This window comes from Somniosus microcephalus, chromosome 25 (assembly GCF_052327205.1).
Source record: "Somniosus microcephalus isolate GS21.2 chromosome 25, FLI_Smic_1.0, whole genome shotgun sequence".
Lineage (NCBI taxonomy): Eukaryota > Metazoa > Chordata > Chondrichthyes > Squaliformes > Somniosidae > Somniosus > Somniosus microcephalus.
In genome coordinates, this window is record NC_141011.1 from 51,187,005 (window position 1) to 51,331,183 (window position 144,179).

Consider the following 144,179-nt stretch of genomic DNA (forward strand, 5'->3'; position numbering starts at 1 on the left):
GGCCGGAACGGCTCTTGGCGGTTGGTGTCGGGAGCGGGGCGGTCGGACGCGTCGGGCTCTTAGGCGGTCTGCCCCGTGGTGGGGGTTAGCCCACTTGAACGGGTTCGTCGGGCTCTAGGTGCGCCAGCTTGAGCCGGTCGACTGACACCTTGTCAGCTCTGCCGCCCACTTCGAGGAGGAAGAACTTGTTCCCCGTCTGGAGTACCTTGTAGGGTCCGTCGTATGGGGGCCGTAGAGGTCCTCGGTGGGCGTCATGGCGCACAAAAATAAATTTGGCCATGTGCAGGCTAGGTGGTACGCAGGTTGCTGGTTCGCCGTGCCGGCCGGTGGGTACCAGAGCGAACTGTTGTGCTCGGTTGGCGAAAGCGCGGCGTTGCTGGTCAGCCGACCAGAGGGGTCGTGGCGGTGGGCAGGAACTCTCCGGGTACGCGCAGCGGCTGGCCGTACACGAGTTCCGCCGCCGAGGCTTGCAGGTCTTCCTTGACCGCGGAGCGTAGGCCGAGTAGCACCCACGGGAGGCGGCCGATCCAAGCCTCGTCCTCGAGGCTGGCACGGAGGGACGCCTTCATGGACCTGTGGAATCGCTCGCACAGTCCGTTGGCTTGGGGGTGGTAAGCCGTGGTGCGGTGAACGGCCACCCCGAGGTTTTGGGCGATGGCGGCTCACAGATCAGAGGTGAACTGCGGGCCTCTATCCGACGTCATGTCGGAGGGGACGCCGAACCGAGCGACCCAGGTACCGATGAACGCCCTCGCGATGTCGGCGGTGGTGGTGGACGTCAGTGGAATGGCCTCGGGCCAGCGGGTGGTACGGTCCACGATTGTCAGCAGGTGCGTGTGACCTTGTGATGGCGGCAGGGGGCCGACGAGGTTGATGTGGGCGTGGTCGAACCTTCTTTCTGGCACGGTGAACTCCTCGAGTGGGGCTTTGACGTGTTGGTGGATTTTGGCACGCTGGCAAGCTATGCAGGATCTGGCCCAGACGCGCACATCTTTGCGCAGGCCGCACCAGACAAATCGGTTGGCCACCAGTCTAATGGACGCGCGGGTGCCGGGGTGTGAGAGGCCGTGGACGATGTCGAACACCCGTTTTCGCCAGGACGCCGGGACTACGGGGCGGGGTTGCGCCAAGGAGGTGTCGCATTTGACTGTGATGGCGGACGGGCCGCAGGCGATGTCGGTCAGTCGCAGCCCTGGGAGGGTTGTGGGCGCGGAGAGCAGATCGGGGTCGGTGCGTTGCTCCGCTGCCAGTTGAGCATAGTCCACTGCCAGGTGGGCGCCGTGGACGGCGGGGCGGGATAGGCAGTCGGCCACCACGTTGTCTTGACCGGAGACGTGCCGGGTGTCCGTGGTGAATTCGGACACCGCGGTGAGCTGGCGTTGTTGCCTGGCTGACCACGGGTCCGCAGATTTCGCCATCGCGAATGTCAGGGGTTTGTGGTCGACAAACGCGGTGAAGGGGCGGCCCTCCAGAAGAAATCTAAAATGGCGGACTGCCAGGTACAGTGCGAGGAGCTCGCGGTCAAAGGCGCTGTATTTGGCCTCCGGGGGGTGCAGTTGGCGGCTGAAAAAGGCCAGCGGTTGCCAGGCACCGTCGACCCAATGTTCGTACACGGCGCCGACCACGTGGTCGGAGGCGTCCGTGGTGAGGGCCACCCTGGCGTTGGGCTGTGGGTGAGCGAGCATGGTGGCGTCGGCGAGCGCCTTTTTGGTCGAGTCAAAAGCGGTCAACATGTCCGCCGACCACTCGATCGCCATTCTGTCTTTCTTACCCTGGAGGGCTTCGTATAGGGGCCGCATGAGGGAGGCCACTCCGGGAATGAAGCGGTTGTAAAAGTTGATCATCCCCAAGAACTCCTGGAGGCCTTTGATGGTGGTAGGCCGGGGGAACTGCTGGACGGCTTGCACCTTGGCGGGCAGGGGAATGGCTCCGTCCTGCGTGATGTGGTGGCCGAGGAATTCGATCCTGCTGAGGCCGAATTGGCACTTGGCTGGGCTGATGATGAGCCCGTGCTCACTGAGCCGCTGGAACAGGGTGCGGAGGTGCTCGATGTGTTCCTGCTTGGAGGAACTAGCTACCAGGATGTCATCCAGGTAGACAAAGAGGAACTTCAGGTCCCGGAGGACCGAGTCCATGAGCCGCTGGAAGGCCTGGGCCGTGTTTTTGAGGCCGAAGGGCATTCGGAGGAACTCGAATAGCCCAAAAGGGGTGATTATGGCCGTCTTGGGAACGTCTGTGGGGTGGACTGGCACCTGATGGTAACCGCGCACCAGGTCGACTTTGGAGAAGACTGAGCAGCCGGCCAGTCTAGCCGAGAAGTCTTGAATGTGCGGTATGGGGTACCGATCCGGCGTGGTGGCATTGTTTAGGCGCCGGTAGTCCCTGCAGGGGCGCCATCCCCCGTCGGGTTTGGTGACGATGTGGAGTGGAGAGGCCCAGGGGCTGTTGGAGCGGCGGATGATGCCGAGCTGTTCCATTGTGGCAAACTCGGCCCGCGCGATCTCCAGCTTGGCCGGGTCCAGCCTGCGGGCGTGGGCATACACTGGTGGGCCTGTGGTGGGGATGAAGTGTTCTACCCCGTGCTTAGCAACCTTCGCGGAGAAGGTCGGGTTGGTGAGGGCTGGGAACTCAGCCAGGAGTGCTGAGTAGTCGTCCGTTGAGCGGGCGCGGCACTGCCACGCCATTTCGGGAGGTTGAGGGGGGGCCATGGCGCCCGGGACAGGTGACATGGTGTTCATGTCCACGAGGCGGCGCCGAGGCATGTTGACCAACAGGCTGTGGGCGCACAGGAAATCCGCACCGAGGAGCGGGGAGAGCATCTTGGCGGTGATAAACTCCCAGTGATAGCGGCGGCCTGCGAGGTCGATGGTGATGGTGCGAGTGCCGTACGTCCGGATGTCGGTGCCGTTGGCGGCAGCCAGCGCAGGGCCGCGGCCGCCTCGCTGGATCTCGAGGGCAGACGCGGGGATGATGCTGCGCTGCGCGCCCGTGTCGCATAGGAAACGACGTCCGGAGGCGCTGTCCGTAACGTACAGCAGCGCGCCTGCTTGCCCCACGGCCATCATGTAGGCCGGTGTGGGGGCGGTTGGAAACGTGCAGGGATGGCTGCAGCGGCGTGCCCGTGCGCCGAACCGGGTATGGAAGTAGCAGTAGCCCTGGGTCGGAGGGCTTGGGGGACGTGGGGGCCTGGGGGGTCTCGTGGCCGAGCTGTGTGGCCGCGCGATAGAGGGCGGAGCGCGCGCCGACGCTGCGGAGGCCAGGTCGGGGGTGACGGCGTGGTTGGAGCTGGCGGACAGGAGTTTATCGGCTTTGTCGGCCAGGGCCTCGAGGTCCGTGAGGCTGGACGCCATGATTGCCGGGCGGATGCTGGGAGGTAGTTGGCGGATAAAGAGCGTGCGGAAGAGGGAGCCGGGCGGTTTCTTGTCGGTCAGAGCAAGCATGTGTGAGAGCAAGTCTGACGGCGTGGAGTCACCGAGGCCCGGGAGGTCGAGGAGGTGGCAGTTGCGCACGAATTGGGAGGCTGTGAATTTTTTAATGAGTGCGGCCTTGAGATGTGCGTACTTGCCTTCCTCCGGAGGGTTTTGTAGTGTTGTCCAGACTTTCGTGATTGTGGAGCTGCCCAGGGAGGCGAGGAGGTAGTCGTACATCGTTGCGTCGGCGGTGATGCCGCGGAGTCGGAATTGCGATTCGGCTTGAAGGAACCAGGCGGTGGCCAGGTTCTCCCAGAACTCCGGCAGCTTCACAGAAACTGCATTTGTGTCAGCCATGGTTACGCTTAGGAGTTGTCCTGAGCATCGGGGTCACCAATGTAGGAGTCTACGTACTCCTAGCAAAAAATACTGAACTCGGAGAGGTTCAACAGAAAAGGTTTAATTGTTGAGGCTGCATGCTGAACACAAAATGGAGTCAGAGACTACACAAAGTACAACTCTCTTTCATCAGTGCACAGCTTCCACTGCTCCTCCCCCGCTCTAGGCTTAACTATGTTGCAGATCGAGTTTCTTAAAGGTGTGATCCTTCTTAAAGGCATGACGCCTGATTTATAGTCTACGGACCGGAAAGCGGATTGTGTCCGTTCTGTGATCGGTACGCCACAATATATTGCATTCCAGTAGCCTGCAAAAGGGAATTGGATAAAGACTTGAAGAAGAAAAACTTGCAGAGATGTGGGGAAGAGCAGGGGGAGTGTGACCTACTGGATTGCTCTTCGAAAGAGTTGACGCAGACTCGATGGGTCGAGTGGCCTCCTTCTGTGCTGTACTATTCCATGATTCTATATGAGTATAAACTGCACTGATTTTAGCCATTAGTTTATGCAATTTTTATCATTTCTTGCCAGGAACGCTACTGTGAAAACCCAGTCAGCAAACAAGTTTATAAAAAGGTTTCTAGGCCATAAAGTGTAAAAGATGCCAAGTGCAATTCCTATTGATTTGGGGCTGTATTTGTTCAATGAAGATATCAGCAAACTGCACAGCTTAGACATCAGTCACAGGGTCCGAATAAAATTATTCAATAAGAATATTTCACTGTGAGAATCGATTATCTTTCTGTATTCTTATTGAGGAGTGATTGAGATACCTGGACGTTCGGTGTGGATCTAGTCCAGGGTATAAAATTGACTTGACAATTCCTGTTTTGTGATTTCTGTGGACCTATTACAGAAATATTATGTGGAAGGTCATTGTACCAAAGAATCACTTGGATGTGAAAATCTGATGGCCACAAAGGTTCAGTAAAGTAATATGTGTTCTTCGGTTTGTTCCGGTGCCACTCAAGAATTATTCTCTTTTTCCCAGGAGAAATACGGCAATATAGCCAATCCCAGACAATCCGTTCTGCTGGTTTTCTAACTAACCTAAATGCTGTTCGACCTGTAGGAGGAGGTGTGAGCAAGGATCTATCCAACAGCAACATTGTGAGGTGATCTACTTCTCCTAGTACATCAAATGCTAATTTTGCAATTTAGTGTTGGGAAGAAAGACTGTTGGGCTTTGCACAGGGAAAGAACAATTGACTCTCAACCCGATACTTTCTACACCCTGAATCCCGCTTTTCAAACACAGTAAATCAACAACAACAACTTGTGTTTATATAGCACCTTTAATGTGGCAAAAACGTCCCAAGGCGCGTCACAGGAGCGATTATCAAATAAAATTTGACACCGAGCCACGTAAAGAGTTATTAGGACAGATGACCAAAAGCTTGGTCAAAGAGGTAGGTTTAAGGCACGTCTTAAAAGAGGAAAGAGACATTTAGGGAGGGAATTCCAGAGCTTAGTGCCCAGGCAGCTGAAGGCACGGCCGCCAATGGTGGAGCGATTAAAATCAGGGATGCTCAAGAGGGCAGAATTAGAGGAGCGCAGGTATCTCGGAGGGTTGTGGGGTGGGAGGAGATTCTTCTTAGGCAGTCCCTTGGAACCGAGGATGACTTGTTTCCACATTAAAAATTAGTTCTCAGGTGACTGATGAGACCAACGTGGGACCTACAGTCACTGTCACAGGTGGGGCATACGGTGGTTGAAGGGGCGGGTGGGTGGGGTGCTTGGGTTGACATGTGCTGTTTGCGCTTGGCTTCTGCTTGCTCCCGGCGAAGAGACTCGAGGTGTTCGGCGCCTTCCCGGATGCTTCTCACCCACTTTGTGCGGTCTTGGGCCAGGGATTCCTAGGTGTCGGTGGGGATGTTGCACTTTTTCAAGGAGGCTTTGTGGATGTCCTTGAAGTGTTTCCTCTGCCCACCTGGGGCTCTCTTGCTGTGTCGGAGCTCCGAGTAGAGCGCTTGTTTTGGGAGTCTCGTATTGGGCATGCGGACGATGTGACCCATCCATCGGAGCTGATCGAGCGTGGTCAAAGCTTCGATGCTGGGGATGTTGGTCTGAGCGAGAACACTGATGTTGGTGCGCCTATCCTGCCAATGGATTTGCAGGATCTTGCAGAGGCAGCGTTGGTGGTACCTCTCCAGTGCTTTGAGGTGCCTGCTGTACATGGTCCATGTCTCTGAGACGTACAGCAGGGCGGGTATCACTGCTGCTCTGTAGACCATGAGCTTAGTGCCGTGTTTGAGGTCCTGGTCTTCAAACACTCTCTTCCTCAGGCGATCGAAGGCTGCACTGGGACACTGAAGGCAGTGTTGGTTTATGTTGTCCAAGGACTTGTCGTGGATTTTGATAATCGGGGAGCAGTACTGTGTGGCGGGGGCAGGTTGGTAGAGGACCTTTGTCTTACAGATATTTAGTGTAAGGCCCATGCTCTCGAATGCTTCGGTGAAGGTGTTGACGATGGTTTGGAGTTCGACCTCCGAGTGAGCGCAGACGCATCATCTGCATACTGTAATTCGACGACAGAGGATGGGACGACCTTGGATCTGGACTGAAGGCGACGGAGGTTGAACAATTTCCCGCTTGTTCTGTAAATTAGCTTCACTCCAGCAGGGAGCTTGCTGAGGGTGAGATGGAGCATTGCAGCAAGGAAGATCGAGAAGAGCGATGGTGCGATGACATCCTTGCTTGACCCCGTTCCGTACGTGAATTGGGTCTGTGGTGGAACCATTGGTCAGGATCATGGCTTGCATGTCGTCGTGAAGCAGGTGGAGGATGGTGACAAACTTTTGAGGGCAGCCGAATTTGAGGAGGACACTCCATAATCCCTCATGGTTGACAGTGTCAAAGGCCTTTGTGAGGTCAAAGAAGGCCATGTACAGCGGTTGGTGCTGTTCCCTGCATTTTTCTTGTAATTGACGTGCGGTGAAGATTACAGAGATAGGGAGGGAACGAGGCCATAGAGGGATTTGAAAACAAGGATGAGAATTTTAAAATCGAGGCATTGCTTAACCGGGAGCCAATGTAGGCCAGCGATCACAGGGGTGATGGGTGAATGGGACTTGGTGCGAGTTAGGACACGGGCAGCCGAGCTTTGGATGATCTCAAGTTTACGTAGGGTAGAACATGGGAGGCCAGCCAGGAGTGCGTTGGAACAGTCAAGCCTAGAAATAACAAAGGCATAATACATAGGCTGTAAAGTTGTAATACTTGTGGTAAACCATGTTCACTATCGTATCACTGTTAGTAGTTAGCACTGTTCACCACTGTTCGTTATAACTGTATCACTGACCACTATTGTATCACGGTACGAGGTCGCCTCTTGCCACACTGCTATACCTGGGATGACCACAGCCGACTCCGCCTTGGCTCCACCCACCAGGCCAGGTATAAAGGTGAGCGACTGGCTGGTATTCCTCCTGCTTGGATCGGATCACCCACGAGAGTGGGCTCTGTTATTCAGTCAATAAAAACCTTTAGTCACCTTCGTAACTCTTCGCCTTTTATTGGAGGAATTGATAGGTATATCAATTTTATTGACTAAATTTAATGATGTCCGACAACGAGTCACAACCGGCGGAGGAGCCACCAGCGCAGCTCCCAGGAGCACAGCCACACCAGCCAGCTTGGCTGCGAGCCCTCAGACCGCCGTACCTGGACCTGAACCCACGAGCAGCAAACTCAGCCGCAGACTTTAAACACTGGCTGGTCTGCTTCGAATCATACCTGAGAGAATCCAGCGTCCCTCAGGCATCCAAACTAAGTGTCCTGCAGGCACAACTGAGCCCGAGAGTATACACTCTCATCGAGGACATGACTACCTACGAGACCGCCATCAACCTGCTGAAACAGAAGTACCGGACCCCGGTAAACTACATGTACGCTAGGCACCTCCTAAGATCACGGCCGCAACAGCCAGGAGAATCAGTAGCCGAATTCTCACAGGCGCTATATGCACTCGCCAGGAACTGTGAGTTTAAATCGGTGTCGGCAGCCGAAAATACTGAAGATAATATCCGCGACGCATTCCTGAAAGGCCTACGGTCCGAGTACTCACGGCAAAGACTGCTGGAAGCTAAAGACCTCAGCATGGAAAAAGCTGAAGCCCTCGCTATCTCCCTGGAAGTGGCCCACCAAGATCAGGAAGCATTCACCAGGTACTGCTCGCGACCCTGGGACTCGGGCCCGACCCCTACCACAGCACCCTTCCCAGCGCCGCCCCCGGGACCTACCTCTGCGTCGGCGTCCCGGACCCGACCGGCCCCGCCACCCCCGGCACCGGCCCCGACATCGGGCATCCACGATCGGGCCGCCGGCTGTTTTTTTTGTGGCCAGGAGAAGCACCCGAGGTCGCGCTGCCCAGCCAAGAACTCCATATGTAAAACCTGCCTGAAGAAAGGCCACTTCTCCAAGGCCTGCAGGAGCGGATCCTCAGAGGCCAGCAGTGCCGCATGCGAACTATGGGGGCGGCCATCTTCGTTTAGGGCAACTGAGGCCAGCATCCCCACACATGAGTCATGGGGGCAGCCATCTTTGTTTAGGGCAACTGAGGCCAGCATCCCCACACATGAGTCATGGGGGCGGCCATCTTTGATTAAGGCAACCGACCCCAATTGTGCCTCATGTGAGCTACGGGGGCAGCCACCTTCTCCGTCATTTTGCCCTACCTCGTGGGAGACGCCATTTTACTCACCACGCCCGACCGCCTCGCCCGCAGATGACAACGACTCGCTCAGCTACACACTAGCTTCCGTCACCCTGGACCAAGCCCGCCCGCACCATCTGTCCAAGTCAATGATGGACATCAAAGTGAACGGCCACGCCACGACCTGCCTGTTCGACAGCGGAAGCACGGAGAGCTTCATCCACCCAGACACGGTGAGCCACTACTCCCTCTCTGTCCTACCAACGCGCAGCCGAATCTCGATGGCATCGAGGTCCCACGCCACGGACATCAGCGGCTACTGTGTCGTGACCCTGTCGGTTAAGGGCACGGAGTATAAAAACTTTAAACTCCTCGTCCTCCCCCATCTCTGCGCTGCCGTCCTACTAGGGCTGGACTTCCAATCCCACCTCCAAAGCGTAACCCTAGCATACGGTGGACCCCTCCCCCCACTCACAGTCAACAACCAGCAAACGTTAAACCGCCCACCGCGTAACACCTGCAGCCTCTCCACCCTCAAGGTCCCGCCACCCTCTCTGTTTGCTAACCTTACCCCTGACTGCAAACCCGTCGCTACCAAGAGCAGGCGGTATAGCGCCGGGGACAGAGCCTTCATTAGCTCTGAGGTGCGGCGCCTCCTGAAAGAGGGCATTATCGAGGGGAGCAGCAACCCCTGGCGTGCCCAGGTCGTAGTCGTAAAGACCGGCGATAAAAACCGCCTGGTCATCGACTACAGCCAGACCATAAACAGATATACCCAGCTGGACGCATACCCCCTCCCCCGCATATCTGACATGGTCAATCAGATTGCACAGTATAAAGTATTCTCGACCATCGACCTGAAGTCGGCCTACCACCAACTCCCTATCCACCCTGAGGACCGCCAGTATACCGCCTTCGAGGCGAATGGGCGCCTATACCACTTCCTTAGGGTCCCCTTCGGTGTCACTAATGGGGTCTCGGTCTTCCAAAGGGAGATGGACCAGATGGTTGACCAGAACGAACTGCAGGCTACATTCCCCTACCTAGATAACGTCACTATCTGCGGCCGCGACCGGCAGGAACATGACGCGAATCTGGAGAAATTCCTCCGTACGGCCCAACGGCTGAACCTCACCTACAATAAGGAGAAATGCGTGTTTAACACCACGCGCCTTGCCATCCTCGGCTGCGTAGTGGAGAACGGAATCATCGGCCCCGACCCAGAAAGAATGCGCCCCCTCATGGAGCTACCCCTCCCCCACTGCCCTAAAGCACTTAGGAGAACCCTGGGGCTTTTCGCCTACTATGCCCAATGGGTACCCAATTACGCGGACAAAGCCAGACCCCTCCTGAAAGCCACTTCCTTCCCCCTCACGGAGGAGGCGTGCGCGGCCTTCTCCCTCATTAAGGGAGACATAGCCAAGGCCACGATGCACGCAGTGGACGAGTCCATCCCCTTCCAGGTGGAGAGCGACGCATCCGACTTCGCCTTAGCCGCCACCCTAAACCAGGAGGGGAGGCCAGTGGCCTTCTTCTCAAGGACCCTACAGGGCCCCGAGATCCGACATTCGTCGGTCGAGAAAGAGGCCCAGGCGATCGTGGAGGCAGTACGGCGCTGGAGGCACTACCTGGCAGGCAAACGATTTACCCTCCTCACCGACCAGCGTTCGGTGGCTTTCATGTTTAATAACAAGCTGAAGGGCAAAATCAAGAATGACAAGATTTTGAGATGGAGAATCGAGCTCTCCACCTACGATTATGAGATCTTGTACCGGCCAGGCAAGCTGAACGAATCCCCTGATGCCCTTTCACGAACGACATGCGCCAGCGCGCATATCGATAGGCTTCAGACCCTCCACGACCAGCTCTGCCACCCCGGAGTCACCAGACTCTACCATTTCATTAAGGCCCGCAACCTGACCTACTCCATCGAGGAGGTCAGGACCATGACCAGGAACTGCCAGACCTGTGCGGAGTGCAAACCGCACTTCTATAGGCCGGACCGAGCAAGCCTGATCAAGGCCACCCGCCCCTTCGAGCGCCTGAGCATCGACTTTAAGGGGCCCCTCCCGTCCTCTGACCGTAATGTGTACTTCCTCAACATCGTTGATGAGTACTCCCGTTTCCCCTTTGCCTTCCCCTGCCCCGACATGACCAGTAGCACGGTCATTAAGTGCCTGAATGCCCTCTTCGCCTTGTTCGGGTTCCCGAACTATATACACAGCGACCGGGGCTCCTCCTTCATGAGCGAGGAACTCCGGCAATTCCTCCTAGAGAGAGGTATTGCAGCAAGCAGGACCACCAGCTACAACCCCAGAGGTAACGGTCAGGTGGAAAGAGAGAACGCGACGGTATGGAAGGCCGTCCTCTTAGCCTTAAAGTCTAAGGGCCTCCCAACCTCCCGCTGGCAAGAAGTCCTCCCGACAGCGCTGCACTCCATCCGGTCATTACTTTGCACGGCCACTAACACCACCCCCCATGAACGAATGTTCGTTTTCCCCAGGAAGTCGACTACGGGAACCACTCTACCAACTTGGCTGACCGCCCCGGGGCCGGTCTGGCTGCGGAAACACGTGAGGGCCCATAAAACGGACCCCCTGGTCGAGAGGGTGAACCTCCTGCACGCCAACCCCCAGTACGCCTACGTGGCGTACCCAGACGGGCGGGAGGACACTGTCTCCCTACGAGACCTCGCACCCTCAGCCGATCCGGAAACACCGCCACCACCCCCCCCAACCTCAGCCCAGGTAGACGGCATGCCGGAACCCCACGAGCCCTCGCCGACCACGCAAACACCAGCATCAACACCGGATAAGGCACCAGCACCGGATAAGGCAACACCACCGCTGCGGCGATCGGAGAGGCTTACGAAGCCTCCGGACAGACTGACCTACCAGAATTGGTAGTACACTTCACCCCGCCGGACTTAATTCTAAACAAGGGGTGAATGTGGTAAACCACGTTCACTATCGTATCACTGTTAGTAGTTAGCACTGTTCACCACTGTTCGTTATAACTGTATCACTGACCACTATTGTATCACGGTACGAGGTCGCCTCTTGCCACACTGCTATACCTGGGATGACCACTGCCGACTCCGCCTTGGCTCCACCCACCAGGCCAGGTATAAAGGTGAGCGACTGGCTGGTATTCCTCCTGCTTGGATCGGATCACCCACGAGAGTGGGCTCTGTTATTTAGTCAATAAAAACCTTTAGTCACCTTCGTAACTCTTCGCCTTTTATTGGAGGAATTGATAGGTATATCAATACTGTAGTCCATCAGTGCTTGAGGAGTGACACCATGGGAACAACAGTCAAGGAAATTACCAGTATTGTTACAGCCCCAAGTGATATCATGTTCTCAACACATGCGCCAACTTGTTCTTGCTACTGGTACACGTAGAATTTGTTTGATTCTATTTTTAGCATTGTGTGGGTTGAGACTTTTTATGTGCCGAGGTATGTCAGCCTTCTCTGCTCCAAGGAAAACAACCCCAGCCTGTCCAGTCTCTCTTCATAGCTGAAACGCTCCAGTCCAGGTAACATCCTGGTGAATCTCCTTTGCACCCTCTCCAATGCAATCACATCCCTCCTATAGTGTGGCAACCAGAACTGCACACAGTATTCCAGCTGTGGCCTAACTAACGTTTTGTACAGCTCCATCATAACCTCCCTGCTCTTATATTCTATGCCTCGGCTAATGAAGGCAAGTATCCCATATGCCTTCTTAACCACCTTATTTACCTGTCCTGCTGCCTTCAGGGATCTATGTACATGCACACCAAGGTCCCTCTGATCCTCTGTCCTTCCTCGGGTCCTACCATTCATTGTGTATTCCCTTGCCTTGTTAGTCCTCCCAAAATACATCACCTCACACTTTTCAGGGTTAAATTGCATTTGCCACTGTTCTGCCCATCTGACCATCCCGTCTATATCATCCTGTAGCCTGAGGCTTCCCTCCTCGCTATTTACCACTCCACCAATTTTCGAGTCATCTGCGAACTTACTGATCATACCACCTACATTCATATCTAAATCATTAATGTACAGGAATCCTGCCCCAACCGCGGTTTTGCCATACACGGATTTCAAGTGTACACGGTTTCCTCTCTGCGAAAAATTTTGCCTGACTGCGGCAGTGAATTTTGCGTCTATGTGGTTTTTAATTTTCAAGTTTCACGGGTCACGCTTCCAAACACGAGACTCCATTCATCCGTGCCGCTCTTTTGAGCATATTTACTACCACTCGTGGAAATACTGTGTGTGTGTGAACGTCGTCTCGTTGCTACCCATTTTGCCTTTAATTACAGTATTGTTCTGTTTAGCCCTTAATCATGGCCCCTAAACGTGATCTCAGTGGTAAAGGTGAATCAATAGTGAAAAGGGCAAGGAATGTACTAACCTTAGATAGGAAATTAGATGTCGTTAATAGACTTGCCCGTGGTGAAAGTACAGCGTCGGTTGGACAACTAATGGGGGTTAACGAGTCCACCATTAGAACCATAAAAAAAAGTGAGCTGTCGATAAGGGCTAGTATTGCGGGCGGCTCTTCGAAAAGTGCTAAAGTGTCGTTTATGCCACGGGACCATAAGCTTGAAAAAATGGAGACGGCACTTCATATCTGGTTGGAAGACCAGAAGCAGAAACAAGCTAATGTTAATTCCGCATGGGTACGTAAGAAGGCCCTTAGTATCTACAAGCATCTTACTGTGGCTGCCGGGGAAAGTGTAGATGACAAAGTTTCAAGCGAGTAAGGGCTGGTTGGAAAATTCTAAGAAGTGGTTCGCCTTGACTAATGTGGTAAACCACTGTATTGTATATTGCCACCTCTGGGTGGCGCTGTGTATGGAGGCATGCCTCAGCTGACTCCACCCACCACTGTGTGGGTTTCGTTCAGACTTGTTCAGTCACTCACGAAGAAGCATGGTCTCTTCTTAGCTAATAAAAGCCTTATTCATCTCTTCTTTCGACTCGTCATCTCTTCTTCGACTCATCACCTTTTATGAAGTAATTGATAAGCGTATCAATTTTATTAGCTAAAAGTTAAATGGCGACACCTGAGGAGCAACAACAGCAACGGATACAGCAGACATTGCTGAGAGCCCTCAGACCACCACGCCTGGACCTCGACCCTCAAGAGGTGGGTGCATCAGCCAAGTTTGAACACTGGCTGAGCTGCTTTGAATCCTTCCTCGCAATCTCACAGGTTACAGAGGAGGATCACAAACTGAAAATTTTGACCGCCCAGGTGAGCCATCAAGTATATATGCTAATCCGGGACTCTAATACGTACGTGGCGGCCCTCGAGCTACTAAAAGGGCAATATACGCGCCCAGTGAACACAATTTACGCCCGACACCTCTTGGGATCCCGCAGGCAGCAACCGGGAGAATCGGTAGGGGCATTTGCACGGGCGCTACTGGCACTCTGCAGAGACTGCGATTGTAAAGCGGTAACGGCTGTGGAGCACGCGCAGGGACTCGCCTGTGATGCCTTCGTCAGGGGCCTCCAGTCAGACCACACCCGGCAGAGACTGCTAGAAAGCAAGGAACCCGACCTGAAGACGGCCATTGCCCTTGCGCTCTCGTTAGAGGAGGCCCACCGAAACCTCGAGGCATACCCCCGTAACGGCGCCGAGACATGGCAATCGAAACCGTGGGACACGGGACCGCCGCCCCCGGCACCAACCGCTGCAGCGACCCAACCGAGACAGCAGCCTCCGGTAAGAACTGCTTCGATGCCCAGTAACCAGGCCCAAAAATGCTATTTCTGTGGCCAGTTAAAACATCCCAGAGCGCACTGCCCAGCTAAGACAGCTACCTGCTCGGGCTGCGGGAAGAAAGGCCATTACGCTAACGCCTGCAAGGGGAAGCCAGCCAGCAGCGCAGCGTGCGGGCCGTGGGAGCAGCCACCTTATCCGCCATTTTGTGTACCCCCGGCCGCATGGCATCCGCCGCCATCGTATCCAACGCACTCAACCGCCATTTCGTCACCGGAACCGACCACCGTCTCGGCGGATGACTATAGTGACTCACTAAGCCACATACTGGCCTCCGTGACGCTGGATCAAGCCCTCCCTCACCATCTATCCAGCTCCATGATGGATATCGCGGTAAACGGCCGCGCCACCAGTTGCCTGATCGACAGCGGGAGCACAGAGAGTTTCGTCCACCCCGACACGGTACGTAGCCACTCCCTCACGATTCTGCCAACGCACCATCGCATTTCTATGGCGTCCAAGTCCCAGTCAATGGACATCAGCGGCTACTGTGTGGTGACCCTGTCAGTAGGGGGCACTGAATATAAAAAATTTAAACTGCTAGTCCTGCCCCGTCTTTGCGCTGCCGTCCTGCTAGGGTTGGATTTTCAGTGCCACCTTAAGAGTGTCACACTAGCATACGGTGGACCCCTCCCCCCACTCACAGTCTGCAACCAACAACTTTTAAATCGCCCGCTGCAAACCACCTGCAGCCTTTCCACATTAAAAGTCCCCCCCCCTCCCCTGTTCGCTAACCTCACCCGCGACTGTAAACCCATCGCTACCAAAAGCAGGCGGTACAGTGCCGGGGACAGAGCTTTTATCAGCTCTGAGGTGGAGCGGCTATTGAAGGAGGGCATTATCGAAGGTAGCACTAGCCCCTGGCGAGCCCAGGTTGTAGTCGTTAAAACCACTGCAAAACGCCGCATGGTAATCGACTACAGCCAAACCATAAACCGGTACACCCAGCTGGACGCGTACCCCCTCCCTCGCATATCTGATATGGTCAATCAGATTGCGCAATACAAAGTATTCTCCACCATCGACCTTAAGTCAGCGTACCACCAGCTGCCCATCCGCCATGAGGACCGCCAGTATACTGCCTTCGAGGCAAACGGCCGCCTCTACCACTTCCTTAGGGTCCCCTTCGGCGTCACCAACGGGGTTTCGGTCTTCCAAAGGGAGATGGACCGAATGGTTGACCAGAACGCGCTGCGGGCAACCTTCCCCTATTTGGATAACGTCACCATCTGCGGCCACGACCAGCAGGACCACGACGTTAATCTAGCAAATTTCCTCCGTACGGCCCAACGGCTGAACCTAACGTACAATAAGGAAAAATGTATGTTTCACACCAAGCGCCTGGCCATCCTCGGCTGCGTGGTGGAGAACGGAGTCATCGGGCCCGACCCCGACAGAATGCGCCCCCTAATGGAGCTACCCCATCCCCACTGCCAAAAAGCACTGAAGAGATGCCTGGGGTTTTTCTCCTACTACGCCCAGTGGGTGCCCCTCTATGCAGACAAAGCCAGGCCCCTCATCAAAGCCACCTCCTTCCCCCTGACACCAGAGGCGTGTGCAGCCTTCACTCTTATCAAGAACGATATCGCGAAGGCCGCAATGCACGCGGTGGATGAGTCCATCCCCTTCCAAGTGGAGAGCGATGCCTCCGACTTCGCCCTAGCCGCGACCCTTAACCAGGCGGGCAGACCCGTGGCCTTTTTCTCAAGGACCCTCCAGGGCCCCGAGACGAGACACTCCTCCGTCGAAAAGGAGGCCCAGGCTATTGTAGAAGCGGTGCGTCACTGGAGGCATTACCTGGCCGGGAAACTATTTACCCTGCTCACTGACCAGCGTTCAGTAGCTTTTATGTTTAATAATAAGCAGAGGGCTAAAATCAAGAACGACAAGATCTTGAGGTGGAGAATCGAACTCTCCACCTACAATTATGATATCTTGTATCGGCCAGGGAAACTCAATGAGCCCCCAGATGCCCTATCACGTGGTACATGCGCCAACGCGCAGAGTGATAGGCTGCAGTCCCTCCACAATGACCTCTGCCACCCGGGGGTCACCAGGTTTTTCCATTTTATCAAATCCCGTAACCTGCCCTACTCCATCGAGGAGGTCAGGACCATGACCAAGAGCTGCCAAATCTGCGCCGAGTGCAAACCGCACTTCTATAGGCCGGACAGAGCAAGCCTGATCAAGGCCACCCGCCCCTTCGAACGCCTGAGCGTCGATTTTAAAGGGCCCCTCCCCTCCGCTGACCGCAATGTGTACTTCCTCAACATAGTTGATGAGTACTCCCGTTTCCCCTTTGCCATCCCTTGCCCAGACATGACCAGTACCACGGTCATCAAGTGTCTGAATGACATCTTCGCTCTGTTCGGGTTCCCCAGCTATATACATAGCGACAGGGGCTCATCGTTCATGAGCGACGAACTTCGGCAGTACCTGCTAACAAGAGGTATCGCCACGAGCAGGACCACCAGTTACAACCCCCGGGGGAACGGCCAGGTGGAAAGGGAGAACGCGACGGTTTGGAAGGCAGTCCTCTTAGCACTAAAATCTAAGGGCCTTCCGACCTCCCGCTGGCAGGAGGTCCTCCCTGCAGCGCTCCACTCCATTCGGTCACTGCTTTGTACTGCCACTAATGCGACCCCTCATGATAAAATGTTCGTTTTCCCCCGGAAGTCTACATCGGGAACCTCGCTACCGGCATGGTTGACTTCTCCTGGGCCCGTCCTACTGCGGAGGCACGTGAGGACGCATAAAACGGACCCCCTGGTCGAGCAGGTGCACCTCCTACACGCCAACCCCCAGTATGCCTGGGTGACATACCCAGACGGGCGGGAGGACACGGTCTCCATACGAGATCTCGCACCCTCGGGTACCCCTGAATTACCACCGTTATCCCCCTTACCACCGTTATCCCCCTTACCACTGTTATCCCCCACCACCCCTCCCAACCCAACCCCTGCAGACGGCATGCCAAAGCCCCAGGAATCTTCGCCAACCACCCAGACACCAGACCCGACGTCGGATGCTGCAACACCACCGCCGCCACCACGACGATCAGGACGTCAGACAAGGCCTCCTGATAGACTTAACTTGTAGTACCCTTCACCCCGCCGGACTTCACATTAAACAAGGGGTGAATGTGGTAAACCACTGTATTGTATATTGCCACCTCTGGGTGGCGCTGTGTATGGAGGCATGCCTCAGCTGACTCCACCCACCACTGTGTGGGTTTCGTTCAGACTTGTTCAGTCACTCACGAAGAAGCATGGTCTCTTCTTAGCTAATAAAAGCCTTATTCATCTCTTCTTTCGACTCGTCATCTCTTCTTCGACTCATCACCTTTTATGAAGTAATTGATAAGCGTATCAACTAACCTCAAGGTTGTGGGGGAATCGGCCTCAGCCGATCACGAGGCCGCTGCCAAGTTCCCGGAGGAGCTGAAGAAGTTGATCGCCGAGAAGGGTTACCTGCCGGAGCAGGTATTTAATGTGGATGAGACTGGTCTCTTCTGGAAGCGGATGCCTTCCCAAACTTTCATTGTGAAGGCTGGGAAGCATGCTTCGGGATTCAAGGTGGCCAAGGATATGGTGACCCTTCTCCTTTGTGCTAACGCCGAGGGAGACTGTTTAGTGAAGCCGATGCTGCTCTACCACTCTCTGAATCCCCGCGCTCTGAAGGGCAAAAACAAAAACTATCTCCCTGTCTTTTGGCGTTCTAACCGCAAGGCGTGGGTTACTGCTGCAGTCTTCATGGACTGGTTTCATAACTGTTTTGTGCATGACGTGGAGCGGTACCTTGCGAGAGAAAATCTGGCCTTCAAGGTCCTACTCATCCTCGACAATGCCCCCGACTACCCGCCGGCACTCCAATTCACCCTCCCTAATATTGAAGTCATCTTCCTGCCTCCCAACACGACTTCACTCCTTCAACCCATGGACCAAGGTGTGATAGCCACCTTCAAGGTATGCTACATACGACGCAGCTTTGACCGCATGATGGAGGCTATGGAGGATGATGCAACACTGATGGTGAAAACTTGTTGGAAGGATTACACCATCGCTGACTGCATCACCAACATAAAAGAATCGATGGATGAACTGAAGAAGACGACACTCAACGCCTGCTGGGGTAAACTTTGGAGGGAGGCAGTGAAAGACTTCCGAGGCTTCCCTACAGTTGACGATGAAGTTGATCGCATTGTGAAGGTTGCGTGATGTTTGGGAGGCGAGGGGCTGGCCGACATAGAGCCTGATGACGTCGAGGAGCTCCTTGAGTCGCACGGTGAGGAGTTGACGGAGGACGACCTTGATGAGCTGATGCAGCATTCTAGTGAGGACGAGGGCGAGGAGACGGTGGAGAGGTCGAAGATGACAAGTGCCAACCTTAGCAAGGCAATGCTCCTTGCCAATAATCTCTCGGACCTCTTTATGGGAGATTGACCCATTCTTGGAGCGTAGTTTAAAATTCAAGCGAGGTTTGGAGGATTTAATGAGACCATACAAGCAGGTCCAGAAAGATATTCAGAAAAAAATGAGTCAACCATCCATCGCAGAATTATTTAAGAAACCGCCCAGTTGATGACCCAGTTGCATCAACCAGCCACGATGTCGCTTCTCCGCATTCACCCCCCTCGATTGTTGATCTTTTTTCTTGTGTTATTTAAAATAAAGCAACTTACTTAGGCTCTGACGAGTGTAAATACGGCCGCGTTCCCCCTAACCCCATTTTTCCCATAAGGTCTTATATTTGCCAACCGCGGTTTTACCAACCACGGGGGTTTTCAGGGACGTATCCCCCGCGGTTGGGGAGGGATTGCTGTACACTGCAAACAGCAAGGGACCCAGCACCGATGCCTGCAGTACACCACTGGACACAGGCTTCCAGTCACAAAAACAACCTTCGACCATCACCCTCTGCCTCCTGCCACTAAGCCAATTTTGGATCCAATGTGCCAAATTGCCCTGGATCCCATGGGCTCTTACCTTCTTGACCAGTCTCCCATGCAGGACTTTGTCAAAAGCCTTACTGAAGTCCATGTAGACTACATCAACCGCACTACCCTGAGCCACACACCTAGTCACCCACTGTGGGGTTTCTGTGATTCTGTGAATATTGGGGAAGTTGAAATCCCCTACTATTATTACCCTATTATTTCCACACTTCTCTGAGATTTGCCTACATATCTTTTCCTCTATCTCCCCCTGACTGGGGGCCTATAGTACACTCCCAGCAAAGTGCTTGCCCCCTTTTTGTTTTTAAGTTCTACCCACATGGCCTCATTAGAGGAACCAGCTAAGATATCATCCCTCCTTACTGCAGTAATTGACTCCTTGATTAATATTGCAACACCCCCTCCTCTTTTACACTCCCTCTGTCTCGCCTGAAGATTCTATACTCCGGAATATTGAACTGCCAGTCCTGCCCCTCCCTCAACCATGCCTCTGTGATAGCAACAATATCATACTCCCTTGTGTTCATCAACACCTTCAATTCATCTGCCTTACTCGTAAGACTCCTTGCATTAAAATAAATGCCATCCAGCCTTGCCATACTCCCTTGTGCCGTTACATATTTGCTCTGCCTTCCAGACTGACTTGTTTTTTCCTCTATATTTGGCTGTGCATCACCCCTTACTATAGCTCCACTCCGTATCCCATCCCCCTGCCAAGTTAGTTTAAACCCCCCCTCCCCCCCCAACAGCACTAGCAAACCTCCCCACAAGGATGTTGGTCCCGTTCCGGTTCAGGTGCACCCCGTCCAACTTGTACAGGTCCCACTGTCCCCAGAAACAGACCCAGTGATCCAGGAAACTAAAGTCCTCCCTCCTGCACCAACTCTTTAGCCACACATTCATCTGCTCTATCCTCCTATTCTTATACTCACTATCACGTGGCACCGGGAGTAATCCAGAGATTACAACCTTTGAGGTCCTGCTTTTTAATCTGCTACCTAGCTCCCTAAATTCTTGTTGCAGGACCTCATCCCTCTTTCTACCTATGTCGTTGGTACCAATGTGAACCACGACCTCTGACTGTTTGCCCTCCCCCTTCAGAATTCCCTGCAGCCGTTCAGTGACATCCTTGACCCTGGCACCAGGGAGGCAACATACCATCCTGGAGTCACGTCTGCGGCCGCAGAAATGCCTGTCTGCACACCTCACTATTGAATCTCCTACCACTATTGCCCTTCCACCCTTACTCCTCCCCCCTTGTGCAGCAGAGCCACCCACAGTGCCGTGAACTTGGCTCTGGCTGCACTCCCCAGAGGAACCGTTACTTTTGCCAACACAGAAAAACGGTTATTGAGTGAGATGCACTCTGGGGCTCTCCTGACTACCTGCCTGCCCCCCCTTCTTCTGACTGGTGGTCACCCATTCCCTCTCTGACTGCACTTTCTTAAGCTGCGGGGTGACCATGTCTGAAAATGTGCTATCCACGTAACTCAGCCTTGCAGATACACCGCAGTGCCTCCAGCCGACACTAGAGCTCCGAAAACCGTATTTCAAGTTGGCCAAACCGTTGGCACTTACTGCACACGTGGTCATCCTGACTGCAAGAAGCATCTAGGAATTCCCACATGCTGCAGGCTGTGCAACGCACGGGACTGAGGTCCCCCTGCCATACAGCTGCCGTCTGGAAAAAATAAGGGCAGAGGTTACGGTCTGACATTGTTGCACTCGATGTTGAGTCCAGAAGGCTGTAAAGTGCCTAATCAAAAAATGAGGTGCTGTTCCTGCTACATGTGAAAATAGTTAAGTTGCACTGACATTAAGTGGTTTGAAATATTCAGCTACTTGGGCTAAATAGAAGTTTGTCCATGCGTTTCATTTTGAAAGTGTTTCTTCCAGTAAAGCCTTTGTGGAATTAAGACAACGCCCAGCTAATACAGTTGCATTCCAGGCAGGGCAAGCATTGACAGGTTGGCTCAGTTTACTGAACGTCTTTCCAAGAATTTTGCTGCAAAGTCAAATGGGGTGAAAACACACTGTATGATATCGTAATAAATGCATTACATGTTTGTATGAAATTCCTTTGTCTGATTTTTAAAAAACTCATTCATGGGATGTGGGCATCGCTGGCAAGGTCGGCATTTATTGCCCATCCCCAGTTGCCCTCGAGAAGGTGGTGGTGAGCCGCCTTCTTGAACCGCTGCAGTCCATGTGGCGAAGGTACTCCCACAGCGCTGTTAGGGAGGGAGTTCCAGGATTTTGACCCAGCGATGATGAAGAAACGGCCGATATATTTCCAAATCAGGATGGTGTGTGACTTGGAGGGGAACTTGGAGGTGGAGGTGTTCCCATGCGCCTGCTGCCCTTGTCCTTCTAGGTGGTAGAGGTCGCAAGTTTGGAAGGTGATGTTGAAGAAGCCTTGCTGCAGTGCATCTTGTAGATGGTACAAACTGCAGCCACAGTGCACCAGCGGTGGAGGGAGTGAATGTTTAAGCAGGTGGATGGGGTGCCAATCATGCGGGCTGCTTTGTTCTGGATGGTGTCGAGCTTCTTGAGTGTTGTTGGAGCTGCACTCACCCAGGCAAGTGGATCACACTCCTGACTTGTGCCTTGTAGATGGTGGAAAGGCTTTGGGAGTCAGGAGGTGAGTCACTCGACCTGCTGTTGTAAACACAGTATTTATGTGGCTGGTCCACTCAAATTTCTGGTCAATGGTGACCCCCAGGATGTTGATGGTGGGGTATTCGGCAATGGTAAGCCGTTGAATGTCAAGGGGAGGTGGCTAGACTCTCTCTTGTTGGACATAGTCATTGCTTGGCACTTGTGTGGCACGAATGGTACTTGCCACTTATCAGCCCAAGCCTGAATGTTGTCCAGGTCTTGCTGCATGCGGGCACGGACTGCTTTATTATCTGTGGAGCTGCAAATGGAACTGAACATTGCAATCATCAGCGAACATCCCCACTTCTGACCTTATGATGGAGCGAAGGTCATTGATGAAGCAGCTGGGCCTAGGACACTAAATAAGTATTTATTTTACTGCCAGCCATGGCTCAGTTGGTAGCACTCTTGCCTCTAAGTCAGAAGGTTGTGGGCACAGGTCCCACTCCAGAGAAATTGAGCATGAAAATCTAGGCTGACACTCCAGTGCAGTACTGAGGGAGTGCTGCACTGTTGGAGGTGCCATCTTTCGGATGAGACTTTAAACCGAGGCCCTGTTTGCTCTCTCAGGTGGATGTAAAAGATCCCGTGGCACTATTTTGAAGAAGAGCAGATTGTGCTTGTGTAATGCAAGGTGTTTCTGACTAAAATTTACACAGCTGAAAATGCTGGGAACAAAGCAAACAACAAGATTAACTAGTAGATTACATCACACTCAGACAGTGGTGCAGGCTGCCTCCTCCTGTACTCCAGTACTTTCCCTTTTTGGGACACTAGTGTAGATCTTGCAATCCGAGGAAAAATTTGGGCTTGAGGACATACTGCAAAAGGCGTAAGATGTAGCTATAATGTGCTGGGCTGCTGCATGCCCCAGCAGATTTGGGGAGGTGAGGCATCATTAATCCTTCACCTGTTCTGTATGTATGAAGGAAATTGTTGAAAAAAGAGGGGGATTCCTACAACCAAGAATTCGGGCGGCTAACCTTTTTTGCACACGCTTATAATGAAGAGTTTATTCCTTCCTCGCTACCCCCCGGGATGTGGATGAGTTATCCTTTCTTTTTTTGCTCACAGTATCATCTGTGGCTCAGTGGGTAGCACCTTTGCCTCCGAGTCAGAAGGTTGTATCTGGAATACTGCGTACAGTTTTGGTTTCCATATTTAAGAAAAGATATACTTGCTCTCGAGGCAGTTCAGAGAAGGTTCACTCGGTTGATTCCGGAGATGAGGGGGTTGACTTATGAGGAAAGGTTGAGTAGGTTGGGCCTCTACTCATTGGAATTCAGAAGAATGAGAGGCGATCTTATCGAAACATATAAGATTGTGAGGGGGCTTGATCGGGTGGATGCGGTGAGGCTGTTTCCACTGATGGGTGAGACTAGAACTAGGGGGCATAATCTTAGAATAAGGGGCTGCCCTTTCAAAACTGAGATGAGGAGAAACTTCTTCACTCAGAGGGTGGTAAATCTATGGAATTTGCTACCTCAGAGAGCTGTGGAAGCTGCGACATTAAATAAATTTAAAACGGAGATAGACAGTTTCCTAGCTGATAAGGGAATAAGGGGTTACGGGGAGAGGGCAGGGAAGTGGACGTGAGTCTAAGTTCGGATCAGCCGTGATCCTATTGAATGGCGGAGCAGGCCCGAGGGGCCGTATGGCCTACTCCTGCTCCTACTTCTTATGTTCTTATGTTGTGGGTTCAAATCCCACTCCATGGAACTTGAGCACAAAAATCAATGCAGTGCTGAGGGACTGCTGCAATGTCGGAGGTGCTGTCTTTCGGATGAGACGTTAAACCGGGGTCTGTCTGCTCTCTCAGGTGGATGTAAAAGATCCCATGGCCACTATTTTGAACAAGAGCAGGGGAGTTCTCCCCAGTGTCCTGGCCAATATTTATCCCTCAATCAACATTTTAAAAATTATCTAGTCATCACACTCCTTGCGAAAAGCGCAGCACCCCAAACCTCCTGCTGCGTCCCTCCTCCGGGGACTCCGGCGAACGACAGCCTTGCTCCCCGTCTTAGCACAGTTCTGCGCCAATCGGAGCGCGGCTTTTTTTGGGAGCCTGCGATTGGCCGTGCGTGCCCGCCGCGGGCTGATTGGCCGGCGCGCTGGGTGCACGCGGCCGGCGATTGGCTGTTGCTGGCGAGTCTGCGCGGCGTCACCTGATCGATCCAAAATGGCGCCGGTGTTGTTTTGATGAATAAGAGACTTTGTGTCAAAGGCAGGTTTCTGGAAAGAGAACAGGCTGAAGAAAGGGGGGGTATTTTTCTTTTATTTCCCCCTCCCCGACGAGCAGCAACCTTTACCTATGTTCAGTGAAAGAGTTTGAGAAAAACTATGCACTTTTGCTGAAAAAGTAAGATTTTTTTTAAAAAAAGGAAAAATATACTGAAAGAATGGAAGAACTTAGTGCTGATGAGGTGAGGAAAGCCCTTGTTTTTTCAGTAATGTCCTGTTTCTCATCTGTTCAGCGTGTTGATTATTTTATTCGTACTTTATATTTGATTTAAGTATTAAAAAAACTGCCCTATTGTTGAAGCCACCAGTATCATTGAAGTCGACATCTCTAGGCCATTATTGCCTATTTTGTGATTTAAGGGTTTACGAAGATCTCTTTTTCAGTTTTTGCTTTACAGATTTCTTTTAAGTAATTTGTATAATGGCTTGCTTGTAAACAGGGAAACTGCAAAAATAAGTGCCGATTAAAAGTGGCTAAAATGCGGTTTTTGAATGTAAATAACTGATTTCTGTTTCTCTGTTGCATTTGTGTAGTTTCTTTTAGAAAAATCCAGTTCTAAGATGCACCCTTCCTGAAACCTGCATTTTGTACACTCTCCAAACAAATGTATTAATTTCTTGCAGTTTTTTAAAAAACTAATTGTACTTTTGCCTTTTTAGCCTGAAGCTGTAGGCCTCTACATTTTTTTTAGGGAGGGGAAGGAGAAAAATGGGATTTAGATCTTGGGAATGGATCATATGTGCAAATATATATAAACCATCGTCTGAATTTGATGAGAGAGACTATGAAGATAATTATATCATAAGTGAATAGCACATATTATTGGATAATTTTTCCAGTTGATTATTCTATTTTCAGAAAACTAGTTACCTTTAGTAGCAAATCATTCAGTTATATTAAATTGGCTTTATTTTGCAAATGTAACTTGGCACACTGATAACTTGGATTTTTATTTTTGCATTTTATGAGGAAAGTGAAAGTATTAATTTGTGGTCATAACAAAATGTAACAATTGCCATATTTGACCACAAATAGTACTTGTACTGCTATGTACTTGTGCTTGATAATGTATGCTGTTTTAACCAAACTGGTTTGACAATTATGTGTTTTTTTTTAGTAACTGTTTGTGTTTAAAGGACCTAACCTTCATTTTGAAATGGTCAACTTTCATCCAGCTCTCAATATTTGATTCTAACCTGTGGTCAATCTTCACAAGAAGTTCTGAAATCTCTGCAGATTATGTATAAAACTGAACTGGCTGAGAAGGATATTAGTTCAAGCTAACAGTTGCAGCAGACATTGAAGCAGTAGGACTAGTATAGTGTTATCATTGGTGAGAAAACAGTTGCATGATCTTGATCAACTCCTTTTTGAATTATTACAGCATTCCACCTTGTACCTGTACAGGATGTTGTGATCTTTTTCCTCTAACCTTTCTCTCTCTGATTCCCTCCTCTGTTTATAACATTGACTGCTACTTTCCGACTCACCCATGTTTAGCATCACCTTCTGTTAGAATGACAATGACTTATTTCAAAGATTGTGATGTTCTCACTAAAGAAAATAGGTTAAACTTAAGTAATTTAGCTCTCTCCTATACATCACTTGCCAGCAATTCTATTGTGCCATTCATCCATGATGTCTAAGTCGTGCTCTGAAAACCATCTGTAAAATTGTAATTGGTTGTACTTGAACTGGAAAACTCACTGAGCTGGTACTATATCTTTTTTTAGAGTTTTATCGCAGTTCTGTTCAGTTTTTCTTGTCACTGTAATGCATCAGATTTACTGAGAAAAATATCATAACACTGACTCTAGGTGAAATTATTGCATAGATACAGGCCTCACTGATATTATGGCAATACTAGCTACTTGCCATCTTGCAGAAATTACTTGAGCTATAAATAACTTTGTATTTCCCAATGAAAACCCCTTGTTTCCAGTTATTTCAAGATATTAAAGGGAACAGATAGGGTAGATAGAGAGAAACTATTTCTGTTGGTTGGGGTTTCTAGGACTAGGGGGCAGATTCTAAAAATTAGAGCCAGACCTTCCAGGAGTGAAATTAGGAAACACTTTTACACGCTCAGGGTGGTAGAAGTTTTGGAACTCTCTTCCGCAAGCGGCAATTGATGCTGGATCAATTAATTTTAAATCTGAAATTGATAGATTTTTGTTAACCAAAGGTATAAAGGGATATGGGCCAAAGGTGGATATATGGCCATCAGCAATGGCGGAACAGGTTTGAGGGGCTGAATGGCCTCCTATGTTCCTAAATTCACACTATAAACTATTTATTTGCTCTAAACTTTATGAATTTGTTCCCGTTTTCCCCCCCCCCCCCCCCCCCCATCCATTTTACTCCCCACAATGTATTTATAGTTTTTGCTGTAGTTGTTCGTGTACCATTGCTCAGGTAAGTTTTTCCTACTGCTCAGTCTCCATTGAGCAGCAAATGATCTTTTGCAAGGCCTGATTGGCTGAACTGATTCTGGCTGCGATTCTCATTTCAAGCACCACTGTTACTTCAGAAATTTTAATAGCTTAAACAAGAAGGAAAAAAAAAGTAGTATTTTTCCCAGTCACTTGTACCTCAGTTATTTGTAAATTTTTTGCCTGGGTCACGGTGTACTCCGGGTATTCTAGTTCCATAGGAACTGAGTGAAAAGTGCAACTCCCATCATGTCTGTCTCAATCATTTATTTTTGCGCAAACAATTCCTCTGTAGGAGCTTGAACTTTCCAGTCCTTTCTCTGGGGTTGTCATATGACATAGGATGGCTTGCTGCATTATGGCCATGGTGTTCCATGGACGGGTGTGAAAACAACTCGCCTCATGCATCTAAGACTCTTCCAATTTGCCCACAACAGTTGCAAATTTAACCCTCAGACCCAGTGAAATTTCCAGCTGAAGCCCCAGATTCCAGTCAGACCAGACCTATCTGAGGGTAACTTCTTGCAGGCAGTACGAACAATCGTATCGCTAAGCTTTTAGTCATTTTATTTTTACTGTTATAAGCGTTCTAGTTATTCACACTCTGCTCAGTGCAGAAGAAAAATGGCAAGTAAAAAAATTCTGATGTATTTTTTGAGCAATTTGGCTGGTTTTCTGATCGTTTCTATTTAATGCCTGGTAACTTTGGGGGAAACATAAATAACTTGCTCAGATTTCTCTTGCATACTTTGTTCTACATTGGTAGTTACTGACTGAATTGAACTACTTTTGATTGGTCAATTAAGTATTTGGATGAACTGAGACCTTGTCAGTTAAATTAAGCTGGACCGGTTTCTGGCTGGGGCGGAGATTGCCTCTTACAGAAGGTAGGTATTGCAGGGAATTGTGGGCCAGTGTGATCTCGTGGACTAGTTTTGATTGCCTAGGTGGGTCGGAGAGGAATTTCCCAGATTCTTCCCCCCCCCACCCCAATTGGCCTTGGTTTTTTATCTTTTTTTGCCCCTTCCAAGAGATCACATGGTTTCGGGTGGGGTGTCTATATTGCGATTGTGTGGGGCAGGCTGCACGGACCAGAGGGTCTTTGCCCGTTCGTCATTGCCAACAACATTGCACTGGATGCAAAATGGGTCATTATAGAGTTGAACTTAAGAGCATTTTAGCTGGCAACATGCATTGAATTGCCTGTATTCTATGCATTTTGAGAAGGAATAGTTTAAACCAGCAACCTAAGCCTACCCTCTGTAATTAGTAAAATTGTAGGTATGCAAGAAATATACACAGAGCGAGGAGAATCAAATTTTTGTATTTTCTGTAACCTTGTCTTTTTCCCAATTTATAAAATGTTGAGCTTCTGACTAGGATGCTCCTGCAGTAATATGCACATGGAGAGAATTGAAAGATAAGAACAAATTAATAAGATAAACGTACTAAAATATAGAATAAGAAAATTTACACTAACAACTACATACTATGTTAAAGGCATTTATATAGCGCCTTTAACATAGAAAAATGTCCCAAGGTACTTCACGGGTGTCATGAGACAACAATTGACACCAAGCCTAAGCAGGAGATATGAGAGGGGTGACTAAAATATGGGTCAGAGGTGGGTTTTAAGGATAGTCTTAAAAGAGGAGGTGGAGAAGCAGAGGGGTTTAGGGAGGGAATTCTAGAGCACAGAGCCTAGGTGGCTGAAGGCACGGCTGCCAATATTGGGGTGAAGGGAGGCAGGAATCCTGTAGAGCTGGAGAAAGTTACTGCGATTAGCGAGGTCATGAAGGGATTTAAACATGAGGATGAATCATATAGCACAGAAGGAGGCCATCGTACCTGTGCCGGGTCTTTGAAAGAACCATCCAATTAATCTCCCATTCCTGCTTTTTCTCTGTAGCCCTGCAAATTTTTCCTTTTTAAGTATATATCCACCTCCCTTTTGAAAGTTATTTTGAATCGGCTTCCACCGCCCTTTCAGGCAGTGCATGCTAGATAATAACTCGCTGCATAAAAGGAAAGAAATTCCTTCTCCTAAACCCACTGGATTTTTTTTGCTAATTAGCTTAAATCTGTGTCCTCTGGTTACCGACCCTCTTGCTAGTGGAAAAACTTTCTCCCTATCTACTCTATCAAAACCCCATATAATTTTGAACACCTGTATTACATCTCTCCTTAACCTTTGCTCTAAGAACAAGCTCAGCTTCTCTAGTCTCTCCACATAACTGAATTCCCTCGTTTCTGCTAAATCTCTGCTGCACCCTCCTCAAAGCCTTAAAGTGGTGCCCAGAATTGGACTCAATACTCTAGCTGAAGTCTAACCAGTGATTTGTAAATGTTTACCATCGCTTCCTTGCTTTTGTACTCTGTCTCTATTTATAAAGTCAAGGATCCTAATGCCTTTTTAACAGCTTTGTCAACTTGTCCTGCCACCTTCAAAGATTTGTGTATGTGAATCCCCAGGTCTCTTTGTTCCTGCACCCCCTTTAAAGTCGTACCATCTGGTTTATACTGCTGCATCTCATTTTTCCTTCCAAAATGCATCACTTCACACTTCTCTGCATTAAATTTAATCTACCATGTGTCTGCCCATTTCATCAGTCTGTCTATGTCCCCCTGAAGTCTGCTATTATCCTCCTCGCTGTTTACTATATTTCCAAGCTTTGTGTCACCTGTAAATTTTGAAATTATACCCTCTACATCCAAGTCCAGGCCATTAATGTAAATCAAAAAGAGCAGTGATCCCAGTACTGACCCCTGGGGGACACCAGATGAGAATTGTAAATTGGAGAACCGGCAGCTAATGTAGGCCAGCAAGGACGGGAGTGATGGGTGAGTGGGAATTGGTCAGGATAGTATATGGGCAGCAGAGTTTTGGATAAGCTGGTTTTTACAAAGTATGGATGGGATGCCAGCCTGGAGACCATTGGGATTGTCAAGTCTGGAGGTGGCAAAGGCAAGGATGAGGGTTTCAGCCCCTGTAACATCAACCAGGTTCCCACAGCAGATTGGTTGAGGTAGGCGTGGAGGTAGGCAGTCTTTGTGCTGGAGAAGATATTGGATCAGACTCTTGAGGTTGTGAATGATCAGGTTGAACTGGAGATGGTGGTCAGGTAGGGGGAAGGAATCAATGGCAAGTTATGGAGTTTGTGGGGGTGGGGAGCAAAAATGATGGCTTTGGTTTAACTGGAGGAAATTGTGGCTCATCCAAGACTGGATGTTGGACAAGCAATCTGACAACACAGGCATCGAGAGAGGTAGAGCTGGGTTCATCGTATATGTGCAACCTGATCCCATGTTTTTGGATGACGTCAGCAGGGGCAGCATGTATGTGAGCAACAGGAGGGGCGGAGGGTGGATCCTTGGTGGACTCGGTTAAGGTGTGGGGGTGGGAAGAGATGCTCTTTGTTGGAGATGCTATGGTCAGATATGAAAGAGTGGAATAGTAGGAGAGCAGTCCCACTGAGCTGAACAATGGGGGAGAAGCTATGGAGGAAGATGGTGGGGTTGACCGTGTTAAAGGCTGTGGCGAGGACGAGGGGAGAATTGCACAATGGTCACGGGCACAGAGGATGTCATTTCTAAATTTAACCAGAGCCGCTTCAGTGCTGTGGCAGGGGCGGAAATCTGATTGATTTTCACTGTGTTTGAATCTTTCCAAACAAGAACTGCTGAGAAAAAGTGAGCAAACTGGCACTGGTGTATGTCCAAGGGACAGTTGTGCTGTTTTCTGACTACTGCTGATAAATGGTAAAGTAATGATTATCTTCATCCGTGTGGAACAGCCCTGTCAATTTTTTTCATGGCCTCAGTTTAGTAGTTTCTGGATTTAGGACCTGCATGGAGTTTCGTTTCCTTTTTATTGTATAAATAGTATGATTTAAAGCTCCTTGATGCCTTAGCTTCTTACAGGCTTAATCAGCTGAGCCATTCAGCAACAGTAATAACTTTTCATTTATATAGTGCTTTTAACTTGGAAAAATATGTTCCAAACCCCGTCTTGAAGGCGTTTGTGGATATGGATCCATGGGTGCTGATCACTTTCCAGTATTTCGCATAGATGGCCATCCTTTCTGTGTACATCTAGATGGAGAGTTTTGATAGGGCATTCTCCCACGAGGGTCATTGCAGATAAACCCAATTCCATCCTCACTTGATGCCTAAACATGCATACTTTCCACCAGGAGCCACTGGATCGCAATCGGGAGCAGAAAGCCTGGCTGTTTGTTGTTTACTCTCACGGAGTCTAATTACAGTGGCCTTACTGCCATTTTAAGATCAACTAGCTCCGTACAGACAGGGACTTTGTCTTTGTAGCTCCCACATTGGGCATTGCATGTATTATGCTATTGGAGAGCTGCTTTTGTTTTCTGTTCAAAGGTTAAAACAAAGTACTTAAAAAAAATAATGCATACTTTACATTTTTATAAAACTGATGGAGAGAAATAAACACATAGTGATCTATGCTGACTATATATTACTTTAAAAGAACTGAGACATGGAAAACCTTGCATTAAATCATAGAATGGTTACAGCACAGACGGAGGCCATTTGGCCCGTCGAGCCCGTATAGTAAAAAAGTATGTAGTAATGGGCTCCTTTGATATTGCTATCGTCCTTTGATAGTTTAATTGGTAAATGCACTGTGAGGCAGCTCTAAGCCATATAGATCCAGAAGGTCCCAAGTTAAGTCTGTGGCCTATGTTGAGTAAGAGCAGCAGTAGGACACTACAATTAGATCAGTGCTGCTGGGCTAGGGAGGGGGACGATTAACCACGGTTCCCATTGCCGATCACTAGAGCATCAACTGGGTAGTGTGTCTGTGTGGATATTGGGCAAGGATAGGACTGAACATATGTGTGAGATGCCTGTTTTAGACATGCACGCTGCAGCATTTTTTGTCTGGGCTTCCACATGCTAAGGAGACTTGGGCAAGGTACTGGAAGACTTCAGCCAGCATGGGACAGCGCCTTCAGGAGAAGTGCTAAGGGAGAAAATTTGGTTGTGGGAATGAACCGGTGCAGCCTCTTCGAACACTGCCTATTGTATATTTATATGGCTGATCTAGTCTCTAAATCACAACAGTTGGGCTGTTCTGAGTTCTGATCCAATTCTCAGCTGATGTTGAGACTGCAGCTTTTCCCCAGCAGACTTTTATTTTGAATGGCATAACAGGTGCCGCTCGAGGCAGCTGTGAGGAGGACAGATGCTGCGTAAAATTGACCCTGGTCATTGCTGAGAGTGTGAAGACTTCCCCTGGTCTAATGTATCCTCTAGTAACTGGTTGAGCAAGTGATTTTAAATTGGCATTTGAACTTCTGCATGTAAGGGACTTAAAGTGGTGGGGTTCTCCGAAAGGCTCTGAATTCATCCACTGAGTAGACCAGCAAGGTCACAGGTTTGATTACTAGCCTGTACTGATCTCGGCTGACTGGTGGTTGGGGTGTACAATTCATCTCATTAGGAAGGAGAAATCATCCTGGCTTCCAGTTGCTGATTGCTATCCATTGAGCCATGAGCTATGATAGAAGTGCACGTGTGGGGCCTTTGGGTGAGGCTAGAATCGGGCTTGGTTGTGAAGCCCCCTGCAATTAAATTATACGCCAATATTCAGTCAAGATTCACCGAGCTGAGTTTGGAAAGGATGACCACCTATGGAATCATTCCTCATTGCGGGAGGAAAAAGGAAGAAAGTCTTGCATTTCTATAGCGCCTTTCACGACCCCTGGACGTCCCAAGCGCTTTACAGCCAACGAAGTTCTTTTTGAAGTGTAGTCACTGTTGTAATGTACAGTAGTAGGTGGGGGAGGGGCAGAGAATTGATGAGCAATATTAGTCAGCTTTTCTCAATAGTAAATTTTTCTCCTGGTCTTCTCCGCACTGAATGGAGCTCTCAATGACGAGACTACGCAATTCTATCTTCAGCTGGCTGCAGTAACCAAATTGCTGTTTGTCTTTTAGATGGACAATGCACCATTTTGTAAGTGTGGTTTGTCAGCCATGGCTGGGGGTCTGGGGGAGGGAGAAGTGCACAGAGGAAGGATCTCTTGTTACACCACACAAGCTTGTCTATTAGCAGAATGACTAAGGTCTGGGCATTAATGGTGGTTTGTGGGTCTGGGCATTAATGGGTTGTCGGTTGACGGTTCTTCAAATCTGATTGAGAAGGATAGTGCGGATTGGAGATGCAATAAAAGTTGCAAAAAGAAAGCTGAAAACAAATTCTGTTATTTTGGTTCAATGCTTGTGGAAAATCAAAAATATCATGTTTGAAAAGTTATAAAAAGAAATTTTTTAAAAACCTTTTATGCTGTCCCATGCATAGTTGTTTATAGGGACAGGGAAATACCTTTTCTGTATGTGAAATTTAATTACAGGCTAACCTCATTGTGTCTTTTGTATTGCAAAGTCTTTTGTAAAGGAACTCTTTGACTCCTTCCCTCAAAAACAAATCCTTATAAAAATCCTGTACAAACTGAAGTCAAATGATGTATTATTAGCACTTATTTTCTCTTCCCAAAAAGATATGTGAACCTCTGTCATAAATGTAATTCTTAACAAAAACCTCAAATGTTTTTCTTCTGTTCAGTTAGTGAATCTTTCACAGAAAATAAATGTTATGAAACTTAATCAACTCTGCTCATTTTCTCCCTATTCTTGCTGCTGGTCTTTATTCTATAATGGTAATCACTCAAGGTCCACAAAAAGACATTTCACCACTCGGAGCTGGTTAGAAGCGAGTGCTAAAGAAAAGTGATGCGAAAGAGCTGGAGAGGATCGGCACCTGGCTAGACTGAACATTTTACTTCAAATTCAGATCCTCGGAATCTTAGCTAAGCATTGAATACTAGTTGACCTCCCATGGTGAGGCTTGTAGACGCATTTTAAAATAACAAAATAGTGCATGAATACAGGTTTTTATGTTTTAGTTGCAGTAGGATAAAAAGGAAATAGAAATCCCCAATGAATGTTCTGAATAAATGTACTGGGGCTTTGCAATGCAATGCCAGCTGTTTATTGCATTCTTCTAGGAGTGATTTTGGGTTTGGGCCTCCAGATTTTGTCGGTTTTAAGTCGGATATATTTGTTTGCCTCGTACAGCCGTTTTATGTATTGCACCAGGCAAGAATGTATTGTACTACTTGGTATCTGCCAGTTTCACATGTTTGCACTTTATAACGCACAGTATTGCGTTTTAAGCTTTGCAGTGATTACAGATTACTGGGGGTCTGTTACTGAAAGCCCGAGAATTAATTGCATGGCCCAGCAGCAGCGTTGGTAATCCCTCTTTATTTTAGTTTGTTAAATTTAGCTTCCACTCAAACTGAATCTTGAATACTGATGTCTAAAAATAGAAGATGACTCCTTTTATAAAACCACTTGCCAGCTTTTGCCTTGCCCCTCTGCTGAGAAATTGTGAGCCAATCATTGTTCCTCTTTCCCCCACCCCACCTTTTAGGTTTGAATCTTGTATTGTAATTGTGACCAGTGCATCTTCAGGAGGCTGCTTTGAAGCTTTTGTGGTTATCGTCAACTCATTTGCTTCTGGTCTAAATGTTTGCAACAACTGAGACTATACTGTGCAAGGATTTCCTCTTGTCATTTTAACTTTGCTAAATATTATCTACAGACTTAAGTGAGAGGCAACATGGATTTTTCAATATCACTTGGATCAAAATATATTGGCCTGAACTTAAACCACCACTCTCTCTTTTCTTCCCCCCCCCCCCTCCCCCCCTCTGCTGGATGGACAGGAAAGGGTTGGGCAAGGGGTTAAAATCATGAAAATCAATATTCTTCCATCCAAACCTCTGTCCTGCTTAAAACTGGAGGGGCCCCACTTAAGATGCAAAAGTCATGGCCTGCTGGTGTCATCGGCGCCACATCATAATATTAACGGCAAGCCGGGGGAGTCCCTCACGGTCTGCTTCCCGCCAGCAGAACCAATGCGGGAGGAGCCGACTACCCAGAAGAGGCCAAGGTAAATTTCAAAAATGTTCTCTTTGAACACTTTGTCTGCCCCCCCCCCCCCCCCCGGCACCTCAAGGAGTCCTTGGGCTTCCCAAGCCCTGGTTTTCTCTTTCCCCCCCCCCCAATCTAATCGCGAATGAGAGAATACTTTTTTTCGCTGAGAGTTATGCTAGCCTGTAAATCTCAAGTGTCCCTCACACCCCTGAGATCAGACATGGCCCATAGGAGTAGGCGTCAGTGCTGATTATGGCCTATAGAGCAGCCTGGATTGTTTTCCAAAATGGCTGTATTTGGGGGCGAAGCAGGGCCAGGAAGTGCATACTACAAGTGTGCTACTCTGCGAGGCAGACATGTATACTTACTGTGAGTAGGGAGCAATTACTTTAGTGCAGGGTTAAAAGGTTACAGTTACCTCCAGACAGCTGAATCTGTGTCTTGACTATGCAAAGGGGTAGGATTCACGTGCTTGTGTGAGGGACGTGCCCTCCGTTTTGGCGTGATTAACTTTGTAACCTGAAATTTGGCCAAAATCCTTGATGACTTGGGAGATGGCAGTTGGAGCTAGTGGGGCTAGTTACTTACAGCGATCTATCATCAGAGCACAGTATTGTATTGTGTTCAGTCCACTAGCGTGCAATCCATACACATCTCTTCCTCCGATTTTATGTGTCATAACCTGTGGAGTCAGCCTGGGTGAAATATTAAACAAGTTGGGTTTCTTCTTGGCAACTAGTTCCAGAACCTAAGCTTCAACTTTGATAGTTCACTGAAAAGGTGTTTCTTTTGACAGCGTGAGGGAATTCAGTCATCTTGTTTTTTGTGACTCCTGTGCTTCTGAAGCAGCGTCACGAGGGTTGCCCTGCCATCTACCACCGTGTCACACAGATAGTGGAACACCTCCACTGAGAGGAATCCAGCACTAACGATTAAGACTAGGATTTGAATTGAGCCCCTCGCCACAATGGGAGAGCAGCATTCCTGAGCTCGAAACATAGAAGATAGGAGCAGGAATAGGCCATTCAGCCCCTCGAGCCTGCTCTGCCATTTAATGAGATCATGGCTGATCATCCAAACTCACTACCCTGTCCCTGCTTTCTCCCCATATCCCTTGATCCCTTTAGCCTTAAGAAATATATCTGACTCCTTCTTGAATATATTTAATGAATTGGCCTCTACTACCTTCTGTGGTAGAGAATTCCACAGGTTCACCACTCTCTGGGTGAAGAAATTCCTCCTCCATCTCATTCCGAAATGGCTTACTCCTTATCCTTAGACTGTGACCCCTGGTTCTAGACTCCACCGCCATCGGGAACATCCTTCCTGCATCTAGTCTGTCTAGTCCTTTATTAAACATTAAATAAATTTAAAATGGAGATAGACAGTTTCCTAGCAGATAAGGGAATTGGGGGTTACGGGGAGAGGGCAGGGAAGTGGACGTGAGTCTAGATTCGGATCAGCCATGATCCTATTGAATAGCGGAGCAGGCCCGAGGGGCCGTATGGCCTACTCCTGCTCCTACTTCTTATGTTCTTATGTCCTGTTAGAATTTTATAAGTTTCAATGAGATCCCCTCTCGTAGAGATTCCCTGAACCGGGAATAAGCTAAACAGAAAACAGATCTAAAATATTAATGTTTGTATGAAATATTGAGAGCACATGACTTTGGTGACTGACATAACTGTCAGGAAGCAGAGACTTCTGTTAACGTCTGTGTACCTTTCTACCACTCATGGCTACGTTGGGAACAATGAGTATTTAGGACGGCATTGACATGTTTGCTGAAATCTCACCGTTGTTGTTTAGCTCTGTTTTTCATGACTAATTCTATTTTGATCCATACTCTTGGGCCCTTTTTGTCTTTTTTTTTTAAGACAATACTGAAAGATGTAGTGGAAAAGATATTCTTAAACATGTTGTCTATGATGAACATTTTATTTTTTATATCCCATCCAGTGCTCATTTGCAGGATCATAGAAATTACAGAAGGCTGTTCAGCCCATTGTGCCTGGGCTGGTGCTAGCTCTTTAACTGGAGCGCTCTACTATAATCCCATTTCCTTTTTCAAATGCTCATCTAATTTAGTTTTAAATTTTATGTTCTAGTCTGTCTCAATGTCCACTTGTGATAAAGCACGTTCTAGTAACTGTGTGAAAACAGTTCTTCTAGCTTCCTTTCTTTCCCCCTCCAGTGATAATTCTTACCGATCTGCCAACCAAAATCTTTTGCTCTATTTACCGTCTCTCCATCTAATCACTGACTTTTGTTATATGACTGTCCACCTTAGATAGTTAAGGTCCTCATTGTTACGACAGCAAGCCCTTATAATTGGCCTACAAATCTCATTCTTGATTTCTTTACCACTATTCTGTGGTCTATAACATACTCCCAATGTTGTAAAAGATTCTTATTTTTCATTACAACATCACTAGAACAGATTATCTGGTCGTTATCACATTGCTGTTTGTGGGACCTTGCTGTGCACAAAATGGCTGCCACATTCCTACAATTACAACAGTGACTCCACTTCAAAAGTACTTCATTGGCTGTAAAGCACTTTGGGACATCCTGAGGTCGTGATAACCGCTATATAAATGCAAGTCTTTTTTCATTATTAAGGTTACATAAAATGTCCTCCATTCTAATTAAAGACTCTCTAATGTTTTATTTCTAAATCTTTGACCATTTGCAGCCCTGATCCATTTATATTCCTCAATTTGTTTTTCTCTCTCTCCATTACTCTTATCTTCAGTATCCTTTTCCTTAACTCCTCTCCTCTTTGTCCTAAGGTGCGCCCCTCACCTTTTTGCATTAGCGTGACTCTTTTAGGAGTGGAAGAAACTATGTAATATTGACCACGTTTAAACTTTTCAAAACCATTACTGCAAGATCCCATAGTGTAGAAATTGCAATGTCCAGACAGTAGCTTCCTACAGGTTAAAAGGCTTCATTTTTCATTTAATGAGAAGCAATAATTTTACATTTTTTTTAAAGAAAATGTTGCTTTGTTTCTCAGACTTGGGAATGTAAACATTACAAAACAGCATGTGGAAGGACATTTTTTTTTTATTAGAAGAGTGCTATTTTCCATTGTAATCAATTGGCTAAGTGACCGGAAACAGAGTAGTGGTGAACGGTTGTTTTTGGTCTGGAGGAAGGTATACAGTGGTGTTCCCCAGGGGTCGGTTCTAGGACCACTGCTTTTCTTGATATATATTAATGACTTGGACTTAGGCGTACAGGGCACAATTTCAAAATTTGCAGATGACACAAAACTTGGAAGTATAGTGAACAGTGAGGAGGATAGTGATGGACTTCAAGAGGATATAGACAGGCTGGTGGAATGGACGGACACGTGGCAGATGAAATTTAACGCAGGAAAGTGCAAAGTCATACATTTTGGTAGGAAGAACGAGGAGGGGCAATATAAACTAAAGGGTACTATCCTAAAGGTGCATGAACAGAGATGTGGGAGTATATGTGCACAAATCATTGAAGGTGGCAGGGCAGGTTGAGAAAGTGGTTAAAAAAGTACACGGGATCCTGGACTTTGTAAATGGAGGCATAGAGTACAAAAGCAAGGCAGTTATGAACCTTTATAAAAACACTGGTTCCGCCCCAACTGGAGTATTGTCCAGTTTTGGGCACTGCATTTTAGGAAGGATGTGAAGGCCTTCGAGAGAGTGCAGAACATATTTACAAGAATGGTTCCAGGGATGAGGAACTTCAGTTACGTGGATAGACTAGAGAAACTGAAATTATTCTCCTTAGAGCAGAGAAGGTTGAGAGGAGATTTGATAGAGCTGTTCAAAATCATGAGGGGTCTAGACAGAGTAGATAGAGAGAAACTGTTCCCATTGGTGGAAGGGCCGAGAGCCAGAGGACACAGATTTAAGGTGATTGGCAGAAGAACCAAAGGCAACATGAGGGGAAACTTTTTTACGCAGCGAGTGGTTAGGATCTGGAAGGCACTGCCTGAGAGGGTGGTGGAGGCAGATTCAATCGTGGCTTTCAAAAGGGAATTGGATAAGTACCCGAAGAAAAAAATCGCAGGGCTACGGGGAAAGGGCGGGGGAGTGGGACTAGCTGAAGTGTCCTTGCAGAGAGCTGGCACGGGCTCGACGGGCTAAATGGCCTCCTGTAACAATTCTATGATTCTATGAATGGAATTGAGATGAGGTTGCAATTGCATCGGTGATGTCATGAGTAGAGATGTATTGGTAGAATAAGTTTGTTTGGCCTATGTCGATCAAGCAATTGGATATTGTCTCTTTGAAATTAGACACAAGAAAATAATTCTACACTGCAATAATCTAACTAGAAGAGGAAAGCTTGAGTAGTGTATAACATCATTTGCATGCTGAGATTAAATTAAAGTTTTGAATTTGCTATTTATACTGTGTATTCATTTTGAACTTTTTTATTCTGCCCTTGTGCTGGGTATAACTGCTAAATCTAGAGACCGAGGCCATTGTCTTCAGTCCCTGCCACAGACTCCCTTCCCTAGCTACCGACTCCTTCCCTTTTCCAGGCCACTGTCTGAGGCTAAACCAAACTGTTCTCTACAGTGGCGTCCTATTTGACCCTGAGCTGAGCTTCCGACCCCATATCCTCCATCACCAAGACAACCAACTTCCACCTCTAACGTCGCCCGTCTCCACTCCTGCTTCAGCTCATCTGTTGCTGAAACCCTCATCCATGGCTTTGCTGCCTCTGGACTCGACTATTCCAACGCTCTTGTGGCCTGTCTCCTACCTTCCACCCTGCGTAAACTTGAGCCCATCCAAAACTCTACTGCCCACATCCTAACTCGCACCAAGTCCTGTTCACCCATCGCCCCTGTGCTCGCTGACCTAAATTGGTTTCCGGTCCAGCAAAGTCTCCATTTTAAAATTCTGATCCTGGGTTTCAAATCCCTCCACGGCCACACCCCTCCCTATCTCTAACCTCCTCCAGCCCCACAACCCTCCGAAATCTCTGCGCTCATCCAATTCTGGCCTCTTGCGCTGGCCCCTGATTTTAATCGCTCCACCATTGCCGGCCGTGCCTTCAGCTGCTTAAGCCCCAAGCTCTGGAATTCTCTCCCTAAACCTCTCTGCTTCTCTACCCCTTTCTCCTCCTTTTTAAGACGCTCCTTAAAACCTACCTCTTTGACCAAGCTTTTGGTCACCTGTCCTAATATCTCTGTGTGTCTGTGTCAACTTTTGTTTGATAACGCTCTTGTGAAGTGCTTTGGAAGATTTACTGGGTTAAAGGCACTATATAAAAACAAGTTGTGGCTGTTGTAGTGTGACTGTTTACTCCATGCCTCTTTCACCTGCCCTAATTTCTTATGTGTTCGGTGTCAATTTTTTGTCTTCCAACACTCCTGTGCAGCACCTTGGGACGTTTTACTCCGTTAAAAGCGCTATATAAATACAAGTTGTTATTGCTTTTGATGCATGATGTTGATCATGGGAGGGGGGATTTATTGTCCAAGATATCATTACTGCAGGTTTATCAAGAAATAATGTGCAGTTGATTGCTGGGAACTTTTCTAGCATGTACGCTGCACCTTGTGTGTATAACCTGTTTTGGCAACTACGCAGAACATTCAGCAAGCTCTGTAGTAATTCAAAGCTGGCGAATGCACTGGTGTTGCTTTGAGCAGTAATATTTTCTCCCCTTTTTGAAAACAGATTCGTAGAAGACGCCTTGCACGGCTCGCTGGTGGCCCGACTTCTCAACCCACCACTCCGCTTACCTCCCCACAGCGCGAAAACCCACCAGGAGTATCTGGAGCGACGCCAGGCATATCTCAAAATATGGGCCTAACTGTACAGAGCATGATTCCTGCCACATCTCCGATTGGAGCAACAGGTACGGGAGAGCGCGATCGCTGCAACTGGTCGACCTACACTTGTGGCAATGTCACATTTTGCTTGCTGGGTTTTGTCTTGGGATGTTCTTTTTTAAAAATCAAAGTGATCAAACTTTATCATTACTTAGAGGTTTCTTTCAAACCTTGCTGCTTTAAGCAGAGGGGTTACTGAAATGATCAAGTATAAACTTTCCTACCTGTTGATCCAGGAGATGTGTCTGAAAACAGTGCCATATTTACTATTTGTTTCTGCAAGTCTATTGGCAAAACCTGGGGAGTTTTAAAAATAGATTATAGCCATAGCATACAAGGCTACGGGCCAAATGCTGGAATATGGGATTAGATTAGACAGGGCTTGATGGCCGGCATGGACACGATGGGCCGAAGGGCCTCTATCTGTGCTGTATTACTCTATGACTCTATGACTCTAAAACCCCTAGTGAACTGTTTTTCAAAAGTAATAGAAATTGTACATAGGCAGGAGGAGTTTCCGTTGCATCAGATGCTTTTTTTAAACATCATTCCTGCTTTCTGGCGATATTAGTACATTGTGTCATCCCTTCTTTCATTCTTTCCCCTCTCATTAAAATAATTTAGTTTCATGCAGTGAAACTTGTTAAATGGACACGCCCCAAAAAACAAGCACTTATTGAGGGTCCCAAATAACTTGGATTGTAAAATATACAAGAGGCACTCTGGAACCACGGACACTCGCCAATTGCGAATAAACGGACAGCCTTCAATGCACCCAGCCCTCTTACAACATTAAATGCAGGATACAGCCTGATGTCACACTTTAAACTGTTCAAGTATTGTACATACTGTATCTGAGTCTGAGGATTGTGACGACCGAAGGATTGTTACTGGATTCCTTTTTGTCCATGCTGGTCCCCAAGGGTTAAATTTCTCCTCCCCCCCCCCCCCCCCCAAAATGGTGGACATCCTATTGGACCTAGCAGTTTCTATATCCTAACCACCACCGCGATCACCCGTTTCCTCTTCGGCAGTATTGTCCGCATCTGCTGCTGAAACCCTTATCCATGTCTTCTCACCTCCCAAATGTGAAGCTTAAACAGTGCGAGATTGTCTCCTGGAGGTAGTCTCGCACCTCTTGGCTACAGTGCATTCACTGATGTGACTCCTGTGTAACACTGCACACGTCCAAAACTGTCTTACACAAAACTTGTAATAAAACGGCGCAGTCAGTTAAAATGGCTAAAACCAGGGATTCCCCCAAACAGAGGAGGAACATTTGAACTCCGTTAACTGCAGGGAAACGTTGTGGTACGTGTAGGACAGCACTAACGAACTAGAGAGAAAATTTGGTTTGCTCCAGAGCAACGTTCCCGCTAAGCTACGCTGCCTCGCAGCTGTTGGAGGTCCCGCACAGGCCGCTTACCGGCTTTTGAATGGGAGATTTTGCACAATGCAAAATTTTGAATGGGCCGCGCAGCCCGTTAAAAGGACCCAGTTTTTAAAAAAATTATTAGGGGGAACGTTTCTCCTGTGTAACATGGGACAATACATGTGGGGCGAAGTCTTAAGTTTTACCATATTTAAAAAAAAAAAGTAAATAAGTAGCTTCTCACGCTCTGCATACTGTCTGGGAATTTTTGAATAAATCCAATATGCAATAAAATAGAAAGTAGCCTTTGACCAGATGGATACTGAAGACTTTGTCACTGTTCCTTTTACTATTCACTGAAGGAACTGTATAGTGTAGATGTTGCTCGAAGAGGTTCTGGTATAAGAATTTGTTTCAAATACTTGGAACATTCGGTTAAAACCACCAATCGTTGCTGTATCCTGTACGTTTTTAAAAATCTTTTTACTTCAATTTTTTTCCCCCCTTCCTCCAACAGCTTACTTTCCTGATCCAATTTTCCTGTGCGCCTTGTCACAAAATATCTTCAATTGAAGAAATCGCAAACTTGCATTTATATAGATCCTTTCACATTTGTAGGATATCCCAAAGTGCTTCACAGCCAATGAATTACTTTTGAAGTGTAGCCAATGTTACATAGCAAATGTGGCAGCCAGTTACAGCACAGCAAGATCACACAAACAGCAATGAGATAAATGATCAATTAATCTCTTTTGGTAGTGTTGGTTGAAAGATGAATGTTGGCTAGGGCATAGAGAAAACTTCTTGTTCTTTCATTAACGCCATGGGATCTTTGTCTACCCGGCAGGCAGGTGGGACCTAACTTTAACTTCTCATCTGAAAGGTGGCACCTCCAACAATGCAGCCTTTCCTGCAGTACTGCACTCATGTGCCAGCCTACATGATGCACGAAAGTCTTGGGAGTGAGCCTTGAACCCATAGCCTTCTGAATCCAAGGCAACAGTGTTCTCATTGAATCAAACTGACACCAAGAAATATGTAATGGGACAAACACTAAAGTGTGCAGTGGGGTTTCGGGTTTCATTCAGCTTCAGTAATATTATGGAAACAGTCTATCTGATCCATAGCTGTGTTACTTGGTGTACTGACACTAGTATGCTAGTATGTTACTTTTAATTTATCACCTCAAATTGTTTCCTCCACTTACCATCTGACAGGTCAGTCACCATTCGTCCTTCATCGAAGTATTATACAACACGGGTATGACAGGACAAAGGTTTTAATAGTTGTACTGCTTTCACAGTTCAAATGGACAACGTATGAACATTTTATACGCCCACTGTTTCACTTTGCTGAAATCCCAGTGACTACATTGATTTCTGGCAATTTGTTGGACTTCTTTTCATAATGAGACTCTGGGGAGTCTCCACTGTAACTTTTAGCAACTGTTCAGTACACGTCAAATGCACATGTGCTGAGGCTGACTTATCTGGGACTTTGAGTTGATGCGTTTGGTTGATGGGGTAACTAGAAGTTCTTGTTTTCACTTTGCTGCCCTAAATAAGTTGAGTTTGGAGTCTTTTGGGAACTGGAGCTATTTAAATCACTGTTGTGGATAATTCAAATCTTAATACAATACATTTATACAAACTATTACCTATTACTTTACTCCTTTACCCTAGTAATAGAATGCTGAATTTTTAAAACTCTCATTTATTTTCTGTATCTTAAATTTGGTAGAAAGTGTTCTTTATAAATCCAATCAAATCATGGTAATAGCTCATAAATGTCTTCATTTAAACTGAGATAACAGGTAGAATACATGTTACAAATACATTGGCTTACAGGACTTGTGTATCTTAACCCTGTTTACAATATGGAAATTCCCATACTAAATTTGAGCTATATGTATTGGATTATTTTCTGTGTTGTGAAAGTCTGGCAAAAGTTGAGCAATTGCACAATGAGTAATCCTTTAATGTGCTGCTATTTGAATTGTATGGTAATTATTCTATTGATATGACCAAGTTGCTCGGGGATTGAGCTATAGATCTGAAGCCCAGAACCCAGGGCAGAGAATTGTCTCCCGATGCTGTGTGTGTTGTCCTTTCTTTTAAACTCTTTATGGAGGTGACATTATCCCAACCAATCCTGGAAGTACTTTTTTCCTTTTGAAAACTTGTTTGAAAGAAATGCTCAAAGCAGAAACATTTTAAACCTGCATTACACAGCAACGGGATTAATGTTCGCACTGTTTTTCAAAATAAAAGTACAATTCTTCATTAAAATGTTCATCAAACTCTTTATTAAATTAATTTTTAACTTGTGGTATAAATGCTAGATACATTAAGATATTTATATCCCATTGATCACTTGGATGAGCCCACTCATTCAATATAACTCTCACTTGTACCTTCATACTGTTAAGTTATTGAGCTAGTAATCCAGAGAATGTGAGTTTAAATCACATCATGGTAGTTTGAAAATTTCAATTAAGTTTATTTTAAAAAAAAAAAAAAAAAAAAAATTTTTTTTTATAAAGTCTGTAAATTAAAAAAAAAAAAACCTGGTATCAGTAAAGGCGACCATGACGCCATCTGATTGTTATAAAAACCCAACTGGTTTACTATTGTCTAGAGAAGGAAACCCGCCGTCCTTGCCTTGGCTGGACTATGTGACTCCAGTCCCACACTGCGATTGACTCTTCACTGCCCTCTGAAGGCCCACCACCACCACCTCAGGGCAACGATGGATGGCAATGAATACTGGCCTGGCTAGCGACATCCACATTCCTATAACGTTTCTGAAACTGAGCAAGGAGCGTATCTGTAATGTAGTCAAAACAGCTCAAAGATTATCTAAAATTTGGGCGATCAACAGGCATGGCATGTAAGATTAAATATTCAGAAATGTTGCTTTATTACCTGAGGAGCCAGGGGGAAAGTTTGTGCAACCTTCCTTCAGGAAATGAAGTATGTTGGGTTCAGTACATGGCAGAACAAATAGTACACGATCTGCAGAAGGAATAGGCAGATTTAGATTTTTTTTACGTGTGTCTGTGTTGTTTTTCTCCAATTCATAGTGCACTTGCTGATTGGCCCGAGTGCTTGACCATGGCTCAGTTGATAGCACTCTTGCCTCTGAGTCGGAATGTTGTAGGTTCAAGTTCCACTTCAGAGACTTGAGCACAAAATCTAGGCTGCCACTCCCAGTGCAGTACTGAGGGAATGCTGAAGGTGACGTCTTTCGGATGAGACGTTAAACCGAGGCCCCGTCTGCGCTCTCGGGTGGATGTGAAAGATCTGATGGCACTATTTCAAAGAAGAGGAACAGGGGAGTTATTCCCGGTGCCCTGGCCAATATTTATCCCTCAATCAAAATCACTAAAATAGATTATCTGGTCATTATCACATTTAGGGAGCTTGCTGTGTGCAAATTGGCTGCCACGTTTCCCACATTACAACAGTGACTACACTTCAAAAAGTACTTCATTGGCTGCAAAACGCTTTGGGACGTCCAGTTTCTTTTTTTTTCTTTTTCCTTTCCTTTCGACACATCACCAACACTCAGACAAATCCAAGTTCCCTGCAGAGGGAAGAAGTCATTAGTGAATGAACTGCTTTGAAGCTGGATTCAAACTGCTCAGGTTGAACCTGACGCAAACTGGGTGGGGTGGGGAATTAAAATGTTTTGCTTTTAGTTAGCATGTGCAGAAATGCCCAGATTTTTCCTTCTCTGACCTGCATTTGCCTTACTCAGGTAGTCAGTTCGTAGCTATGAGGGAAATAGACCCAGGTAGAAAGTCCCCAAACCAACCTGAGAAATCCAGAGTTTTTGTTTGCCTGATGGGGAGTGCATATCACCCCTACATATCAAAATTCAGAGAGTTTAGGTTGGCAGGGATTGTGGCCGAGGGGCACCCTGATGTTTGCAGGGGTAAAAAACAACGTGCATCTTACCAGCACTAGTAAGGTTCCTGCTGCTTACCCAGCTAGGATCTGTTAGGCTGGCTAGCTCATCTGGAAGTAAATATATTTAGAATCTCAGCTCCAGGTCCCATTAATGGACCGGGGTTGGCTGGTCAACCATCAACTGTGCCCTAGAGCACTGGAGGTCTATCTGGTTCTGGTTTTGGATTACTGAATCTGCCATGAAGGATTGATTTGGTTCTAATCTTCCATTACCAGGCATGTCATTTAAAGCTAACTTCTCATTCGCTCCATTCCATCCAGGGAGGACAGTCACTAGTTGGTCATTAGAAAACTGACTGCCCTCGCTAGGTGGACAGCCGATACAAGGAACCGCACGGTGAGTACCACAACTCGCCAAATCTGTGAATGCACTGCCGCCATCTTCCTGAGCACAGCATGGACACACACCAGGGGTTCAAACCTTCAATCAGCTGCATCTCTCTATGTAATCTATTCACGGTAGCCACCGATTTTTCACTATATATATGAACACGTGGTCCCTTACCCAGCCTCCAGGTAGGACATTGAAGCAGCTGTTGTATCAAACCTCCCTTTTCTCATCAGCTGAACAATGAACGTTTGCCTTTAGCATGACGGAAGGACCCGTGCAGGCTAACTAGTGATGTGCCAGCCATCTTGATGTTTGGGCATCCAAGCCCATTGCTGCGTATCAAGCCTACTCCAGATTGCCGTGAAGGATTTTTGATAGAGGTGTGCCTGCCACAAAACTGACTCTCCTTCCTATGTGCTCAGTGACCACTCAAGACCCTATCCTGCGACCATTTCCTCTTTTTTCCTCCCCACCAGTCCACTTCATAACTTGGTCCTGGACCATACAAATGGGCTAACGGAAGTCCTTCTGTTGCATATCTAAGAATTCTAAACCATGGAACAGAACTGTTTGGTCACATGAAGATTGAGGAGAGAGAATCTGACCCCAAGCCACCATCTGAAGCCACCTGCAGATCTTCAGCTACATGGTTTAGAGGCGCAACTACATTTTTAAAACATCACATTGAAATGCCACCAGAATGCAGCGCCATTGAGTTTAAGGGCAGACAAACTGGTGCATGTTATCACTGTCTCTTTTTCACCATAGAGAGATTACCATAGGCTGGGATTGATGGGCTCTTTACATCAGCAAAAATGAGTGATGCTGTGAGGGTTTTCTTGTAGTTCCTATGTTGGGAAATATGTACAGTGGCTTCTGTCCGGAAATAATTTCCTTCATTGCCCTGTGCAGTTTATTTGGGTAGGGCAAATGTAGTCTAGTTAAAGGACACCAGGTAAAAGATGGAGAAATCTAGACATTGTTTTTCTAGTCTGCACTGATTTCCTGTTTTCAAACACTACAGAGTTTAGGTGGTTTTTCAGAGTAGGTTTGGCATTAGTAGTAGATAAATCAACATCTGCAGTTTAAATGAAATTTAAATTGTCAACTCTGCCGCAGGATGAACATTTTATAATGAAATTCTGCCCTAAGGGAAAGATGGTGGGGTGTGCTTCATATCCCTCTTCAATACAAACATGAGTTATGTCATATTGTCTCAATGTAGCACTGTTGGTATTCTGGTCTCCCAAGGAAGATAAAAAGAAACACTAGACTGGGTATTTTTTTTTTTTTTTTTTGTAAAAAGCTTATCCTTTGCTTCCCTGTCCCAAAGTTAAGTAAGTCTTTGTTACTGAATATCATCTATTTTCTCAGGTGTTGCACATAGAAGCCAGAGCAGCGAAGGGGTGAGCTCGCTCAGCAGTTCCCCATCAAATAGCCTTGAAAACCAGTCTCAGAGTCTCTCCCGATCTCAGAGTATGGATATCGATAGTGTGTCCTGTGAGAAAAGGTAATCAACCTGCACCTGTGTACGGACGACCTTCATATTTGTGTATGACCCTCCTGTGCAGTAATCACATAAGTTAATGTAAAGAAGCAATGATTGGATAGGAGGGGTAGGCAGATTAAAGCCTGCATGCTTAAGAAACCAAAGTGGTTTTCTGTGGATTTTTATTTCAAGAATAAACTTGTAATTCTGGATAAACAACGTGCTAATTATTGATGTCTTATGCAGCTTGTTTGAACGTGTTTATTAGAATAGAGGATCTTGAGCTAATTAGAGCAATCGAGCTTACTGTAAAATGACAAACATAGCCAGCTACGTCAATCCCTGATTTGATTTGAGATAATGTAAGAATTTGAGTAAGCAAATGCAGTGATATTAGAACAAATGGCTGTTGCAGTGGTTGGAGGGCCTTAATAGCATTAGCAGTACATCAGCAATGGATCTGCTAAATTACTAAAACAAAGAAGGGAAAACCGATCTGCAGACAGTGCCATCTGGAATTTGTACAAAATTGTAATGACCATAAAATGCTAAATATATTTATTCCGTTAGGCAGGTATTTTTTTTCAAAACGAAATGTTAAACTTCTGTTAGTGAAAAGTTACACTTATGTTTATTACACAATATAAACCAGCGATACAGTAAAACTAATGCACACTTTTATATTTAACACAAATGGTTAGTGGTCTGTTACTAACTCCTGAAGAGCCAGTAATGAGTGACTGTTTTAATTATTTGTTTCATCTTACAAATATACAGTACCTAGGCATGAAATGTTTCGAATTTCTTGTTATTTAACCAAAAAAATTTGGCTAGGACTATGTTGCAGCCTTTCATTCAAACGTTCATTTTTAAAACAAACTTGCAGCAGGTTAAGTTATTTACTGTGTGGATTAAGCAATGTGTTCCTCCTTTTAAACAGCATGTCGCAAGTGGATGTAGACTCGGGAATTGAAAATATGGAAGTCGATGAGGGTGATCGAAGGGAAAAAAGGAGTCTGATTGATAAGGTACATCCACTCATACTTGTGTAGATTTTTCTGAGCAATTTTGCACAGTTGGCCTCCAAAAACGGCCAAATGTTGATGTGACTTAAAGCAGTGATCTCCGATCCTGCTGGTCATGTCTCCAGTCTGAAATTTGAATAGGATCTGGGGAAAAAGTGACAAACTATTTTTGAGATGTTGAAGATTGCTAATGAATAGTTATGTAATGTAGTTAAGACATTCGAGTTTAAATCTAAGGTCATACCTTTGAGTTCCAGCTGTTTGTGAAGTGTTTAATGAATCTTAGCTGGCCTGCTGAGTGAAGCATCACATGAAAGCGGTTCATGTCGCTTGGGGGTAGGAGAGAGAAAGAGCACTAGCTTGTGTCTAAGATCAGCAGTGTTTGGTATGTTGAAGTAGGCATACCGTTTGAAATTGAATACATATGCTTTTTATACCAGGAATTTATATGGAAATATTTGCTATTGAGATTATAAATTTATGCCTAATGAATTTAAAGCCCACTGCTAGTAACCAGACTTGACACGTGAAGCATGTGTTATGACAATGAAGTACTGATGGAAAATTCTGAACTACTGGTTCATTAGATTTTGGATTGATCTCAAATATTAGTTGCCCTGATGGCTCACTGGATAGATTGGATAAATGCAGTGCTTAGCGTGATGTTGAGCCCGAAAGACCATGGAGGTCCTTGTACCTGATCATTGCTGCGTTAAACTTCCTTGGTTGGCGTGGGAGAGGGGAACTACAATTGACATCCGTGTTCCTGGAGTACAAATATTGATGGGGTTCTTGCTCCTCCTCCTCTATCTGGTGACCTCCCTACTCCACCTTTCGATGTGCAGCTCTGCTATTGTGACGATCTGGTATTTGCACCAATCGATGACAACTGCTTGTGTTTTCAGGAACCCTCTTTGGGGTCAGATGTGTCCGAAGAGCAAGCACTTTCGCTTGTATGTAAAATCTTCCGGGTCTCCTGGAAGGAACGTGATAGGGACGTGATTTTCTTACCTGGTCTGGCTACAGAGTTTAAACTGAATGCAAAAGAAGGTGAGCACTAACGACAATAACAGGCGGTCTGGAATTACCTTAAATCAAACTTTTTCAGCCAAGGGCAATCTTCAAGCAAGATTTGGAAAGTCGCACATTTCCTTTTTGTATTTAACTCTCATACTATCTAACTTTTTTTTTCTAATGCCAGTTTTCTGTTTGTCGCATTTTATTTCTCTGCATCCGAGAGTCATTCTGTTCTGCTTTCCCTAATGAACGTTTAGCATATAGGGGCAGTTTTTACTATTCCCACAAGTATAATAGAATAAGTTCCCCCAAGTCCATGTGCTGATTATATTGGTATGTTTGGTCATTCAGAGTAAACACTGACTTGTAAATGAATCTCCAGCTGGCTAATAAATAAAATTAATTGCAGTGTACAGTTGTAGAGGGGAAACTCTCTCCTCCGCATGCTCAGCAGGATTAAGCAATAGTAATCGTATGTCTATGATGAGAGGCGTGTATTAGTGAAACAAATAAATCAGGTGTGAAACATGCTCACTGTACACCAGCTCTGTATAGTTGTGTTTAGAAATCACATTGAATATTGCCTGTTGAAGTATTTTTTGCTTGACTAGTTTTCTCAGACTGGAAAGACTTGATTGGCCAGATTCTAATGGAGGTTCTGCTGCTGTCCACTCAAATGCCAGAAGACAACCCATTTGCCAGTTTGACTGCCACCTCTCAGCCTATTGCAGCAGCTGCAAGGTCACCTGACAGGAACTTGCCCCTTAACCCTCCGTCAAGCCATGGAACAAGCCCTATGTTTTGTAGCCCGGGTTCTTTTGGTGCCAGTTCTTTATCGAGGTAAGTGTTATAAGAGTTCAGACGGTGTCTGGTCTGTTCAAATGTTTGCTCAACAAGTAAGAATAGTTGAGAGCTTGAAACCTGAAGTGGTATTTTTGTAATTTGAATGAAAATACGAAGCAAGCATGAGGGTTGGGGGGGGTTGGGGGGGTAGTGAAATATCCAGTCACAATTTTCTTAATGCTAGACTTGCTCTGTACAAGTCTTCTAAAGATGACTGGTCATAAAATGGAACATTTTCCTATTTTGGAACCATTTTATTTGGGTGTCTTTGCTTGAAGGCTTGTGTATTCCATGATGATCTTTTCTGGTATATCTGTTTTTCCTTTCTTTGGTTAAATCCAGAGAATCCTGCCTTTGGTCCTTCTCTTGTGTTTTAACATTTTGCCCTCCCATTCTTTGACTGATCTCCGCTTGTAATTCTACCTTTTTCTAATAGCTAAAGATGCAGGTGTGGTTAACAGCTCTCCATTGAAAAATATATATCGACTCGCTGCTGGACTTCTTCTCCCGCTTGCCAGTTCCCATGCATGGGGGCACTTCGGCTTCATTTACTAGAATGTCCGCTATGAGACTTTTTTTCCTTTTTGGAGAGTGTAGGAATGTGGTCAAGTATTACTCTCCCTGATTGGCTGCAAGAATACAGATGCAATATTTGTACCGGTTGACTCTAATAATTGGCAAGAATTACTCATCTAATATGTACAAAATAAGTGTGTGCATTGATTGGTTTCAAATCTAAACTTTTTTCGCATAGCAGTTGGCTCAGATTTCGGAATTGCCACAGGTAATTGTCTAGCAAGTATATGTTTAAGATGGGCAGATGTATTTTAGACAATGCTGGGAGTTGATGAGTAAACCACTGGATAGCAAGTGAGCGAGAGATATTACATAAGATTACATAGGATATATGGCACAGAAACAGGCCATTCAGCCCAACCAGTCCATGCCGGCGTTTATGCTCCACACGAGCCTCCTCCTGCCTTTCCTCATCTAAATCTATCAGCGTAACCCTCCATTCCCTTTTCCCTCATATGCTTGTCCAGCCGCCCCTTAAATGCATCTATACCATTCGCTTCAACCACTCCCTGTGGTAGCGAGTTCCACATTCTCGCCACTCTGGGTAAAGAAGTTTTTTCTGAATTCCCTATTGGATTTCTTGGTGACTATCTTATATTGATAGCCTCTCGTTATGCTCTTCCCCACAAGTGGAAACATTCTCTCTGTATCCACTTTATCAAAAAAAATTCGTAATTTTAAAAACTTCTATTAGGTCACCTCTCAGCCTTTTTTTTTAAGAAAAAAGAAACCACCTAGCCTGTTCATCCTTTCCTGATAGATATACCCTTGCATTTCTGGTATCCTTGTAAATCTTCTCTGCACCCTCTCCAGTGCCTCTATATCCTTTTTATAATATGGCAACCAGAACTGTACGCAGTACTCTGTGTGGTCTAACCAAGGTTCGATACAGGTTTAGCATAACTTCCCTACTTTTCAATTCTGTACCTCTAGAAATTAAACCCTAGTGCTTGGTTTGCTTTTTTATGGCCTTGCTAACCTGTGTCACACCTTTGTGATTTGTGTATTTGTACTCCGAGATCCCTTTGTTCCTCTACCCCACCTATACTCGCACCCAAGTGACGTGACCTCCCTATTCTTCCCACCAAAATGTAATACCTCACATTTATCTGTGTTGAACTTAATTTGCCAATTATATGCCCATTCTGCAAGTTTATTAATGTCCTCCTGTAACTTGTTGCAGTCCTCCTCAGTATTGACTATCCCCCCCCAATTTGATGGTGTCTGCAAATTTTTGATTCCTAAGTCAAAATTGTTAATGTAAATTGTGAACAGCAGTGGTCCCAGCACTGATCCTTGTGGAACACCGCTACCCACCTTCTGCCACTGAATAGCTACCCTTTACTCCCACTCTCTGCTTTCTGTCCTGAAGCCAGCTAGCAATCCATTCTGCATTCTCTGACCTTGTTCATCAGTCTATTATGGGGTACCTTATCGAAGGCCTTTTGAAAATCCAGATAAATTACATCATCTGCATTACCATTGTCTACTCTCTCTGTTAACTCTTCAAAAAATTCAATAAGGTTGGTCAAGCAAGACTTTCCCTTTTGAAATCCATGCTGACTTCATTATTATATTTTTGGCTTCTAGATGTTCTTTTATTTTCTCCTTTTTAGTAGAGATTCCATTATTTTTCCTACCGCCGATGTTAAGCTGACTGGTCTATAATTCCCTGGACATGTTCTACCCCCCTTAAATATCAATATTATGTTAGCTATCTGCCAGTCCTCTGGCACTATACCTTTCTCTAATTCATTATTAAATATGTGTAGTAATGCCTCTGCTATCTCTTTAGATTCTTTTAAAATGCGTGGATGCAATCCAGAGGTTTTATCCTCAGTTTGATTAATTTATTTAATATATCCCCTTTTTTATTTTAAATGCAGTTATCTCATTACTAATCTCATCATCCAATGTCATGTTCACCTGTTCTATCTCCCTGGTAATTACTGAAGCAAAATAATTATTTAATATTTCTGCCATCTATCGTTACCTGTAGTATTATCCTGACTATCCCTTAATGGCCCTAGTCCCATCCCAACCTTTTTTATTGATGTGCCTATAAAATATTTTACTATTTTTTATGTTCCTTGATAATTTAATTTCATAGTTCCTCTTTACCTCCCTAATTGTTTTTTTTTACTTCTCTCCTAATCTTTTTGTATTCTCTCTTATCATGCACTCCCCTGCTGTCTATGTACTTAATGTATGCCTCTTTCCTTGCCCTCAATTGTTCCCTTATGGCTTTATTCATCCATGAAGTCTCATTATTGTTTAGTTTGTTCTTTCCTTTTAGCGGAATATATTTTTCCTGCACTCTAAACACTGTTTTAAATATTTCCCATTGCTGTTCTGCATCGTTGTTTGCCAATATTGTTGCCCTTTCTCTCCCCCCCCCCCCCCCCCCCCCAGTTCTATTCTCAGCCCCTCAAAATCAGCTTTTCTCCAATCTATTAACCTGGTTTTTGTCATACTTATGTCCTTCTCTATTCTCATCTTAAAGTGAATTATATTATGGTCACTATTGCCTATATGTTCCCCTACATTTCTTCTCATCTGCTCTGGTTCATTCCCCATTATTAGATCCAATAGTGAATCTTCCCTTGGGCTTTTTACATATTGGGTTAGAAAGGAGTCCTGTACACATTGTAGGAACTCCATTCCCTTATCCCCTTTACCTACCTCTTCTGTCCAATTAATATCGGGGTAGTTGAAACCCCCCAGGATTATTTTGTTTTTTACTCCTTTCCCTAATTTGTCTGCATATTTCTTCCTCCACGTCCCTTCCGCTATTGGGTGGTCTGTAGACTACGCCTATTAGTGTGATTGATCCTTTATTATCTCTATCCATATGGATTCTATTTTTGTCTTGCTGATAACTGTGTCACATTTTTCTACTACCATTGTTATCCCTAATAAGTATGACATGAGTGCTTTATTTTCCAGAATTTGCTATGTCTAAACATGGCTTCTATTCTGTTTAGGAGTGAAAGGGAGGAAGAGATTTGTTTTTTCACGTGTTTTGTCTACAGCAGTTTGGACAGCTGGTTAGCTAGTTCTTGTGACAACTGCTGGGCTCAGGATAGTGTGCCTTCTCGAGTTATGTAGTACACACTGAGGAAAGAAGCCTATCACACAGAACTAAGGCTCATGGTGGTAGAAGAGAGGCTTGAAATAAGACTGAATAAAATCGCAGTGCTGGCACAGACTACAAATAATTTTGGTAGTGATTTGTAAAATCCATATTAAGTATAAATCACTTGTTAATGGAATTTGTGCAGTATGAATACCATTCTGTTTGATGGTTCTCATTGAGCTGGAGTTGAGTTGTTTTCTCCATTTTGATCCAAGGAGTACTCATCTAAGGTAGAATGATTGCAGAGGCTAATGCAAAGCAAAATATTTTCCAATTAATGTGTTACATAGACATTAAAATTATAGAAAATAACAAGTTTTTATAATTAAACATCTTTGAATAAATTCTTTATGCTATTAAAATTCTAGACTTCCAAGTTCAGGACAGCACTTAATTAATTAACTTTTGCCTTAAAAGAAGAAAGCATTTGAGGGAGTGATGAGATGCTTTGAACCATTTGCTGCTTCTGATGATGTGGGCAAGAATTCCTGTAGCCTAGAATGGGGCTGATTAATTTCCGTGTAAAACCATGTTTTTTTTTTCATAATGTCACTGCTGAACTTTAATATAATAGATTATCTGGAAAATCTTGATGCCAACCATTTGTTATTTGCTTTAATAATTAAAGTAGGGAGGGGGTGAAAAACAAACAATTTTATATTAATAACTGATGGTAAAATCTGTTATACCAGTGTTTGTATTCCAGTAATAATGTGGAACTGAAGTTTAAGCTGCTGCACCATTTAATGTGACTAAGCTCTTCATGACTGCTCATAAAATGTGTTTTTTTTGTGATTTCCTGGGTATTTGTAAGAGCATTACTTAGTTTTGTAAATGATGACTATATAAATTAATTGGAATTACACGCTGCCACTGTGTATGAGTGCTAATATATGTGAAAGCATAAATGCAGGTATACAATTCTAGCGTTACAACTTTGTTGATCTTTTACATGCTGTCTCATTTTTCTCCTTTCCTGCTTTCTAATTTCTCTCTATCTCGATGTTCTAGTCTGTATAGAAGCAGCCCAAGTTCTCGATCCTTTACAGCAAGCCACCCCTCCATGATTGCCGGCAATGCGCACCAGCAGCCTAAGTTTGCAAGCCCTGTTTCACTGACGCCTAGTTCTCCATGCCAACGTACTATGGCTACTAGTCCATCCTCGACTCGGGCCAGTTCTTCAGGACAACCATCGTTGATCATGAGCTACCCATCCTTATTCTCAACCTCTCCCAGGCTAAGAAATGCTGGTACAAGTCCGTTGCCAATCCCACCTGTGTCTTCTAGCCCACAAACCATGGCCAGTAGCCCTTCATCAATCCAAATGAGTTCTCCAAGACAACGACCCACTGTAATGGGTCCACCATTATTTCCAGTCACTTCTCCTACAGCAGTACCCCGCTCCTCTCCACTGAACCAGCTACCTCCTAGGTATTGTGTATTACAATATAGAAATTTTTCGTAAATTGATATCAGCTCTGTTAAATATTTTGATAGTGGAACATTTATTCTAAATTTATACAGCATTTGTGTTTTTTAAATTTGAGTTACCATTACAGAAATTCATACGTACACCTATTAAGTTTTCAACACACTTGGCCTTTTTTTGTTTTAGCATGAGAAATTTTTTTAAAAATTGAATAGATTTTTAATTGTTTTCTGATAATGTTGGCCTCCTGTTTAGAGGGCCCGAGCCTTGACTTATTCCAATTTGAATTCCCTTAGTGCATGAGATTTGCTACCTTTTTAGATGGACTACTGGATTATTACAGTTCAAGAGCATGTGAAGTATAAATGGAGGAAGGGAAATGCCTCCGCGTATTCCATGGAAGCTAGTTTATGTTAATGACAGGATTGAATAATTTTGTAACCACTCAAGAAACCTACCCATTAAAACATTTTGTTTCTTACACTATCCCTAATGAAGATATTCAAATGTGCACAAGATAAATGGGCTACTTTTAAGAATACATTAGAGAATACAAAGTATCTGTATTCCATGGCAAAAGAAGTGTAGCAGAGGAAGAGGAAAACAGATCGCGACAGCAAGTGAAGTAATGTACAGGGGGAGGGGAGAAGAGAGAAGTCCTCGAGTGTAAATCTGCAGCTAAATCAGGGGGCGGATGAATATGATGAGGTTAAGGAGGTTGAGAAACTCGTTGAGAGCTAAAATAGAAAACACCGTATGAAAGGCTTTTGTAAATATATATATTCATGGCAAACTGGTGGTCAGGCAACAGTAGGATCCCAAGCGTGACTGTATCAAATGGCCAAGCATTGGCAGATATCCGCAACAACTTTGGTATCACTGTTCACTGAGGAAACTGGGGGGGCTACCTTCCCAGTCAGGGGTGGAATTCCCAGGGACACTCAAGGGAATATTAAGTGTGTTAGAAATTATGAATAAGGCTGAGAGCATTAAAACAGGATGTGTCACCTGGCCTGGAGCAACTACTCGCTATGGTCATAAGAAAGTGACTAATGAAACTGGTTATATCCTGGCTGGCATTTTTTTTTAAGGGATTCATTGAAATTGTGAATAATACCTGAAGATCGGAGAAATCTAAATATAATGCCAATTTATAAAAAGGGTTATAAAGATAAGCCTAACTACTGTAGTAGGTAGAACACAAGAGCAGCATGCTGAAGTAGGAAATAATGAAGTACTGTACCTAGAAAAATATGGATTAATAAGAGGGGATTGCCCTGGCTTTATGGGTGGGAGGTCACATGGAAGACCAAATGCAATTCTGTGCCACAATGAGGACATCCTGGCTTTAGAGAGGCGACAGACTAGAGCAGCTAAACTGGTATCCGGGATTCGGTACATGAATTAGGAGGAGAGGTTCAAGAAGCTGGGCAATTTTACACTGGAGAAATGAGGCTCGGGAGACCTTGTCAGAGTTTCAAGATTTTAAGCATTCTCGTTAAACTGCGCCCCAATAGATCACTTGGCATAACCGCAAGCACTGTAGCAGAGGCCGTGGACGCAAGCTTAGAGCAGGAAAGGTGAATAGACAGCTTCGATTTAACTACTTCACACAGTGGGTGGTGAAGATGTGGTACAGATAGCTTGGGGAAACATTTGAGCGCAGTAGTATTGACTAATTCAAGAGGGAGAGGAATAGTGTTTTTTTGGTGGAAGAATTGATTAAGAAATAATGAATTTGAACCAGCCAGATGAAAGGCAGTGGTCTCTTCCAGTCCCCTCTGCCTATGTTTCTTGTTTGTCTGGGATGTCAATTTTAGAAATACAGTTTACGTACTCGTGCTGCTGAGCTCTTGCTAATCGTAGGCCCGTGCACCAGGGAAACGCGTAGGCCCATGCACCAGGGAAACGCGTAGGCCCATGCACCAGGGAAACGCATAGGCCCATGCACCAGGGAAACGCGTAGGCCCATGCACCAGGGAAACGCGAATATAAATGCCACATTCCTAAAATTGACATTGCTACAGGAACTTGAATATATTTCCAATGGATTGAGCTGGAAACAAAATGCTGAAACAGTTACTCGAGCCATTTCTTTGAAAGATAACTATACTTTGCTATTGCAGATGTGGTCTCTGCTTCTCTTAAAGACATTTTAATAGTTCAGCTGCTCGCAATCATTGTCAAGGTGCTCTTTCTGGAGAAATTCAGCTTTCGCTACTTTTTCCACATTTAAAGGTACTTATGCAGGATACCCTTGTGAAGCTTCAGAGTTTGCAGCAGTTCCTATCAAAATGGTTAAGGGACACCCAGCAATATCTTCTGTCTTCCATATACAGGAAACTTTGTGATACCCGGCACCGACGGGACCGGTGTGTTGCCGATCTATCAAAACTGCCGGACATACAAAGTTAATGTTGAAGCATACGGAGGTTTTCATCTCCGTATCTGACAACAAACACTGTGTTGCTTAGCAACAGCTTCTAAAGAGGCAGCTGCAAGCGTCTCTAGCTGAAGCTGTTGCTATAGCTACAGACCTTGCAGTGCCTGACTTGGGGGGGGAAAAAAAGAACGAGAACTAAAAAAACTTAGAAAACGGCTCCTGATTTTTGCCGTTAGATTGAGTATTCCGGACATACAACCTCCGGATAAACCAAAGTTTCCTGTAATTGGATTAGTGTGGTACACTTTTTTTGTCATTGACAATTTTGACTTTAGATCAATATTGTCTTGTCATAATATCTCATTTTGTTTAAGATTGTGAGGCTGGGTGCTTACCAAACATCAGCTGAGATACACATTCTATAGTACCTAACTGGAACTAGAAATAATCTTTCCCACAGTTTGCCTTTTCCTTGAAATCTTTGTCGCCCTCTTATGTTTTGATATTAGTAACAAAGTTTAAACTTCTGGGATGTTAGTATTATCACAGAAAAATGCAGTTATTCCCTGTTGAATAGTAGAAACCACTTGAACTTGGTAAAACTTCTGGGATTTCAGTTTAAAATGGCCTTGTTTTGCAAGATCTGACTTGTACAATCGTTTTTGTGGGGTTTTTTCTGCATTTTTTTTTTGTATGCTTCAGGATGAGAGATGGCATTGTGGAGGAAAGGAACACTCTTGGCATTCAGTACCTGCATCACACTCTTCTAGCTGAGCTTCGAGATGGATGGTTGCAGGGTAAAGCGCCATTTGCTCTGTCCCAATAATGTGCCATAGCTCATCAGCATGATTTATGTTTTGACTTCTGGCGTCAGTGGCCATTGTAGCCTTTCTGAATTAGATTCCCAGTTTGTGATGTGGGCTCGCTCCATTAGGTACTGGGCTGAGTGAGCAGAAGTTTTTGTAGCAGCTGACCATCTGAACACTTTCCTGGTTACATAACTTTTAATTGTTCCTATTTAACTTTTTTTTGCTGATGCCTTCGATTTTATACCATTATGGTTTCGTGAACTTTGAAGGGCGTAGTGTAACCTACCTGTGCTGACCTTATCAGCTTATTAAGTTAGAATTCTCAAGGTTACTGTTGATTGTCAATTTTAGTAAAAGGACCTACCTTGACGGGACTTGACAATGGCCCCGGTAGAATTTGATTTGCTTTTTATGTTTAGGATGAACTGTTTGTAGTTAGCGACTTGAGAATGTTTGTCTCGTCCTCAGTACTTTAACAGTATTGGCAAGGGTACCTTAGAATTGGGAGTGTGAGCTGAATTTCTCCACCATGATATAGTTTGTGCTAAACTATTGAAACTTTTTCTATTTTTAAATAGTTACCTTTTAAAAAATAAATAGTGAATCAAATCAGCTATAATTATAACCAGACTCTCTTAAGAAATACAAATCTGTACCAATTCCAGTTATGTTTTTCTTCCTTCAACCTAAATGTGTTAGTTATGATCGGTTGGCTTTTGGTTATAGAACAACATTACAGAGCGTAGATCAGGACCTCGACAGCACTTGTGAAAGCTACAGCTTGTATAGTTCAATAGTAATGAATTGCACAGCTTGTTCTTGAACTTTATTATAGGACTCAATTGTTTAAAAACTTTTTTATTTAAGTACATTACATTTAAGCGCAATACATCAAGAGAAAACAAATTCATCAAACTTCTTGTTTTGATTCAATGTCTTTTTTTTTCCTGTCTTGGTTTTTCTGCTAAATCTCTAAATCTTTCCTCTGGTAGTATCTACAACAACCCCTTTTCCCTTCTCCTCTTCGCTCTTTCTGATTTACCCGAGGACAGCAGTGATGATGATGACGATGATGATGATGATGAGGAAGATGATGTTGATTTGTCTAGTGTCCAGTTTGGTTCCAGGTATCGGTTGTACAAGGCTGGCAGCTTTTATTATAACGGGCATGGGTTAAGCATTTGAAAGTGCAACTAACAGTGTGATTTTTATAGCTACCTAGTCTCCTTTCTTCATTTCTTATTGCACATTCTCTCTTTCACTTTGCTCCTTGGTAGGAGCTCCTCTGTACACTGCTTTGTTTCAGTTTAGAGCTTTTAGGGTGCGCTGTAAATGCTGTGCCAGGAGATGGATAACTGGGCGAGTGAATCCTACCCTGTTGATATGGTGTAGCCAAAATCTATACATATTTGTTATTAAACTTAAAAAAAAATCCATCCTCCATTCTTAGGCTTCAAACCGGATGCAAGAAAGTGTGCAAGCGCAGTCCCTAATGACACACCCTACATTTGTCTTTGAGTGCTCAATGGTGTGGATTATGATTGCAACCCTATGACTCATCATTCGTGATGCTGCACATTGGTGCTGTAGTGTACTGTGCTGGTATTTTGCCCTTGAAAACAAATATAATGCTCGTCACATCTAAGCAAATTGGACTATTGCAGTAATGGAGACTCAAATCTGCAACCGCAGATATGAATGACATCACCATTTGGTTTCACCTGTTGTAGGCCGTGAAACAGATAAATTGTAGTTTCTAAATTGATCACTAATACCTTTTTATAAAGCTATGAATACAATTAATTGCTGGTATCAGATAGCTTTCTAAAAGCTTAAAACCCGGAGGTATTGAATGTTGAATATACTTAGTTCACTATAACTACACTTCGTTGAAATATGTTGTGGTTTAAAAAGTTGGTAAAACAGATTGCTAATGAAATGTTTTCAGACTGCATGTTTAAATCATTGTATTTCCTTGGTAACAAAATTGGGAAGTACTCCTGTGCACAGGGCACTTTCTTTGGATAAATGAGAAGAAAGCTGAAAATGTTTTGATTTGTACTCCTGTCATCTTGTTTGAATTTGGGAAGATGTGGCAGGATTTATGTATCCTAATGAGTTCCTTGTATGTAATGGGACACCCATGATTTCATTTGAGATCATTTCCCAATTTCAGCTAGATTTAGTGGAAGTAATGTTATAATATGGAAAGCAGAAATCAATGTGCCAATCTTCAAAGGCTGGTCTTATGAGTTTTTCAGTAGCTGTTTACAAAGCAATCTAAATAGAGAGCTTTAGAGTAGATTGCTTGCTTTTCCTTTTGTTTTGGGGGTAATCTGTGGATAATCCGTTATGTCGATGGAGAAGAACATTAGAGGAATAAAATTCTGGAAATGGCATTACGAAGTTTTTGCTGCATTCGTGCTCTCTGCTGCTGCGAGCTGTAAACGAGCTACGTCCATTACAGTCCACTAGTGGTGATGAAAATAACACTCTTCTTGAACCAAGATGCGACCTAATGTAATCCACTAGGACTGACTGCAGTGTATTCTAATAATGTCCTTTCACCTCTGGACTTGGGTTTAAAGCCAGCAAGGCTGATAGGCTGCTCTTTCTCAGCTGTAAGGATCCTGCATGTAGCAAGTTTGAGCCAGGCATGAGTTTACAGGACAAAACTCCTAATTTTGCAATAATTGACCAACTTGGAGAGTCCATGATATTCTGATCTAGGAGATGGCATTTTGTTTTTCTGAGGTTCAGGCACATTGCTGCCTAGTCTCTGAGCAGCATCTTAATTCAGAATTTAAAATGAATGGCTACGTAACTTAATGTTCAAGCTTGTTTTAGACTCGATGTGCTCAGTCTTGTTTTATGCTGATCAGTTAACTACATGATACTGCAAAGTAAATCATTTTGTTTTTTAAAGTGCTGGCACCAGTATTACAGACAACTGATGAGTTTGGACGAGAAGTCAGCTGTCATCTGCCATGTTTCTGTTGGTCACGACCTATTTGTTTTATATATAGTCTGTCAAACTTCTTTCTTTAGATACTGTTGTGCCTTTTGGATAGCATGCATTGAAAAGTTTGGTCTTTTTAATATAATACACATGGATGCATGCATGTTCACTAACTTGATTCCTTCAAGCAAATTGTGCAATTAATGTTACAGGAAGCCTCACTGCTAGGCACGTGTATGTTCATGTGACCTCCCTCTGATGAAACAATTTGACTGGCTTGTGAAGTGTTTTTCATCTGATCAGGAGGTGTCTGTTAAGTTACTTTATTTTTTTTACCAAAGAAGCTAAAATCCAATTTTAAAGCTTTTTCTCTTGCTTTTCTGTTTTCCCCTTTCCCATTCTGCTTTTTTCCCTCTTTCCTTTCTCTACATGACAACCAAGTGATAATACAGCTTACACCGATGCTCCTAATGTGGATTGCTAGACAGGAAGTGTGTATTGACTGAGAATGGTGGGAACACATCTTTGCTGTCTCTTCCCAGGATGAATAAACCTGTTTTAAGAAAATCCAAGTGTGTTATATCTTCGCTAACTAGGCTTCAGACTGTCTCACTTTAGTTGCCTTTGCCTTCCTTGCTGAATGGCAACAATTGCTTAGCATATGGATTGGCGTTTCATAACACGGCCAGTTGCTCGAGCGTAGCCTATTCAAGACACTAATGACCATCATTTTGGTAATGGCATGTACAGGAAACTTTCGTTTAACCGGAGGTTAAAAGCCCGGAAAGCTCTATCTACCGGCAAAATTCAGGAGCCATTTTCTATAAGTTTTTTTACTTCTCGTTGCTTTTTTTCCCCCAGTCAGGCTCTGCAAGGTCTGTAGCTAAGCAACAGCTTCAGCTAGAGACGCTTGCAGTTGCAGCCGACTGTTTCGAAGCTGTTGCTAAGCAACAGGGTTTGTTGATTCTCACGGAGCTGAAAAGCTCTGTATGTTTTAACATTGCCGCTGGTTTATGCGGCAGTTTTGATCTAACGGCACCAGCTCGGTCCAGTCAGTGCCGGATACCAGAAAGTTTCCTGTACATTGCAATTTATTTTGTATTTACTTATCTGCACAAAGTGCAACATTGAAATACTGCAGGGAGCCATAGATTCAACATAACTCTGCATAGTATAATCCATACCTTATATACAAGGCATGGAATGCTCTCGCCACCACCGCTACCATCGTACACACTACTTAGAAATGCTTGATTTTTAATTTTTTTTTTCCCCACTCCCCCCATCGCAGTCTGGGTACAATTGGTGCTTGCTCCGAGTCTGGCAGCGATCGTTTTACAATTGAAGCATGTAAGGAGACGGAGATGTTGAACTACCTCATAGAGTGCTTTGACAGAGTTGGAATAGAAGAGAGAAAAGCTCCAAAGGTAAACTATTAAAACAGCTTTTATTTTTTTAATCAGTCTAGCTAAAATTACAAAAAAATCACTGTCTGGGTACCCAACTAGTACCAATCCTTGGTGTCGTTTTGATCACAATGTAAAGCATGAAATGAGGAAAGGCTTTTAGCACATCAAGCCTACTCCTTTCACAGAATCTATCCTATAATGGACTCCATCCCAACTGTAATCTCCTGAGGAAAAAGTTGTTTACATACAAACGCAGAGGTAATTGAGAGAATTCCAAATCTTCAGCTGTACTTTCATCTCCACTATTCAATCCTCACCTGTCCTCCACAGACAAGAACACTTTGGTTTTGTTTTTTTAACCCCTTCCCCTAAGAAACTGAGAACCATTTGTGGGCTATTGTGTGCAGCATTTGATCACCTTTGCTTTTAACCTCTAGTCCTGTTTCCCAACTCGATATTTATGCAGCTCCTTTTTGGAGGAGCCATCAACTAAGCCTCAGTTGCTTTTGATGGGAGTTTTCTCATCTCTCCACTGCTGGGGGGAGTCGAGGCTTGTTAAGTTTAACTGTGTTCTCTAGTAAAGCAGCTTTTATGTTGTGTGACACCCATGCTAGCATCACCAGTTACTAACGCACGAGTCTCGCAAAGCTGGCTGCAGCCCAAAAGTACACCTGTTGGAGTCACTAAGATTCACCAGGACAGACCTGACAAAAAGCAGGTAATCCCAGTCATCGTAGATTTACCTTTTTTTGGTTTTTTTGCAGCCAGCTTGGTAAAACCAGTGCAACTGGAACTGGTAGTGCTAACACAGGTCTCGCATAACATGAAAGCCGTTTAAGTGAAATCAGTAAAGCTGCAAAATCAGTTGGGTTGATGTGGTACTTTTAATATGTTAATATTTTGATGACTGGAACCATGGACAAGATGCATGTGGCAGGGGATGGAGAGAAGTGAGCTGGTGAACAGCTGATGGTGGAAATGTTGACTGAAATTGAAGCTGCTGCCTATTAAATTGACGCATGGTTTTCCAGTAATATTTTAAGTTTAGATTATTTCTAAAATGTGCAAATATAAATTGCAAAGCAACTTAAGATTTCAAACAAACTTGTGCATTGCTCTCCCAGTTGGCTGGTGTGTTGATCAACATCTATCCATTTGTTCAGATCAGCTGGTCTAATTAACAAAGGTACTCCAGTCACATGTCCATTTTAGTCTGTCTCTTTTTAATTGCCTCCCCTTGGCCACCTACAGGGGAGGGTGATTGATCCTTTGGCCTATTTTTAGGGCTATTGAAGAAGTAACATAAGAATCAGGGAGTAGGCCATTCGGCCCCTTGAGCCTGCTCCGCCATTCAATAAGATCATGGCTGATCTTCAACCTCAACTCCATTTTCCTGCCCGATCCCCATATCCCTTGATTCCCCTCGAGCCCAAAAATCTATCGATCTCAGCCTTGAATAGACTCAACGACTCAGCATCCACAGCCCTTTGGGGCAGAGAATTCCAAAGATTCACAACCCTCAGTGAAGAAATTCCTCATCAGTCTTAAATGGCCGACCCCTTATCCTGAGACTATGCCCCCTAGTTCTAGACTCTCCAGCCAGGGGGAATCAACCTCTCAGCATCTACCCTGTCAATCCCCCTCAGAATCTTGTATGTTTCAATGAGATCACCTCTCATTCTTCTAAACTCTAGAGCGTATCGGCCCAATCTACACAATCTCTCCTCATGGGACAGCCCCCTCATCCCAGGAATCAATCTAGTAAAGTAAACCCAACCTGCAGATCGAACAACATTTGGGAACTGAGTTACCGGGTACTTAGAGATATTTAGAGAGGGGCCAGGAGACGCATCTCAATTTGTTAATTGAAGGTGTTTTTATATTGTACAGGAAACTCTCGTTTAAATGGCACCTAAATATCTGGAATTCTCTTAACCAGTAAAATTCATACTGCGAAAACAACACCTCAATAACCGGCAATGTTGCCGAGTCCAAGTCTCCCGCGGTGGCCGAGTTAGTCAGTGGGGGTAGTTCGCCAAACTGCCACTACTCGGCTTCTTGGCGCTGTCGGAAGTCCAAACACCTCAAAACCCCTGTAACAGGAGTCTGACTCTCCCGTGCTGCCAGTAGTCTCTTCTGATCTGCCATTTTTCAGTTTACTGTATAAGTTTTGTATTACTGCTAAGTAATTATAGAGTTATGGATTACCCTCAACTAGCAGTACTGTACTTAATCAAGCATCTTCCACCATCCATTTAACACAACATTCTGTAGGTGAGTACCCAACTACTGTATACTGCACATTTCTTGATTTTTTATTTTTGTTAAAAATAGCCTCAGTAGATAACCCGCTCCGTCATCCGGAATTTTTAATCAACCGGCACCATCCCGGTCTCGTCGGTGCCGGATACCAAAGAGTTTCCTGTACTAAGACCTATGCCAACACTGCCAGTTTTGGTGCATGGGTCTGACAGGCAGCAAACACCCGCTGGTAAACCTGCCAGAACTCCTAAAGTCAGGAAAAGTCAGTTTAAAATTTTTAAAAAAATTATATTTGAGTGGACCGTCTGGTTATAGTTAAATGTGACTATGATACTTGCAAGCCTTTTTCTCCTGTTTCAACACAACCATGGTGGCAGCTGATATTTGAAGTGTTGGAACACTGCAAGTGACTTCACGTGGCAACTGGTGACTAAAAATATATTTCAAATCAGTAAACATGTTGACTGTGTCCAGCTTGTCGCCACTTGATTTTGGGAAAGAAACGCAGTGTAGTTGCACAATGCCCCATGATGTTTAGGGATGTAAAGGAAGAGTTATTTTTTTCTTCTTTCAAAGAAAATACAAACTAACCTGCCTCACCACATGATACTGAGTGTCACTGACTGACACTTCTGAGAAATTAGCTGCTTAGTAAATATGCTGACGGGATAAATGAAGGAAATAACGAGGGATGATTGGCATGCTGTTTGTGATTTTGGTGGGGGTAGGGGGCTTGAGTATAACTCTAGTTGGGGGTCTTGTATCTCTGAAAGTGTCACCTTTGGAGTATATTTTATGCTACCTTTGCTGAAATGTTTTTGTGCTTGAATGACTGCCGAATGTAACCAAAAATTTCTCAAATATTTTCAGATGTGCAGTCAACCATCTGTTAGTCAGCTGCTCAGCAACATCCGATCCCAGTGTATTTCCCATGCTGCGCTTGTATTGCAGGGGGCCCTCACGCAGCCGAGGTTAGTTTCTCCGTCAAAATGTAAGTGTACTTCAGTTTGCTTACTGATGCAATGATTACATCAAGGTATTTGGGGAACATGGGATGCTTCTTTGGTTGCCTAGACACAAAATCAAAACTTCCCTGGTTATCTATTTTATCTTGAGCCATTACTGATTTTTTTGTTAGCATTCCTGATTTTACTTTTAAAGCTTTCACGATAACAAAGTGCCATTTAAAAACTTTTGGAGAACAGCAGTAAACTTGCTTGCTTTCAACTGCTGTAATCACTGGTTCAAATCCCAACTATACTTAATGTACCTCAGCCTGAGCTATGAACAGAAGAGGCTGGGTTGCTAGTCTCGCCGTTGGAGAAGGGAAGGTGTCATCCATCCTGTGTACACAACTCGGAACAAACCTGAAGCCAATATTTAGTGGGACCAATTTGCTATTGGTTGCTCTCCCATCTTAGACTGGGGAATAACATATTTGTTTTAAAACGTCAATTGGCTTCTAATCAACATCCTGTTTCTTCTTCTGGAGTCGCGTGTATTGATTTTCTTATACCCTTGATGGTTGTAGGACTTTGACGGTGATTCCAAACTAATTATAGTTTCATTGGATGTAACTTGGTTTGTGGAATCTTGTATAACAGCTGATTCTATAGGTTACTGCTTTTACTTTAAATACATATTACACTGACGGAAAAGATAAATCAACTGGAATATGAACAATAAAAGTTCTTTATCCTGTTGTGCTGCAGGTTTTAAATCTCATATTGCAAAATGGGACTAAAATGTATTTCACTGTGTGCTGCTGTTGTGTCTCTCTACTGGTGGTTCTACAAGATTTTCAAACACATTAATAAAGGTTGATTTTCTTATCAACAATATATATGAAATGTCTTTGACCTATATAGAACAGCTAAAATTTGTTAGTTCTGGTCGACAGAAAAAATGTCTTGATGATTGCCAAACAAGATGTCCCATACTGACCTTTTACTTGGATTTCCCCTCTCCTGCCTTTGCACCGAGTGACTCTTTAGTTACTTCAACCTTCACATAAATTCCATGACTTTTGAAGAAAAATCTGCACCATAAACTTAACTGGGCACTTCTCTCCACAGTTGCTGCAGTGTTTCCAGCGTTTTTGTTTCAGATTTCCAGCATCCACAGTTTTTTGATTTTTGTTTGTATAAATTCTATTGCCCATTGTTCCCTCTGATCCCCCTGCCTGCCTTTCTTCACTCAACTCTCTGCACATCGACTTCCCCATCCACACCCAAGGCCTTGCCACATGAGGGCCACAGATTCACGCACCTAGTGGTCGATTAGCCTTGTTGTTCGACACCAAATCTGACTTGGTCACCATGACAATATTACACCTCCCCCTCCATGAACAAATCTTTGTACTACTCTAGACTCATGCTGGAGGATAGTGGCAATCTGAGACTCTTCGTCTCCGCTACTACATGTTTCTTCCAAGCTCCTTCCCTCTGCCCCTCCTTTCTCATCTCCACTGTCAAGTGTGAGGACCTTAATGGATCCGTATTGATATTTGTTCAATAAATCTGAAGCCTGCATCTTCCATCCTTTCTTGAGGGCTAACAATTATTCAACAGTAATATTACACACTGGAAATTGAGTAGGACTTATGTCTCATCATTCAGAAGGCAGAAATATCGATGGTTGAACCCACTTCCTATGGGATGCAGTTACCGATTTAATTTGTTTACAGTTAGATGATCAATGGGATGGGGATAGTGACAGCATTCTGTACAGCACAATAGTTGTAATCAAAGATCTAGAAGCAGTCCAGAAAAGGTTGCTGTGCCCTTTTTAAAATATTAGCTACAGGGAGAAATAATCAGCCCAAGAAAAACACCCAAGAGGAACTTTTTGGTTCTGGGTTGTTCCCCTTTGTGCGAATGTATGTAATATTTTTTGCTGCAAGGCATCCTCGCATGCTCCGATTGAGAGAGTCACTGACAAACTGGTATCACAGCACTGTTTTAAAGACTGTTTCCCTTCTGAAGGTGGAATTGCTCATCAGAGGGGGTGAAGTAGAATGTAACAGTAAGATGTAATAATGCAAATGTTCATGTTTTCCTGAAGTTAAAGATTACAGGGGCTGTAAAATGAATACAGCTTTTATGACACAATGGCACAATTTATGGTAGAACGGTCAACATGTCAATGGTCTGTTGATATCTTGCAGGCTGTCATTCGCATTTTAAACAGTCATTATCAAAAGTCTCTGGACTAATTCTTGGTCAAAAACTGCATCGACTCAGTCATGGCTAGGCAGCCACTTCAGTTTTCAGTGAAGTGAGTGGACTTCATCTTGGAATTGGGTTACCACAGCGAAGCTAATAAGGCAAAAAAATGTATTTCTATCACACAGGTCCTTATTGCAGCAGTCATTGCTAGTACCGTATATGTTGTGTCGGAATCTTCCTTATGGCTTCATTCAAGAGCTAGTTAGAATGACTCATCAGGACACAGAGGTATTCATACAGGTGAGAAGTTTTGAAGATATTCCTGGATTCATTCATTCATGTCTTATTAAAGATGTTAGCCGTGGCTCACTGGCAATCTTACCCGAGTCAGAAGGCTGTGGATTCAAGACCCACTCCAGAGACTTGAGCACATAGTTTAGGCTTACATCTAGGAACATAGGATCAGGAGTTGGCCATTTAGTCCCTCGAGCCTATTCCGCTATTCAGTGAGATCATGTCTGATCTGTGACCTAATTCCATATACCTGCTCTTGCCCCATATCACTTAATACCTTTGGTTAACAAAAATCTATCAATCTCGGATTTAAAATTAACACTTGATCTAGCATCAATTGCTGTTTGCAGAAGAGTTCTAAACTTCTACCACCCTTTGTGTGTAGAAGTGTTTCCTAACTTCACTCCTGAAAGGACTGGCTCTAATTTTTAGAATCCCCAACCAGCAGAAATAGTTTCTTTCTATCTACCCTATCAGTTCCCCTTAATATCTTGAAAACTTTGATGAACTCACCCCTTAACCTTCTAAATTCCAGGTAATACAACCCGGGTTTGTGTAATCTCTCCTCGTAATTTAACCCTTGGAGTCCAGGTATCATTCTGGTAAACCTACACTGCGCTCCCTCCAAGGCCAATATATCCTTCCTAAGGTTAGTACTGACTGAGCGCTGTCTTTTGGATGAAACCTTGAATCAAAGCTTACCTGTCTTCTCGGGTGGATGTAAAAGATCCTGTGGCAGTATTCAGAAAGAGCAGGGAGGTTTTCCTTGTGTCCTCGCCATCATTCCTTCCTCAACCAACGTAACGAAAACCAAGTAACTGGTCGTTCATTTCATTTGCTGTTGTGGGATATTGCTGTACAGAAATTGGTTGCCCCACTTGCCTGCACTTCAAAACTACTTCATTGGTTGTGAAATGTTTTGGGATGTCTTGTGGTAACCATAGAATAGTACAGTACAGAAGGAGGCCAATATACCAAAATTCCCTGGACACTGGAGAGGTCCCAGCAGATTGGAAAACTGCTAATGTAACACCCCTATTTAAGAAAGGAGGGAGACAGAAAGCAGGAAACTATAGACCAGTTAGCCTAACATCTGTCATTGGGAAAATACTGGAGTCCTTTATTAAGGAAGCAGTAGCAGGGCATTTAGAAAAACATACTGCAGTCAAACAGAGTCAGCATGATTTTAGGGAAGGGAAATCATGTTTAACAAATTTGCTGGAGTTCTTTGAGGATGTAACAAGCCGGGTGGACAAGGGTGAGCCAGTGGATGTGGTGTATTTGGATTTCCAGAAGGCATTCGATAAGGTGCCACATAAAAGGTTAATGCATAAGATAAGAGCTCACGGAGTTGGGGGTAATACATTAGCATGGATAGAGAATTGGCTAACTAACAGAAAGCAGAGAGTTGGGATAAATGGGTCATTTTCTGGTTGGCAAACGGTAACTAGTGGGGTGCCACAAGGATCGGTGCTGGGGCCTAACTATTTACAATCTACATTAATGACTTGGATGAAGGGACCGAGTGTAATGTAGCCAAGTTTGCGGATGATACAAAGATGGGTGGGAAAGCAAGTTGTGCAGAGGACTCAAAGAATCTGCAAAGGGATATAGACCGGCTAGGTGAGTGGGCAAACATTTGGCAGATGGAGTATAATGTGGGAAAGTGTGAGGTTATCCACTTTGGCAGCAAAAATAAAAAAGCAAACTATTATTTAAATAGAGAGAGATTACAAAATGCTACAGTTCAGAGGGACCTGGGGGTCCTTGTGCATGAAACACAAAAAGTTAGCATGCAGGTACAGCAAGTAATCAAAAAGGCAAATGGAATGTTGGCCTTTATTTCAAGGGGGTTGGAGTATAAAAGCAGGAAGGTCCTGCTACAACTGTACAGGGTATTGGTGAGACCATACCTTGAGTACTGTGTACAGTTTTGGTCTCCTTATTTAAGGAAGGATATACTTGCATTGGAGGTAGTTCAGAGACGATTCACTAGATTAATTCCAGAGATGAGGGGGTTGACTTATGAGGAAAGGTTGAGCAGGCTGGGCCTATACTCATTGGAATTTAGAAGAACGAGAGGTGATCTTATCGAAATATATAAGATACTGAAGGGGCTCGACAGGGTAGATGCAGAGAGGATGTTTCCCCTCGTGGGGAAATCTAGAACTTGGGGGCAGCGTCTCAGAATAAAGGGTCGCCCTTTTAGAACTGAGCTGAGGAGGAACTTCTTCTCTGAGGGCTGTAAATCTGTGGAATTCTCTGCCCCAGAGAGCTGTGGAGGCTGGGTCATTAAATACATTTAAGGTGGAGATAGACAAATCTTTGCAAGATAAGGGAGTGAAGGGTTATGGGGAGCGGGCAGGGAAGTGGCTTTGAGCCCAAGATCAGCCATGATCTTATTGAATGGCGGAGCAGGCTCGAGAGGCCAAGTGGCCTATTCCTGCTCCTGTTTCTTATGCCATTCGGTCCATCGAATCTGCACCAGCTCTTTCGAAGAGCAATACATAAGTTATGAAAGACACTAGACAAATACAAGTTTCTTTGTTCTTTAGTTTCATGTACTCCAAGGATTTGCCAAAAACCTTTTTTTACCCTGTTCCCTTTTCTAGTAATATAAAGAAAGGTATAATCAGCGCAGTGTACTCCTGATAAACTTTGTGCTTTGCACTCAAAACTTGAATTATCCAGCAGTTTGAATTAAGCAACACAACATAGCAAAGTGGGAATTTAGTGCTGAAAATTGTATTATCAGATAATTTGAATTAAACAACTTTTAATTAAGAGGAATTGCCAGTATATTTCTCTTCCCTTTTCCTCTCCCACTAAATTGGAATGGTTATTTAGTTGATGTTTCTATCCTGCATAGTGTTTGCTATGGATTTTAAATTAGCATGCAGTAGTATTTCACTACATTGTAGTTATTTTATGTTTTTTTGGTACAAGATTTTAAATTTTAATCTGTGTAAAAGATTGCCAATTTAAAGGTACGCTGGAAAGTGAAGAGACTGCAGGGTGATTATGAATGACATTGGGAGGTGACGGCAGTACTGATTTTGATGGGGCGGGCAATGTAAATAATGGATTAGCAATGCATTGAGTTATTTAGTAGTTAATCTCCTATCATCTCTGGATTGCAATTTCAGGTGAATTAAGTTTCTGGAGGCAGTCTCTATTGCAATTTTGGACATAAGATGTTGGGAATGGCACACCGATTTGAATATATTTTATTGATTTATAGATTAGCAGACGTAACATTAGCAAGTGTTGGCTAAACTACTGCCTGGACGATTGAAAATAATATATAATTTGGCACGTAACACCTTTCTCTCTCATCACCATATACTTTTGTATGCATTTCCCACTCCATATATATTGTATGGATAGTCTCTAGATGGAATTTTGCCATGAAATGTGACTGTTTTTGTGTACTTGGAAAGATAATTTCTTGACATTGTTTCACTCTGGCATGAGATTCCGAGCTTGACATTATCTTCTGTTCAACAGATCTTTGTTCCAATTATACAAGGTCTAGCAGTGGCTGTGAAAGAATGCTCCTTGGATGGTGATAACTTCAAGTACCCACTTGTGGTAAGAAGGGGGGAAACGTAATGTTTCCTATGTTCTAGACCTAATATTCATGATACCAATTTATTTTTGAGTCCATAGCTCATTGTATGAATTCTTTCAAGGCGGTGCTGAGTGTGATTCATATTTTGCAAATTAAATTTCTCTTGTATTTGGTTGCACAAAGTTTCTTTAGGCTCGATCTGTTGTGAATACTTTGTTATCCGGACTTATAATTATGCAAAATAGCTAGATACAAAATTTACGTATTATCCCTCAGAATTCTTTATCATCAGGTGTTCTTGTTTAAGCACCTCATCCTCGTGTGCAAGATTATGTCAGATATTCTATCTTTAGAAGGAGGAATATATTCTTGTTTAGTGTAAACCCCTCTGTACAAGTCTCAAACTAACACAAATGAAATTAATTTTCTAAATTTCTAGTGTCATGCACGTTGCCCGCAGAGGCAACCACAAGGGATGGATTCAGAGACCTGATATTCTATGCGCATGCAGAGCATTAGCCTTTGCGAATGATGCCATCTAGTAGTGACATCCATGGAGTTTCTCGGGCAGAGGCATTTGGCTTTCTTGCTGATAGTGTGCCAAAGCCATCACTTGCTTTTACACGCCACTTTGATCTGAGTAGCCGCGAGTTAGCTGTATAACTCCACAGCGAGAACATTAGGTTAAAAGTTGACTGGTTTCTGCTTCAATCCCTGGGTTGTGGGAGTGGACCTTTCTCATCACGTTGCCAAGAAGTGTGGTTGAGGCCAGGACACTCTTTTAAAACGTGTAATGGGAAGACAGTAGGGTTGGAAGGACCGTTTCCATTATAAATGCTTTTATCATCTTCAGGGAAGAAATTCAGAACATGCCCCCACATTGAAAAAAACAAAACTAAAACCTGTTGGACACAGATGCAGACAGGATATCATTGGTTACATTATGTTGTGGGATGTGAGCTTGAAAGTGGGTATACAAAGTGGTACTGATTGTGTTTATAAAGTAAAACCAGATCAAGTATTGAAAATTCACAAATAATAAAGTAACATAATGGCCCGTATTTTTCCGATGCCTACGGGTGTGTACGAACTGTGTACACACCCGTAGGGACATCGGAAATGCCGGTTTCAGACATGCGAAGCGCATCCGCTGAAAACCAGCATTTCCGATGCTCTTGACAGATCGGACGCCTGCCCTGGAGAAGGGCCTCTGCAGGGGGAAGAGTTCCGCTTTCTGCAGAACCTCCACCCGCTGAAAACACTTAGAAATCTTACGCCTTGAGTTGAGTTGAGAAAAGTTTTCCAAAAAAATGTTTCACTCATTTTATAATTTAAAATACTTTTTAAAAAAGGTAAGTTTATTTTTAGCCCTGTAAATTTTTTTCAAAAAATTAAATTTTTGTTTAATATTTAATTTTAACTCATTTTAAAAACATGATGGTTTTTAAAAAATGTATTTAATGTTTTAGTGTCTTTTTGGGGTGATCTCCATTCATACTTTTGACGGGTCTATTTGTCAAAAGTATGAAGGGAGCTTCCTTTCTCCTATTGGCTGGCCTGGCCCACGTGATCCCAGGGGCGCTTGCGAACCGCATACGCCCCGGGATACGTGGGCCCTGCACATTTCAACTGTGGAGAGGCCCAGCATCGGAAGTGTCCGGACCTCGGGAGCCCTCGGGTAAGTGCGTAGAGTTTTTTCTGATCGGAGGCCTCCGCACGTAGGGAGCCTCCTATCGGAAATTACGGACTAATCTAAAGTAACATTCTAATAGAAGTTGAAACAAAACTGTCATAACCATGGGTTCAGTGGATCACCCAAACTATTTAACTTCAGGAGAATCCTTCGACACAGCAGTAGAGTGCAATATAATTGAGGGGGGGAAAAATTCGTTCTCAAAACCAAATTAAATTTGGCCAGTCTTGCAGAGCTCGTCTTGTTTCTTTCAGTTCTATGATCTTATTAGTCACATTAAACTTAATAAAGCGCTTCTTTTATTTCAGGCATTACAAGAATTGTGTGAAATTAAGTTTGGGAAGACACATCCTGTGTGCACTTTGGTAAGTTTTATTTCATTCTGTATTGACTGCTTTACAGCTCATTACGCAAATAGATTATCCAAGATACATCAGTTAAAAGAAAGACTTGCATTTATATAGCGCCTTTCACGACCACCAGACATCCCAAAGTGCTTTACAGCCAATTAAGTATTTTTTGACGTATGGTCACTGTTGTAATGTAAGAAATGTGGCAGCCAATTTGCACACAGTAAGCTCCCACAAACAGCAATGTGATAATCACCTGATAATCTGTTTTTATGTTAATCAAAAATGACTTTATATAGAAAGCACAAATTAATATTCTTTCCTCGGTAGTAGTTTATGACCAGTTGCACAAGATGTGGGGGGAGGGGGGGGAGGAAGTTACCAAAAATTGTGACAAGGTTATCTGTGTAGTTTTATATATGTATATTATAAAATTATTCCTCATTTTAAGCATTAAACTTTAATCCAATTTACTGGCTACCCTAATGGCTCGGTGAGTTTATCCAGCGAGTAGCTGATCCACACAGACCAGTAAGGTCTTTGGGCTCAATCCCTGATCTGTGTTGAATTAGCTGGTTTCTGCTAGGGCAGCAGTGGGGATGCTACTATTAGTCTCCGCACTCCTGATGAGTTAGAGCAGGAGAATTCAGCCAGGGCTCTTAATCTGATGGTTATCAAGCAGCCCCGCTGGAATCTGTGGTGACTGTGGATTTCAGATGCGGTAGGATCAGACTCCGCAGTGGTGTACCAGACAGTCACATAGCCTGCCAGCTCCAGAGACTTGAGCACAAAAATCTAGACTGGCACTCCCAGTGCAGTGCTGAGGGAGTGCTGCACTGTCAGAGGTGCCGTCTTTCGGATGAGACGCTAAACCGAGGTCCCGTCTGCGCGCTCAGGTGGACGTAAAAGATCCCATGGCACTATTTCGAAAAAGAGCAGGGGCGTTATCCCTGATGTCCTGGGGCCAATATTTATCCCTCAATCAACATCACTAAAACAGATTATCTGGTCATTATCACATTGCTGTTTGTGGGAGCTTGCTGTGCGCAAATTGGCTGCCATGTTTCCTACATTACAACAGTGACTACACATTAAAAGTACATAATTGGCTGTAAAGTGCCTTGGGACATCCGGTGGTCATGAAAGGCGCTATATAAATGAAAGTCTTTCTAGCATTCACTTATGGTGAATCATGGTTGCTTGGGCAAGGTACCAGGGGGCTATCGGTGCCTGTGGAGCCACATACTCGCAAGAAATTGATGCCTTCAGGACGGCAAGAGACAAAAATTGGTGCAAATCATTGGGAGAAGGCCGGCGGGGGGGAGAACTTAATTTACTGATGGTGCATGCTCAAAGAATAAGTCCATTGTGTAACTGCATTCCTTTGCCTTCCCAGGTGATCTCACTTCCTTTGTTTTTGCCTGATCCTTTGAGTCAAGGCACAGGCAGAGAGTTACAAAGACTTTCAGTCCTTGGCTCTTTCTTCAGTCTGTCTGTATTTGCAGAGGATGATGTAAGTACTATAGAATATTCAGTTGCCCATTTATGTATCTAAAGTCATTCAGAAGGACCAACATGATCGTAATAATAGATGCAATGGGGAAGAATCTGCTGTCTGGTGGAATTGAAGAGTAATAACGTAATGTAATTACTTCTGTCTTGTGTCTGCCTGTGGGACTGATTTAAAAAAAAAAATATATATAAACATCATTGTGTCTTATTTACATTGCTAAAGATTTATACTCCTTGCTTAATTTTGCCCACTGATGAGTGCTATAACATTGCTTTTTTAAAATAAAATTGTAATTTATAAAATGAATGCTTGTTTATATATTTGAATGTTTTATCCCCCCCCCCCCCCCCCCCCAAAGCCACTGTAAAACAACTTTGAAATAGTCACAAAATTTGCATATTTTGTCTCCGACAGATCAGGGCGTTGGTCAGCAAGGTTACAAGCACAGGCAGATTGGGCGAGGGTGGGGTGGAAAGCTGAGCACCAAGCAGGCATACTTGCACAATTGTGGTGTGTTCTGTTAAGCAACATTGACATGCTGGTGACATTAATCTTACTGAAGATTTGGCTGTCCTATTACCTCATTGCACTGCAGTCTGTGTGCAGCCCAAGTGGAAGGAAACTACTTTTGGGTGGTCTCTCACATGAACTTGAAGCTCACGCTAAAAATTTAACGTGTGGAAAAAGTGTTGAAAATAAATTGTGTATTTTTAATCTTCATAGATCCAAATCCCGTTTGACCCCGTCCCAAAATGATGTTTGTTTTTAGTCTAAAACATTGTGAAATAATAACTAAAGATGGCATCATCATTTCCTTTGACTGAGAGTCCTTTCAAAATGTTATTTCTTAATTGTTCTACAGATGTTCATATAAAAAGGTAGCATAATGGATGTACATCTGACCCACTAAATGAATTTTTGAAAATGTGACCAATTCATTTCTGAAGCACAATACTTAATCAAGGAAAAAGTTACTAGTTCAACTTTTTCTATTTTAATAGTTTAGTTCTCAATGTAATTTGACAGGGTTGTGTTTGACATTAGTCGTGTGCTTTGCTTTAGACAAGAGTTGTAGAGAAATATTTCTCTGGACCTACACTTACACTTGAAAATACTAGAGTTGTCAGTCAGTCCTTGCAACACCATCTGGAATCAGCCAGGGTAAGTAATGACTGAAGGTGAGATTTGAACAGATCAGTAGTAATTTATGAAACATTCTGAAAACTAGCTTTTTCAAACAGTTTTTTGCTCGGGTGTTTTTTTTTTAACCCCCTGTTATTTTCTTGTGTTGCCACAAGATGTCGCCATGTCTTTTAAACTGCAGTGGTAATTAATATCATGACATGTTTTGTGGTCGTAAAAGCATGGACTTAAGCATCACTACTTGGCCACACTCTAGCAAGGAAGTCATAGTGAGATGTGTATTTGCTCCTCGCATAGCTTGTGTGTGAAATTGTTAAAGTGGGCAAGATAATAATGCAGAAAATGCTGGAAAAGCAAACTGCATAAATCAGCATCTCCTAAAAAGAAAAGCCAGGTTAATGATTTGAGTGCAACTCTTCATCTTTTTTATTCTTTACTCGCTAATCTTTGTATTGACAGCATGTTTCCCGTTTGTTTCAGTGTCCAGCATTTGCAGTTTTTTTCTACTTATTTGTGATGATATTGCAATAAATTCATGAAATGTCATTTAACAGAAAAGATTCTATATAATCACTACAAAGCCCAGGCTAATAACTTGTGGACAAAAGCAAAATACTGCGGATACCTGGATTCTGAAATAAAAACAGAAAATGCTGGAAATAGTCAGCGGGTCAGGCAGCACCTGTGGAGAGAGGAACTGAGTTAACGTTTCGGGTCAATGCAAGGTCAACAACCTGAAACGTTAACTCTGCTTCTCTCCGTGACCTCCTGAGTGTTTCCAGCATTTTCTGTTTTTAATTTCCAATAACTCTTGGAATGCCCAGGCTAATATTTATTTACTAGGCATACCTTGGTCTTAATGATCCACTGGGAGAGAATGGGATGGGCAAGGTTGATTCTGGAAACTAATTTGAAGCTTGCCAACATTGATAGCGTCCGGAGTATCCAAGATTGAAATTTGCAATTCAGTATCTTCTAATGTGTCGTGTGCTATTGCTGTGTGGGGGGGGAAAAAAGGGTTTTTCATGTGTGCCTCCTTGACTAACATTTACAGTCGAACTAGTCTATATACACCTGCAGGTTTGAATCCAGGTAATCTAATGCAGTTTCAAACCAACGACAAGTGGGTCCTTTGCACAGGCACATTTTTTAATATTTAACCACTGAGGTTCACTGAGAGCGAATTGAGTGACAGACTTCCAGCTTGTGATGCCCTGCCTTTTTTTTGTTTTACAGACCGATCTCTTCAAAGTTTTGCACAACATTTTACTTAATGGCGAGACCAGAGAGAGTGCTTTAAATTACATGGCAGCGGTGGTAAATCGTAACATAAAGAAAGCCCAAATGCAAGTAAGTGTAGAATGAATGCAAGTCAGCTGCACATGACACCGACCGGTTATCTCATCGCTTTTTCTTTGACGCTGTAGAATGTCTTGGTGGATGTCAGCGTGTTATAGCTGTGATCCTGTCGATTTTTAAATTTCTGGGCTTTGACTGACTGTAATTATTGTAGTTTCCCTGGGATTGTCAGACCTGCTGAAGCTGCAGCGAGAGATCAGAAGCACTTGTGTGGAAATTTTACCCCTCCATTTTTTGGAGTTGGCTTTCAGCCAGCTGGGGTACAATTTTATATTGTGGGTTGCACCTCCAATTGAATGTCAGAATTTCAGGAAATGGAAGTATGGTACAGGTAGACTATCCTTTATCCGCACTTCCGAAAACCTCTAAAAACTGAAAGTTTTTTCGTGGAGCATAAGTCGTGCGCACGACATGACCCGAGTGGCGCCAAACATGACAGGAGTGGTCCGGGAGCTCTGCCTTGCCCTGTGAGCAGGGCAGAGGGTCACAGAGTTCCCTCCTGGGTAGGAGATTGCAGGCCGAGCCGGGCAGTGTGAAGGAGGTACCGGGAGAGTGAACCCAACAATACAGCGGCCCGTCCGATAGTCTTTTCTCTTTCCCCCCCCCCCCCCCCCCCCCAGACCTGATTTGCGGGCCAGCTTAGTGTAGGAGTCAGCCGATATCCGGCTTTCCCACAACTGGCGGCGGCAGTCGAGCCCCAGACCCCCGCTAAGTCAAGGAATTCAGATACGGAGCAGGGGGAGCCGGAAACCTCGATCTAACGGCAGAAATCAGCAGCCGTTTTGTTAGGTTTTTTTTCTTCCCCTAGCATTTTTTTTTTTTTAAACAGTCAGGCTGTGGAAAGAGTCTCTGTAGCTTAGCAACAGCTTCAGAGACGCTTCCAAGGCAGGGCCTGAGTGTTTACAAGCTGTTGCTAAGCAACAGTGTTTGTTGTCAGATATGGAGATGAAAACCTTCTGAAATCCGAAAAATTCTGAAAACCGAAACACAGCTGGTCCCAAGGTTTTCAGATAAAGGATAGTCTACCTGTATTAAGTTATTTTTTTTAATTGTAAAGAATATAGCATGTTAGAAATAAGAGTATTTTGAGAACAGTGACACATTTCATAACTGGAAATCGGAACACAATGGTATGTAGAGCATTCTAAAAAGAAATGTAAAAAATTAAATTGTTAATTTTCAATAGACAGATGACCGGATGGTATCGACAGATGGGTTCATGCTGAATTTTCTGTGGGTGCTGCAGCAATTGAGCACAAAGATCAAGCTAGAAACGGTTGACCCAATGTACATTTTCCACCCAAAGTGTCGCATCAGCATACCAGCTGATGAGACGCGTGTGAAAGCCTCTATGGAAGACATTAAAAGCTGGCTTGCTGAGCTCAGTAAGTAAATATTAAGCATTATAGAAAGATTTATTGGAACTGTTAATTTTTCTTCTAAAGCTGTCTTGGTAAGTAATGTGTATTTTAAAAACTGACTGCAGAAGTGTGTTCCTTTTTAATGCAACTAACCAATTTTATGTTGGTTTTTTGAAGAAAATTTTAATATTTTGGTTTTTCATCTAAATAGACGATCAGTCGAAGTTTGCTGAGCCAAAGTTCCCAACGGAATGCTTTTTCCTGACTCTACATACACACCATCTTGCTATCCTGCCAAGTTGCCGCCGTTATATACGAAGGCTACGAGCTATTCGAGATCTCAACAGGTAGGAAGGGGTTGTAAAAATAAAGACTAGCGGTTATGTAGCGCCTTTCGTGACCTCAAGGCATTCCACAGCGCTTTGACCTCAAGGCATTCCACAGCGCTTTATAGCCAATTAAGTAGTTTTGAAGTGTAGCCACTGTTGTGATAAGAACAAAACATAAGAAATAGGAACAGGAGTAGGCCATTCGGCCCCTCGAGCCTGCTGCTCCATTCAGTAAGATCTGTCAAATATATGAATGGAGATTCCCTTCTGTGATTGGCTCCCCATGGCCCACGTGATCTCAGGGACGCTGCGAACTGCTTGCGCCTCTGGGATGCGTGGGCCCTGCGCACTGGCAGTTTGGCGAGGCCCAGGAGCGGATGTGTGCGCCTCCCGGGAGCCCTCGGGTAAGGGTGCAGATTTTTCCAGATCGCAGGCCTCCACCCGCGGGAGGCCCGCGATCGGAATATCTGGGCCAATACAGAATTCTATCATATTATGGTCACTCTTCCCTAAAGGCCCCTTTACTGCAAGGTTATTAATTAACACTTTCTCATTGCACGATACTAGATCTAAAATAGCTTGTTCCCTAGTTGGTTCCTCAACATACGGATCTAGAAAACTATCTTGTATCCATTCCATGAATTCGTCCTCCACACTATTACTGCCAATTTTCGTGCAGCAAGCTCCCACAAACAGCAATGTGATAATGACCAGATAATCTGTTTGTGATGTTGGCTGAAGGATAAATATTAGACAGGGCACCGGGGAGAATTCCCCTGCTGTTCTTTGAAATAGTGCCATGGGATCTTTTAAATCCACCTGCAAGGGCAGATGGGACCTCTGTTTAACGTCTCATCTGAAAGACAGCAGCTCCAACAGTGCAGCACTCCCTCTACTGCACTGGAGTATCGGCCTGGATTATGTGCTCAAGTCCCTGGAGTGGGGCTTGAACCTACAACCTTCTGACCGAGGCAAGAGTGCTACCACTGAGCCATGGCCAACACCTTGTAGATACTTTCAGTTCAATTTTTATTTAAAAGGTATATTTTCTAACCTTGCAAATTGACTATCTGTAATATTCAACATTACAATTTACTATTTTCTCATAGAATGACAGGGATGCAATGAACCACATGGTTTTTCTGGAGTGGTAGATTAATTTTCTTGCCTATCTTATGTCTTCCCATATTGTGCACAATTTTTGCATCCAAGAACACATGTACAGCAGATATATAAAAAGTAATTGGGTTAAGTTTCATATAGCACAAAGCTGATAACGGTAGGCATTGGTAATCTAGCAAAGAATGAAGTTAATGCAGTTTGCTTAATGATCACAATTGTTCTGCCTCAGGAAACAAAATTGGCAAACTCTTAAATATCTTAACAGTTCCCGCCTTGACTGTGGGTAAAGCCAGCACCAGATGTAGTACTAAAGCCAGAAGACCAGAAGATTTCGGATTCAATTTCTGATTCATTGCTGCGTTCGCTGATCTCAGCATGGGCAGCAGAGGGATGCTACAATTGGCCTCTGCGTCCTTAGATTAGGGAGTGTAACATTTATCAGGGTTCCCCAATGTACTTGCTGTAGCAGTGACTGTGTCAGGTGAGAACAGAATTTTTCTTGACTGATGTCTCGTGATCAATAACGTGCTAATAAATATCATTTAGATTCACACATGAAGAATGGTGACTGTGATGAGGCACTGGAGGGCTGCTGACATTATGGAAATGTACCCCTGGAATAGTTGCTGCTGGTAAAGGGGTTGGGGAAGGAGGGAATAATTATCCTCAACTCAAGATTATTATTTTTTTTATACCCCAAAGTCAGTAACTGTCGTATCTCTGCTTCACGGAATTAATCCACTGACTTTAACTTACTGTTGCTTAGCTTGAAGGCTCATGAGTACTGTATAGGTTAAGACTGTGGGCTGGATTTTCATTGAGGAGGTGGGTAGGAGGCGGGACTACAACTTTCGGGGTTGTAGTCCCACCTCCATAGAGTTGTAGCCAACCCACGCAATTTTGACTTGATTGACCTTGTTGAGCCCACCCAGAGGGCTCAGCAGGCCAATTAAGGGCTTTTGACAGATGAAATATCAGCGTTCGACAGCTGTTTGAACCTATCAAACACTGACAATCTGCACTCCAGGTTAATTCCTTCCTCTCAGGATGATTTAGAGATCTCCCTGGAACAGAAAGCTGAATGCTGGAACTTTTGACAGTTCGCGGCCATTCTGCTTTCTGTGCCGGCGAGATGAGGGACTCCCGAGACCTGAAGGAAGGCTGTAAAGGTTAGTAGAACTTCTTTAAACACACCAAACACACTTACCTCTGCACTCATGCACCCATCACTCACCTGAACACCGGCCATCTCGACCCCTTCAGCCCGACGGCCTGCCTCGCTAACTTGGCGTGGTTTGGAGTGGTCGGGAACCCCACATTTCAACAATGAAAATAGGGATTAGGCTAAAAACTGCCTGTTAACTACATGTTAACAAACAGTTAATTGGCATTAATCCCCTTCCCGCCTCGGGGAGGCGGGTCCCAGTGCCTCCTTTGAAACTGACATGGGGGCAGGATGGGTTCGTGCCCCCCGATTTCGGGATTTTAGCCCCCCACATGCCTCCAATCCCGTCTCCACGGCCCAATGAAAATCCTGCCCTATTAGTCTGCTCTTGGAAACTTAAGTACCACTATTCCATATGTAATTTAAGGGAGAATAGTACAAGTGCATCGTATCGCACCGTTCCTATATACCTCGATACGAACACAGTAGGCAACCTGAAACCGTAAATGTGACAAAGCAGCTAATGTAGTTATAAAAGTACTTATTGATCCATATTCTGATCCGCACTATGTCGGTGTGCTTTCTTTCACTTCAGTCTGTAAATTGTATATTGAGGGTTTTTTTCTTCCCTTCTAGGACTGTTGAGGAACTGAAAAACAGTGAAAGTCAGTGGAAGGATTCTCCCTTGGCAAACAGACATCGGGAGATGTTGAAACGATGCAAAACCCAGTTGAAGGTGCGTAAGAGTTATTTGCGGTAATGATGTGTTTTGTAGCCTCTTTAGATTCCACAGAAGGAGATGACCGCGATGCCCCATCACCTACTTTTTACTCTTGCATCATCCTAACTGGAGATGTTTTTTAAAGATCAGTATTTACTGATTTCCAGTGACCAATTTCTGGATTTTTTTGGGTGATGAATTAGTAAAAACTGATTTCCTCTTGACTTTGAAACCCCCACCCCAGCTGAAACTCCTCAGTGTTTCCTTGCCAAAAATCAGGACCTGAGATGTGTGTGCATTACAGCCCCAATGTCAAGAGGCACTTTGAAGGGTCTTGATAATGACTACAGCTAGGATAATAACAAAGTGGATACACTGCCTACAATAATACCATTCACCGCATGTACTGTTGAATTGAATTTAGCATCAACTATTTCATATTTCATTCAAACTTCAGAAATACTGTGGTGGCATGCTACCTGAAACATTTCATGTTAGTACTCGACATTTTGTGGTGTTCAGTCCATTCATAAATAATGTAAATGTATCTTGCAGCTAAAATACAGGAAACTCTTTTTTTTTATCCGGCACCAACGGGACTGGCGTATCAGAAAGTCCAGATTACAGAGAGGTATAGTAAAAGGTACGAGAGCCCCGTACACAGCAACAGATCCAGGCGTCCCTGTTGCTTAGCAACAAGTGCAGGAACCCCGGTTACACAGCCACAGATCCAGGAACGACCACTAATATGAAGCAAAACTTACCTGAACCTACTCCTGAATTTTGCCGGTTAACAGAGATTTCCGGTTATTTAGGTGCCGATAAATCGAAAGTTTCCTGTAGCTTGACTGCAATGTTCCCTTTAGGCTGCGCAGCACTCTGCAGCTCCCGCGCAGCCGTATCACTGGCTTTTAACTAGGAAAAAGCACGCATGGGTGGTATTTTGAATGGGCTGCACACCCAAAAAAAAAAATTGAAGGGTACGTTGCTTGACAGTATTTTATGAGCATGGAAACTTGTATTATAACTTTTGGAACTTCCTTTGAAGCCCGTAAAAGTGGTGCCTGTGAACTGTGTAAATAAGTGTCGGTTTTCATTTAGCGTAACTGTGTAGTGATGTATTGTGTTGTACTGTATAGTGCTAAATGGCAACGCAGCACTGTAAAGAACAATACATATTTATGTTCGTTCCTTAGGTTCTCTCTTTATTCTGACTTTCTCCCACTTTTTGATGTTCGAAATAAACCTGGGGGTGGGGGGTCAATGGGGACTATGTTCCCTCTAAGCTGCATGCAGCCGCGCAGTAATCTGCAAATCCCATGCAGGCCGCTCTCGAGCTTTACCATTTGAAATACCGCACATGCGCAGAAATTTCAAGGGACTGCACATTGAAATAAACAGGCTGCGGCACAACAAAGGCAAGTTAGAGGGGACATTGGGCGGGGGCATTAAAAATTGATTTGCAAACTTCTTAATAACTGCGTGTGGAGGCTATGCAAGCATCTGTGGAGGCGACAGTGCAGCAGTGAAGAGTAGAGGTCAGCATTGCGATGACACACGTGCCGTATTCATAAAACTTGCCTTTGTTGAAAAAGCTGGTATGGTGCTTCCCTGAAACCAATGACTAATACTGTAACTCGGCCTTGGTGCTGCTTCCAAAAATACAATCTACTCTTCTAAATTCAAAGTTGCTTAATTCAAATTATTTGATAGTTCCATTTTTTAACGCCAGATTCCCATTTGACTGATATTTACATTGCTTAATTCAGATTATTTGATAATTCAATTTTTAAGTGCAAAAACAACTTTGAATTATTAGACTGTATCCATAAGTGTGAAGTCTTAAATTACTGTAATTCTAGTTAAATATCAAAATGCATGCGATTAGCTCCAAATAAGAAAAGAACTTGCATTTATGCAGATTCTTTCGCTACCTCAGGACTCCCAAAGTGCTTCACAGCCAACAAAGTACTTTTGAAGTATAGTCGCTGTTATAATGTAAGGGAAATGCAGCAGTCAATTTGTGCATAGCAAGGGTCCCACAAACAGATGACCAGATAAAATTGACGTTAATTGAGGGACGATGTTTGCCAGCACACCGGGAGAACCCCCCTGCTCTTTATCGAATAGTCTCCTGGGATCTTTTATCACCACCTGAGAGGGAAGATGGGCCTTTGTTAAAAGGTAGCATGTCCGACAGTGCAGCACTGCCTCAGTACTGCACTGAAATGTCAGTCTAGATTAGGTGCTCAATACCCGTATGTTAAATGCACGCAGTTAGGACGCCAAGTTCAAATTCCAGATTCTTTAGACTTTTGATGCACAATGTCTGATGGTTGTTTAAATTGGTTTCCCTTTATTGGATTATCGGGATTGTGTGGCTCTTCTACACTGTTTCACCCAGTGAATTCTGTAAGTACCGTACTAATATTAACGGAACTGTTAGTCCCATGTAAATGACAATTTGGTAGCAATGGGTTACATTGCTGCAAATGTAGTGTATAAGATGATGGTATGTGCTGACTCCCGAATGTTGAAAGCACTGCCTATTCATGTTTGCTTTTTAAAAGACTGCTTAAACTTACTGGGTTAGTTGAGGATGATTTTTTTGTCTTTGTATTTGTAAAAAATGTGTTGATGTATTCTTTGTATTTTACATAAAGAAATTGGTGCGGAGCAAAGCCTGTGCTGATGCTGGTTTGTTAGACGAGAATCTGTTGAGGAGGTGCCTCCAGTTTTACGGCACGTTAATTCAGCTGATCTTTCGCCTGGTTGATCCGCGCTACCCAGAGTAAGTGCCCTGCTCCATTTGTATAGAAGATCTGCACAAATTGCAATAGTTTTCCTATCTGTTAGACAGAGTGGTCCTGTGCCTGTGCAGTTAGATTTTCTAGACGTTGATTCATGCACGATATTGTGTGTTCTCATGTACCCTCCCACCGAACAACTGGAGTATAGGTTTGTAAGAAAGTTGTGATATGGATCACCTTATAAACCTGATCACCTACCCAATAAGAATTCCTGATCCCAATATTCTGGCTTTTTTTATATAACTTTTTCTCCCATTATTTCCTGAAAGTGTTGACTTGTGCTGGGATCTTCTGGGATACGAGTCTGGGCAATAAGTGCTGGCAAGCTATTTGGTTTAAGGGGTAGGGAACCTTCTTTCCTTGCCTAACATGCAAATAGTAGAGGTTTCTGGATTGCAAGCTGAAGCAGGAGCCCGAGCTGATTTCTTTCTCTCTTTCTCCCCCCCCCCCCCCCCCCCCCCACACCTCTCTCTGTCCTCTTCTGCTTTGCTCAGGGACACTGAAGTTAATTGTTGTAATAATAAACCCTGCATTTATACAGAACCCTTTTACATTAAAACATCTGTTTGTCACAAGTGAATTACTTTTGAAGTACAGTAACAGTTATGTAGGCAAACAACTTAATTATTATTTAAAAGTTCCTTTCAAGATGGTTCAAACTTTCAAATATGCTGTTAATTCATTCTAGCTATAGACAGCAGGTTGCACAACGTACAAATGCTTAATCTTGTTTAGAACCTGTTTTGTTTGTTCTGAGCAGGCTGGTGATCTGTGAATTTGTTGACTCTCATTTCCTACCCCAACCATCCTTCTTGTCTTTCTGTGGAGTGCTGTTGATTTATTGACTGACTTGTATTGAAATTGTGTTAAGTCCTAGTGGATTCATGTCCACTAAGAATTGGTTGCGATTGCCAGCAGCTTTATTTCCAGTTAGAACTGCCAAAGAGGGGAGGGGCTTTCATTCCAGCAGCCTTTGGATTTGAATACAAGTTCCATATCTGTGTGGACCATGTTGGAAATCACTGTGCCACCTATCTCCCTGTTTCACATACTCTTAAAATTGTGCCGTTATGAACTGTGATCGAGTTCAATGACTGGAGCAGCTGGAAGGATGAACTTTGCTGTTTCAGTTTTTAAAAGTCAAACTCCACAGAGTCAAGATTTTATTCTTTACACAGAATTACACCGGATATACGGCACGGAAACGGGCCATTCGGCCCAACCAGTCCATGCCGGCGTTTATGCTCCACTCGCGCCTCCTCCCGTCTTTCCTCATCTAAATCTATCAGCGTAACCCTCTATTCCCTTCTCCCTCAGATGCTTGTCCAGCCTCCCCTTAAATGCATCGATACTATTCGCTTCAACCACTCCCTGTGGTAGCGAGTTCCACATTCTCACCACTCTTTGGGTAAAGAAGTTTCTTCTGAATTCCCTATTGGATTTCTTGGTGACTATCTTATATTGATGGCCTCTAGTTATGCTCTTCCCCACAAGTGGAAACACTCTCTCTGTATCCACTCTATCAAAACCTTTCATAGTTTTAAAGATCTCTATTAGGTCACCCCTCCACTTTTTCTTTTCAAGAGAAAAGAGACTTGGCCTGTTCATCCTCTCCTGATGGGTATATTTATTTGATAGTTAAGTCAAACTAGCACTGATCAAATGGGTGTCATCAACCATGAGTTATTTTAATCTTGTACTTTTCCACCGACTACACGATTGCTGAATGTTTGTTCTTTTTCCTCCTTGCAGCATGACCCTGCCCCTTAACCCAGAGATCCCCAAGGTGTTTGCAGCATTGCCTGAGTTCTATTTAGAAGATGTTGCTGAATTTTTGCTGTTTATTGTACAGTAAGTAAATGTAATTCCAGCAGCAGTAACAATGTGGGATTAATTCTTGGACACTTGGTCACCGGTGCACTCGTCAAAACAGGCTCTCTTTCCAACAAGGTTGGTCAACTGCAAGTACAAAGGACCACCACTGCTCTAGGAGCATTGGCTCCACAGTGTGCTCAACTAAACTAAGGTTCATGTGATTCTCTCTCTCTACATGTCAAAATCTTTAATCTAGTACACAGCATTATCAAAAGTATTTTTTTTGTTAAAGGTGGGAAGAATGCCAGTCATTTCCTGCTGGTTTTTCAGATCTTGGTCATTTGGTCTCTTTCTCCCCCCCCCCCCCCCCAACCACCACCACCACCATGGGAGGGGGTGGGGCAGGGATTTTCATGGAAGAATTGCCTATTTATACAACTTGCCAACAGTTCTGATCACCACACTACGGGAAAGATGTGCTTGCACTAGAGGGGCTACAGAGGAGATTTGAGGATGTTGCCAGGACCTGGAGAGTTTTAGCTATGAGGAAAGATTGGATAGGCTGGGGTTATTTCCTTTGGAGCAGAGGAGGCTGAGAGGGGATTTAATTGAGGTGTATAAAATTATGAGGGGCCTAGATAGAGTGGATAGGGAGCATCTGTTTCCCTTAGCAGAGAGGTCAATAACCAGGGGGCACAGATTGAAAGTCATTGGTAGAGGGGAGTTGAGCCGAACATTTTTCACCGAGGGCGGTGGGGGTCTGGAACTCGCTGCCTGAAAGGGAGGTAGAGGCAGAAACCCTCATTGCATTTAAAAGGTACTTGGATATACACTTGAAGTGCCGTAACCGACAGGGCTACGGACCAAGAGCTGGAAAGTGGGATTAAGCTGGATAGCTCTTTGTCGTAAATTTCTTTGATTCTAGAACAGTGATCTTAAAGGGGAGGGCCAAGTTACACACGCGTCCATTTTAGCAGCTAAGCAGTGCAGTCATGCTCCCTCACTTACACACGAGCAGTGCCGCAGGACATCAGCTATGGGTAGTAAATACTATTGCAAGTGCTTTTGAGGGTTAATCCAAATGACGTGCCAATGGAAGAAAAGTCAGTGATGAGGGAAGAACATTTCATTCCCCCCCTTCATATTACCCATTATCTTAATTAGATTGCAAACATTTTTCTGTACCATTTACAATGCAAATATATATTTTTATGGAGTAATAACCAGAACTGACAGTACTTTGTGTGACCAATTCATTATAAAATCATAACATAACTTTTATTTTGCTGTTCCTACTATCCTAACATTATATCGTAATCAAGATTTGGAACGCCCACCACCCAGTATTCTTTCATGCTACTCTCCAAGCTCAGCCACAGACACCAAGACAATTTGTAGTGCTCACTGCCATCCTGGCTGAAGCAGGCAAATTCAGCACAAAGCAGGGATCTATCTGGAACTACCTTGCCTTGTATGGCCGACTTCCACACAACCTAGCACACGTACCCACTGAGCCAATGGGCTACCAGTTTTACTGGTGTAAGTCCGCAAGTGTCTGAACAGCAGTATAAACACCCCATTCTGTATTGTACTTTCTAGCAAATTTAAAATTAAGCTTCTGGAGAGTTTGAGTAAATTGCAGATTGTTGGCTATTTTGTCACATTGTATGTGCGAGCTTTTACAATTGATATTTTTTCCATTTCATTTATTCTTCTACAGATACTCCCCTCAGGTTTTATACGAGCCTTGTACTCAGGACGTCGTGACCTTCCTTCTTGTATTTATCTGTAGTCAGAACTATATCCGAAATCCTTATCTGATTGCCAAGCTGGTAGAAGTCATGTTTGTGACAAATCCAGCAGTTCAGCCTCGAACACAGAAATTCTATGAAATAATGGAGAATCACCCACTGGCCACAAAACAACTGGTCCCTGCATTAATGAAATTTTACACAGGTATGCAGTTTTCCAATTCAGTTTGAGTAATGGAGATGAAAATCCTATAATCATTGGGTTGATGCAGTGGGGAGACTTTAGATAGATCGGGATAGTTGAGCTAAGAATGGCTCTTTTTGAGTTACACGAGAGACTCCCAAGATGCTTTCATTAAACATTTAGTCTCATAGTTCTGTAAATTCTCAAATTGCTTTGTTTATTGGGGAAGCAGAATCATTAGTGCTACATCAGGACATAAACATGTGTTAATCAGCATTTCATTCCAAGCAGAAAAGATGAGATTTTTTTCAATTTACTAAGAAAGGCTTCAGGATCTGAGGCTTCCTGAAATGTTGTGGCTCAGTGGGTAGCACCCTCGCCTCTGAGTCAGGAGGTTGGGTTCAAGTCCCACTCCACAGTCTTGAGCACATAGATCTAGGCTGACACTCCAGTGCAGTGCTGAGGGAGTGCTGCACTGTCGGAGGTGCCGTCTTTTGAATGAGACGTTAAACCGAGGCCCTGTCTGCGCGCTCAGGTGGACGTAAAAGATCCCATGGCACTATTTCAAAGAAGAGCAGGGGAATTATCCCCGGTGTCCTGGCCAATATTTATCCCTCAATCAACATAACAAAAACAGAATATCCGGTCATTATCACGTTGCTGTTTGTGGGAGCTTGCTGTGTGCAAATTGGCTGCTGCGTTTCCTACATTGCAACAGTGACTACACTTCAAAAAGTACTTCATTGGCTGTAAAGCGCTTTGGGATGCTTGGTGGTCGTGAAAGGCGCTATAGAAATGCAAGTCTTTCTTTCTTTGTAGTGATAGGACTGATCCTATCCCAAAGAAATTGAAAGTTTGTTTTGATTTTTCATTTTTGTGCTTCTTCCATTCCTCTCCTGAAGACATGGACTCGTGCTATGATCTGGTTCCTCAGGTGCCGACCACACTCTAATACCTCACCCAAGTGGCCATCCTGTGTGAATCCAGGTGCTGTGTTGCCGGTCTATTCAGCTGTAAGAGGCACCTGTCCCCACCCAAAATCCACACTTCTGCACTTTCCAATATGAGTCTCTGGATAGCGAGGGGATTAGCGGCCAGTTGTATCCTCACACTGCTGTCCTGGCTGAAGTCAGCTATTTCAGCAGACACCAGGAATTGTTTAAATAGGTTTTTAAAGCCTTCATTTAGTTTGTAGTTCCTTTTCAGTGTATGCTATCAAATTATATGAAAAATTGAAGTTTGTGTATATCATAGTGCAGGAATTCATTCTAATTTACTATTTAGAAGGCAGCACAACATTTTAGCCATTACATTATTGGTTTGATAAGAGATTTATTTTCTTTGTAGTTCTGTAAACAACTTGTGCCATTTTAACACTCCCCAACTAAAGTAGAGTGATCGTTGATCCTTTACCAGGGCTCTGTTAATTGCATTAATGTTGCAGTGTTAATGGGGCAGGCAATATCTTTGTTTAAGACATTAAGCCTAGTTCTACCCTACCTGAGACCATCCAAAACTCTGCCGCCCATGTGGTAACTCGCACCAAGTCCTGCTCGCCCATCTCCCCTGTGCTTGCTGACCTACATTGGCTCCCAGTTAAGCAACGCCTCGATTTCAATTTGTTTTCAGATCCCTCCATGGCCTCACCCCTCCTTATCTCTGTAATCTCCTCTAGCCCTATAATCCCCCTAGATCTCTGCGCGCCACCTATTCTGGACTTTTGAACGTCCCCTCTTTTAAATGCTCCACCATTGGCGGTCGTGCTTTCTGCTGCCTCGACCCTAAGCTCTGGAACTCTCTCCCTAAACCTCTCTGCCTCTCTACTTCACTTTCCTCCTTTAAGACTCTCCTTAAAACCTGCCTCTTTGACCAAGCTTTTGGTCATCTGCCCTAACATCTCCTTATATGGCTTGGTGGCAAAAAAGTTTTTGATAAAACGTCCCAAGGCGCTTCACAGGAGTGTTATTATGTTAAAGGCGCTATATAAATATAAGTTGTTGTTGTGTTATGCTGAGCTTCAGTGAGTATTTTGGAAGCGGTAACAAAATGCGCTGTTACTTAATTTATTTCTCAGATGTTGAACATACTGGAGCAACCAGTGAATTCTACGACAAATTCACTATCCGTTACCACATCAGCACAATCTTTAAGAGTCTTTGGCAGAATGTGGCTCATCAAGGCACCTTCATGGAAGAGTTTAAGTAAGTTGATCCAATTTATATATTTTTTTTTTAAATACCTGGTTTTATGTGTGGTGGTGGATGGGTAGGACGGCGAGGTTGGAAAGAGCTAAGAATTCATCATGGCTACCAAGTGCCAAATATGTGGGTGTTATATTCACAAAACCTAGTTGTTCGGTTAGATTTACTTAACTTTGCCAGCTTGCAACTCTTTTGTAGACTGCTTTAACTCTACACTTACGCTACATATGTTTTATGATTGCAGTTCTGGAAAGCAATTTGTCCGATACATCAATATGTTAATAAATGACACAACATATCTGCTGGATGAAAGCCTGGATTCTCTCAAACGGATCCATGAGGTACAAGAAGAAATGAAGAACAAAGAGCGCTGGGATGCATTGCCCAGGGTAAGTGTACATCTAGTTTGATGTGTGTGTGGTGTTTTTGGGAAGGAGCAATGGTATTAGTTCAAGACTGATGGCCAGAGAAAGATGGGACAAAAACTCTCTCTAATTCTGGGGTGCACAAAAGCAGTGTTTTTGAAATTCAGGAATAAGGAATATTGTATTTGATTTTATATTCGCACATGGAGGTTGCCAGTTATAATTTGTACAACCATTTCTGTAACAATAAGCCATTAATTGTTTGTTTCACATTTTTTCGATACTTGTCGAGAAACAAAAATACTCATCTGATAAAATGTCCCAGCATGTATGTATAAGACACATGGTTTGCTTCTTAATTAAACATACCTGTGCTCCTGTTCCACTCTGTGAAATGTTTTTAAGGACAAAACTGGATTTTTTGGTCTTTTTAATATTGCTATCTCATGGAGAAAAGCATCTGTTCAGATCTGATGGGCCAACCGGCCTGTGTTTGGGCTGTAACATTGTTTGATTCTCCCTCGTCTTCTCTCCACCATTTGGTTTTTTTTATTCGCTGGCAAGGCCGGCATTTATTGCCTATCCCTAGTTGCCCTTGAGAAGGTGGCGGTGAGCTGCCTTCTTGAACCGCTGCAGTCTGTGTGGTGAAGGTACTCCCACAGTGCTGTTAGGAAGGGAGTTCCAGGATTTTGACCCAGTGACGATGAAGGAACGACCGATAAACTTCTAAGTCAGGATGGTGTGTGACTTGGAGGTGGTGGTGTTCCCATGCGCCTGCTGCCCATGTCCTTCTAGGTGGAAGAGGTCGCGGGTTTGGCGGCCGATGAAGCCTTGGCGAGTTGTTTTTTCTTTTGTGCATTTTCTTTTCCCCCTGAGCAGGTAAATAGGAGTGGTCAATAGTGGCATTGGCTGCTTTCTGTTTTTCTTTCCTTGGCTTCCCTTTAGCAGCTCTTTCTAATGAGCGGTTAAAGATTGGAAGCTCATTCTGTGAAGAATTATGGGCAGGTACTGAGTGGTTTAATTGTAAAATGTGGCTATTCATCCTGAGTCTTTTGCAATACAGGTTCAATACTTGAAATAACACAAATTCCACTTGTATACAGCCTACGTCCAGTAGCGCGCTCTAAATTATTATCTTTATTTTAATAGGACCAGCAGCAGAGTCGGCAGTCACAGCTGACACAGGACGAGCGTGTCTCCCGCTCATACCTTGCCCTTGGTGCAGAAACAGTGGACATGTTCCATTACCTCACCAAACAAGTGCAAAAACCTTTTCTTAGACCTGTGAGTAAATTCTCTAATAATTCTTTCCTCCTTTTTAACTCATTACTTGCCCGAAAAACATGAGAAAGATTTTGCATATTTATTGTACCTCGGTGGGCGGGCGGTACTCATGATCCCATAGTAACTGCTTTCCTAGTTGGTTGAGGATTGACATTGGCAATTGTAAAGGAGTTTACTTTATCTGTTTTCTGAAGGACAGAATCATGGCTGATAGTGGTGGGAAAGAGATTTGTATTTAAGAGTGAAGAGCGGCAGCTGTCTTAACCAGGATTTGATTTTCTGTGCAAAGCGATGAATACAATCTACCTATATCAAGGTAGAGTGTCGCTGTCTCGCCTTCGTTCATGAGTGCGCTTTTTCTCTGATTGGTTAGACAGAAAACTAAGAGTAGGGATAAACGGGTCTTTTTCGGATGGCAGGCTGTGACCAGCGAGGTACCGCAAGGATCGGTGCTTGGGCCCCAGCTATTCACAATCTATATCAATGATTTGGATGAGGGGACTAAATGTAACATTTCAAAATTTGCTGATGATACAAAGCTAGGTGGTAGTGTCAGTTGCAAAGAGGATGTGAAGAGGCTTCAAGGGGATCTCGGCAGGCTCAGTGGGTGGGCGAGAACACTTTGGTAGAAAAAACAGAAAGGCAGAGTATTTCCTAAATGGTGAAAGATTGGGGAATGCAGATGCTCAAAGGGACCTGGGTGTCCTTGTACATGAGTCACTGAAAGTGAATGTGCAGGTGCAGCAAGCCATTAGGAAGGCAAATGGTATGCTGGCCTTCATTACAAGAGGATTTGAGTACAGGAATAAAGAAGTCTCACTCCAATTATATAGGGCCTTGGTGAGACCACACCTGGAGTACTGTGTACAATTTTGGTCTCCTTACCTAAGGAAGGATATACTTGCCATAGAGGGAGTGCAACGAAGGTTCACGAGATTGATTCCTGGGATGGCGGGACTGTCATATGAGAAGAGATTGAGTGAATTAGGCCTGTATTCTCTTGAATTCAGAAGAATGAGAGGGGATCTCATTGAAGCATACAAAATTATTACAGGTCTTGATGGGATGAATGCTGGGAGAAAGTTTCCCTTGGCTGGGGAGTCTAGAACCAGGGGCCACAGCCTCAAGATAAAGGGTCAGCCATTCAGGACTGAGATGAGAAGAAATTTCTTCACACAGAGGGTGGTGAATCTTTGGAATTCTCTACCCCAGAGGGCTATGGAGGCTCAGTCATTGGGTATATTCAAAACAGAAGTCGATAGATTTCTGACTAGTAAAGGCATCAAGGGATATGGCGATCGGGCCGGTGAATGGAGTTGAGGCAGAAGATCAGCCATGATCTCATTGAATGGCGGAGCAGGCTCGAAGGGCCAAATGGCCGACTCCTGCTCCTATTTCTTATATTCTTATTCGCTGTTTCTCGTGCTCGTGACTGAAAGTGGAAGGTACTGCAGTAAATCTCTCCCAAGTTGGAAAATAACTTGACTGGAGTCTATTGGTGAAGCATTAAAAAGGATAGGGTTTTGAGCAGTACTTAACTAATGTACCATTTAATTTCTCCATTGCTCGTTGCAGGAACTTGGCCCACGCTTAGCTGCCATGTTGAACTTTAACCTGCAGCAGCTGTGTGGACCTAAATGCCGTGACCTAAAGGTAGAGAACCCAGAAAAATATGGTTTTGAACCGAAGAAGCTTTTGGATCAGCTGACTGATATTTACCTGCATCTAGACTGCCCCCGGTTTGCAAAAGCCATTGCTGATGACCAGGTTTGTGTACATTGGGAATGTTTTATTTTTGTGCATTTTATACCTGAATAACTTCTAACGTAGCACAACATTGTCTGTTTGCCTCCGAGGGAAATTGTATGAACTGATCTTCTGTCGAAAGTGTTTCTCTGTATGACTCGCTTTTTGAGTGGTTCCATGTTGCATCATGTAGTGTGCCGCATGAAAGTGGGTCTTGTGTAATTCTAAAGGTTAACCGAATGCACATGGCGTAGCATCATGCCTGCAGCTTTCAGTGTGTAGATTTACCACAACTCTGGCTATTTCTCACGTGCTAAACCAAGTTGCTCTCACTGAGAGTATTTATCTCTCAGTTGCCCAGGAGAATGTCTAAATGTGGCGTCTTGAAAATGTTTCCAAGGAGACACGCTGTAAACGATGAGTTTCAGCCCGAGCGTTAAGGAATCTGTGGCTCTGACAAACTGGGCAAGTCGGCCACACTGGAAATATATGACTTGGAAATATGTCACTGTTCCTTCATCGTCGCTGGGTCAAAATCCTGGAACTCCCTCCCTAACAGCACTGTGGGCGTACCTTCACCACAGGGACTGTAGCGGTTCAAGAAGGTGGCTCACCACCACCTTCTCAAGGGCAATTAGGGATGGGCAATAAATTCCGGCCTTGCCAGCGAGGCCCACATCCCTGGAACGAATAAAACACCCCCTCCCTTGCACATCTTCAGCCCCAATCCACCCTGCCGCTGTGCGCACCGTGAGCCATTTCCTGGAGGAATGATGGGCACCCAACCTTGAAGGACTCTGCTGATGTTGAGATGTCCACCAGGAAATGTGCAGGAGCAGCCTCGAATTACTTACCCTTCAGCTTTCTTTTTCCTTGGCCTCTGCTCACCCTGACAACGTAGCTGTGTTTAAATTAATGTGTAAACTTGCATTCTACCGCCATGTTGGCCACCGTTTTGGCCTGTAATAAAAATGGCTCATGATTAGGAATGATCGTGTCTAAATGCACGTTTTGATACTCTGCTAGTGTGCAAGTATTTTGTGTAATAAGTTGCCAGATAATTAACTTGAAAGTTATGCTCTCATTTATCTTCAAAGTCCTAATACTTTTTTTTTCTTTGGGAGCAGCGATCGTACAGTAAAGAACTGTTTGATGAGGTCATTTCAAAAATGAGGAAAGCGGGAATTAAATCGACAATAGCTATAGAAAAATTTAGACTTCTGGCAGAAAAGGTGGAAGAAATAGTCACGAAGAATGCCCGTGCTGAAATTGACTATGGAGATGCACCAGATGAATTCCGAGGTAAGTGAGCTTGGAAAAATTCTAATGCTGAAATGAAGTGGAAAGTTTACAGAACAATTAACTCTGAAATCTTTTGTATTGTAAAATTCTCACGGTATGTGCGTCAAATCTGGTATAGTATAATCTGGGAAAGTGTAGGCAATTATTCGGGCTGAGGTAATAAACTCGTTTGAAATGTCTCCTCTATTGAACGACCAGATACAAAAAGTAACTCTCGTCACCTGCCAGGCAGGAGAGATTCCTTTAAAGCCCATGTCTCTAAGAATTTTATGCCTTGGTTGGTAGCTGGTACAGGATGAAGAGAAACTGGAGATGACTGAGCCAATGTAATAGAACACTAACTATTTTCTGTTGCAAATTAATTCATATTATACATTAGAGTTTATGAACCAGTTTTAGCATGTTTACAAGTTTAATTAAATGATATTGATTGTAAAAGGTACATCAGTGCTTTGTAAAATGTGCTGTTTATGGCATGTTGCAGTGCTATGAAAGAATTGTCTCTGAGATATACAGCAGTATTACAGCGTTGTTAGCAGAGCCTTCATTGGGACCCATTTCTGATGGTTTGAGTGATTATTGCAGCCCAGTTGGTAGCAGTCTCATTTCTGGGTGCGAAGGTTGTCTGCAGGCCCCACACCAGGACCCGAGCACAGAAACTCCACTGGCACTCTGGTGGCGTACTGAGGGACTGCTGCATTGTCAGATCGGATGTTAAACTGAGGCAGCACCTGCCTGTGCGGGTGAATGTTGGTCTTTTTATGACTATACATTCCTTTGTTCTGTCTGGTTAATTTTTTTTTAATTAACAGAGGTTCTGATGACATCTGATTGCTAATTTGAGTGGAAGTGGGTGGAATTGACGTACGCAGTTGATGTTGAGTCACTCCTGGGTTGATGGACTATGAGTGCTAATAGTAATTCAACCCCCGGACAGTAATCTATATAAATGCAATTACTATTAGTAATTCCTTCATGCCAGTATTCTAATGTTGTCATCAGCACTTGGTTAAATAGATGGAACCAAACGACATGAATACTGAAAAGGTACAAAAACTGGGAAACTGTATTCTTTGCAGTTTTTTGTGAGCCTGCAAAACTGCTGCCACGATCAGGGAATTGAATATAGCACTGTAAATCCTGGGAGCCGACTCACGGGTGCCAGTCTCCCAAACCAATCTAAACGGTGCCGGTATAAAAATGGCTTAATTCAAGCCTGCTTTACATTGCAGCGCTGGCGCGAATGACAGCCTGATTTCTGAACAACACTGTACTTGTTATGAATCTTATGATCCATGAAGAAAGACTCATGAAATAACACTGGACGGCCAGCTGGTGGCGCCGTCCAAGGAGTATAAATACTCAGGCGTGGGCCCAGCTTGCCCAGGACATTTTGTAAACCGGAACTAGTGAAAGATAACTAGACCTCCATGTTTTGAAACAAATTGATTAAAGCCTTGCTTTATACTCGAACCAAGTGCGTAGTGAGTTTTATTATGTCAGTACTAAGTGAAATGGCACTACACCTCCCCAGGTGAGCAAGAACGAGTGCTCTTCCCAGCCTCTCCCTTAAGTAGCAATACTGCTGTCAGCAGATGCCGGCAGCACGTGGCCCACGGGTAGGCTGAACACTGAACCCAGCGTTGGTTTCAGATTGCTGGCTTATGAACCTTCCCCGTCATTGCTTTCCTGCTGCTGCCAATGCTGTGGAATCTGTCTGCATTCTTAATAGGGGTGGATTCAGCACAGCCCAGGGAAACGCAGCACATTGCTAAGCTGCTTCAAATAGAAATGGTACCAGCGGAGTTCCAAGTATCTATTCAGATAAATGAATTTTGATTACAACGCTGATAAATTAGCTTTTATTGTAATGCTTATTTGAGTTGCTGATTTATAGGGCTTCGTTGTTACAGATCCACTGATGGACACTCTAATGAATGATCCTGTGAAGCTGCCCTCTGGGACCATAATGGACCGCTCTATTATTTTAAGACACTTACTGAATTCTCCGACAGACCCATTTAACCGCCAACATCTGACCGAGAATATGCTGGAGCCAGGTAAAGAATGTTACTTTATTAAACCTATATAAACTTTTATCTCATTGCACAAATTAATAGCTTCCTCCAGTGGCGTACTGGGTAAATGCACCAGCCACTGTGCTGAGCTTTACAGACCAGGCAAGATCGAGGCTCACTCTGCGGTCCGATCAGTAGGGGTGTCAATAGGACAGGTACAATTGGCTACGTGCTACAAAGGAGGGAAAAATCAGCCAGCGTTCCCTCTTTGAGCACCAACCAGTAACCCTTATTGGGAAATGTGAGTATTTGGACATCAGGTATTGAACTCCGCTGTGATGTTCAGCATGGTCGACGATCCTGCCACACACATTATGAAGATCAACCATTTGGGATAAGTACCAGAGGGCTGCTGGCGCCTGTGGAATTGTACCCCAGCACAAGTCACCACCTTTAAGGGGGGTTTTAAGAAAATTGAAGAGTGCAGCACTTTTGTGTTCTCAAACACTAACAAAGTGGCAGGGCAAGAGTTTACACTGTGCCAATTGCCTGATCTTGGCCTTTAGTTATGTAGAAGTACTGAGCAGAAACCAGGGATGAAAGAAAGGTCAGCAGTATCTCTTTCCAGTAAAATTCCAACAAGAGAGAGCCTAACCACCTCCACATTAGATTCAATAGCACTACCATCCTCAACCATCAAGGTCCTGGGGAGTCACCATTGACCAGCAGATCAACTGAACCAGCTGCATAAATTCCGTGGCTACTAGAGCAGGTCAGAAGTTGCGTATTCTGTGGCGAGTGGCTGATTCCACAAAGTCTCCACCACATACAAGGTACAGGTCAGGAGTGTCGTGGACTACTCTTCACTTGCCTGGATAGTTGCAGCTGCGACAACACTTGAAGCTCGACACCGTCCAGGACAAAGCAGTCCGCTTGATCGGCACTCCATACACTAGCTTAAACATTCACTCCCTCCACCACCTGCGTACCGTGGCTGCAGTGTGTACCATCTACAGGGTGCACTGCAGCAACTCGCCAAGGCTACTTCAACAGCACCTCCCAAACCCACGACCTCTTCCACCTAGAAGGATAAGGGCAGCAGGTGCATGGGAACACCACCACCTCCAAGTTCCCCTCCAAGTCACACACCATCCTGACTTGGAAATATATCGCCGTTCCTTCATCGTCGCTGGGTCAAAATCCTGGAACTCCCTCCCTAACAGCACTGTGGGAGCACCTTCACCACACGGACTGCAGCGGTTCAAAAAGGCAGCTCACCACCACCTTCTCGAGGGCAATTAGGGATGGGCAACAATTGCTGGCCTTGCCACTGACACCCTTATCACAAGAATGGGGGGGAAAAAAACTGGTACAGGTAGACTATCCTTTATCCGAAGACCTTGGGACCAGCTGTGTTTCGGTTTTCGGAATTTTTCGGATTTCAGAAGGTTTTCATCTCCGTATCTGACAACAAACACTGTTGCTTAGCAACAGCTTGTAAACACTCGGGCCCTGCCTTGGAAGTGTCTCTGAAGCTGTTGCTAAGCTACAGAGACTCTTGCCACAGCCTGACTTTTTTTTTAAAAAAATGCTAGGGGAAGAAAAAAAATGCTAGAAGAAAAAAACCTAACAAAACGGCTGCTGATTTCTGCCGTTAGATCGAGGTTTCCGGCTCCCCCTGCTCCGTATCTGAATTCCTTGACTTAGCGGGGGTCTGGGGCTCGACTGCCGCCGCCAGTTGTGGGAAAGCCGGATATCGGCTGACTCCTACACTAAGCTGGCCCGCAAATCAGGTCTGGGGGGGGGGGGGGAAGAAAAGACTATCGGACGGGCCGCTGCAGCTATTGGACGGGCCGCTGTATTGTTGGGTTCACTCTCCCGGTACCTCCTTCACACTGCCCGGCTTGGCCTGCAATCTCCTACCCAGGAGGGAACTCTGACCCTCTGCCCTGCTCACAGGGAAAGGCAGAGCTCCCGGACCACTCCTGTCATGTTTGGCGCCACTCGGGTCATGTCGTGTGCACGACTTACGCTCCACGAAAAAACTTTCGGTTTTTAGAGGTTTTCGGTTTTCGGAAGTGCGGATAAAGGATAGTCTACCTGTACCACTATAGGTATTATATTTGTTTTTAAAAGGGGAGACTGATCTAAAGCTGGTTTAAAAAAATAGCCCAAGATTCTGACACTGCAAGTCCAGTAAATACACTGCTGCACAGGATAAGCTATATTGAGAAACAAATGCATAACACCATTGTGTTAGGTAGTTGCAGCTGCCTTTTTTCCTTGAAAATCGAAGTCGTTTGACGTTGTGAAGGTAGGAGGTTGCTAAATTAGTTCCATCCTATTCTCTGGATTGTTCCATTTTTTTATTACAGTGCCCGAACTGAAGGAAAAGATCCATACCTGGATGAGAGAGAAGCAACATGCCAACCGTTCTTCACAGTGAACTGTTACTTAAGGTGGATCCAGCGAGAAACGTTTGTAGTTCTGAGCGTAGACCACCAGATTAAGACCCAAAAGCAAATCTGCTTGACAGTGAGGCTTTGTAGGCTATGTCTGCTGCACTGATATTAAAAAAAAGGGTGAACTGAACACATTAGAAAAATGTAATGTCTCTGTAAATAAATTTAATTTAAAGAACAAAAACAATTTAAAAAGGAGAAAAGTTCAGAGGTGTTGGGTACAATTTAGAATGCCTTTTCAGTACAGCTACACGTGACCAATCCAAGCTTAAGGGTGGTGCACTCAAGGCCTTGCAGCAAGTTTGAAACAAAAGGGGGGGTCTGAGCAGCAATGTTTTTTTTAAATGACTGTATTAACAGAAGATGGTCTGTATTTTAGGTTGAAGTTATTACTGTATCTTGCGACCAGTCGCTGCTAAAGGGACTGTTTTGTTTGCTGCACTAAATGTTCCTCAAAACCAAAGTGATGCACAGGCCCTTTCCCTAAAAACTGATGTTTTAATTATGAGGCAAAATCTGTTGGCTCACAGGATTAAAGGTGAGACTATTGAATCCTATTTGTTTATCATTAATTTATATATTTGTGGGTTTTTTTTCGAACTTGCCCTCTCCCTCCACCCCTTGCCCGCCCCAAGTAATTTACACCTATGCATAGACTTTCATCCAAACTCTCTAGCTAGGAAAAGAGGCTATGAATTTCCTCCATTTCTGCCAACCATGTTTTATGGCCATCGATTTTTTCCACAGTATGATCTGCATTGTTAATATTTTGATTGCGATAAGCTTTTCTTTTAAAAAGACATTTCCTCCGAGAAACCACATCAATCCAGCCATTGCCTTCCTCTCCTGTTGGATTGACTTCCTCTCCCAGAGGACTTTTTATCATTGCTACAGCACACTAGAGGGCACTCTTGTTTTCCAAGAGTTCCTTCAGCCTTATACTGAAATGTTTTAAAATATAGTTGATGCCACTTGAGTGAGTACCTGACAAGTGAATAGAAACTAAAACCCAACCCTTTTTCTGTCTACCCTGTTGTATTCACTCCTGTTACATTAATTTGAGCTTTTAATTCTTGTTAGTTGACATTTTCTGAATACATTTTTATCACATTTTACGTCTGTATAGTTTGCTGCAAAGCTTGTTATTTCAACAGTCCTGAATGGCAACAAGTTAAAGTAATGTGAAATTGCTTTGCATTTTGGAAAATCTTCTTTGCAAGTTAAATAAAGTGTGCAAGAAAAATTCCAAATTTCAATGAGTTCCAGACAAATGTGTTGACTTGAGAAGGATTGACTCTGCTGCCATTGTGCTTCTCATAGTTTAAAAATCGCCCAGTATCAGTGGGGTATTGTGATGTTTTTGTAAACTGCTATACTGTGACAGCTGCAATTCTGCTGCATGAATCCAGTTACAGTAGCGAAACAGGACTGGTCGCCATTTCCCTTCAGCGTAGCAACAACTGTGCAACAGGAAAAGGAAATCCAGTTATCCGGTTTGAGTATTTGGATTTTGAATGACCTAATCCATTATTGAAACTGGGTTTTGACATGACCAATGCTGTGCTGGCCTAAACCCATTGCAAACAGTTGCTGTAACTGCTCAGATAATGAGAATGATAGCTGCTGCATAAAGCATCAACAATCTTGAATTTATAATTGTCTAGTTTAATTTTTTTGCAGTAAAGTTTTTTGCAAAATCATTACAAAAGCAGCAATAAGTAGAAGTCAAAATAGTGTCAAAGTAAATTGGAATTTTATGATAGCTTTATGCAGATTGTAAAGATCTAGCTCTTATGACCTACAATTCTACGCACAATTAACCCTTGTATTCCTGCAAATTTTCCCCTTCGAGTGCTCCCTTTCAATTCAGTTTGCATGCACGCGGTTGCTTCAAATTCACCTGTCTGGTGTTTTGAACTTGATTGTTTATTAAAGCATTTTACAATGCTCCTAGTTTCCAAATTGATGATTTTTACATTTTTTTTCAAATGATAATTCATCCTTAACTTTATAGCTGTGTGTTCTTTTTATGCAATTTACTCGAGCAAAGAATGTGGTAGCAAAAGGGATAATTGAGGAAGTGTTCAAAACAGCTGGATGTAAGATATGAGGTAGTTTTCATTGTAAGTCTTCAACAAGCATATTCCTAACATTATTCAACAGTCCACCTAATCCTGTGCAAGCTATCTTAGGATCCAGAGCCCGTTTCTGTACTTCTCACCTACGACAGTCTGCCTGCCCAAACTCTGGAGCAAATAATTATATAGTTGTATTAAATACTGGACATTGAGAGCTCACCAGTATACAATTAAAATCTGCTGACTTCACTATATACTTTATTAAAAAATATATACTAAATAGCCTGTACATTGAAAGTCCACCAAATACCCAGACTTAATAAATTTAAAACAAATTGGAAATCTGCAATAAAAGCAGAAAATGCTGGCTCTACACAGTAGGCCCAGGGACATCTGTAAAGAGAGAAGACAGGCCAGTGTTTGAGGTGTATACCCTGCTTCAGTACCCTGACACTTGAACATGCCTCTTCTCTCTGCAGATACTGACTGACCTGCTGTGTATTTCCAACCGTTTGGTTTTTTATTTCTGATACCTAGACTATATCCCTGCAATGTACAAGTCTTGCTTTGTAAAGAACTGAGTTATTCAACAGCTCAAAACTTAGAATGTAACAGGTAGATTTTAACTGGCTACTGAACTTGCCCCTCTTTCTCCCCCCCCCCCCCCCCCCCCCCCAAAACTAGAATATTAAAAATGAAATGCCTTTGCTCAAGTGTGTGAATTTTCTATGACAACAGTGTTATACATGGGCGGACTGGATTATTAAATATAGGAATTCAGAATAATTATTTTAATTGCATTTCTTGCATTTTTTTCACTTTTTGTTTCATTTTTGTCCTTTCAGAATCGCTTGTGTTTAATCTTTTGAGCCAACATTCGTTGCCATGTTCAGATTTTGTTGGATTTTTTGTTTTCTCTTTACTACACAGAAAAGAACATTTAAAGGCCCTCTGTGTGTAAGTTGTACAGCCACATCTTCAATAAAACTGCCACTGGTATAATGCGGTTTATTATGAGCTCATCACTGCATTATGTGAGGCAAAGTCTACCCTTTCCAGTTCAGATATGTAACATGCACATCAATCTGTTGATAATTTGACCTAAACTTTGAAGTTCATTTTTTGTTACTTTTTTAAAAAATATATATATAATGCGACCTATTGAGAAAATGGACGATGACCCTTTCTAACCCAGAACCTTTCTCAAGATAAAGCTGCAGCATTTTAAAATGACAGCTACCCGTAGTGTCCAACTTTACTGTATTGGTGTTTTGACCAAATGTCGAGGCTCACAGACTCCTGACTGATGCTACATTCGGTTACCCCTCTTAAGTTTAGGCCTGTAATTATTTTACCCCATACAATACTATACTTTTCTTGCATAAAGGACCATTTAGACCTTTCTGGGCTAGAAAGGGTTAAAATTTGTTAAAATTAAGATTGTCAAATCTGTTGCGTAAGGTAATTTGAAAGTCTTCTAGCCAATTATAATGATACCATGATAGTGTGATAGTGCTGATGTACCCTTTTTACCCCAGTATTGTTGAACTGGAAATTCTAGCACTGCAGCAAGAAAAGGAGGAAATTAAAAGCTACATTGTCCAACTAAAATTTGCATTTTTGGTAATGTTATACTGCCCCTTGCTCCAGGTACTTGAATTTCTGATTTTTATTTTGAAAAGCTGGAAGTTTCTTTTGTGTTTTTGTTTTTCTATAAATGCTGTTATAATCAGAGAACTGTTTTTAATGATAAACCTGCTCAGAATGGTAATTCCTATAGACTGTTCTGATTGCTCCCAACCTTTGAATTCCAATAAATGGTACACATCCCAAATACAAAATGGTATCATTGTCTTGTACTATTAAGTGGGTTTGAGGTTCTCCATTTTTGCTTATAAAACCAAAGGTACACACACTTAGAGACTTTAACTCTGAACTGGATTCCAATCAAAGTGATCCATGCTGTGCAACTTGTTGCTTGTCTGTATTTTCATTGTTCTGCTGACTGGGGAAAGCACCAATTACACATGGCATTATCTTCACTCTCTCAAGTTATGGGCACCTGTTAAGTCACATACTTGTCTCATTTAAGAGTTCTGCTCAGTTTATTGTGGGATACGTTGGATTTTTTTTTTATCTTGCTCTGTTAGATTGCCTCCATTTCACAGGCTTGATGAAATTTGAGTTCGAGCTAGCAAAGGTATATGTACTTTTAATTTGAGCTGGATTCAAATTGGCCTATTCCACAATTTCTTGTGTACTGTGTATTTGACATCTAATTTGGATTTGGTCTGAATTCTTGCCCGTGTGAATGGCTAAAACTATGCAGGATGTACACAACTGATTTTTGCACATTAAAGCTTTTTGCATGGTCACTTTTAACCATATGCTTTTTCTTAAATAAATGGTTGGCAGAGATGATGTTAACCATTGACTATGATCACAATGAGTGTTCAATCATGCTACATATCTGGGCATTGCACAACTGTGCATATTTATAAATATTAGCTGCATACATTTTGAACAGACAGAAAATAGTCGACCAGAAATTCAGGTTGGAGGATTCCCGCGGGCGCATAGCGTGCCTGCCGTTGTGCTGTGGGGCCGCGTGGGAGTCCGATCCTGGGCCTCCTCCAGCTGCCGGTGTGTCCTATTCGAAAAAAAGCAGGGGTGTCCTGGCCCATATTTATTCCCTCAACTAACATCACTAAAACAGATTATTTGGTCATTATCACATTGCTGTTTGTGGGACCTTGCCGTGTGCAAATTGGCTGCTACATTTCTCTGCATTACAACAGTGACTACACTCAAATACCTCTAGCTGTGAAACGCTTTGGGAAGGCCTGAGCTCATGAAAGGTACTATAGAAATGCAAGTTTTTTTCTTTACTGACAAAATAGCCAAATTGATGTCTGTAGATACTAGAAAGTTCCCATCTATTCTCTTCACAGGGCATTGTGAACACAGTGATCCGCAGTGCGCATTGGATGAGCACTTTGCACCACATGCAGTTAAATTCCAAACACTAAAGTGCAATAAAAGTATTGGCACAGTACAGCCAACGATCATTTGTTCACCCTATGATTTCTAATGGAAAAATTCTAAACGTTATAGCAAAATCAACAATTTCAGGCAGGAGTGGTCCATCTCACCTACCCAGCCAACTTCCCACAAGATGGCCATGATGTATTTGTAAATCTGGTAACTCTGAATCCAACTGGAACACGGCTAGTCCTGCTGTAGCTTTCTGGTACTGGTTTCACATGTTTAGCAACCTTATGCTGAAAAGTTTGCTTGACTTTTCCATTTATTTTTTCTCCCTTAATTTGAAACTAACACCTTTGTTTTGAGTTATATTTGAGAAAATATTTCCCCCTTCTCGGCGAGGTGCAGTATTTACACCAGGTTTCACTTGGTTTTGATTTCACATGGGCTGAAAAACCTGAAGCCATAGTAGACTACGATTGTGACTAAAGTAAACTGGATCCGTGCCCTAAAGACTGGCTTAAATGGTGGATTTTATAAACAGTCCAGAAAAAAATTCCATTAGTTTAAAATGGTGCAGATAATATCAACTGGCAAAAAATCAATGACAACTCCTAAAACTCAGTTTTCTACCTAATATAAACCAGATGGAGAATTTACTGATGGGTAAAGGTTCCCGTGAAATTTTTCTCTTTCGATGAAAGACTTGTTTTGGAAAAAATTTAGCTTGTACACTTATTGATTACTGTCTCCCATCCCATGAATTGTGAACTTTATTTGTTGATCTGTAAGAATTACTGTTGCAGTACACAAGACATGCCCCAAAAAGCTGTAGAAGCTACATCATTACATAAATTTAAAACAGAAATAGACAGTTTCCTAGAAGTAAAGGGAATTAAGGGTTACGGGGAGCGGGCAGGAATTTGGACATGAGTCTAGGTTCGGATCGGACATGGCCCTGTGGGTAGCGGAGCGGGCCCAGGGGCCGTGTAGCCTGATCCTGCTCCTATTTCGTGTGTCTAATTCTGTTAGATTCAGGAGATGGTTCTGTGATAGTGGATTGGCGGTTACGATCAGATCAGCCATGATCTTATTGAATGGCGGAGCAGGCTCGAGGGGCCGATTGGCCTACTCCTGCTCCTATTTCTTATGTTCTTATGACTAATTATGGGCATCTAATGAAGATCTCCACTGAAAAGGAGTTGATCATACCAGGAGTAACTGCTAGTTTGCTGGGAATCTCCAGTATTATTGGGGTGGGGGAACTCTTTCTAATCTCTGGTCTCATTTTCATGATTGTTAATTTTAGTACTTTCAGCTTTATAATTACAAGTAGAGTGCAATTTTTCTTGGAAAGAAAGATTTGCATTTATATAGTAGGTAGACTATCCTTTATCCGAAAACCTCGGGACCAGCCGAGTTTCGGATAAAGGAGAATTTCGGAAGGTGGGTCGGCGGGGGGTCGTGCGCACGACTTACGCTGACACTCAGCGTAAGTCAGTCGGGGTCGGCGGGGGTCGGGGCCGGCGGTTGTCGGGGCTGGCGGGGTCCGCGGGGGGGTTGTCGGGGCTGGCGGGGTCCGCGGTTGTCGGGGCCGGCGGTGGTTGGGGCTGGCGGGGTCGGCGGGGGGTCGTGCGCACGACTTACCCTTTATCCGAACTTCCGCAACCGGAACCCTCTAAAAACCGACTTACGCTGAACGAAAAAACCTTCGGTTTTTAGAGGGTTTCGGTTTTCGGAAGTCCGGATAAAGGGTAGTCTACCTGTAGCACCTTTCATGACCAGTGGATGACTCAAAGCGCTTTACAGCCAATGCAGTGCTTTTGAAGTGGAGTCACTGTTGTAATGTGGGAAACGCAGCAGCCAATTTGCACACAGCAAGGTCCCACAAACAGCAATGTGATAATGACCAGATAATCTGTTTTTATTATGTTGGTTGAGGGATAAATATTGGCCAGGACACCTTGCTCCTCTTCGAAATAGTGCCGTGGGATCTTTTACGTCCACCTGAGCGCGCAGACGGGGCCTCGGTTTAACGTCTCATCCGAAAGACGGCACCTCCGACAGTGCAGCACTCCCTCAGCCTAGCTTTATATGCTCAAGTCCCTGGAGTGGGACTTGAACCCACAACCTGCTGACTCCGCGGCGAGTGTGCTACCCACTGAGCCACGGCTGACACTAAATTTTGTACTTTAGTTTTACGATTACAAGTGGAGTGCAATATCCATGTTGGAAGGTTCTATTTTTCTTGGAGGCTGATCAACCTGTGTCCTTTTAAGAAACAATTGGATGCATTTTTTGAAAAACTATGCAGAATGCAGCTTAGACTTTGGCCTCCTGGGGCCTGCCTGAACACCTTTCAAGAGTCCAAGAGGAATTTTTTTGAAGAGTAGTTAAGTTGGCAGAGTCCAACAAAACAAATGGGGTGTGTGTGTGTATAGAGGGCTTGAGGGTCTTTTATAATCTTAAGTGCATAACAATACATTATTCATAAATTGGGCCATTGAGTTTTGTGTCAAATTTTCTCAGGTGGTCCATGTCTTTTTTTTTGAAGGTGAAGTGTCCCAAAATTTATACATGGTGTTCTAAATGTGACCCTACCAATAACATTTGCATTGTCAAAATAAAACTTTGAGCACCCTCCAGCTACATGCTCGTGCTGTTGGGTACTTTCCGTGACCATCCAGTGAATAGTCGTTTATTGTGCACCTATATTTCACATTTCTTGTTTCAAATGTATTACCTTGCATAAATTAATGAAAGTGCACACCTCCATGTCTTGTAAACCAAGAACCCAGAACAAACCCGTGTGAAACTCCCAACGATCACTGTCCCTCCCCCGAAAAAGTTTCCATCATCTACTTTCTTTGACACCCAGCTGGTTAATTTGTCATAAATGTGGTTTTTTTGGCAAGTCTTGGGTGTGCAACTTTATCAGATACCTTCAGAAAATCCTAGGGAATTATATTGACTGGTGTAGGGAATCACAGAAATTGAGTTTTGGCGGTCAAGCAGAGCATCATATTGCACTCCAATTGACCTCATATCAGTTTTTACCAAATGCCTTTCAGTGACTGCATTCCTCAAGCTGCAGCATTTGTAGATTTTACCCCTATTTGAACAAGAGGTTGGTGGTAGTTTCTCTTGAGACTCTGCCAAGGCATGTTTTAAACTTTCAGAAGAAGTCCCAGTTGCAGCTGGTGTAGCAGCATCCTTTCTTACCATGTGATGGACGGTCTCCCTGCTGTTGGAAAATTTTGCAATCCTCTAGTTGGAACGCTCCTTTTATGTGGAATCCAGAATCCAAGCCTAGTGCTGCACTTAAACATTGCCTGATTATAATAGCCACTTCAGTCCTGCTGAACCCAATGTGCAATAGTCAAGCCGCAAACACACTTTCAGAATTCCAGTTTAAAGGAGGAAAATGCTGAAAGGAATCTCAACTTATTTTAACATTGGACACAAAGCAGTTTAAATTTTCATACATCCACATTAAAGGACTGTAGACATTGCTTTTCAAAATTCTTCAAGCAGGGTGGTATAGTGGCACCGTGCAACATATGCCATGGTTTCATGTAACAACCAACCTCAACAGCATTGTTGTGCAAAAGTAGCCAGATGGAGGCCAGACCCTTCCAAGCAGGGAAAGAAGGACTGTCTGAGGAAGAGACCCCCCACCCCCCCCCCCCCCCAGGCCGCTCTTGCCCATCACCCAGTGGTTAATTTACAGCACTGTTGCCAAGAGTAGGTGACCTCCTTAGCCCCTCAGCCACAGTGCAGGGTAACCCAGTCAAATACACAATTCACAACAAAACAATTAAACTTACCTAATATGTTGCAGTGTGTAAAGGTGGTCTTAAAACGTTTTCAGTCAAATCTATTGTGTTCATGAAGGCTTTCACAGTTATCCCACTCTCGGCTGAATAAAAAGCTCAATTAGGTAGCATCCCATAGCTCCCAAAATACTAAAGTGTTGCTTGAAAGTGCTCTGTGGGTAAAATTCCCAGATGTGCTTATTTTATTCTGTGCACTACAACTCCCAGAATGCAAATCAATGTTGCTTCCCTTCCCCTTTCAGAGGTGGGAGGAGGGGCCAAGTGCACACCAGTTTTGTGATTGATTAAAAGACTAGCCACCCCGGCTGGGTTTTTCCATTTGTAAGCCTATCTTTCCCACCACTGCCCCCCCCGCCAAGTGGAAAAGAGCTAGGGATGGATGGCATTAAAAGGCAGGAAGCTATTATTGGGATAGGTGAATGTGTGCTTTTTGAATAAAAGAAACTTCAGAACAAAATAAAGCATGGACTTTATTTGAAGTGAATAATGATCTAACTGTATTCAAGTGGTCGCTTATGTAATGACAGTACGTTACATGTACAGATTTATTTATGTAACATGTGAGGGAGAATAAATTAATGTATCTAGCATCCTTGAGTGAGGAAAACATTATTTATTTACTAATTTTTTTCATCCACGTGTGGCGGAACCACCAGAGGATTACGGACAATTGTATATAATTCCTTTTACAGCAATGTAGTACAGCTGAAGGCTGCACCTTTTAATGTATCTGTTAATTGTACTAGGGCTTCTTTCCTGTACTCCGCGTGATGACGTCATGCCGTCCGTCACGTGATCTCTCAACAGCGGGAAGGACGTGATGATGTCATGACGTCAGAGCTCGGAACCTTCTAGCAGTTGAGCTCGGAACCTGCTAGCAGTTGAGCTCTGAACCTTCTAGCAGTTTCCAGAGAGGCTTTCAAGCAGACCAGACCTATTTGCATTGTATCCTACAGTTTCCTGTACAGCTTCGTTTGTTCATTAAATTTTATTGTTTTTGATTTTCTGAGTCGATCTCAATTCTTCGGCTAGGAACCCCAGTTCCTACACACAAGCAATTTTCCTGGGAGATCTATTCCTGTATATCAAAGTCTTGCATCTAGCATGTGTTTGTCACACACAAATGTCCATGATGTAAACACTTCCTGATGAGCTCCATTATTTTTTTTGGCAACAATCAAAAACATTTGTTTCACAGTCTCCTCGCACATTTCTCACAAACTTCTTTCCCAAATCTTTTAGTGGCCATGTGCATCTCTCCCACATCCCGGCAACCCCCCCTGGGAACAACATAACCTTCAGCTTATAAGCCCTGCCATGGAAGATATTTCAAGAATACTGTAGCAAGTTAACTTCTCTCTAACTTTCCCTGAAGAGTGAGAAAGCAAAAGATAATGCAATAATAGCCTCCAGAGCTAGTTGGCTGCAAAGAGAGATGGGAATGAGGAGTTAAGGAAGAGCGTTAATGAAACAACAACAACAACTTGTATTTATAGTGCCTTTAACGTAGTAAAATGTCCCAAGGCACTTCACAGGAGTATTAGAAGTCAAACAATTTGACACCGAGCCACAGGGCAGGTCAAAGTGGTAGGTTTTAAGGAGCATCTTAAAGGAGGAAAGAGAGGTAGCGAGGTGGAGAGATTTAGGGAGGGAATTCCAGAGCTTAGGGCCTCGGCAACAGAAGGCATAGCCACCAATGGTTGAGCAATTATAATCAGGGATGTTCAAGAGGGCAGAATTAGAGGAGCGCAGATATCTCGGGGGGGGGGGGGGGGGGCTGAAGGAGATTACAGAGATAGGGAGGGGCGAGGCCACGGAGGGATTTGAAAACAAGGATGAGAATTTTGAAATCGAGGCGCTGCTTAACCGGGAGCCAATGTAGGTCAGCGAGCACAGGGGGTGATGGGTGAATGGGACTTGGTGCGAGTTAGGACACGGGCAGCCGAAAGGTGGAAAAAGAGAAAAATAATCCAGTCGCTTTTTACTGCACTGAAGTATGCAGTATATAGGCTATATTTCCGTAGTGGTGCAAGTAAGAGTCATTAGTCATGTTTCCATTGCGTGCTTACATCATTCTGATGTGGGGAAAGCAGGGCTCCCCAGAGGGGTCCAGGTGCACTGCTTACTCAACTTCTCGCTGCCTGTGTGATTTTTAATGATCGAAAAGGGGTGTCAAACTGGCTCTTTATAATCATTCAAATGTTGGTACAGTGGGACACTAGAGTTTCTCTTAACTTTAAAAGCCTACCTAATTTTTGACAAGGATTGGTGCCAACTCCTTTTTAAACAACAGACCGCCTCTATCATTCCTGATGTAAGCCTACCTCTTTCAGGCAATTTCTGATTGTTGTTGTGCTGAAAGTGCTTCTGCCCCAAGTTAGCCGAAGGCGTCACTCTATCGATGACTGAAGAAAGTCAGTGAATCACAGCAGACTTGTCAGCAGTAATAGGACAGCCAAATATGATTAAAGCATGAATCAGCTGCTCCCTGCAGCCCGTGTGATGGATAGAGCTTTCTACTTAAAACCATACTTACATTTCTGATATAAGGGTGGCTGACTTGCAATTGACAATCTCACACCTAGATTTTGTCCAGTGATATAGTTACTATATATTTAAGAATTCAACTTGGATCAATCTGCACTTAGAAAAATATAGGTTGCAAAAGGAGGAAAGATGTGCATCTTTGGCAATCTGCTCCCCTCATTTCAAAAAATATTGCATTTTTAAAATTTGTTTCTGGGATGTGGACAACGCTGGCAAGCCCAGCATTTATTGCCCATCCCTAATTGCCCTCGAGAAGGTGGAGGTGAGCCGCCTTCTTGAACCGCTGCAGTCCATGTGGTTAGGGGGTGAGTGTGTGGGGACATGAGAAAGGGCCATACTCTCCAGTCCTTGTCCTAGTGTGTGCCCAAGAAAATCCACTGCTTTCTAACTGGGAGTGGGACTAACTGGATTGCTCTTCGAAAGAGCAGGTGCAGACTCGATGGGCCGAATGGCCTCCTTCTGTGCTGTACTATTCTATGATTCTTCCTGCTCAATCAACAAGCCTTTCTGATTCTTAATTGTTCTCCACTCTTCTACCCCACTTCTCATTCTTTTCCAGGTGTCTTCCCTTCTCCTTGCTGCTCAATAGGTGAGGGAGTGCCAGGATCCTGCAGTTTACTCCTGTATAAATGCATCAGCTTTGTAACCCTAACCCTTGTAGAATAGCAGCTGTCGATATTAATTCCAGTTGTGAGATTTCAGTCACGGACCTCATATCTAAAGTGTTGCCTCAGCCTCAAAATATAAAACAACATTTATGGGAAGAAGTGTAGCTTACAGAAAAAATGTAGGGTATAGGTGAAGTCTGATCACAGTCTTAGAGCATTGGGGCTGAGATATCGTCTCTGGTTTCAAAGGCTGGTCAAAGTTAAAAGGAAGGTTTAGGCTGAACATTAAAGCCTGGAGACTAGATTCACATATTGGAAATGCCACACTGAAATCAGGGAAAGTGCGTTTTTATTTTCTTCATGTTTGTTTGACTGTTTCTACCACATCGCTTGGAGAATTTAGTTTCCCCGCTGTCATACTCTTGATTTCAATTTGATTATTTTGTGCAGCTGCTTTGATATTCTGCTTCCAACATCATCCCAAATAGGAATTTCAAACTCTCAACCGTATGCAATGCAAGATCTGCATTTAATGTATTTTTTTGCACCCTTTTTAAAAATCTACATCATATTAAATAGTAATGCTTAGAACCCAACACTGAGGGATTGGGGCGAGAGATCGCTTAGACTTTGTTAAATGTCTAGTGAAATTATGTCCCGTCAGAGAATTGTGCTACGTTTTAATCCTTTAGAGTTCACTGCTAATTACATTTTTGCCTTTGTTATGTAACATCTAGGAATCTGTGGGAAAAACCAATGCATCTCATGATAATACAGTATACGTATTTTCTATATTCCACTTGTCACTGGGAGATGCCATGTGTCCATATTTGACATTCACAGGATTCTCCAAGTATCAGAAAGTTCAATGAGACTTTAGACTTGGAATTCTGGATAGGATTTTACCAGCTGGGCGTTGATTATTTTGGTGACGGTTTAGGTCATAACGTTATAATCAAGTTTGTGACAGTTACAATTGTATTCTGTACTTCAGATGAAAGAAACAAAATTGTCTTTTATATGAAATGAAATGAAATGAAGTACATTTAATGGCCTGGAATTTGCACTTGTAATGACAGTGAAACTGTCAGTGTTCACCATTATAAGAACACTAGCTGGGGGAGCCCGGCTTTGCCAGGGCTGTTTTGGGCTGGGCGGTTTAAATTGAGTCCCAGGCTTTGGGGCCTCTCTGTGTCCCTCTGTGAATCTGCTGCCGGGCAACATTTTAAATCGAGTCCCAGGCTTTTGGGCCCTGTCTCTGTGTCCCTCTCTCAATCTGCTGCCGGGCAACATTTCTACCTTTTTAATACCTTGAAAGATGAAAGTGAAAGTACTTATAAAATGTTTTTGGTAAATCTTGTTATTTTTAAAAGAGATACTAACTTTTTCGAAGCTGGATCAGCAGATTTTGAGCTGGAAGTAAATGGGGTTTTTAGCTTGGGGCAATGGCTGCCAGATCCCGGAGATGAAAATGATTAGTCCCGCCCACAGACGCAGCGATTGGCCAACCATCAGGCGAGGAACCCGGCGTGCGATTGGTCGACCTCGAGGTCACTCTATCGCTAATGAGCGGAATGTTGAACGTTTTTCGGATACCGCGGGCGCGATTTTTGTCCGGCCGAAACGTAAATACGCTTACAACCGTTTCGGAACGGTAAGCTTTCTTTTGACATAACGCACGCGTAGGTATGCCCTATAACTTTCGAGCGCATAGCCGGACAGACAGACAGACAGACAGAAGTATCCGTTTATATATATAGATTTTTATATATATAGATAGATAATAAGAAATAGGAGCAGGAGTCGGCCATTTGGCCCCTTGAGCCTGATCCGCCATTCAATGAGATCATGGCTGATCTTCTACCTCATCTCCATTTTCCTGAACTATCCCCATAGCCCTTGATTCCCTTAATTTTCAAAAATCTATCGATCTCTGTCTTGAATATACTCAACGACTGAGCCTCCACAGCCCTCTGGGGTAGAGAATTCCAAAGATTCACCACCCTCTAAGTGAAGAAATTTCTCCTCATCTCAGTCCTAAATGGCCGACCCCTTATTCTGAGACTGTGACCCCTGGTTCTAGACTCCCCAGCCAGGGGAAACATCCTCCCTGCATCTACCCTGTCAAACCCTGTAAGAATCTTATTAGTTATTTTATTACTTTTATTACAATGATTACTGTGTAAAACTGACAGCAACTTCTGGTGTAATTGAGTTTTTAATGATGTACTAAGTCATAATTATTGCTGAACAACCTCTCTGGCCCTGAAAAACAAATTTTATATTGTGGAGTCTCATTCCTTCCATTCAAGGATAAAAATTCCACAGATTTTTAAAATAATAAATAATTTTTATTTTATTATTTAAGTTTGTTTATAATATTTCAGCTTCTACCTTAATCCCATGTGTTGTCACAATCTTTATTTTGCTTTCTGCAAAATGATTAAAAAGTGAATGATAAAACCTGCTTTTTACTTCCTGGTTTGCTGTCTGAGAATTCTTCAATGTGATTGGCTGCTCAGCCAGCTTGATGACATCACTGTTGCTGGACGCCACAGGTCCCCGATAGATGGCACCAGATGGAAAGTCACGTTAGAAAAGGGGAAATCGATGCCACAGAACCTGCTAATATTTTGTGAGCAGCTTTCTTCAAGGTCAGTGGCGAGTGGCATCCCTTCACCACTGATTGCAAAATCTGGGCTATTATTATACAAATATTACCACATTTGTGCCTGCAGTGATGATGTTGCTTGTTAATTACAACTCTAATGCATTACCAAACAGTAATCAACAAAATTACCAAGAAACAAGTCTGACAATAAAAAGATAGCCTCCAAGTTAACGCATAACGACATAAGACACATTTGGAGGAAGGTTTAATACTACTTATCTGTTAGACAAATCACAGTAATAAAGGTGCTTCATGTATTTTGCTACATATCGAACTGGTAACTGCGGGTAAATGTTGTTAAGATACATATCAGCTGTGATTTAATTGAATGGTGGAACAGGCTTGAGGAGCTAAATGTCCTATTTCTGTTCCTATGGTAAATTATACAACTACTGTATTGAGATTCATTGTCATTAACTAGATGCAATCATAGAGGAATTTTACAACTTTGAAGAAATGTTTGATTATTCTGAGCTAGTTAGCATGATTAAAGGTCAAAGCAGGGAATAATGGTTAAAAAAAAATTAAAGGCTCTTTATCTAAATGCACAAAGCATTTGTAACAAGCTAGATGAACTAGTGACACCAATAGAGATAAATGGGTTTGATCTAATAGCCATTACAGAGACGTGGTTGCGAGGTGGCCAAGGTTGGGAACTAAATGTGCCAGGGTACTTGACGTTTTGAAAAGACAGGCCGAATGGAAAAGGAGGGTGAGTAGCCCTGATAATAAAGGATGACGTAAGGACAGTAGAGAGAAAGGATCTCGACTCGGAAGATCAGGAAGTAGAATCAGTATGGGTGGAGATAAGGAATAACAAGGGGCAGAAAACATTGGTGGGAGTAGTTTATAGGCCCCCTAACAGTAGCTATACCGTTGGACAGAATATTAATCAAGAAATAGGAGCTTGAAACAAAGATAATGCAATAATCCTGGGGGACTTTAATCTTCATATAGACTGGACAAATCAAATTGGCAAAGGTAGTCTGGACGATGAGTTCATTGGAATGCATTCGGGACAGTTTCCTAGAACAATACGTCATGGAAACGGAACAGGCTATTTTAGATCTTGTATTGTGTAATGAGACAGGGTTAATTAGCAATCTCATAGTAAAGGATCCTCTGGGGCAGAGTGATCATAATATGATTTTGAGAGTGACTTGCCTAAGTCTGAAACTAGAGTCTTAAACTTAAATAAAGCCAATTACATAGGAATGAGGGGCGAGTTGGCTAAGGTAGATTGGAAAAATAGATTAAAAGGTATGGTGGTAGATTTAAATAAATATTTCATAATTCTCAACAAAAATACATTCCATTGAGAAATAAAAACTCCACTGGAAAAGTGATCCAACTGTGGCTAACTAAAGAAGTTAAGGATAGCATTAGATTGAAAGAAGAAGCTTATAATGTTGCAAAGAATAATAGTAAGCCTGAGGATTGGGAGAGTTTCAGAAACCAGCAAAGGATGAGCAAAAAATTGATAAAAAGCGAAAAAATAGGAGAAAAAACTAGCAAGAAATATAAAAACAGATTGTAAGAGCTTCTACAAGTATGTAAAAAGGAAGCGAGCAGCAAAAGTAAATGTTGGTTCCTTAGAGGCTGAGACAGGAGAAATTATTATGGGGAATAAGGAAATGGCAGAAACATTAAACAAATATTTTGTATCTGTCTTCACAGTAGAAGACACAAAAAGCATACCAAAAATGTTGGGGAACCAAGGGTCTAATGAGGGTGAGGAACTTAACGTAATTAATAAAAGTAGAGAAAAAGTACTAGAGAAACTAATGGGACTAAAAGTCAACAAATCCCCTGGACCTGACGGCCTACATCCTAGGGTTCTAAATGAAGTGGCTAAAGAGATAGTGGATGCATTGGTTTTGATCTTCCAAAATTCTCTAGATTCTAGAATGGTCCCAGCAGATTGGAAGGTCACAAATGTAACACCGCTATTCAAGAAAGGAGGGAGAGAAAACAGGGAACCACAGGCCAGTTAGCCTGACATCAGTCGTTGGGAAAATGCTGGAATCCATTGTTAAGGAAGTGGTATCAGGGCACTTAGAAAATCATAACATGATTAGGCAGAGTCAACATGGTTTTATGAAAGGGAAATCGTGTTTGACAAATTTATTAGAGTTTTTTGAGGATGTAACTAGCAGGGTAGATAAAGGGGGACCAGTGGATGTAATATATTTGGATTTCCAAAAGGTATTCGATAAGGTGCCACATAAAAACTTATTACACAAGATTAGGGCTCATGGGGTTGGGGGTAATATAGAGGATTGGTTAACAGACAGAAAACAGAGAGTAGGGATAAACGGGTCTTTTTCAGGTTGGCAGGCTGTAACTAGTGGGGTGTCGCAAGGATCAGTGTTGGAGCCTCAGCGATTTACAATCTATATTAATGACCTAAATGAAGGGATCGAGTGTAATGTATCCAAGTTTTCTGATACAAAACTAGGTGGGACAGTAGGCTGTGAGGAGAACACAAAGAATCTGCAAAGGGATATAGATAGACTAAGTGAGTGGTCAGTAAGGTGGAAGATGGAGTATAATGTAGGGAAATGTGAGATTATTCACTTTGGTAGTCAGAATAGAAAAACAGAATATTTTTTAAATGGCGAGAAACTTTCAAATGTTGGTGTTCGGAGAGATTAGGGTGTCCTCGTGCAAGAAACACAGAAAGCTAGCATGCAGGTACAGCAAGCAATAAGGAAGGCAAATGGCATGTTGGCCTTTATTGCAAGGGGGTTGGAGTATAAGAGTAAGGAAGTCTTGCTACAATTGTACAGGGCCTTGGTGAGACCACACCTGGAGTACTGGGCACAGTTTGGTCTCCTTATCTAAGGAAGGATATACTTGTCTTGGAGGCGGTGCAACGAAGGTTCAGTATATTGATTCCTGGGATGAGAGAGCTGTCCTGTGATGAGAGATTGTGTAGAATGGGCCGATACTCTCTGCAGTTTAGAAGAATGAGAGGTGATCTCATTGAAACATAAGATTCTGAAGGGGATTGACAGGGTAGATGCTGAGAGGCTGTTTCCCCTGGTTGGAGTGTCTAGAACTAGGGGGTGTAGTCTCAGGATAAGGGGTAGGCCATTTAAGACCGAGATTAGGAGGAATTTCTTCACTGAGGGTTGTGAATCTTTGGAATTCTCTACCCCCGAGGGCTGTGGATCATAGAAACATAGAAGATCGGAGCAGGAGTAGGGCATTCAGCCCCTCGAGCCTGCTCCGCCACTCAGAGATCATGGCTGATCGTCCAAATTCAGTACCCTGTTCCTGCCTCCTCTCCATATCCCTTGACCCCCCTAGCCTTAAGAAATATATCCAACTCCTTCTTGAATATATTTAATGCTGAGTCTGAGTATATTCAAGGCTGAGTTCGATAGATTTTTGGACTCTAGGGGAATCGAGGGATATGGGGATCGGGCGGGAAAGTGGAGTTGAGGTTGATGATCAGCCATGATCTTATTGAATGGCGGAGCAGGCTCGAGGGGCCGTATGGTCTACTCCTGCTCTTATTTCTTGCGTTCTTATTGTTGTTACCGATTTGGGTTGTTAATAAACTGTTTCTCTGTCAACCATTTCACAGTAGTTCTCATAAGCAGACCCTGTCCCCTGCGTCCTGAAAGCTGTACCTGTTTTTTTAATGATCATCCCTTGCAGAGTTGAATGACTCGAGGATTAACAGCTGTTCCATTTCTAACACTCTTTGTACGGATTAAACCCAGTCTGTTGCTATTCTATGATTCTCCTCAAGTTGATAAAATACCAAACCACAAATCTGGTTGCAGGCTGAAACTAAAATCATTATTTACAATAACATTGAAAAATAAAACATAAAAATGAGCAAATACTGTACTAATTGTAGTGTATGTGCCTTTAAGTCAGAACTACTTTTACAGCTCCTGTATACTGTAGTACCGGCAGTGACCACACCGGTATATAAGCTTTGCGCATGCCTCTGTACCCCCAGTCTAGAGGCTACCCTCCTCCAGTAAAGACCTGTTATTTGTTAATGTACAGCATCTGTGGGATTATTTAATAATAGCATATCCACTGAACAACGGATCCAACAGTGGCGACGAGTGTCGATTCGAATCTACCTGCAGCATATAAAAAAAAAATAGTCAAGGCCAGGAACACGGGCGTCGACCACGAGCAACCACCCAGCAGTCAGGCAGAGATCCAACTTCGCAGGGGAGGCTGTGGAGAGCCGGGCTTGGTTCCCCAGCCACAACGAGCAGTAAGAGACCGACGACAGGTCCAGCGCAGACCCTTCCCGAGCAGCGGCGGCTGGAGCCGACCGATGGCGGAGAGAAAGCCGAGCAGCATCGACGGGGTAAGACAGAGGGTGAAGAGCGCAGGGCGCAGCCGGGGGTTGAACATCGAGCGGCGTCGAGAAAAATAAAACAAACCGGAGAGAGAGAGGGTAAGAAACAGCCGGGTTATAGACTGAGTGGCGTCGAAAAATATAAAAAGAAGAATGCGCAGAGCACAGCCAGTGCTCATGGGCTGAACAGGGTCCGCGGGGCGAAGAAAGGGGAGACGCCATTGAGCCGCGGAGAAGAAGGAAGAGCGCGGGAGGCGCCATTTTTAGAAGCCGCAGCAGAGAAGAAGGGCGAGCGCGGGAAGGAAGGAAAGCGCGGGAGACGCCATTTTGTGCCAGCGGAGAAGAAGGGGAAGCGCGGGAGGCGCCATTTGTGATAGTTAACTCACACCCAAGGATGCCGAAGAGTGGCAGTATCTCTACGTTCGACAATGAAGTCGAAGATTGGGCGACATATGTGGAACGTATTGAGGTGTACTGCAGGGCGAATGAAGTGCCAGATGCTAATAAAACACTGGTTCTGTTAAATTCCATGGGTGCAAAAACTTATGGGTTACTGCGAAATCTAATAACCCCAGAGAAGCCGGTAAACAAGAATTTTGAAAGCATAGTAGAAATCCTACAGGACCACTTAAACCCCACACCGCTGCTGATAGCGGAACGATTTAATTTCCATAAAAGGAACCAACACAAAGACGGTTTGCCAGAGCAGATTTGCTCTGATAATGGACCACAGTTTGTGTCCGACGAGTTCCAAAAATTCATTAAAAGGAATGGGGTAAGGCATTACACATCCGCCCCGTATCATCCAGCCACAAATGGATTGGCTGAGAGGTTCGTACAAACCTTTAAGAAGGCGATAAAGGCCATGTGCGACGATGAAATTCCACTACAGCATAAGATGGGCAATTTCTTATTAGCCTACCGAAACGCGGCACATGCAGTTACCAACCAGACCCCGGCCATGATGTTCTTTAACCGAAGGTTGAGATCTCGTCTGGACTTGCTCAGACCAAATGGGCGAAGAAATGTTGAGGACAAACAATTCCAGCACATCAATGAGAAGCCGACAAGGATCTTCAATGTAGGGCAACCAGTCTTGGCCCGTGACTATCGAACAGAGAAGTGGCAACCCGGAACGATATGTACAAGGCAGAGGCCATTAATGTACACAGTGGATGTCGGGGAGAACATTGTGAGACGCCACGTCGATCAGATCTTAGCATCACAGGAACACGTCAACCCCATGTCTCGAGTACCTGGGGATGAACCCGACATACCGGTAGCATCTACTTCAGACCCAGTAGCAGTGGAACCCGATGAACTACCCAATGAAAAGGGGTCAGAATCGCCTCTGCACCAAGAACAAGAACCTCTGGAAAGGCGCTATCCCGAAAGGGTCAGGAAGCCGCCCCAAAGACTGAATCTATAAATGGACTTTTGTTGTTTAATGTACATGTTGAAATGTTAATTGTTATTTGAATATTAGGGGTATTACTAATCTAAAAGGGGAGGAATTGTAGTGTATGTGCCTTTAAGTCAGAACTACTTTTACAGCTCCTGTATACTGTAGTACCGGCAGTGACCACACCGGTATATAAGCTTTGCGCATGCCTCTGTACCCCCAGTCTAGAGACTACCCTCCTCCAGTAAAGACCTGTTATTTGTTAATGTACAGCATCCGTGTGATTATTTAATAATAGCATATCCACTGAACCACGGATCCAACACTAATAAGTCCAAATTTAAACATGGGTGGGACGAGGATAATCCTTGAGGTTAATTATGCGTTAGTGACTTTTCATGAAGTACTGAGATTCTTTTAAAACTAATACTGAATCTGTTTCCAACAGGCCTTTAGTGAGGTGCTTTGTGCATTTTTTATGTTAAGGATGTTACGTTAATGGAAACAAAAACAGAAACTGCTGGAGACACTCAGCAGGTCAGTCTGGTATCTGTGGAGCGGACAGATAAGATAATGTTTCACATGTAGACCCTTCATCAGAACATCTGTTCTTTGAAGGTGCTGACTGACCTTTGACCCAGTGTTTAAAGAAATTTGTTTGAATGAGAGATTGTGGGGCATTTTCTTTTAGTAACAGCTGATAAACCTGTTTGTTTGAAAGTTTATCACAACTTACTGGTATTACACACATGCTGATTCACACCCAAGTGACACCCAGACCACACAGGGTTCCGGAGGATGAAGTTAAGCATCATTTGGCTACTCAGATAACGACAACTATTGCCCTTTCTATAACCCAAAGCAGAAAACTACCGATGCAGGAAATCCGAAGCAAAAGCACAAATTGCTGGCAACCCTCAGTCGTTCAGTCTGTATCGGTGGACGAGACCGTTTTTTCATATTTGTTTGTTCAATGCGAGAGGTTGCAGCCCCTCTTCCACCATTTGAAAGGGCTGCTCCTCGACTTCTGGCTCCACTTCAGTCTCACGCTCCTGCTCTTTGGCCACCCGGGGTGGGGGTGTGGGTGGGCCGGCCGGCCGGCCGGTAAGTCAAAGTGCCTCCCCGTGGGTCTGTCTGCTCCAGGGCCCGGACAAGGTGGCCATCTACAGGTTCAGGCTGGACATGGTTCGTGTGGCAGGGGAGAGGGAGGGGGAGGGGGCGTGGTCGCGCTGGCTGCCTACCTCTCTTCCACAGTCTTGGGTGGCCTTGGAGAAGGAACACGGTTTCCACCAGTACAGTTGCGGTCTTCTGCGTCCGATGGGCACTGCAGGGACTGGAGTACAAACGGGACACTGGGAATAATATTATTTGTTTATAAGTTTCCTTTGTTTTATGGTTTCATTCTTTATTACTTGTGCCCCTCTAAAAAGGGGACATTTTTTCTTGTGCTTTTTATTGATAACACTGGGGCGACCCCGTGTCTCCTTTTTGGTTTATTTAGAAAAGGCATCTGTGGAGAGAACAGAAGATAACCAAGTTTTGATGAAGGGTTTACACCTGAAACATTGGCCTAGAGGTTGCGGTCGGAGGCTTGCCGCCCGCGTACACCTCCGAACTGCATGTAAATGCCGTACTTACCCGGTCTCCAGAGCTTCGGACTCTTGCGGTCCTGGGCCTGCGGGCGTGCACCTGAGTAAAGGCCCATACACCTGAGCACGTGGGCCAGTCCAATGACAAAGGGGGGATTCCTATTAGGCTTATGCCGATTTAAAGGGTGGAAGATGCCTGTGCATGAATTCTGTGCGTAAAAGCACTGGAGAGGTACCACCAACGCTGCCTCCGCAAGATCCTGCAAATCCATTGGCAGGATAGGTGCACCAATGTCAGTGTTCTTGCTCAGGTCAACATCCCCAGCATCGAAGCTCTGACCATGCTCAATCAGCTCCGATGGATGGGTCACATTTCTACATGCCCGATACGAGACTCCCAAAACAAGTGCTCTACTCGGAGCTCCGGCACGGCAAGAGAGCCCAAGGTGGGCAGAGGAAACGCTTCAAGGACACCCTCAAAGCCTCCTCGGAAAAAGTGTAACATCCCCATCGACACCTGGGAATCCCTGGCCCAAGACCGCACAAAGTGGAGGAGAAGCGTCCGGGAAGCCGCCGAACACCTCGAGTCTCTTCGCCGGGAGCAAGCGGAAGCCAAGCGTAAGGAGCACAAGGAGCGCACGTCAACCCAAGCACCCCACCCACCCGCCCCTCCAACCACCATCTGCCCCACCTGTGACAGAGACTGTAGGACTGTAGGGGAGCACGGTGGCATAGTGGTTAGCACTGTTGCCTCACAGCGCCAGGGACCCGGGTTCGAATCCGGCCTCGGGTGACTGTCTGTGTGGAGTTTGCACATTCTCCCCGTGTTTGCGTGGGTTTCCTCCCACAGTCCAAAGATGTGCGGGTTAGGTTGATTGGCTATGATAAATTGACCCTTAGTGTTAGGGGGATTAAATACGTGGGGTTACGGGGATAGGGTGGGATATGTGTTGGTGTAGGGGTTACGGGGATCGGGTGGGATATGTGTCGGTGCAGGCTCGATGGGCCGAAATGGCCTCTATCTGCACTGTGGGGTTTCTGTGATTCTGTGACCCGCAGTGGACTCATCAGTCACCTGAGAACTCATTTTTAATGTGGAAGCAAGTCATCCTCGGTTCCAAGGGACTGCCTAAGAAGATGGCGATTCAATTTACTTACGGAATCCCCATCAGCAAAATAGAAATCACCCAATAAATAAAATTTCACCACACTGAAATAAAAATAAATGATCACAGGTTCAAAATGAATTAAAATACCCTTCAGTTAAACATTTAAAAGAAAAATTAAATGTTTTGAAAAATAAATTTGAGCATTTTTAAACGGGACAAAATTTTCCTAAACTAATTTTAAATGTAAGTGAATGTACAAATCATTTAAAAAAAAATTATTTTAACATTTATTTTAACCCTTACGCTGGTAAAAGCAGGCCTTAGGCGTAAGGTTTTGGTGGGTATTCGCTGGGCAAACAGCCCAACTCTGCGCCAGTGACAGTGAATTTACAGCAAGGATCTGCCAAGGAGCAACTTGACAGACCGCAAGTTCGGTCGCATCGCATGCGGAAACCGGGACCTTGCGGGGCACTTATGACGGCGTAAAATCCGGGCCATTAACTCTGCTCTCCTGAGAAATGTTTCCAGCACTTCCCGGCTGGCGGAGTTTTCGTTTTGCTTCTTTGTTCAATTCACTGCCCCTTCTCTTGCTACCTCTGTTACTGCCTTTTAGATTAAAGCGGGGTTTGTGATCAGTCTCACTCCTGCCAGTGCACAGACCCTCCTCCCCACCCCGACACTCGGGACCAAGCGGTACCGCCTCCTGCAGCGAGGGGGCAGCAGCGGGGCGCCCGCCCGGCCGACAGAAATCCCGCATCGTTACGTCATTGCCAAGCAGGAGCCCCGCCTCCGGCCTGCTCCTATTGGCTGCGCCGGTCGCTCTCCCATTCCAATAGGGCGGCCGGCCCGTCAATCACAGGCAGGCTGACGTAATGCTCTAGGAAAAGCGGCCGGCGCGGGCACTCGGCTCTCCAGCTTTTAGATTGAGAATTATCACTCCATTTTTTGGTTGCAATCGCCGGGCAGCGAGCCGCAGTAAGAGCGCACTCGGCCCGGAGAAGGTGTGAAGTCAGCTGGAGATTAAAGAGAAGATGGACTGAAGCCGCCATGGCTTTGGAGTGTGGCGACACACCGGCTACTATTGTATCGAGCGGCGGGCAGCTGTAACATTATTATTGTTACATTCTTGTTACAGTCCGGCTCCCGGGGCACGCCTGCTCCCTGAGCCAGAGTGCGGCTTCTGGTCTTTTCACAAGGGTAAGTCTGTCTGTCTGTGATGGGGGTGTCTGTGTGGGGAGATGTTTGTGTATATGTTTGTGTGTATCTGTCTGCGTGGGGTGATGTCTGTGTGGGGCAATGTGTCTGTGTGGGGTGGGATGTGTGTGTGTCTGCCCTATGTCGGGTGTGTTTTTTTTGCCTCTTTTCCCCCCCATCTCTTTCCCACCTTGTCTTGAGCTCCCACCTTGGGCTCGCACGCTGCATCCACGATGGGCCGAATGGCCTCCTTCTGTGCCGTAAATTCTATGATTTCCTCCCCGCCCCCCAGGAGGTGAATTATTCTCCAGTAAAGGAAAATATGATCAGATGAATTGTTACCATCCTTCTGAAGTTTAAAAAAAAACTCCTGTCTAATATTTAAATCTTGAGTACATGTTCTGGTGTGTTCTTGGTTTGGGGCGAAGGTTATTCTGGAGTGTGGTTTTTGTTGTGTGCACGGGGAGGCTGTCAGTGACAATTGATTTGTTTTGTCTCATTGCAGATCAAGGGCGTGTGCCCTTAGTTTTTCTTCAAAAAGCTGACTCCAAGACAACCCATTTTTTATTGATAAATTGGTATTACGTGATTGTAATACAGCTTTTTTTTTTCCCAACAAAAAAACCCACAATTTCCATTTGATCTGAGGGTTGAAGGTTATTTGCACTGGGAATCTGTACCTGTGCGTGAAGCGTGAGGAGAAAATGGTCTAATTTTGGTCCCCCGCCCCCCCACCACCACCTCCTGAAAAACTGGGATGTTTTTTGGTGAACATGTTTCAGTCTCACTGCAGCACAGATCCGGCAGCCATGTTTGAAATGGAACAGCTGGAAAAGTGTTCAAAACACCATGATGTTTAATGTGTGTGTGTGAGGGAGAGAGAGCGAGCTTTGGTTAACAGAAACTCCTCTTTGATGCAGGGGCTGGTCGCTGTGACTGAGGGAGCGGCGCAAGATGTCGGGGGCGTCTGTCAAAGTGGCGGTCCGGGTGAGACCCTTCAACTCCAGAGAGATCGGCAAGGATTCTAAATGCATCATCCAGATGCAGGGCAGCACCACCAGTAAGTCAAACCCTGCTCCGACTCTGCCTGAATCTTCACTGCGCCACCCACATTCAATGACTTTTCTGTGCCACACTGCAGATTTTTCACCGCTACACAGTTTACTCGGCATCATGCCGATTCAGTATAAGGAGGCTGAGTAACATTTGCTAAAATGTAAACCCTGTTGCAATATTTGGATGGTATATTTTTGTTACAAATTTGTATCCTATAATGGCTGTAAAGCAGTCTTTTGAAACGTTTTAAAATCCATACATATAACCTGTAGAAAAAATGTAATGAGATTGCACCACATTAGTAACTAATTTGCTTTATGTACTTTAGTGTCAGCAGTGGCTTCAGTTTGGAGCACCCTGGTCTCTGAGTCAGAAGGTTGTGGGTTCAAGTCCCACTCCAGAGACTTGAGCACAAAAATCTAGGCTGCCACTCCCAGTGCAGTGCACTCTGCTGCACTGTTGGAGGTGCCGTCTTTCAGATGAGACGTTAAACCGAGTCCCCGTCTCTGCTCTCTCAGGTGGACGTAAAAGATCCCATGGCATTATTTCGAAGAAGAGCAGGGGAGTTATTCCTGGCGTCCTGGGGCCAATATTTATCCCTCAATCAACATCACTAAAACAGATTATCTGGTCATTATCACATTGCTGTTTGTGGGAGCTTGCTGTGCGCAAATTGGCTGCCGCGTTTCCCACATTACAACAGTGACTGCATTTCAAAAAGTACTTCATTGGCTGTAAAGCGCTTTGGGACGTCCGGTGGTCGTGAAAGGCGCTACAGAAATGCAAGTCTTTGATTTTGATTTCTGGCAGTTTTGTGATTGAGGGGTAGAAACAGATTTGGTAATTGGAGTACATTAGTTCAGGAGTAGTCAGATTGTCAGCAAAAGTGGTTGTGGTTATTTTTTGTGAATGATTTGAATCAGGAGAAGAACGTGCGTGCTGTAGTTGGGCTAAAATAATATTTCCGAGTCCTATTTCCAGTAGTTGAAATTTGTCGTCATACATTTATGATTTAACTTGTAGCCAAAAAAAGTTTCTGTTGTATTTCATCCTTTTGTCTAGCGATTGTGTCCATCCGCCTGCTTTATGGTGGTGAAGTTTTGAAAATGGTCAGTGTATTTTTAAATGTATAATTATCACATTGATTAAAATTACACATAAAGACACACGCTTTGTAAAGGTGCTGGCCCAGATTCTTATTTGTGCAAAATAGCTATTGCAGCATTCATAGAAACATAGAAGATAGGAGCAGGAGTAGGCCATTCGGCCCCTCGAACCTGCTCTGCCATTCAATGAGATCATGGCTGATCATCCAAATTCAGTACCCTGTCCCTGCCTTCGCCCCATATCCCTTGATCCCTTTAGCCTTAAGAAATATATCCAACTCTTTCTTGAATATATTTAATGAATTGGCCTCCACCGCCCTCTGTGGCAGAGAATTCCACAGGTTCACCACTCTCTGGGTGAAGAAATTCCTCCTCATTTCGGTCCTAAATGGCTTACCCCTTATCCTTAGACTATGACCCCTGGTTCTGGACTCCCCGGCCATCAGAAACATCCTTCCTGCATCTAGTCTGTCCAGGCCTGACAGAATTTTATAGGTTTCGATGAGATCCCCTCTCAACCTTCTAAACTCCAGTGAGTATAAGCCCAATTGACACAATCTCTCCTCATACGTCATTCCTGCCAACCCAGGTATCAGCCTGGTGAATCTTCGCTGCACTCCTTCGATGGCAAGAACGTCCTTCCTCAGGTAAGGCGACCAAAACTGCACACAGTACTCAAGGTGCGGTCTCACCAAGGCCCTGTACAACTGTAGCAAGACATCCTTGTTCCTGTACTCGAACCCTCTTGCTACGAAGGCCAACATACCATTTTGCCTTCTTTACTGCCTGCTGCACCTGCATGCTTACCTTCAGCAACTGGTGCACAAGAACACCCAGGTCTCTTTGCACTTCCCCTTCTCCCAATCTATTGCCATTCAAATAATAATCTGCCTTCCTGTTGTTGCCACCAAAGTGGATAACCTCACATTTATCCACATTATAGTGCATTTGCCATGTTTCTGCCCAATCACCCAACCTGTCCAAATCGTACTGGAGTTTCACGACATCCTCCTCACAGCTTACCCTCCCACCCAGCTTTGTGTCGTCTGCAAATTTGGAGATATTACATCCAATTCCCTCATCCAGATCATTAATATATATTGTGAACAGCTGGGGTCCTAGGACCGATCCTTGCGGTACCCCACTAATCACTGCCTGCCACTCGGAAAGTGTTGGGATTATATTTTGGCAGAACAAAAATGCATCTCCAGAATGGCATGTGTAATTGTGTATACATTAAAGTGGATTTTACGGCAGTGCGTACAGATCTTTAAGAGTAATTTGATTTTCTAAATGCTGTAATACTACCTTGGAATTATTTTGGATTTTTTTGTGTGTGTTGTACATTGAGCATTTCTAACTCTATAGCATTGATCTAGGATTCCAAGCATGTTTTAGTGTCGTGCTGACTGGGCAGGCAGGTGAGGGAGGGACTGGTTTTGCTACTTCTGTTCTGTGTAGATTATCCAAATGATGATTCATTTACAGATTAAGACAAACATCAAAATGATTTTGTACCAGATGGGCAACCTTTTTTTTTAAATGGTAAAACATGTTTGTTTTAATTACAAAAGTAAAATCATTATCACCTAGTGCAGAATGAATAAAAAGATGGCATATTGGCATGCCGCCCAGTCTCCACACATGGTCAGATTTGACTGCATATGGTGCAGACTGGTGCAAATAATAAGCACATGATGTTGGGATAGGTGAGGTATACCAGACAGAAGATTTTTTTTTTTTTTTAAAGATTTTAAATTACTTATTCCTTTGCACCCAATTTTATTTAATTTCTCTTCTCTTTTGGGCTCCATACCACATAACCTGTAAGCTAAGAGCTGTAAGTTTTGATCTTCTTACTTGTTTCCAGTGCTATGGTGACGGGACTTACTGAAAGTGAAATAGATTGTGAGTGATTTTTAATTAAAATTTTTGCTTACTTCTCATGACGTGGACTTTGGGGTACGGTAGCATAGTGGTTCTGTTGCTGAACTAATAATCCAGAGCCCCTGACTAATGATCCAGTGACGTGAGTTCAAATCCCACCACGGCAGCTGGGGAATTTAAATTCAGTTCATTGAATAAATCTGGAATAAAAAGCGATGGTGACCATGAAACTACTGGATTGTCATAAAAAAACATCTGGTTCACTAATGTAATTTAGGGAAGGAAATCTTCCGTCTTTACCTGGTCTGGCCTGTATGTGACTCCAGACCCACTGCAATGTGGTTAACTCTTAACTGCCCTGTGCCGTGAAGGTGTATTCAAGAAGGTGGCTCACGACCAACTTCTCCAGGGCAATTAGGGATGGACATTAAATGTTGGCCTTGCCAGCGATGCCCACATCCCATGAATACATTTTTAAAAAGCTGACGTGTACTGCCTTCATATTCTGTTCTGACAAATTTGATCATTCATATTGGCATTAACTGATTGACTGACTTGTGGATTTCAAAATATGTGTTTGCGATCAAATGGTTACTCGCGCTATAAAGACAGCTAGTTAACAGGTGAAAGAAAGAAAATAATTTGTTTATTTCTATAGCGTCTTTCACGACTACCGGACGTCTCAAAGCGCTTTACAGCCAATGAAGTACTATTTGAAGTGTAGTCACTGTTGTAATGTGGGAAATGCGGCACCCAATTTGCGCACAGCAAGCTCCACAAACAACAATGAGATAATAACCAGATAATTTTTTTTAGTGATGTTGATTGAGGGATAAATATTGGCCCCAGGACACCGGGGAGAACTCCCCTGCTCTTCTTCAAAATGAGGGTTAAGAAAATCTCCAACTTTGGAAACCTCACAATGAACTGTAAGACCTACTGATGAAAATTGCTCATTACTGTTGGCTACAAAACACTGCCCAACCTTCTCTGAGTATAATTTCCTTTAACAAATTATTTGCGGCGCTGCACTTTATCTAAAAATGTCATGTGGATTTCGAATGCTGAATATTATAAAGAGAAGGCTAAAGGTACTTGAACCCTCGGTCAGTTGGTTAAATTATATTCTCCTCCGACTAGATTCAAACTCTTTTTTACATCCTAGTTGTGAAAATATACCAAAGTCTTCGAGATTATAATGCATTTAAGGAAAGGAAGCGACTGCTAGTTAGTGACTCGGAGCAGTACAGATCCTGCATTTCTCTTTGGTATAGGTATCAGGTGGCTACTGGCCTTCACTCCATACACATGGGGATGGGCAGCAGCTGGTCGACTGGTTCCACCAGATAATGCCTTAATAGTGCGGATTCATCCATACAGTGTTTATCCGATCTTGATCATTTAGTGGGTGAAGCATCATCTGATGCAGCACTAAGCTGTGTAGACGAGCAAGTCCGAGGTATGATTCCTGGTCTCTGTTGAACTAGAAAGAAAGAAGAAAGACTTGCATTTCTATAGCGCCTTTCACGACCACCGGACATCCCAAAGCGCTTTACAGCCAATGAAGTACTTAAGAAAAAAAAAAAAATATATATATATATATATATATCACTGTTGTAATGTAGCAAACATGGCAGCCAATTTGCGCACAGCAAGCTCCCACAAATAGCAATGTGATAACGACCAGATAATCTGGTTTAGTGATGTTGATTGAGGGATAAATATTGGCCCAGGACACTGGGGAGAACTCCGCCCCCCCCCCCCCCCCCCCCCGCTCCTCTTTGAAATAGGGCCATGGGATCTTTTAGAGAGCAGATAGGGCCTTGGTTTAAAGTCTCATCCGAAAGACGGCACCTCTGACAGTGCGGCACTCCCTCTGCGCTGCACTGGGAGTGTCGGCCTAGATTTTTGTGCTCCAGTCTCTGGAGTGGGACCTGAACCCAGAAGTTTCTGACTCTGATGAGAGTGGGGTGCTACAATTGGCGTTGGACTGGAGGGGGTGGGGAGGGAAAATCAGGCCTGATTGATATCCAGGAATCTCTGGTGGAAAGTACATCTGTGTGGATGGCTGGTGAATGGAAGATGGGACTTGGCTGTGAGGCCCTTTATGCTTGACGCTCATTAGGATCGCACATGAAGAATGGTCATTTGTGGAGCGGGGAGGAACTGCACTCGGCAAGAATTGGCATGTTCAGGAGGGCGGGGGGGAAGGGGCTGCGGAAGTAAGAAACTTATTAGGGGCTGAACTGAAGTCGGATCCCGACCCACAAACCTTTTTTTTCCTACCGTGAAATGATGGTTTATTGAAATTTTTATTTAATAGCAACAAATTAATGCTGTCGCTGATTGTCACAGCCTCAATTACAGGTTATTTAAGCCAACTGAAATTTCAGGGTGGCAAACTTTGGCAGATTAAATGAGAATTTACTTTAATTGGGTCGCAAAACATACAATTTACTCTGGGGAAAGTAAGGATGCCAAGCTGTTCGTTTTACCCCTGGAAATACTTTGTTGTGGAAGGGATGCTGCGAAAGGTTACAAATAATGAGTGTTATGAGCAATCTGTGTGAGTAAAAATGATTCATCTGTTCAGGGTTCAAATTGCTGTGGCTTTTTCATCCAACTTCCATTTATCTTGCTGACTTTGTGACATTCAAGCCTTTCCATTCTACTCTTGGTATTCTCAAGGGTCTAACGAGTGTGTGTGCTTTCAACGTTGTGATGCGTAAATGGACGTCAGGTGACATCTTGAATGCAAGAATCGAGCCTGAGCAGTCTTTCACACGAGTCCAGAAAGTACATTGTGTCCTTGATTGTGCTCCCAGGCTCATTCAGAATTCAAGATTGGCGCTAGCTAATTATTGCAGTCGAACAAGATACTGGGTTTTAATATGTACAGGTGGATTACACCTCCGAAGCACGTATTACTGGCAGTTGACCCCTGCTTCACTTCCCGCATCATTAATGTTAGAAAAGCTGCCTCTTTCCTGTCGTGTGTCGTGGGGGTTACACAAGAAAAGAATTGGCAATGCAGTGGTTGAGATTAATGTCAGTAACAGGATACAAGAGTTCAAGTTTGCAGTAGGATGCCTTTGGAAAAAGGTGTTTGTGTCTTTCAACAAACAATCTGTCCGTATTTTGTAAAGTAGTTGAGCTCAAATGATTTCCTGATCACTTGAACGTCACTCTTGTGGTTTGACTTCGTTGGACACCCTCGAGTGCATCATGCTCTCTCAGGGTGCTTCCAGCTATCGTTAGTCGTTTGCTGTTCACTCACTAACTGTACTGTGACCTGCCAAACCAATGCAGTGGTTCCTAACGTGGCAAGAAATCTACCCATAATCTTTTAACACTTGGCTGCCGTTGGACACAGATGTTTTTTTTTCCATTACAGTTTATTTATGTAGAGCTTGGGGACACTTCTGAGAAGAGCAGCTGGTGTACAGAGTGCCCTAGATCAGTGTACTAATTCAGTGGCTGTGTTTGAATAAGATTATTCATGCATGTACTGGGATGCACATTTGTGTTTGTGTGCGTGTGTGTGTGCGCGCGCATTGTGCGTGTGTGTGTGTGATGGGTCCTGTGGCAAAGTGTGAGCAAATTGTATTTTTTTAACGGGAGGTAGCTCGTAAATGGGCAGTAGATATTTTAAGGTGATCGAAAAGTGCATTTTTCCAGTTCATAGTACAAATATTTTAAAATTTAAAGGAATGACGTATGAGGAGAGATTGGGTCGATTAAGCTTATATTCACTAGAGTTTAGAAGAATGAGAGGGGATCTCATTGAAACTTATAAAATTCTAACAGGACTAGACAGACTAGATGCAGGAAGGATGTTCCCGATGGTCGGGGAGTCCAGAACCAGGGGTCACAGTCTAAGGATAAGGGGTAAGCCATTTAGGACTGAGATGAGGAGGAATTTCTTCACCCAGAGAGTGGTGAACCTGTGGAATTTTCTACCACAGAAGGCAGTTGAGGCCAATTCATTAAATATATTCAAGAAGGAGTTGGATATATTTCTTAAGGCTAAAAGGACCAAGGGACATGGGGAGAAGGCAGGGACAGGGTACTGAGTTTGGATGATCAGCCATGATCTCATTGAATGGCGGAGCAGGCTCGAGGGGCCGAATGGCCTACTCCTGCTCCTATCTTCGATGATGATGCTTTCTGGTCAGGTGAATTCTAAAACCTGTTGAATATGTCAGAGACTGCAGGTGGGGAAAAAAACTGACAAATTACTTTTTGCGAATTTAAATATCTTCAGTTTGTAACCAAATCCATTATAAAGTGTAAAGTTTATAATTATTATCTAGGGACACAATCTATTGAGTCACTACTTAGCTGAAAGAGAAATCGATTAATTTATTACCAACATTAAATTAATTTTTTTTAAAGTTATCTTTTGTGCAATACTCTAAGGGGATAGTCCACAAAATAAATGCAATGTTTAGAATCATAGAGCACAGAAGGAGGCCATTCAGCCCATTGTCCCTGTGCCAGCTCTTTGAAAGAGCTCAACAATTAGTCCCACCCCCTGCTCTTTCCCCATAGCCCTGCAAATTTCTCTTTTTAAAAAAAAAGTATATATTCAATATGTACTTGAATCATAAAAAAATTGGACTTGCATATTTTCTTGCATTTAGCATGTTTCTATCACATTCACTTGCAGTTGCAAACCAGTTGAAAGAAAAACACAGTGGTTGCCTCGGAGCCTGAAATTTCTAAGCGATTATAATTGCTCTCTGATGGTGGTAACTTTTCCTTTACGATTGCTTTCTCACAGGAAATGATTGGGCTGTGATATTAAAGGTTGATGACTAACCACTGAAAACCATGCTCCAAACACATGGTCAACACTCTGCAAAAATCAGCTAGTGAACTCAAAATGTTAGTATTGCCAATTAAAACCAGAACAAGGTAAACATAGAAACATAGAAGATAGGAGCAGGAGTAGGCCATTCAGCCCCTCGAGCCTGCTCCGCCATTTAATGAGATCATGGCTGATCATCCAAATTCAGTACCCGGTCCCTGCTTTCTCCCCATATCCCTTGATCTCTTTAGCCTTAAGAAATATATCTAACTCCTTCTTGAATATATTTAATGAATTGTAAAGTAAAGTAAAGTAAAAGAACTGTGTAGCTGTTTGAAAAGGCTGCATCTTGAACATTGACAGAATGGTCAAATTAATTTAAAATACATTTTTGTCAAGTGGCAGTGCACCTTAAATTTTACTCGCTGCCGACGGAAGTGGTGGAAGCGGAGACACTCAGGCCTAGAAATTCAGTGGCCTGCGCCACCAGTTAGCGCCCAAAGAGGGCACTCAGTGGCTTTAGCGCCACTGGCCACACCTCCCGCGATATTTAGCGGGGCGCTAATGGCGGCGTTGGCCTGTAGCGCTGCGCCGCCACCGATGACGTCATCGGTGTGCGCAGCGCCCCGCTCCCGCCCCGATCACCATATTTGGTCACGCCCGCCTCTTTAACGCCGGTCGCAAATCGCGACCGGTTCACAGGGCCTACCTGTGGTGGTAGTGGCGCAAATTAAGGTGGAGGTGCGGGGCGGCCGCCTGCCAGCACCTCCGTCCCCGGCCTCCTTAAACCCCCCCCCCCCCCCCCCCCCCGCGGCATTGCCGGCTGTTTCCCGAGAGCCTGGCACTTCTCCTTGGTGCCGGGCTCATTTGCCGGCACTCGCGAGCGGGGATCGTGCTGTTGCAGGCACCTCCCCCTTAACAGTGGGAGGAAGGCCTGCAGTGCCGCAGCGTGCGTGCCGCAGCGTGTGGCGCTGTGGCACATTGCGCTGCGATAATCAGTTTCAGCGCCCCAAGCGGGACGTGGGGAGCCTCGAGTAGCGGCCCGCTTCCGTTTGGGGCGCTGAAACTGAATATCGGGATGGCGCTAGTGGCTCCGCTCGCAGCGGTAATTCCGGCGCCCAGGCGAGCTTGGCGCCCCGTTTGGGGCTCCACTGAATTTCTAGGCCTCAATGTTTCCAAGGGGAGACTGGATCGGCACTTGAGGGAAATAAACCTGCAGGGCTACGGGGATAGAGCGGGGGAATGGGACTGACTGGATTGCTCTACAGTAGAGCCGTGTGGTAAACCACTTTTATCGTTCACTATCGTTACACTATAGTTATCACTGTTGTATTGTTATCACTGTTCTCACTGTTGTATCACTATACGAGGTCGCCTCTTGTCGCGCTGTTATACCTGGGCTGACCACCTCCGACTCCGCCCATGGCTCCACCTACCTGCCCAGGTATAAAGGTAGTCGACTGGCTGGTATTCCTCCTTGTTGGACCCGATCACCCACGAGGGTGGGCTCTGTTATTTAGTCAATAAAAACCTTTAGTTACGTTCCTAACTCGTCGCTTTTTATTGGACGAATTGATAGGTATATCAAGCCGGCACGGACTCGACGGGCCGAATGGCCTCCTTCTGTGCCGTTCTGACTCTGTGACTTTGTCATTGGAGCCCAAAAGTTTTACCTGACTCTTGAGATGACTCACCAAAAATTTGGTTAAGGTGCTAAGTTTTGGTCAGAGAAAGCTGACTGCTGTTTAAAATATAAACTTAACCATTCCCTCATCTTGTGCTTCAGGAAGTGAGAACTTTGAACATTGCAAAAATATCACCTGACCTCATTCTAAAATTAATGTGTTACGACCTAACTGCTTGCACTTTTGCAAATTTAAGCTTTCACCAGGAAAAAGTAGTGCCAAGCGTATCGGTGGTTGCCAACATCATTATGTTTTTCTATGGGTCAGCTGCATTTCTGAGATAATGGCTAAGTATACATTGAGGCTGCAGCCTAAACTAGGATGGCCTTGAATGTGAACACATCAATACACTCTAAATACTGAAGGACTCCTGCAGTATATCATTCAATAAAATAAAGCTGGGTATTTAAAGGTGGTAGTATTGTGTAATCACTGCCTAAATTGGACTTCGGTAATCCTGATTTTTGTATCCTTCTCCTCTCAGCCTTGCTTTTGTTGTGGGTTCAAGTCCCACTCCAGAGACTTGAGCACAAAAATCTAGGCTGACACTCCAGTGCAGTGCTGAGGGAGCGCTGCACTGATGGAGGGGCAGTTTTTCGGATGAGATGTTAAACCGAGGCCCCGTCTGCTCTCTCAAGTGGACGTCAAATATCCCGTGGCACTATTTCGAAGAAGAGCCGGGGAGTTATCCCTGGTGTCCTGGGGCCAATATTTATCCCTCAACCAACATAATAAAAAACAGATTATCCGGTCATTATCACATTGCTGTTTGTGGGAGCTTGCTGTGCGCAGATTGGTTGCCGCGTTTCCCACATTACATCAGTGACTACACTTCAAAATAAAAAGTATTTCATTGGCTGTAAAACGCTTTGTGCCGTGTAAGGCGCTATAGAAATGCAAGTCGTTCTTTCTTTCATTGTCTGAAGTTGAGTTACTTGCGTGCTGATAATTACAGTAGTATCGGTTACAGCTGGTTCACACAACTTTGATTAGGTTGAAGTAACTTGGCGTGCCTGCAGCTTTCAGCCTGCCTGCATTGCAGAGTTAAAGTTATCCTTGGCCCTCTGTTAATTGATCCGTCATCGCGGCGCAGTGTTGCTGCACCAGGTAGAGGAAGGATTATTGATCCGCGGGGCTAAGCTTGGATAATGAATTAAAGCTGCGGGAAATGAAGTCCAGCGCCAGAAGAAAGCTGAGGCAAGAGAATATTCCAGAAAGTGGCCGACATTTTCTCCAGGAGTTGCTGCACTCGGACCACGATATTTATAAATTCAAATCTGGCAAATCATATATACTGAACAGATTTTATTAGGGCTTCAATCGATTGATGGGACGTTGGGTTCAAACCCACAACTTTTCTTGCATAATGTTCAGAATTATGAGGGATTTTGATAGTAGGTAGGGAGAAACTGCTTATACTGGCCGGAGGGTCGGTAACAGTTAGGAAGGCAAATATTAGGAAGGCGGCAAGCAAGCAAATGGTATGTTGGCCTTCATTGCAAGAGGATTTGAGTACAGGAGCAAGGATATCTTACTACAGTTATACAGGACCTTGGTGAGACCACTCTTCTTCTTGGGCAGTCCCTCGGAACCGAGGATGACTTGCTTCCACATTAAAAATGAGTTCTCAGGTGACTGAGGAGTCCAATGCGGGACCTACAGTCTCTGTCACAGGTGGGGCAGACGGTGGTTGAAGGGGCGGGTGGGTGGGGTGCTTGGGTTGACTTGCGCTGCCTGCGCTTGTCTTCCGCTTGCTCCCGGCGAAGAGACTCGAGGTGTTCGGCGCCTTCCCGGATGCTTCTCCTCCACTTTGTGCGGTCTTGGGCCAGGGATTTCCAGGTGTCGGTGGGGATGTTGCACCTTTTCAAGGAGGCTTTGAGAGTGTCCTTGAAGCGTTTCCTCTGCCCACCTGGGGCTCTCTTGCCGTGCCGGAGCTCCGAGTAGAGCGCTTGTTTTGGGAGTCTCGTATTGGGCATGCGGACGATGTGACCTGTCCATCGGAGCTGATCGAGCGTGGTCAAAGCTTCGATGCCTGCGCGAGAACACTGACGTTGGTGCGCCTATCCTGCCAATGGATTTACAGGATCTTGCGGAGGCAGCATTGGTGGTACCTCTCCAGTGCTTTGAGGTTCCTGCTGTACATGTCCACACCTGGAGTACTATGTGCAGTTTTGGTCTCCTTACCTAAGAAAGGCTATACTTACCATAGAGGGAGTGCAGTGAAGGTTCACCAGACTGATTCCTGGGATGGCAGGACTGTCGTATGAGGAGAGATTGGGTCGACTAGGCCTGTATTCACTAGAGTTTAGAAGAATGAGAGGGGATCTCATTGAAACGTATAAAATTCTGACAGGGCTAGACAGACTGGATGCAGGGAGGATGTTTCCCCTGGCTGGGGGGTGTAGAACCAGGGGTCACAGTCTCAGGATATGGGGTAGGACATTTAGGACTGAGATGAGGAAAAATTCCTTCACTCAGAGGGTGGTGAACCTGTGGAATTCTCTACCACAGAAGCCTGTGGAGGCCAAGTCACTGAATACATTTAAGAAGGGGATAGATAGATTTCTAGACGCAAAAGGCACCAAGGGGTATGGGGAGAGAGCGGGAATATGGTATTGAGATAGAGGATCAGCCATGATCATATTGAATGGCGGAGCAGGCTCGATGGACCGAATGGCCGACTCCTGCTCCTATATTTCTATGTAACCAGAGGAAGCAGATTCAGTAGTAAAGCTCAAAGGAATTGGATAGATACTTGAAAAGGAAATATTTGCAGGGCTACGGGTGAGTGGGTGGTGGGGTGGTGGTGGGAAGCGGGGGGGGCGGGGGTGGGAAGCAGGGGAGTGGGACCAATTGGTCGCTCTTTCAGAGAGCAGGCATGGCGGGCTGAACGGCCTCCTGTGCTGTATGATTCTATGGTAATGAATTCATACCAGAGAAGGCACAAAGCAGAGGCTTGCCATCTTCTTGTAGGCAAAGTTGAAGGTAGAATTATCCTGGGATATGCTCGAGCGCATCCTGGGGTTTTGGCTTGGGTGTGGGTCACCACCTGTCCTGGCAGCATTGGGGGGAGGAATGGGGCAATTTAACGAGGGCTGAAGAGAAGAAAAAAACAACTGCAGTAAATCCAAAACAATCTAATTTATTGCACATTTCATGAGATGAACTTTGGTCGTTTTATGCTTCAATGAGCCCCAGTAGTAGTCTTCTCTGAAGCTTCAGATGGCCAGTTCCAGGCTTTGCCCTGGGTTAGAGAGCAGTAGCCACTGTGGATTGCAAATAATTTAGTGACCATTGTTAGCTGGTTTGACTGATTTCCCAGTAAAACTAGTCAGTGCTGGTAGTTACCACATATGTGCTATTACATTTTTAACTGTTTGAGCTTGTATAATTAGATAGCTGCTTTTGAAGTACAAATGATGGAATGTGGTCCAGTAGGCAACAGCTTCAAGATAATTACAGTTATTTAAAAAAAAAAATGTTGACTTTGTGGGTGACTTCACTGCGTGGTTTGATGCTGGGCTACACGTAGGAGTCTGCACTGTGCTACTGTTCGATCATTTTCAGCTGGGGTCACGCTGCCAATGTCCTTGAATAGGGATGAGGAAAATGGCCAGGATTCTCACTCTGGATCATTAGTGAACCACTGTTGTTGGGGGAGGTGGGGGCTGTCTTGTGTTCTGGGTGGGGGAGGTGTCTGTTGGGTGGGTGGAGGTTGGTGGGGTGGGGGGGAGGTGTTTGTGATTTGGGTGAGGGTGGGTTCAAGTTCTGTGGTGAGACTCGCCATGATCGAATCACCCGTTATCAGCAACTTGTATTTGTGTAGCACTTTAATGTAAAGAAATGTTCCACGGTGATTTTCAAACGGGTGTCTTGAAAAGCCAGGAAGGGAGAGCTGAGAGGGATAAACAAAGGCTTGGCCAAAGAAATGATTCTTGAGGTTTTTAACAGGTTGAGAGTTTGAAGTTCTAGGGCAAGAATTGCAGTGAGTAGGGCTGAAGGCTCTGACACCACTGGTTGGGAGCTGCACAGGGCGGCAATGCACAGAAGGCCGGAATGTGAAGAACAGAGTTTTTGAGGGGAGATGCAGGGCTGGAGGAGATTGCAGAGATAGGGTGGCAACACCTCCCAAACCCGCGACCTCTACCACCTAGAAGGACCAGGGCAGCAGGCGCATGGGAACACCACCATCTCCAAGTTCCCCTCCAAGTCACACACCATCCTGACTTGGAAATATATCGGCTGATCCTTCATTGTCGCTGGGTCAAAATCCTGGAACTCCCTCCCTAACAGCACTGTGGGAGCACCTTCACCACATGGACTGCAGCGGTTCAAGAAGGCGGCTCACCACCGCCTTCTCGAGGGCAACTAGGGATGGGCAATAAATGCTGGCCTTGCCAGCGACATCTACCCCAGGAACAAATAATTTAAAAAAAGCCATGGAGGGGATTTATAGACGAGGGCAACACTCATTATTTTGGTTCGTGCATAAAGACGGTCATTTGGGGAAGATACTGGCGGGCTGTCTGCACCAATGGCACTCCAGAGTGAATTGATGCTTTCAGGAGAGGAGGAACGAGCGGGCCGGGGAAGTGAATCATATTTGAAAAGGTTCTCGATACAGCTAGTTACAAATGAGCAGAATCTTTCCTGTCTTTGCACAAGTGTTGCTCTGACCTAATATTCCACATGGGTTATTCCTGGGGAATTTCATTAGTTTCCAACATTTGCACTCTATAATTTACAAACTTTTTATGCAGAATTTGCTGGTGGAGCTGATAAACTCCCGTTGAGAGTCAGTTTCAATTCGCTTTCCAAATCTGTTTCAGCTTCGGTGCGCTCGGGTGATCTTGCATTCTTGATGAATATTCTTGGTTACTCAGACTGGCACATCGGAAGCATCAATGTGTTGATTTATTTTTTTTAAAGTATGCTTAATCACCCTCAGTTAATCATAGAAGTTTACGGCACAGGAGGAGGCCATTCGGCCCATCGTGTCCGTGCCGGCCGACAAAGAGCTCTCCAGCCTAATCCCACTTTCTAGCTCTTGGTCCGTAGCCCTGTAGGTTACGGCACTTCAAGTGCACATTCAAGAACTTTTTAAATGAGATGAGGGTTTCTGCCTCTACCACCCTTTCAAGCAGTGAGTTCCAGACCCCCACCACCCTCTGGGTGAAAAAATTTCTTCTCAACTTCCCTCGCAACCTCCGACCAGTTACTTTAAATCTATGCCCCCTGGTTATTGACCTCTCTGCTAAGGGAAATAGGTCCTTCCTATCCACTCTATCTAGGCCCTTCATAATTTTATACACCTCAATCAAGTCTCCCCTCAGCCTCCTCTGTTCCAAAGAAAACAACCCCAGCCTCTCCAATCTTTCCTCGTAGCTAAAATTCCCCAGTCCAGGCAACATCCTGGTAAATCTCCTCTGTACCCCCTCTAGTGCAATCACATCCGTCCTGTAATGACTTCACAATTAAGTGCCCATCTACATGTATGCTAGCTGTTTTAAAAAATAAAATGTAACTAGTATAAGAGCAAATCGCTCCAGTTTACCACATTTAGAGTTTGCCTTGGCGTTGTGGACTTCACGAGTATGAAGATCTGAGTTGGGACTACTGACCTTGATCGCATCGTACAGAAACGCACGTGCAGTTATCGCATCGGGGCTGACCCAGGACAGCATATTGAACAAGCAGCTTGACCGCACCGAAGCAGTGGTGGGGTCGAGAGAGGTGGTACAGAGCGATAGCTGACCCCATGCCTTTGGATGATGTTGCCAAAAGGCAGTAGGTAGGCATACAAGAGGAGGGGGGGCCTAAGGATAGATCCTTGAGACGACTCCCGAGATAACGGTGTGGGGATGGGAAACATAGAAACATAGAAGATAGGAGCAGGAGTAGGCCATTCGGCCCCTCGAGCCTGCTCTGCCATTTAATGAGATCATGGCTGATCATCCAAACTCAGTACAGGAAACTTTGGTTTATCAGGAGGTTGTATGTCCGGAAACCTCGATCTAACGGCAGAAATCAGCAGCCGTTTTGTTAGTTTTTTTTTCTTCTCCTAGCATTTTTTTTTTTTAAACAGTCAGTATCCGGAAAGCCTTTCTGAAGCTGTTGCTAAGCTACAGAGATGCTTCCAAGGTACAGGCCGACTGTTTACAAGCTGTTGCTAAGCAACAGTGTTTGTTGTCAGATACGGAGATGAAAACCTCCGTATCCTTCAACATTAGCGCTGGTCTGTCCGGAAGTTTTCATAGATCGGCATCACGCCGGTCCCGTCGGTGCCGGATATCGCGAAGTTTCCTGTACCCTGTCCCTGCTTTCTCCCCATATCCCTTGATCCCTTTAGCCATAAGAAATATATCTAACTCGGTGGCATAGTGGTTAGCACTGTTGCCTCACAGCGCCAGGGACCCGGGTTCGAATCCGGCCTCGGGCGACTGTGTGGAGTTTGCACATTCTCCCCGTGTTTGCGTGGGTTTTCTCCGGGTGCTCCGGTTTCCTCCCACAGTCCAAAGATGTGCAGGTTAGGTTGATTGGCTATGATAAATTGACCCTTAGTGTTAGGGGGATTAAATACGTGGGGTTACGGGGATAGGGTGGGATATGTGTTGGTGTAGGGGTTACGGGGATCGGGTGGGGTATGTGTCGGTGCAGGCTCGATGGGCCGAAATGGCCTCTATCTGCACTGTGGGGTTTCTGTGATTCTGTGAATATATTTAATGAATTGGCCTCCACTGTCTTCTGTAGTAGAGAATTCCACAGGTTCACCACTCTCTCTGGGTGAAGAAATTCCTCCTCATCTCAGTCCTAAATGGCTTACCCCTTATCCTTAGACTGTGACCCCTGGTTCTGGACTCCCCCGCCATCAGGAACATCCTTCCTGCATCTAGTCCTGTCAGAATTTTATAAGTTTCAGTGAGAGCAGACATTGCTGGAGGCGCTCAAGCTATGATTGGATAGGTCTCACCAAGCTGGACAATGGACGAGTAGCATTGGAGGCGGATGTTGTGGTCGACCCTGTCAAAGGCCGCAGAAAGGTCGAGGAAGGAAAGTGCGTCATAGTCACTGAGGATAAAATTTTGTTAACTTGATCATCAGCAGGAATACCTACTTATCTCACCCACCCCGCCCCCCCGAATAGAATGTTTGATTTATTTTCCCCTCTTTTTTTTGTTTTGAGAATGGGAAAGCAGGAAGCCGAGGCAAAGGATGTGCCTTGTAACTTACGGCACAGAAGGAGGCCATTCAGCCCATTGTACCTGTGCTGGTAACTGTTGGTTACTTCACTATTATTAGTATTTCCACGGCAGAAGTCGTATCTTAAAACCGTGCACCGATTGAAGCAGCAGAATAAAGCAACTCTAAAAGCAGATTTAAAAAAAATGTATTTTGCCAACTGGCCAGCTGAATAGTTTGCACTGTGTAGCCAAATTGTTTTTTCAGCATTTATCAAGAAACTTTACATCTGGGGTAAAGGGTGCCTCGTCACGTTCATGCCCATGTGTAGGTTGGCGCAATTTATCTCCCAGGTAATCAACTGTAAAAATGTTTTAGAAACATAGAAGATCGGAGCAGGAGTAGGCCATTCGGCCCCTCGAGCCTGTTCCGCCATTTAATGAGATCATAGCTGATCATCCAAATTCAGTGCCCTGTCCCTGCCTTCTCCCCATATCCCTTGATCCCTTCAGCCTTAAGAAATATATCTAACTCCTTCTTGAATATATTTAATGAATTGGCCTCAACTGCCCTGTGTAGAGAATTCCACAGGTTCACCACTCTCTGGGTGAAGAAATTCCTCCTCATCTCAGTCCTAAATGGCTTACCCCTTATCCTTAGATTGTGACCCCTGGTTCTGGACTCTCCCGCCATCGGGAACATCCTTCCTGCATCTAGTCTGTCTAGTTTTCTTATCTAGTTTTAGTGCTCATCATGTTAAAGTGGAAATCAAGGTCATGTAGGCAAATAGATAACCAGGTCCGAGATTCTGGTCACCACATTACAGGAAGGATGTGATGGCACTAGAGAGGGTGCAGAGGAGATTTACGAGGATGTTGCCAGGACTGGAAAACTTTAGCTATGAGGAAAGATTGGATCGGCTGGGGTTGTTTTCCTTGGAACAGAGGAGGCTGAGGGGAGATTTAATTGAGGTGTATAAAATTGAAGGGCCTAGATAGAGTGGATCGGAAGGACCTATTTCCCTTAGCA

At 44.4% G+C, this 144,179-nt stretch overlaps 2 protein-coding genes across 34 annotated transcripts in view; both read left to right on the forward strand.

Moving 5' to 3' along the window:
- Positions 1 to 24,017: 24,017 nt before the first annotated feature.
- On the forward strand, positions 24,018 to 104,997 carry ube4b (ubiquitination factor E4B, UFD2 homolog (S. cerevisiae)). Of its 6 annotated transcripts, none has more exons than XR_015073578.1 (30): positions 24,018 to 24,277; positions 40,184 to 40,364; positions 47,387 to 47,522; positions 48,442 to 48,529; positions 49,432 to 49,576; positions 50,155 to 50,383; positions 55,110 to 55,529; positions 59,712 to 59,846; positions 62,970 to 63,105; positions 66,220 to 66,320; positions 68,702 to 68,816; positions 72,318 to 72,401; positions 74,383 to 74,439; positions 75,821 to 75,937; positions 77,000 to 77,098; positions 78,317 to 78,430; positions 79,626 to 79,824; positions 80,012 to 80,147; positions 83,053 to 83,152; positions 85,801 to 85,928; positions 87,700 to 87,798; positions 89,483 to 89,718; positions 91,772 to 91,898; positions 92,143 to 92,287; positions 93,413 to 93,547; positions 95,123 to 95,314; positions 96,421 to 96,595; positions 98,509 to 98,655; positions 100,989 to 101,613; positions 103,999 to 104,997. XR_015073578.1 is itself a non-coding variant. In XM_085967398.1 (30 exons), the coding sequence occupies exons 1-29, from the start codon at positions 24,254 to 24,256 to the stop codon at positions 101,057 to 101,059; spliced, it is 4,071 nt and encodes a 1,356-aa protein (XP_085823524.1). In that variant the 5' UTR covers positions 24,018 to 24,253; the 3' UTR covers positions 101,060 to 101,072; positions 103,999 to 104,997. The 6 variants fall into 6 exon arrangements, 5 of the variants coding, with proteins under 5 accessions (XP_085823524.1, XP_085823523.1, XP_085823527.1 ...); XM_085967398.1 differs by having other exon boundaries at positions 100,989 to 101,072; XM_085967397.1 differs by having other exon boundaries at positions 100,989 to 104,997.
- Positions 104,998 to 125,101: 20,104 nt separating this feature from the next.
- Positions 125,102 to 144,179, forward strand: part of kif1b (kinesin family member 1B) — a 290,388-nt gene continuing 271,310 nt past the window's right edge. For all 28 annotated transcript variants that reach the window (XM_085967403.1, XM_085967405.1, XM_085967411.1 and 25 more), the window contains exons 1-2: positions 125,102 to 125,430; positions 126,348 to 126,487. In XM_085967403.1, coding sequence (XP_085823529.1) covers positions 126,382 to 126,487 — 106 coding nt within the window. In that variant the 5' untranslated portion in view covers positions 125,102 to 125,430; positions 126,348 to 126,381. The remainder of the gene's footprint in view (positions 125,431 to 126,347; positions 126,488 to 144,179) is intronic.

What these genes read in the sequence shown, in the direction of transcription:
- ube4b (XM_085967397.1), top strand. Translation starts at nt 24,254, where the DNA reads ATGGAAGAACTTAGTGCTGATGAG. An exon ending in ACCATCTGGAATCAGCCAGG is followed by an intron (nt 77,099 to 78,316) that starts GTAAGTAATGAC and finishes TTTGTTTTACAG; the next exon opens with ACCGATCTCTTCAAAGTTTT. An exon ending in TAAAGAAAGCCCAAATGCAA is followed by an intron (nt 78,431 to 79,625) that starts GTAAGTGTAGAA and finishes AATTTTCAATAG; the next exon opens with ACAGATGACCGGATGGTATC.